General features: G+C 45.4%; 6 protein-coding genes across 12 annotated transcripts; 2 read left to right on the top strand and 4 right to left on the bottom strand.

Moving 5' to 3' along the window:
- The first annotated feature begins 32,847 nt into the window (after window positions 1–32,847).
- On the top strand, window positions 32,848–45,112 carry ARAF (A-Raf proto-oncogene, serine/threonine kinase). 2 transcript variants are annotated; one of them, XM_081126204.1, is made up of 16 exons: window positions 32,848–32,910; window positions 34,229–34,383; window positions 34,822–34,925; window positions 35,686–35,788; window positions 35,879–36,033; window positions 36,146–36,244; window positions 38,573–38,714; window positions 38,819–38,846; window positions 38,920–39,065; window positions 39,158–39,360; window positions 41,974–42,150; window positions 42,251–42,297; window positions 42,778–42,896; window positions 43,133–43,264; window positions 44,198–44,332; window positions 44,535–45,112. In XM_081126204.1, the coding sequence occupies exons 2-16, from the start codon at window positions 34,288–34,290 to the stop codon at window positions 44,667–44,669; spliced, it is 1,821 nt and encodes a 606-aa protein (XP_080982330.1). In that variant the 5' UTR covers window positions 32,848–32,910; window positions 34,229–34,287; the 3' UTR covers window positions 44,670–45,112. The 2 variants fall into 2 exon arrangements, with proteins under 2 accessions (XP_080982330.1, XP_080982329.1); XM_081126203.1 differs by having other exon boundaries at window positions 38,558–38,714.
- SYN1 (synapsin I) lies at window positions 45,104–81,666 on the bottom strand. Of its 3 annotated transcripts, none has more exons than XM_081126198.1 (13): window positions 81,095–81,666; window positions 72,388–72,445; window positions 72,192–72,283; window positions 70,462–70,618; window positions 70,203–70,292; window positions 50,397–50,459; window positions 49,576–49,718; window positions 49,408–49,482; window positions 49,205–49,307; window positions 48,672–48,812; window positions 48,262–48,349; window positions 47,574–48,165; window positions 45,104–46,174 (listed from the first exon to the last, which is right to left on the bottom strand). In XM_081126198.1, the coding sequence occupies exons 1-13, from the start codon at window positions 81,469–81,471 to the stop codon at window positions 46,147–46,149; spliced, it is 2,007 nt and encodes a 668-aa protein (XP_080982324.1). In that variant the 5' UTR covers window positions 81,472–81,666; the 3' UTR covers window positions 45,104–46,146. The 3 variants fall into 3 exon arrangements, with proteins under 3 accessions (XP_080982324.1, XP_080982323.1, XP_080982325.1); XM_081126197.1 differs by having other exon boundaries at window positions 45,106–46,212; XM_081126199.1 differs by having other exon boundaries at window positions 45,106–46,202.
- TIMP1 (TIMP metallopeptidase inhibitor 1) lies at window positions 55,173–59,082 on the top strand. Its single transcript, XM_081126213.1, has 6 exons — window positions 55,173–55,479; window positions 56,378–56,506; window positions 57,240–57,319; window positions 57,497–57,623; window positions 57,851–57,975; window positions 58,812–59,082. The coding sequence occupies exons 1-6, from the start codon at window positions 55,344–55,346 to the stop codon at window positions 58,980–58,982; spliced, it is 768 nt and encodes a 255-aa protein (XP_080982339.1). The 5' UTR covers window positions 55,173–55,343; the 3' UTR covers window positions 58,983–59,082.
- A 2,963-nt stretch (window positions 81,667–84,629) lies between the features above and the next one.
- On the bottom strand, window positions 84,630–95,770 carry CFP (complement factor properdin). Its single transcript, XM_081126209.1, has 9 exons — window positions 91,124–95,770; window positions 90,887–91,037; window positions 89,693–89,868; window positions 89,054–89,224; window positions 88,726–88,917; window positions 88,361–88,534; window positions 87,914–88,105; window positions 87,645–87,756; window positions 84,630–86,138 (listed from the first exon to the last, which is right to left on the bottom strand). The coding sequence occupies exons 1-9, from the start codon at window positions 91,197–91,199 to the stop codon at window positions 85,976–85,978; spliced, it is 1,407 nt and encodes a 468-aa protein (XP_080982335.1). The 5' UTR covers window positions 91,200–95,770; the 3' UTR covers window positions 84,630–85,975.
- A 1,217-nt stretch (window positions 95,771–96,987) lies between these two features.
- On the bottom strand, window positions 96,988–110,698 carry ELK1 (ETS transcription factor ELK1). Of its 3 annotated transcripts, XM_081126212.1 has the most exons (7): window positions 110,508–110,674; window positions 106,587–106,678; window positions 102,092–102,365; window positions 99,272–99,721; window positions 98,142–98,591; window positions 97,350–97,451; window positions 96,988–97,264 (listed from the first exon to the last, which is right to left on the bottom strand). In XM_081126212.1, exons 3-7 carry the CDS (start codon window positions 102,299–102,301, stop codon window positions 97,166–97,168), a joined length of 1,311 nt encoding a protein of 436 aa, XP_080982338.1. In that variant the 5' UTR covers window positions 102,302–102,365; window positions 106,587–106,678; window positions 110,508–110,674; the 3' UTR covers window positions 96,988–97,165. The 3 variants fall into 3 exon arrangements, with proteins under 3 accessions (XP_080982338.1, XP_080982336.1, XP_080982337.1); XM_081126210.1 differs by lacking the exon at window positions 106,587–106,678 and having other exon boundaries at window positions 110,508–110,698; XM_081126211.1 differs by lacking the exon at window positions 106,587–106,678 and having other exon boundaries at window positions 102,092–102,335; window positions 110,508–110,698.
- A 1,168-nt stretch (window positions 110,699–111,866) lies between these two features.
- Window positions 111,867–119,161, bottom strand: UXT (ubiquitously expressed prefoldin like chaperone; the record flags this gene model as incomplete). 2 transcript variants are annotated; one of them, XM_081126215.1, is made up of 7 exons in its annotated part: window positions 119,099–119,161; window positions 118,811–118,917; window positions 117,791–117,872; window positions 117,591–117,658; window positions 117,213–117,320; window positions 112,177–112,240; window positions 111,867–111,959 (listed from the first exon to the last, which is right to left on the bottom strand). In XM_081126215.1, exons 2-7 carry the CDS (start codon window positions 118,906–118,908, stop codon window positions 111,906–111,908), a joined length of 474 nt encoding a protein of 157 aa, XP_080982341.1. In that variant the 5' UTR covers window positions 118,909–118,917; window positions 119,099–119,161. The 2 variants fall into 2 exon arrangements, with proteins under 2 accessions (XP_080982341.1, XP_080982340.1); XM_081126214.1 differs by lacking the exon at window positions 111,867–111,959 and having other exon boundaries at window positions 112,120–112,240; window positions 119,099–119,152.
- Between the last annotated feature and the right edge of the window lie 4,157 nt (window positions 119,162–123,318).

Below are 123,318 nucleotides of genomic sequence, written 5' to 3'. Positions count from 1 at the left end.
GTTGAGCATCCACCTATGATCCAGGAGATTGAGGTTCGAGTCCCCGTCAGGGCACATGCCCAAGTTGTGGGATCAATCCCCAGTCGGGGGCGTGCAGGAGGCAGCCAATCAATGACTCATCATTGATGTTTCTATCTCCCCCTCTCCCTTCTTCTCCCTGAAATCAATAAAGACATATTTTTTTTAAAAGATGGCCCAGATAAGAGGTTGTGTTTTTTTAAAATAATAATTTCACTTGTTTCTTTTTACTTTTTATAAAGTGGTTATAAGACAATTTAAAATTACTTATGTGGCTTGCTTTATATTTCTATTGGAAGGTGCTGGTTCTGTCAGGGCCTGACAGTGAGACCTGAAGCAGGTTAGACATAATCATGGTTTATAAAATTCTAAATCTTGTTATAAAACCAAATGTCAATATATGATCAAAATATTATTATATAAAATAGTATATTGATAACTATATGAACCATAAGCCCTATATTATATTAAAAGTGATAACAAGCAGGGATGGGGAAGGGCATAACAATGATAAGATGTATGTTAGATTCATTCTAACAGCTGTGACTCAGAAATGCCATTTTATTCTTAACTTTGACAATTATAAAAGTACCATGTGTTCTTGATTTCAAGATACATATGTTTTACCTTCTAATAGTATTCAGGATTAGAATATGATGTACAGTGGATGGGGTGGGATCTGAAACAGTGGGGCTAAGTGTCAGATCAGCCTGGGAAATAAGGCAGAAATATCAGCAAAAGAGAGTTGGAGGGAAGAGGAAAAATGACCAAAGTTACTCTTGGTCACTGGGTCTCCTTTTCCCAGCCACCTGCCTAGCAGCTAAAGGCAGGGGTTAAATTTGTAACAGGAAGTGTTAGAGAGAGAGGTCGAGGCCCTCCCTTCCAGCTCCTCTATCACTGCCAAGTCCTGACTCATCCCTTCACTTATTCCAGTCACAGTGACAATTTGGAAGAGAAGACACATGTCTAGTGCAGTGAACATAGGAGGAGAGGATCTGACTAAGGTGAAAGGGAGTAAGGGGGATGGAATAAGAGTGTTTTCTAGCCTGGCCGGGTATGGCTCAGCGGTTGAGCATCGACCTAGGATCCAGGCAATCGGGGTTCAATTCCCAGTCGGGGCACATGCCTGGGTTGCGGGCTCATAGCCAATCAATGACTCTCTCATCATTGGTGTTTCTATCCCTCTCCCTCCCTCTCCTTTCCTCTCTCTGAAGTCAATAAAGATATATATATATAAAAGAGTGTCTTCTGATTTTCACCTCTACTCCCCTAGTTTATTTTGCAGCTACTTCTGCCCCATCCTCCAGGGAGCACAAGCTTAGCAGGCAGGTGTGCTTTGGGCAAAAAGGCAGCTTTTTGAGCAGCTTGGTCAGAAGCTATGCCTCAGACTCCCTGTAGGCAGAGCTGTAAATCAGATCCTACATACAGCATGAAACCACTCTTGGCCTGCTCCATTGGGTTGGAAGGATGAAGACAGACGGCCCCTTTCTTCTTGGACAAAAGATGCCAAGTTTGTCCTCCTGCACCTACCTGGGGAGCATTGAGTCAAGGCTGAATTTGAATTCCTTACCTGCCATCCTAGGCCCAATATACTCAAGTGGAATTTACTTTAAGGGGCCATAACCTGGACAGTGCCTGAAGATAACTATATTACGCACTTTGAAATTTTAAAATGTGTCTTTTGAAATCTTGCTTGTTAAAAAAAAAAAACACTTTACTTGTCAGTTTGCCAATATTTTAACTTATACTGATGGCGATTTAATGTATATTGTATTCCACAAAGATGTATTGAGCACCAGAAGTGTACCCAGCACATCTTACCTCTGTGTCTTTTTACTTCAATCTCATCTATTACATCAAAGCCTCTGGGCCCACAGTGACACACCACGTGCTCTGCACTCTCCATCAGGGCTCAGAGCCCAGGGCTCAGGGGCATGGATTGCCCTGAACACCATCAGCAAAGTGAGGAGGATTTGGAAATGGAAAAATGCCTTCTTTGTCTGATACATAAACCTATGTGGAAAATTGTAGTTACTGGAAAACTATAGATCGGGCCTAAAATCTGTATGCTTCTAATGCCAGGTGTGGATAGATTTCTTCAATTCATTAGATCAGTTGAGAGATTCTTAAATATTTTGAGCAGAGAAATATTAAGAGATTATTTCAAGAAGCATATGGAGTAAGATTTGGAGTTTGGTGTGTGGAGGGGTGGGGTGGGGATCTTAAGGATAAGGGATACCTGGGCACAGGAGAAGGGGAGCAGAGAACTTCGGATTTCAGAGATATGTAGGGTCTACACCCAAGAGCTTGGGGGACAGCTGACATGGTCTTATTGAGGAGAACTCACATGCCAACTCAAACCCTGCCCAGGCTCCCCCTCCTGCCTGGCCACAGCCTTGGATGCAGCTTGCTTCTTTTATTTGTAGGAAGAGAAGGCTGCATTTTATTTTAGTAGAAATTTATACAAACTCTATAAATGTGAAAGGTATGGAAAAGCATTGCCATACCTGTAGAAAACCATTATTCATATTTAGGGGGAGTGTGGGTTGTTATTCCTTTTCTGTGTGTAGTTAATATTTTTACATAGAGATCCATGTGTGGCTTTCATTTTTCACTTCAATATAATATGAAAGTCATTTCCCATGATGCTACATAGTCTTGATAAACAATATTTTAAATGGTTTCATGGTTTTAGAGAGACCATCTACTCTTGTTTCCTTAATTTATTATTCTCCAACTGATATTTCTAATGCTTCTTTTTTCACAAATAAAGCTTGGATAAATAGCTTTATAACACACACACACACACACACACACACACACTGTCTACTTATCTATCATTTAGCAAAAGAAGATGAATATGGACGGGAAGATGGACAAAGAAGATGGAGAATATTGGGGAGGAGTGGGATGAAGAAGGGAGGAGGGTTACTACTTCCCGTTAAGGACCCAGGTCGGGAGAGGAGGGGACGGAACCTGGAGTGAGCCGAACACTCTTCTTTGCAGTGGTTGCGGAACCAGGAGGAGCAGCCCTCAGTCAAGAGGCGGAGGCCAGCCCTCCACACTGCGGAGAAACGCCTTCGCTTTGCCGCAGTGGCACTTGGCCTTGGCCTCAGGCGGTCTCTGGCGCCTCCTGCCGTTCACACTGTAAACTTGCAAGGGGAGGCTGCTTTTAGTTCTCTTTCCTTTTGCCACCGCCTCCTCCATTTTGCTTCTTCACTGCTTTTCCCTCACTCATCCTCCCCAGTCCCATTCTAGCCGTCCACTTGCCAATTTAGGTGTCTCTGCTGGAGAAGCCCCTTACAGAACTAGTTGCTATCATTAGACTCAGGGGAATGAGCAGGCCAAAAGGAGACTCAGGTGGGTGGGATGGCTGGAGACTTGCGACCGGAGAGGGGCTCATCTGGAGCTGGGACAACTTGCTGCCCGCAAGGGGCAAAAACATTATATTCAGGACTATTGCAAAAGGGGAAAACAGACCTCAGTATGGGACCGGGTTCAAGTCTGAATACAGCATGGGCAGGTGGTAATTTATAGCCCAGGGTGGGGGGCAGTGTGGGTGGATGGAAAATTACTGAGAGGGAACATCAGGGTTAAAGGGGATTCTGGCTAAGCCGACCTAAAAGGATTCTTGCTGAAGGCAGGCCAGGGTGATCAGACATCACCTGGAGGATGTGGAGGAGGAGGAACTTTGATCAACTACAGAGGGTGGGGGTTCTAGTTAAACTGACTTAGCAGGATTCTTGCTAAAAATTGGACAATGCGAAGAGGAACACAGAAGTTCAAAAGTCGAGGGCTAGTTGAAAAGTTCAGAGGAGCTGGAGTAGAGTTTGGTCAAGGAGAGAATCTTTGTCACTACTCCCTGGCCAAGGACTCTAGAAATGGAGGAGGCAGCCGCTGTCTATGTCCTTTGCAGGTCTCTAGAACTCTGGCTGCCTGGGATCTGCACCCCTCCCTCTCCAATTCAGAATTACCTCAAATCTGAACCTGGCTCCTAGCCCATGGGCTTTCTCTTGGTTCAGCTCCCAGGCTGTCATTCTAGGTGGGGCCAGTAAAGGACCTCAGTGACCCTCCACAAACCCAGTGTCAAGGCATCCCAAGCGGGGTTCATTTAACATCCTCTCTACCAGAATCCCCATTTACAAGCTTCTGTGTACCTTTTTTGCTTGGACCAAGCTATCCCTCCTGCTGTCCCAGATTAGGAACCAAGTAGCCTGGCCTAAAACACCTAGGAATGGTTTTGAGGCAAAACATGACTCCCAGAAGCCAGCCATGAAGGTTGATTCTAGAATCTATCCAGCTGCTGCTCCAGGGACCCCACAGACCTCCCAAGCACAGCCAGTTCACCAGGAGGGCTGCCTGGAAGAGGAGGGCTGCAAACACTAGAGCCTAGTGATCCTAGTCTGGACACTGATTCATTCACACAGAATAGATCTCAGAGGTTAGATATGTGACCGAACCTTACAAAGCCTGAAGATTTACACACATTTGTCCATTTATTCTTTTATCTGAACATTTGCCAAATATGTGTAGAGCTCTCAGGAAGTTGGGGTGCAATGGGGAATAAGAAGGAACTCAAAGGAGGAAGGAAGAAAGATGGCATTATGGCCAAGTGCAGTCAGGGAGCATGTGGAATGGAAGCTGGAATGAATTGGTCAGGAGGGGGCCAGAAAATGCTGCTCTCATGAAGTTACTTTAGAACTAAGCTGTGGGAGGTGAGAAAGAATTTACTAAATTGACAAAGAAGGTCCTGGCTCCCTCGGCAAAGAAAACAGGTGCTCAATGGCCCCAAGTTCCAGCTCTCACAGCCCAAAGTCTGGAAGCAGGAGACGTGGGTGAGGTGGGCAGCAGCCAGAGCATGGAGACAATGTGGGGAGAGGAGCTGTGTCAGACTAGTGTTGGGCAGATTGACCACTGGCAGTGTGTGTGTGGGGGGGCACCTGGGGGGAGCAAGAATGGAAGTGGGGAGTTAGGACTGGTGTTTGGCCCTGAACTCAGTACCCTGAGAAACAGAGAAGATCTTTTTGCCTTTAGAAGACTGGTTTTTGCCAAGTTCCCCTTCTCACTGCAACCAATGACAACTTTTAAATATTCCAATGCTCCCAGAATCTGAGGATGAGTGATTTGTTAGGATTTCTGCAAAAGTATTTGACCCAAGCCATATGTTAATCAAGTTGGTGTTCTTTCTTTCTTTTTTCTTTTTTTTATCCTCACTCGAGGACATTTTTTCCATTGCTTTTCAAAGAGAGTGAAAGGGGGAGGGGGGGAGAGAGAGAGGAACATCGATGTGAGAGAGACACATCAACTGGTTGCCTCCTGCATGTGCCCAGACCCAACCAAGGCCGGGGATTGAGCCTGCAACTGAGGTAAGTGCCCTAGGCCAGAATCGAACCCAGGACCCTTCAATCCATGGGCTGATGCTCTAACCACTGAGTTAAACCAGCCAGAGTGATGTTCTTTCTTTAAAGACATCTTCCCCCAGAAAAGGCTGGTAACTCGTCAGAATTCTGCCTGTTGGTTTGGGGATCTCATCTGGTCAGTGACCCACAATCTCTCCAGCTTCCCAATACTGTCAAGTGGAGAGTATCTTCCTTGCTTTTTCTCTGCCCCAAATTTAAACCAAGTCCTGGGTAACTGGGACTGTGGATAGGGCAGGCCAAGTGCAGGGAGCAAGGTGGCATCTCCAGTCTCTTCTTTTCCTCAGAACTGGAGGTACTTCTTAATAATGAAGTGGAGTCCAATCTCCTTGAAAGTGGCTTTTTTTCCTGCGTGTGTTTAACTGATGTCAAAGGTGACAGCAAGGTGTAGGGGAGGAAGGAATAGTAATACTGTAGGGGCAGGGACTGACAGGCACTCAAGAGCTCTCTCATTGCCTTGGATGCAGACATTAAGTACCATGCCTGACACTTGTTAGTGCTCTTTACTACCATTGCTGTGTTTGAATAAAGTCTGAAATGTTTTGACTTTGTCTATAAAGACAAATAAACAAAATAAAACAGAAGTCTGGAAGCAAAGAGAATAATTTAGGAAATGAAATCATAATCCATGTGAGAGGGGATGAAAACTTGAATTAAGGCAGGAAGTGTGTGGGGAAGCAGATACACATACTCCATTTGTAAGCTTTTTGTGAACTTGAAGTTAGATTAGCTAGAGGAAAACAGCCAGCATGGAGCCTGGCATATAGCAGGTGTCAAATAAATGCTAGGTTGCCACCCTTTCCCTCCCAGGGGCAAATTCTGTCAGAAAGCAGGCTCTCTGTGCCTTATTCTGGTTCCCGATACTCTGGCAATGTTCCAGAAGGATACCAATGCTGTTGTCAGCTCTGGGAGGAGCTTCTGGAAGAGAGGGAGAAGAGGTGACCTACTTAGCTAGGCTGACACACCCTTCCCAAGCAGCCTTCCTTTCAAGTTAGTCATATCATTTGCCTTCTGCCATTCAAACACTCCTTCTGAAGGTGGAGGTTGCTGTTGGGGCCTCTGCCTGCTCTCTGGGAGGTTTTCAGACTCCCATCATTCTGTGCCCATGGCCCTTCACCCTGCCTTGGCAGCTTCCCAACCACTTGTCCATCTTGAATTCAGCCAACCAATCACTTATTCTTCCCAGAAAAAACCTCACTCTGGTCTGAGGTTTTACAACACAGGGAGTGAAGTGGATGTCAGGAAAGAGGCAGAGACTGTAATATCCCACAACTCAAGCATTGTCTTTCCAACCTGACCATGGTCTTTCCAACAGGAACCCAACCTTGAGCTATCTATGGAGAATCAGGGGTGCTGTGTCCTTTCATTTAGAAAGGACAGAGTGGGAAAGGAAGGAGGATGGATGCATGGACAAAAGGAAGGGAGGAAGGGATAGAGAAGGAGAAAGAATGAGACCTAGAGACAAGATTTGGAAGGAAAAAAGAGAGAGGGAGACCCCAATTTGTGTGGCGCAGTTGGTTGAGCATTGTTGCATGCACCATAAGGTTGCCAGTTCCATTCTGGTTCCATTCCTGGTCAGGGCATGTGCTGGGGTTTCGATCCCCAGTGGGGAGTGTGCAGGACGCAGCCTATTGATGTTTCTCTCTCATCCATGTTTCTATATCTCTCTCCTCCCTTCCTCTCTGAAATCAATCAAAACATTTTTTTTTTAAAAGAGAGAGGGAGAGAGAGGAGGAGGAGAGAAAAAGGAGAGAAGAAAGGGAGGATAGAGAAAATGAAAGAATGAGGTCTAGAGACAAAGTATGAAAGGAATGAACAAAAAAGAGGGGGAGAAAGAGAGAAGAGGGAGGGAGTAAAGAACGGAGGGAAAGATAAAGAGGGAAGGGAGGCACCAGAGAAGCAAGAGGGAAAACAAAGGGAGAGATCATTCAGGGGGTCCCCAGAGGAGAGCGAGGCTGAGGGTGGTTCTTAGGTCTTTGGCTCAGCTCTCTCTTCTGAATTTACCCACATGCTTCAGTAACCTCAGCATCTCTTCAGTGAAGTGCGAATGCAGGAGTACCAGAGATTGTCTGAGACCCGCCACAATGCTCCTCCACACCTAGTCCAGGGCATCTACCACTCCAAAATTATGGCTTACAATGTAAGAGGGGATGTTCTAGGGTGAAGGTGCATATCTTAGAAACATTTCTTTAGCATCATGTGCTCAGTGTGTACTGCATGCAGTCCAACGTGACTTGTTCCAGAAGCATTCTCTAGTAAAATGAGGGGTCATGTCCTCAAAGAGCTGGTGGTCCAGTAGATTTGTCCTCCTGCTGACAGTCTGATGGAGTCAATGTCTCATGCTTCAGGCAGCATGGCTCCATCTGGGGAGAAAATGGATGAGAAGTGCACAGGAAGAGGTCGATCTTGTCTTGGGGAGTCAGGGGATTAAGGCCCTAAAGTCAGCACCTTCCCACTCTGAGATCCCCTCCTGAAAGCCAGGTGTCTCTGCAAAGAGGACAGCTCCCACAAGTTGGTTACTTTCTTCTCCCATAGTCCAGCTGATTGTCCCAAGCTAGAAGGAAAGTCTTGTCCAACTAGATGCTTCTGGTGGTGTTATATCCAGTGTTCATAGCCCAGGCTTAGAGGACACCTGGGTTGGGCCCCCCACCCTTGTCAGGAACTCCTCCATTATAACTGCTTCTTTCCTGGCCACCTTGTGAGAGACCACAGCTACCACAGCCCAGCGGTAGGCTGGTACTTGGGGCCGCTCCCTAACTCTCACGAGTGAAGTTGATTCAGTATGGCAACGAGCTGCTTCGTGCTAGGCCTCTCTCTTGAGTACTTCCCTACTTTGCCTTCCAAATAAAAAGAAAGGTCCCTTACCCACCCCACATATATTTCCTGACCCACTGCCCAATAGAGAAAGCTGAAGTAACATTTGGTGTGTGACTACTATTCCAGGTGTCTCTCCTCACAGCCTGCAGACAAGATGATCCCTCTCCACACCATCAGCTCTGTAGTAGTCACCCTGAACTCTGCTCCTTCACCACCAGCTCAGGTTCTTCTTGTCTGGGGTTGTTGTGACAGGAAGATGGCATATGCCTGCCTTCTGGGGCTCTGCCCTCCAGCCCTTAGAACCACAGGGAAGAAACAACTCAGCTTTTATGCACCTGAGGCCATGTTGGGGTGGCCCAGGGCCACACTAGGACATGAACACTGATGTTGCAATAAAGAGAAGGGGATCACTTTCACGTGGAAAGGTTTTCTATTTGTCCATTTTCCCTTTTAGCTTTGTGGCCACAGAAAAAGGATTAATAGGCCCAAAAGCATAACCCTCCTTAAGGTTTCTTATTTAGCTGCCAAGATAATATTTCTTTCCAAGTGAGTTGTTTTATACTCCCAACTTGAATTATACTCCACCTTCAACACTGAGGATCATTATTTCTAATTAATGTTACTTTGATATTTGAAAATTATTCTTTTCTGGCTGTGTTCATTTTAACTTCTTTTTTCACTAGTAAGATGATCATTTCCCCACAGCTTTTAGTTATCTTAATATTTGTTTGTTCATGCCCTTTGTCACTTTATTTTTGGAGTATCTCCTGGTATTTTTAGTTCTGTTAAATTAACTTTAAATGAGTCCCTACTTTTTGTCCTAAAGGAACTATATAGAGATAAATCCAAACCACACCTTACCCTTCAGATGACATTCTTCATGGGAGAGTGGAACTCCTAAAGAGGTCATTTCAGTACTGTGGTAAGATAGGGGTTTGTATCAGGCACAAGGAAGGGGAGCACTTTTTCCTGAAAGAAAATACCAGAGCCTAGAACTGAAGGAATTAAGAGTGAACCAATAACCCTGGCTGGTGTGGCTCAGTTAGTTGGAGCATCCTCCCATACACCGGAAGGTGGCGGGTTTGATTCCAGTCAGGACACATACCCAGGTTGCTGTTTGATTCCCAGTCAGGCAACCAATTGGTATTTCTCTCTCACATTTATATTTCTTCCTCCCTCTTCCCCCTCCCCTCTCTCTCCAATAAAAAACAAAACAAAGAGTGAACCAATAGAAGAAAGCATGGAGGAATTCATAGACAGAAAGAACAACAGAAATAAGCACTAGGTGGTGAAGAGCCCACCAGAAGGCCCATAAGGCTAAGGTGAAAGAGCAGGAGAGTTTGAAAGATCTGGCAGTTAGGGCTAGGAAGGACCAGAGTATGAATGGCCTTGACTTCCACTTGGAGGAGTCTGGACCATTTCTTGGAGATTAGGAAGAGCTATTAAATGACTTTTAGCAGGAGAATGACATAGGGAATATTTGTCTACAGATTTGATTTCCCTGACTGCAATATTGAAAGTGAATGGGAGAGGGATCCAAAATAGAAGGGCATATTAGTTTAGTTTGTTAGGGATGCTGTAACAAAGTACCACAAACTGGATGGCTTAATCAACAGAAATTTATTGTCTCACAGTTCTAGAGGCTAGAAGACTAAGATCAAAGTGTCAGCAGAGTTGATTCCCTTTGAGGACTGTGAGGGACAATCTGTTCCATGCATCTCTCCTAGCTTCTGGTGGCTGCTGGCAATCTGGCATTCCTTGGTTTACAGAAGCATAACCCTGATCTCTGGCTTCATCTTCAGGTGACAATCTCCCTGTGTGTGTGCCTCTGTGTCCAAATCTCCCATTTTTAAGAAGATACCAGTCATACTGGATTAAGGCCCACCCTAATGGCCACCTCTTTTAAACTTGATTACCACTGTAAAGAACTTATCTCCCAATAAGATCACATTCTGAGGTTCTGGGGGTTAGGACTTTAACATATTAATTTTACAGGGACACAATTCAGCCCATAACAAAGGTGCAGAATAGATTAGGAGACTAGAACCTGAACTAGAGCCATGCAGGAACTGACACAAAGGAGGGGCTAGAACACAATTCATTTGTGGATGTAAAATCTACAAGTCTTGTTGTTTCATGAAATGTGGGGAAGGGGAGTCCAACTTCCAAGTTTGGAGCACTTCCATTTCAGGGTTATTTGGGTGTTAGTACCAGAGGAGGAGGAGGAAGGGGAGTAAAGGGTATTGGATTGTAAGTTGACAAGACCATTCTACATATATTGAGCTTGATATGTTTGTGAGACATTCCCATAGGTCAAGCAAGATTAGAGTGGGAGACATACATTTGGCACTGAGAAACATGTAGGTAGAAGTTTAAAATAATGAGCAAGGAGGTGATTGCTCAAGGAAAGCAGATAGAGAGAAGACCGAAGGTCAAGAACAGAAGGCCAGGGAACCCCAGGTATAAGGACTGAGCTTCCTGTGAGAAGTTCACTAAAAATTCCAAGGAGGAGCTACCTTCCATAAGAAAAGGGACTCTGTCTGACGTGCTCATAGCTTTGTACTCAACTATCTGGAACAGTGCCTGGCACAGAATAGCTGCTCAATAATTATTTGATGTATAAAGTGTTGACTGAGCTACTCAGAGAAGTGTATTAAAAATCAAAAGTTCAGGAGATACAAAATGGTGGCGGATTGAGTGGAACCTACACTGATACTCTCCCAGGACCAAAGTAGACTTACAACTAAAATACAGAAAAACCACCCTGAATAATCAACTGCAACTGAAGACTAGCTGGGGAGCCCCCTCATAACTGAGGACGAAAAGGGGAGACCACATAGAGACTGGTAGGAAGTGTGGAGGCACGAGAGGGCTGGCTGGGCTCCTACAGACAGCACCTAAAGGTCCAGAGGGATATCTCAGCTGTGGGGGGTTCCCACTGAGGACTCCGGGACCTAAACCCCAAGCTGGGCTTCCCAGCACAGAGCACCAGAACTGAGAAAGGTGACCACATAACATCTGGCTGTGAAAAGCAGCAGGGTTTCTGTCTTCTAGGGAGACGTGGCTGGAAATGCAGACACCCTCTTAAAGGGCCAAAACACAAAGTTTCATGCACAGCCACTCACCTTGGGCTGTGGTGGAGGGAAGGAAGACTGGACTAGAGCTGTGTAAGGAGAATCCAGGGGGGCTGGCTGGAAAATAGATCTCAGAGGGCATCCTTCTGGACCCTTGTGCTGAGTCATTCCCCTATATGGCAGAAGACATCTTTCTCAAGCAGACATTTACCTTCCAAACAGCTTTTGCCTGGAGAGGGGGAGCAATTGCTCTACACTGCTGGAAAACCTCTGGCCTCACCCTGTGGAGTATGAGAAGTTCATTAAAATTTCCAAGAAGGAGCTACCTTCTATAAGAATGTTGTATCCATAAGAAAAGGGACCTTATCTGACATGCTCTACAGCCTGAAGCTCATTAAGAGACTGAATAACAGCCTCTGGGTGCTTTGAGTTTTTGCCTGATTTCCTTCTGGACCCAGGGCTTGGAAAAGCAGGCCTTGGTGCACATCTTGGTCTTGTCCAAACACACCCAGCCCCAGCAGAGTAAACCAGAAGCTGTGGCATGTGGAAAACTTCAAACAGGGTACTCAAGGCCAGTCACAAATAGCACCTGACATTGGCCTGCACCAGAGATCATCCAAAAGACTGGGAGTCCTAGCAGATCTACCTAATGCATAGAAACAAATCCAAGCAGGCAGACAAAATGGGGAGACAAACATAACAAGCCCCAAATGAAAGAACAAAAGAATTCTCCAGAAGAAGAGCTAAATGAAATGGAAATAAGCAATCTATCAGATATAGAGTTCAGAATACTGATCATAAAGATGCTCAACAGCATGAGAAAAGAAATGGAAACTATGAAAGAATGACATAGTAGATATTAAAAAAAACAACCGAACATTGGAAGGAATAAACAGCAGATTACAGGAAGCTGAGGATTGGATCAGTGAACTAAAAGACAGGATAGTGCCCAGCTGGGCATGGCTCAGCAGTTGAGCATAGACCTAGGATCCAGGAGATTGTGATTCGATTCCCAGTCAGGGCACTTGCCTGGGTTGCGGGTTCGATCCCCAGTAGAGGGCATGCAGGAGGCAGCTGATTAATGATGACTCTCTCATCATTGATGTTTCTATCTCTCTTTCTGTCTCCTTTCCTCTCTCTGAAATCAATAAAGATATATTTAAAAAAAAAAAAAAAAGACTACAGGGTAGAAAAAATCAGAGATCCAAAAAGAAAAAACAATTAAAAAACAGGAGGACTGTTTAAGGGAGCTGTGAGACAACATGAAACAACAATATTCATATCATAGGAGTGCCAGAAGAGGTCAAAAGTAAGCAAGGGTTAGAGAAACTGTTTGAAGAAATAATGGCAGAAAACTTCCCTAATCTGGTCAAGGAAAAAGTCATACAAGTTCAAGAGGCATGTAGAGTCACAGGCAAGAAAAACCCAAAGAGGCCCCACCACCAAATACATCATAATTAAAATGCCAAAAATCCAAGACAAAGAGAGAATCTTAAAGGCAACAAGAGAAAAGCAAACATATCTTCAAAGAAGCTCCCATAAGACTGTCAGCTGATTTCTCATTAGAAACTCTACAGGCCAGAGGGAATGGCATGTAGTATTCAAGGTAATGAGAAGCAAGGATCTGAAACCAAGAGTATTCTATTCAGCAAGGCTATCATTCGAAATAGATAGTGAAATAGAGAGCTTTCCAGACAAAAAAGGCTAACGGAATTTATCATCACCAAACAAGCATTGCAAGAGATGTTAAAGGGACTGCTGTAATAAGAAGCTGAAATAGAAAGAATGAGAAATATAGGCATAAAGAAACAAAATGGCAATAGATAAGTACCTATTAATAATAACCTTAAATATGAATGTATTAAATGTTCCAATCAAAAGGCATAGGGTAACTGAATGGATAAGAAAACAAGATCCAAATATATGCTGTCTACAAGAGACCCACCTCAAAACAAAAGACTCACATAAGCTGGAAAATAAAACAAAAACAAAAACGATTTCTGGAGGACTTTAAAGGAGAGAACAACAGCATAGTTGGGGACTTTAACACCCCACTGACTTTACTGGCTAGATCTTCCATACCAAAAGTCAACAAGGAAACTGACTCTAAATGACACACTTGATCAGATGAATTTAAGTGACATTTACAGGACATTCCACTCCAAAGCTGCAGAATAGGCATTCTCCTCAAGTGCACATGGGACATTCTCAAAGATAAACCATGTGTTAGGACACAAAACAAATCTCTACAAGTTCAAGAAGATTGAAATCATATCAAGTCTCTTCTTGGACATTTACACCATAGAACACTATGCAGCTGTAAAAACTAAGGCTCCCTTACCCTTTGAGACAGCATGGTGGGACTTGTAGAGTATTATGCTAAGTAAAATAAGCCAGTCAGAAAAATACTGGTGTCACATGATCTTACTCATATGTGGAATCTAATGAACAAAATAAACCGATGAACAAAATAGATCCAGAGACATAGAAGCATGGAACAGACAGACGAATCTCAGAGGGAAGGGAATGGGTGGGTGGGTGAGGAGAGATTAACATAAGAATTTATATGCGTATATGCATAACCCATGGACACAAACAATAGTGGGGTGAAGGCCTGGGGGGAGGGATACAGGATAGGGGGGATCGATGGGGGGAGGAAAGGGATATTTGTAATGTTTTCAACAATAAAAATAAATTAAAAAAAAAAATAATCCAAAGCTCAGTGTCCCAGAAGCCACTGGAGTGATTCTATCACCTCTATCATGCCTCACATAAAAAATATCATTCTTATATGCTACTAACTTCAGTGACTTTCAAAGATGAGCTATTTATAAAAGGTTTCTGAACTTGTTTTATAACATCATCATAAAAACTTTAACAAAAATATTTGTGCATGATGTTGGAATAGATGTTATAAATAAACTAAATATTGTCCTTCAAATGCAGTCTTTTATGTTAACCCACAAGAATGATCAGAGATATAAAACTACTATATACCATTTTGCACACAAATGTTCATAGCAGCTTTATTTGTAACAGACAGGAACTGGAAATGATCCGAATGTCCATCAATAGGTAAATGAATAAACAAACTGTGGAAGAGCCATACTATGGAGCCCTTCTCAGCAATACAAAGGAATGAATATTGATAAACACAATGATGTCAATGAATCTCAAAATAATACTGCTATATGAAAAAAGTTACATAAAAAAGAGTACATATTGTGTGATTTCATTTATATAAAATTCTAAAAAATGCAAATTGACCTATGGTGACAGAAAGCAGATCAGTGGTTGCTTGGGGGGTTGTGGGAACAGGCAGGAGCAGAAGGGAAGGATTACAAAGAGGCAAGAGGAAACCTTTGGGGGTGAACAATATGTTCGCTCTCTTGATTGTGTTGATGGTTTCACTGATGTACACATTAAATTTATCAAATGGTACACTTTAAATATATGTTATGTCAAATATATTGTATGTCAAATATATCTCAATAAAGATGGCTTTTTAAAAAAGATATGTTTACCCAACTAAAAATGCAGGCGGGATAAAGAGGCCTAGGTGACCCTGGCTTCTGCTTTGCTCCTTCCTGTTCTCCCCCATCCTCTCCCCATCAGCCCATAGGAACCGGTTGCTGTATCTTGGGGTACTCTCTCCACATGCAGAGTGATTTGTGAGCATCTCTCCTGATCCAAGATTTGCCAGGAACTGCAGGACTTTGGCCAAATCCTTGAGCCCGTCTCCTCATTTTGAAATAATTGTCACAAGCAAATGAATAAAATTGGACTCCTATCTTACACCATACACGAAAATCAACTAAAAATGGATTAGAAACTTAAACATAAAGGCAACCTATGGAATTAGAGAAAATATTTGCAATCATCTATCTGATAAAAGGTTAATATCCAAAATATATAAGAATCTCCTACAACTCAACAGCAAAAAAACCCCAATTCAATTAAAAAAAAGGCAAAGGAGTTGAATAGATATTTTTCTATAGAGACACACAGCTTGGCTGGTGTGGCTCAGTTAGTTGGAGCGTCGTTCAGTGCATCTAAAAGTCATGGGTTCAATTCCTGGTCAGGGCACATACGTGGGCTGTGGTACAAGAAGCAATGAATCAATGTTTCTCTTTCACATTGATGGCTGTCTATCTGTCTGTCTCTCCTTCTCCATTCCTCTCTCTGAAATCAATTTTTTTAAAAAGTTAGTTTAAAAAAAAGAAGACATACACATGGATATCAGGTATATGAAAAAGTGCTCAACCTCACTAAACATCAGAGAAATACAAATTAAAACCATAATGAGATATCACCTCACAACTGTCAGAATGACTCATATATATATAAATAAGTGTTGGTGAGGATATGGAGAAATTGGAAACCTTGTATGTTGTTTGTGGGTGAAGCCACTATGGAAAACACCATGGAGATGCCTCAAAAAATTCAAAATAGAACTACCATGTGATCCATCAATCCCAAGTCTGGGTATTTATCCAAAAGAATTGAAATTGGGATCGCAAAAAGATATCTGTTACTCTAATGTTCACTGCAGCATTATTCACAATAGCCAAGATACAGAAACAACCCAAACAGCCATTGACAGATGAATGGATAACAAAAATGTAGTGTACACATACAATGGAATATTAATCAGTTGTAAAAAGAAGGAAATCCTGTCATTTGCAACAACTTGGATGAATCTAGAGGACATTAGGCTAGGTGTCCTAGAGGATATAAGCCAGTCATAGAAGGACAAATATTGCATGACTATACTTATATGAGATATCTAAAATAGTCAGTCACAGAGGCAGAGAACAGAATAGTGGTTGCTAGGGGCTGAGGGAGGAAGAAATGGGGAATTGCTGCTCAATAAGTATAAAGTTTTAGTTATGCAAGATGAATAAGTTCTATAGATCTTCTGTACAACATAGTACCAATATATATAGTTAACTATATATACCCTGTGTAGTTAACAATTAGGTATTGTACACTTTAAATATATTAAGAGGATAGATCTCTGCCTGGCCAATGTGGCTCAGTTGGTTGGGCTTCATCCTGTGCGCCAAAAGTTTGCTGGTTCTATTCCTTTCGATTGATACCTGGTAGGAGGCGTGCAGGAGACAGCCTATAGATGTTCCACTCTCATATCGATGTTTCTCTTTCTCCCTTTTCCTTCCTCTCTCTCTAAAAATCAAATTTTTAAAAAAGAGAGACTATCCTTTAAAAAAAAAAAAAGAGGGTAGATCTCATGTCAAGTGTTCTTATCACCAAATACACACAGGAATACAAGGAAATTTTCAGAGGTGATAGATATGTTTAGTGTCTTGCTTGTGGTGACAGTATCACTGGTATATGCATATGTCCAAACTCATCAAGAGGTATACACGAACTAAGTGCATTTTTTAGTACATTAGTTATACTTCAATAAAGCTTAAAAAAGAAAACCCAGATAATTATAAGAGACCTCCTGAGGTCTTAGACAGGATATGTATCTGCTGCCTACATGGTCACTGGCCTTTAGTAAGCCCGCGATACTCTCCCGTTTGTTAACTGCGGCATAAGGACTAACTCACAGTTCCAGCAGCAACCCCCCCAGCCCCGCCCCTATTGCCCAGGGTACAGGCGCAAGCGCCAAAGGGCCCTCCCAGGCTTTCTCCGCAGTGCAGGTGGCACCAATAACAGGCGCCCACAGACTTGAAAGGGCGGGGAATCGGGGAAGTAATGGGGAGAGCTGGAAAGAAGGGAGCGGGGTAGGACGTAAACGCCGGCGGAAATGCTGCAGGAGATTGGAGAGGCTGGCAGAGAAGGATGGGAGAGGAGAGGAGAGAAGGAGACATGCTGGAGGGGGGGGGGGTGGTGACGTGGCTCTTATGGTGGCAACAGTTTCCGGGGAAGGTCTCAGCTGTTCCAAGTCGGGCCCCTCAGACCCAACACCCCGCAATGACTTGACAGAATGCAAGCTCTGACGGGGTGAAACAGGAAGGCACCAATCATGCGAACAGGTTCCTTGCGCATCATGTAACCTAGCCCCGCCCCCCGAGCAAGCTAAGGCGTTCATTGGTTCAGCTCTCAGATCTTTCTCAAACCCTCCAGCAAGGTCTGCAGTTGGCAAAGCGCAAGCTCACCCCCACAGCCAAGCTCATACCCTCTTAGTGACCAATGTCAGGGTTATTGGAGAGCCTGGTGGGGGATCCTCAGGTGTTGTAATGTTCTGGCCACCATAGCCAGAAGAATATACCAAATGAACTAACAGTAAAGGCAGAACAAGATCCCTATTGTTCTGGAAAAGGCCCAACAAGCTAGCCCAATAATTACTGCCCCCCCCCCCTCCGCCCCACCGGAGTTCCCATAGAAAAAACAAACCAGTCACGCTCTGGCGAAGCATAACACCATTACTCATTATAAAACATTGTGTTTAAATCATCCCTTTTATGTTGCTAAAGATCCCCCCTTGTTTCCTGTAACAAAAGCTGACAACCTAACAAATTCTTGTAAACCCCTTTACCGCAGTGCCTTTGTAGTTATTGAGTATAAAATGAGGGAAGAACTGAGGGTCAAGGCTGCAGTTTGGCTCTTACATGGGTGAGACGCTGCAACTGTAGCCGCTGGCCAGCTAATAAAGGCTCCCAAAATTCACACACAAACTCTGATGGTCGTCTGTCGTGGGTCACCCCAGAACAGTAAGAGGTGCATTTACCCTGATCAGAGGCACATCTAACCTTGTCCTTCACACAGCTTCTATCAGGGAAAGCTGAGCGTTGGAGCCCCAGATGGATGAGGAGGATGTCTTCTAGCCCTGGTCATGGTTTCAAAATATCACTCTCCACTACAGGATACACGGCTCTTTGGGGAAATGGCTTATTCTAGGGCCTGAGCAGAGAAAGCACAAGATAAACTTAGAACATCTTGTAACAGAAAGCAAGGGAGAGTTCAGAGGCTGATGGGGACATATCAAAATGATACAGGAGGAAGTTTGAAGGGGCTCTCACTGGGCTAGATCTGGACAATTTGAGCACCAAAATAAATAGTAACAGGATTCCCAATTCCTGTGGAGATGTAGTCGCCCCATTCTTCCCAAGCCCTCCCTCTTAAAACCAACAATCCTGTACATAACACAACAGGCATAAGAAGACTGAACAGTAGAGAGAAGGCAAATGGCCTAGGAACCTCAGGACTTGAGGAACAACACAGCAGTGAATTTCCTCAGCTTCCTTGTTGCAGCCCATAAATCCTGGACAAGGGGCTCCAGAGCCTCCAACCTGGAGCTGCCAATAAGCACAGATCAAAGAAAGAAAGAACTTTAAAAAAAAAAAGCTAGGAGAAAAGCCTGTTCCCCTTAGCCAAAGGTCCGGGCAAAGGTTGGCCTAACAACAGAAAACCTTTTACCAGCCAAACACCAATGAACCCCCCTCCCAATCTCACAGTTCATCAAGAGCACAGGGAGCTGATATTCCACCCAACCCTCAGAAGAAGGAAGTGAATTGAGCCTCCACCCTACCTGGCATCAACAGACTAAACAAGGCAGTACCTTTGGGTCTAATAAGGATTCCACATTCCCCTCACCTCTGGTGTCAGCAAGGCCCAGCAGGCAAGTGGGCTTACCCTCCCTCCACAGACACACACACACACACACACACACACACACACACACACGTAAGTAGATGGTGTCAGTCTGTGCCTTAATTTTGCTGGAAAGGGGGAGCAGACCAAGGGGGAAGATGAGTTTCAACCCCACCCACCTACATCAAATGTGGGGTGAGCGTTCCACCTTTGCTGGGTGGACATGGGAAGGGCCCAGCCAGAAGTTAAACATACACATCCATGCCACCTTCCTCATGCCACACCTCAACAGGGGACTACTAGCTATAAAAATAAAAAGGTTAAATCTCACACTGTAATATCTCCCCAAAAGAAGATTGAATAGTATGATATCCAAAATGCTCTGAATACAATTTAAAAAATCACTGGTATCAAGAACCAGGAAAACCCACAACTTTAATGAAAAATGACAATCAGCACTGAGATAAAATGTGTTGGAATTATCTTTCAAGAATTTTAAAGCACCAACATTTCACTGAACAGTATGTACAATGCCAAATAAGCACGAGATGTTCAACATCATTAACCATTAGGAAAATAAAAATTAAAACCACAATGAACTATCACTAAAGACCTATCAGAATGGCTAAAATAAAAAATAGTAATACCAATGTTAGAGAGTATGCTGATACATTGCAGGTGGGAATGTAAAATGGTACAAGCACTCTGAAAAACAGTTTGGCAGTTTCTTATAAACTAACCATGTAATTACCAAATGACCCAACAACTGTACTCTTAGGAATTTATCCCAGAGAAATGGAAACATGTTCACACAAAAATCTGGACATGAATGTTCATAGCAGTTTTAGTAGTAATAGTGAAAAACTGAAAACAAAGCCAGATGCCCTTCAACAGACGAGTGGGTAAATAAATTGTGTTACATCCATACTATGGAATACTACTCAACAATGAAAAGGAACAAAATGTTGCTACACAGAACAACTTGAATGAATCTCCAGGGAATTGTGCTGAATGAAAAAACCCAAACCCAAAGGTCATATACTGTATGATTCCATTTATATAACAGTCAGGTGTGTGTGTTTATTTGATACATTTATAGATTGTGAAATTATTACCACCATAGCGTTAACTACCACTTCCATCTCATCACATAGTTACCATTTCTTTTTTGTGGTGAGAACATCTAAGACCTTAGATCTTAGACAATATTTAAGTATATGATACAGTATTATTAGCTACATTTACCATGCTGTACATTAGATCCTTAAATATGTTAATCTTATAACTAGAAATTTGTACTCTTTAACCAATATCTCCCCATTTTCCCCACTCCCCAGCCCCTGGTAACCACCACACACTTTCTGTTTCTCTCAGTTTTTTTGTTTGTTTTTTTGTTTTTAGATTCCACGTATAAGTGAGATCATGCAGTATTTGTCTTTCTCTGTCTGACTTCATTTAGCATAATGCCCTCATGGTCCATCCAAGTTGATGCAAATAGCAGGATTTCCTTCTTTCTCATGGCTGAATAATATCACATCTTCTTTTTTTTAATTCACACCCGATTATATGTTTATTGATTTTAGAGAGAGAAGAAGGGGGGACAGAGAGAGAGAAACATTGATGTGAGAGAGAAACATCCATTAGCTGCCTCCCATACACGCCCCAACTGGGGTCACTGGGGTTGGAACCTGAAATCCAGGCATGTGCCCTTATCTAGAATCAAACCCACAACCTTTTGGTGTATGGGACGACTCTCCAACCAACTGAGCCGCCTGGCCAGGCCTATCACATCTTCTTTATCCATTCATGCATTGAGGGACACTTATGTTGTTTCTTTATCTTGGCTGTTGTGAATGAACAGGGGAGTGCAAATATCTCTACAAGATCCCGATTTCAATTTCTTCGGATAAATACCCAGAAGTGGAATTGCTGGATCACATGGTAGTTCTGTTTTTAATTTTTTGAAGAACCTCCCTACTGTTTGCCATAGCAGCTGCACCAATTTGCATTCCCACCAACAGTGCACTAGGGGTCCCTTTTTCCCACACCCTTGTCAATACTTCTCTCTTGTCTTTTGGATGATAGCTATCCTAACTGGTGTAAGGTAATATCTCACTGTGATTTGCAGTTGCGTGATGATTAGTGATGTTGAGGCACCTTTTCATATACCTGTTAGCCATTTGTATATCTTCTTTGGAAAACTCTATTCATTCCTCTGCCCGTTTTAAAAATCGGATTGTTTGTTTCATTTGCTATTGAGTTGTATGAGTTCTTGATTATGTTTTACCTATTAACCTCTTATCAGATACATGATTTGCAAATATTTTCTCCAACTTCATAGGTTGCCTTTTCATTTGGTTGATGGTTTCCTTTGCTATGCAGAAGCTTTTTAATTTGATGAAGTCCCAATTATTTATTTTTGCTTTTATTGCTTGTGCTTTTAGTGTCATACCTAGGAAATTATTGCCAAGATCAATGTCAAGGAGCTTTCCTCCTATGCTTTCTTCTAGAGGTTTTACAGTTTCAGGTCTTAAATTTAAGTCTTTAATCCATTTTTGCTTCATTTTTGTGAGTGGTGTATGTCCAGTAATATTTTTTACCTAACATTTTCACCCAATAAATGGGTAAAGGAACCACATATTTTGGTTAGCTGCTTCACATTCTGCTGGCTCAAAACCAGAGAGCAAATTTTACTTTTACTATTAATTATTTTTAATCACTCATCTCTTATACACTTAAGATGAAGGCAATGAAAGCCTTTTACTGTCTTACCAACTTGGAGATTTTTTTATGCGCAAATAGCATGTATCAGAATTTCCAGGTGCTGTGGCTTTTCCCTATTCAAGTAATGTCCTGACACTATTCTGTTTTTGGTAGTGATTAGTTTAATTGCCTGTTTTATGGCGTTTTCTTCCTCTATATCGCACTACTTATAAAACTGCAGATATTTAAAGGGTTCTAAAATTTTTCTTCCATTAAAAGTTTTCACCATATTCCTTATATACCATTTTCCTGACAAATCCACATAATTTTCAAATATATCTAGGGCATCAAGAAGTTATTTGGGGAAAAATCTTACTCCTTACTCCAAAATAAATTCCATCTGGATAGAAGCTTTAAATTGTTTTTTTAAAAAACAAAACACACTAAAACTAAAACTAAAGAAAAAAACATTGGAAATATTAAATTAAAACAAGGGTGAATATTTTTATAATTGACAAATCAGATGTCATTAAGAAAAAAACACTGATAAATTAGGCTTCCTAAAATATAATTGTGTGTGTCTCTGGAACATTTTGCTATTCTTATAAAAATGTAATTTTTTTAACAAAAAATGAGATCAGTGAATAATTATTGCTTTGCAACTTATCTGTATTCACTTCGTAATAAACTAATGGCATCTTTCCAAATTAGTACCTTCATTTTAATGGACTTGTAAGTATCTCATTATATGGAAATCTTTTGTATTGTTCTCTTGTTAATATATCTTAACTAACTGGAAGGAGCAGAGAGTAAGCCTACACCAACACTTATAACCCCTAGAGATTCTTATCAGAGGGTTTCAAAGCACCTAATCCAATGGTTTCTTTGTCACTGCTCCAATGTGTGGCTGGAGATAAGTGATTCTGAAAAACATCCCACTGAGTCACAGAATATGTTTTTTTTATACTACCCCCAGGTGGATATGAAGTTTAATATTTTTAAAAAATAGTAATTAAGATTCTAAAGACAATAAAGTTATGGATATTGAAAACATATAGTTTTGCTTCCCAGAGTGATGATAAAACATATCATTTTAATAATTAACTTTAAAAAGTTAAACTTAACACATCAATACATCTTAGGAGTTGCTAATAAGAGGAGAGGAAAAATGAGTTTTCTAATTTAATGACTTAAATATTGTATCTTCCGCCCTGGCTTTGTGGCTCCTTTGATTGGAGTGACTTCTTGCCCACCAAAAGGTGGTGGGTCCGATTCCTGGTCAGAGCACATATCCAGGTTTCAGATTCAATCTCCAGTTGGGACCTGTGTGGGAGGCAATTGATGTTTCTCTCTCTCTCCTCTCTCTCTAAAAAATTCACTAAAAAACCATATCCTTGGCTGAGGATTAAAATAGAAAGAAGAAAATAAATATTGTATCTTCCAAGCAGTTTCCAAATTGTATATAAAATCAAGTGAATACTTAATTGTTTTCTTTGATTCTCAGATCCACCCCCCCCCCCCCCCCCCCAATTCTCCATAGCTTGTTTCTTTCCAGAAAATTCCCTGGATGGAACTTTGCACATAGCCCAGCAGAGGGCCCCAAGTTCTAAGCCACAATCAGGCATACATAGAAGACACTGAAGACAACAGTTAGGAAACCAGGAAGGAGGGTGCCTAACCTCCCACACTCCACCCACAGGGCTATCAGGTTCCACTTACAGCTGTTCAACTAACAGATGAACCTGCACTTCCTTTTAATCAAGGAAGCAGAATAAATGGTTTCTAAGAATAACTAGCATCTTGGGAAAATACTCCCATTATGTAATTACCATGCAAGTATTTTATATTGCAGCTTTTATTCCCCTAAGATTTCTATTCTCATTGTAAAATGAAAGATATACAGACATATAACATAAATGCTCAGGAAAAATACATTAAAAAGAAATACATCATAGTAATAAACAATGGCTATTACTTAAGAGATTATGGCTGATTTTGCTACATTTTTAAATTTCCTAGATTTTTACAGTTAGGACAGTTCTTTTGTTTTGAATATTCCTTTATTTTGGAGTTCTTGAATATTCCATTTTCAAAAAAAATAGAAGAATGAAAAGGCAAGAGACAGGAAGTAAATACATGTTTATCAAAAAGATTCAGAACATTTGGATCAGTTTTTTTAAATCTTTATTAAAAGAATTTTTAGAACAGTCTAAAAGAACATACATGAAAATGGCTCATTTAGCCTTTATCTAATTGGTCATTTTGGTCCTTTCAGCAAAAAAGTGGAAGAATTCACTCATGTGCTGAAGGCATGGATCTCTTTTCCAGAAATAAATTTTAAAACCTGCACCATGAAGTGCTGTTGATTTCAAGGAGAGGGGAAAAAACCCTCTCTGATGACTTTCTGTCATTCAAATATATTTTGAATTAAAGGATTATTTACTAATTTATTCCACAAATATTTAGAGATTCCTTTTATGTGCCAGGGACTTTTCATACCATGAATTCCCCCCCCCCCCCAAAAAAAAGGTTTGCCTGCCTAATCTAGATCACAAAAGCCTTTTTTTTTTTTTTTTTTTAAATTAGGAAACTAGCACTGTTACTAACTTCATCCCCTCTAGGTAGATCCTCTATCCTCCAACTCCAGCTGTCACTTGGCTACCTCCCCTTTATTCTCTAGTTCTCCAACTGTTCTTCAAGGACACCTTCTCGTCTCCCCCTACCCCAACTGCCTTCTACTCTCTGGGCATTTGCTTCCTCAGTATCCTTGAATGGGCATCCTTGTAACCGGAACCTAAGTTCAGCTGCCTCCCGCCATGAATGCCAAACTTGTGAGACAGATGCTAGTAAAAAAGAAAAGAGGCTTATTTAAGTACGGGTCACCTGGGAAGATGGGGGCTCTTGTTGCAAAGCCCATCTCCACATCTCAGTGCAAGCAGAGGTTTTTATAAGGAGGGAGAGGGAACGCAGAACAAAGAAATCAAGGGGAGGGAGTTGAAAAGTTCTCTACCTGGAGGCCAGCAAAGTCCATTCTGATAAGGATCTTGAAACTGATCAAGTGATGGTCTGGTGTGTGTCACCCTGGTCTTCTTCATACTGGTTCTATGGCTGAAGGTCAGAAAATCTCCTGGAACTAAAACGACTGAAGGTCAGAGTCTGTATCTTCTGAAGTTAGATACTAGGACTCTTATACAAACATGCTGTTTATTTACAAGCGACATATTAGAGCCAGCATTTACAGAAACAATGTCAAAAGAATGGTGGGGTGAGTTACAGTTTTTCACTGTTACACCTTCATCAAACTCTTTGCAGACAGGAGGTCTTCTGCTGAACTATGGCACCAGGAAAGAAGGGCCAGGAAACTCTAGAGCCAAACCTGCTAACCTGGAAGTCCCATGTACATATAAGTGGACTGTACTTATAGAATATGTAGGTTGGTAAGCATTCCTTAGCTCAAAGGTGGAATATTTATTCTCTTGCCCACTGTACTTTATTTTACAGTTTTTAAATGTTTGTTTTTTAAATATATCTTTATTGATTTGAGAGAGAGGAAGAGAGAGGGAGAGAGAGAGAAACATCAATGATGAGAGAATCATCATTGATCCGCTGCCTCCTTCACGCCCCCTACTGGGAATCGAGCCCAAAACCTGGGCATGTGCCCTGACTGGAATTGAACCACAATCTCCTGGATCCTAGGTCAACGCTCAACAGCTGAGCCACACCCAGCCAGGCTTAAATGTTTATTATAAAATATTTTCAAACTTAGCAGAAAACTTGCAAAAATAGTATAAAGAACTATTCTTCATCCAGATTCCTCACTTAACATTTTGTCCTGTTTGCTTCAGACTTCTCTCTCTCTTTCATCATACACCTCTCTCTGTCTCTCTCTGTCTCTGTCTCTGTCTCTGTCTCTGTCTCTCTCTCTCTCTCTATATATATATATATACATTCCCAACAAATGTATACACTCACTTTGAATAATTATAAAGGCAGTGTTTATTCAAATACACTTCGGCCCCACCGTTGTGGCTCAGTTGGTTGAGCATTATCCATTCACCAGGAGGTCTCTGGTTTTATTCTGGGTCAGGGCACATGCCCGAGTTGCAGGCTCATCCCCAGTAGGGGCCATGCAGGGGGCAGCCAATCAATATTTCTCTCTCATTGGTGTTTCTGTCTCTCCCTTCTTCTCTCTGAAATCTATAAAAACTTTTTTTTTCAGTGATTGAGCAATTGAGTAAGTGATTGAATGAGTGGTTGAGTGGATGAATGAGTGATTGAGTGAATGAATGAATGCATGAGTGAGTGAATGAGTGTGAGTCAGTGAATACACGTGTTATGTAGCTCAGAAGGGCAGGATTTCCTCGTGCTCATTGCTGGAGTCTGGATCCAGTAGCTGCTTGTTAGCATCTGCTGGATGATGAGCTGACTTGAGGAACTGGATGCAGATGGATGGGCTGTGGCAGGAAAACACAAAGCACCGAGGGCACAGCGTCCAGGGACTTACGATGCACATTAAGTACGGAGGAGCTGGTCAGGCTGCTAGGGTGGTTTCCCTGCCTCTCACCGGCTATCCTGGGCGGGCCATGGCAGTGAAACAGGCAGCAGGCCATGTGCGCTGTGTCCTGTGAGCCTCCCTGTAACCTGTGCGGTGTGCCTGGTACCTCCCACCACAGACAGGAAACAGGCTCTGTGAGAAGTTAATGAACTTGCCATGGGACACACAGCACGTAAGAGGGAGTTGAGACCGGAATCTGGGCTGCTGAACATTATGCTGCCTCTCGGGGTTCCCTCTGCTTTCCTGGTGGGTGCTTCCCCCTGGTGGCTCACCCCATCTCCCTTACCCCCGGAGCCAGCCCTGCCCTGGCCTGGGGGAGCAGAGCTGGCACTCCACCCCAGCCTGAGCTTTGGTGGAAATACAGAGGCAGACAGGGCAGCCTCTCTGGTGGAAGATCCACTAGTTTTCATTTAAAAATTTTTTTCATTTTCAAAATTGAGCTATCAGCTGTTAAAGTGTGTATACATTTGGGGGGGATATGTATAATATGTGAGCAGGTCATGGTGGGTAGTCATACCCCAGGCATATAACTTTTTTATTAAAATATTTATCTTTGCCTTAAGCAACCCCTGTCCATTGTTTTTGTGTATCTAGTTTAACGCACCTTTGAAATAAGCATAACCACCCTCAAAAAAAGCACGATTTTGTTAACTATTCTGTAATTCAATCCCCATCTTGCTTTCTTCCACCATCATGTAATCTTCCTTACATTCCCTCCTTAATTTCAAATGCATACAAGAAACTGCAAAACTGTTTCTCTGAAGCATTTGAGATCTTGCTTCCAGGCAATTTTCGTCAGTTTGGCTTAAATAAAATCCTATAAAGATTCTTTCTCTTTACATTTTAAAGGGTGATTAGATAATAGGAGACCATAGGGAGATATTTACCATCCCAAATGTATGTGTTCACATTTCAAAGTAAGATGAAACCCAGAGCCAGTTATTTACATTCCAGAAGATTTTGAAGGACTAGGATCACTTGCAATGGGCTCTCTCTGTCTCTCAGAAGGGTAGAGGGTGGGCAGCTGTCCAATTCCAACATAAACTCCCAGAATCCTAATTTTGACTCTCCTCTCCTGTAGTCCAACCCCTGTACACACAGGCCTGTCCATCTGGCTCTTACTGCATTGCCCCAGAAGGATTTAGGGAAATTGTTTTCTGTTTATTTAATTAAAACTTAGAGCCCTGCCAGGCGTGGCTCAGCGGTTGACCGTTGACCTAGGATCCAGGCAATAAGTGTTCGATTCCCTGTCAGGGCACATGCCCGGGTTGCGGGCTGCAGCTGATCAATGACTTTCTCATCATTGATATTTCTATCTCTCTCTCCCTCTCTTTTCCTCTCTCTGAAATCAATAAAGATATATTTTCTATTAAAAAAATTAAAAAAAAAATTAAACTTAGAAATTATTGAGGACCATATTAAATTATGTTCCCTAACAAGGGAGCTACCAAGGAGGGCCAGAGGTGTTTGTCACTGTCCATGGCATCTCAAAGGGGGCTCTACTGATTAGTTTGTAGGTTTATATTGATCCCTTTGCTTGACTATTAAAAATTTTCATACTTGAGTTTTGTTTTTTATTTCTAAGAAATAATCATACTCACCGAAGGATTTCCTCATCAGAGAATCACAGAACCGTTATTTGGTTTTATTATTATTATTTCTTCCCCCTTCCCAGCTTTATTGAGAAATAACTGAGAATTATTTTTTTCTATTATTCTGATCCTTGGGTTTGGAAAGTGAAAATGTACAAACTTGCATATTTGTTTAATTTCATGAAAACATGGAAATACTATATGTAGTATATAATGAACTTTTAAAAAATTAATTTGGAAAAAGGACTTTATCTGTTGGTTTAATGGTGTGTTTTTCACCAATTTGGATTACAGGGATAACAAATTCAATTATGTTCAATGCATTTTTTTTTAGGAAAGACTTTTTATTTTTTTGAGAGTACATTTATTAAAGCTGGGGACAGTGAAACAAGGAAGGGCTTAGGACAGTAGAGGCAACAGGGCAGCGACTAGGCGAGGCTGTTTTGGCTCTCTAGAAATGTTATAGGAAAGAAGTGAACCAAGGTGGGGCTGCTGTCAACTCACTGGAAAGTCAGAGAAAAGGGGGCCTTGGAGACAGGTTCAGAGGGGAAGCCCTGGATAGCTGCTACTTCCCATTGCTCTCCTGGTTGCAAGTCTCAAGGGGTCCATTAGAGTTTAGGAGATGCATGCCTGTGGTGGAAGAAAAGGGGGAAGGGAAAGGCATGGGTGTACTCCCAGGAGGAGGAGTGCAGGACTTTTTAATAAGGACTACTAAAGTGAAGCTTAGGTTTACTTGTAAATTTCCCACACTGACCCCAGGGTTGTATATTAAAAAGCTCTCCAAGAAATATTCAGAAGTTGAAACTTCCATACTCTGCTGTAGATGGAAAAAAGTTTCACTTCAGCTCATTAAAAAGTACCTTTTTTCTTTTTTTCCCCAATTACAGTTTACTTCCAGTATTATTTTGTTAGAAGTAATTTTAAGTTGCTGGTTCGTAGTAGGTCTCAGGCCCACACTGCCTCCCATTGGCTGGGAGGGCCCAAAAGCCCACCTCTTGTGCGTAGCTATTGGTCTGTCAGTGACTCCTCTGAGTCTGAAGACCTCTCTCACTCTAAATGCAAGGGTGAAGTAGAACCTATCAATGCCCGTGGCACCCCAAAGCCCGCCCTCCACTGCATTGCTATTGGCTTATCTCGCTACCTGTCAGGGGCCTGGAGCGCAGAGTGGCTCCCTGCAGACCGCAGCCGGAGACCTAACGGAGCCGGTAGTTGAGACGGATAAGTCAGGCCAGTGGGACGCGCAGCTTTATCTAGGTTTGTTCGCTGTCATCTAAACCAAAATGAGTAGCTGAGAGGAAGGCTATGCGATGGCTACTCAGAGGTCGCGGTCTCCAGGCGGCGGCGGGAGCGGGCGAGGGCGGTGGTGTTGGGGAAATGGGAGTGGCTCAGGCAAGCAGGACTGCTGGGGTCGATCCAAGATTCCTTCAGGAGGTGCCCTGGGCCTGCACCCTGTTCGAACACTTTTTACTACACTTGAATTGCTGGAGCTCTCTCTCCTCTGTCCCTCCGGTTAGGGCAGCGTGAACCTCAGTTTGCTCAGCTGTAAAATGGGTAGGATCAAGACCACAGTCTGTGAACACTTCAGATTTTGTATGTTCCACACGTTTCTAAGAATTTAAAATCAGCAATAATAAAAGCCAACAACCACTTTAAAACTTTTTCAAATTTCTAGATGGGTCATTTCTAGGGGGATGTCAGAAAACCACAATCAGCTAGTTCAGGTTTTAATTTTTAATACATGGTGTACCTGATGGTTTTAATATGGCGATGCTGCTGCTGCTGCTGATACAAATCCAAATCAATATAAGGACCTTCATGGTTTGTCAGGTCCCTGTGAAGAAGTACCTGGCTCAAGCTGTGCCAGTTGTGATGGGTTTGGAGTGAGTCCTCCTTGAGAAAGAAAGCATTGCCATTGAGTGATCCGTGCCCCGCCTTTCACCCTCCATCCCTCCTCTCAGAACAGCACGTCGAGTTTTGCCCATCTTTTTGTAAACATTGTGCAACAGAGCCAGAAATCTGTCTTCAAACACTGTCTAGAAATTAAAGTTGTTAAACCAAGTAATATTCAAATGAATTGAAATTTAAAATGCACTGTGCCGACCCTGAAATTATTCTTCCTTTTGGTGAGCATTTTGGAGCCCCTCACTGAGCTCCAACTGGAGTTGTTCCTGACCTAATGTGGTGCTATGGCTCCTGCACTGGGAGATGGGATGGGGTCCAGGGATTCAATTTCAGAAAAGAAATTTTCGAAAACATTTCTCTAACCAATAATTTGTAAGAAATAAAAATATTTAAAATTATGTTTGAAGCCATTTTTTTGCTATGCACCTTTAAATTGTGGTATATTTTACATACAATAAAATGTACCCATTTTCACTATAGAGTTCGATGAATTTTGATAAATGTATACTGAGCTGTCCAGTCACCTCCAAAAGTTCCTTCGTGCCCTTCTCAGTCATTCTTCAGCAAGACAACTAGTCTGATTTCCTTCACTATAGATTAGTTTTGCCTGATTTGAAATTTCGTACAAATGGAATAATACAGTATTTCTCTTTTGTGTCTGGCTTCTTTCACTCCACCTTATCCCTACAAGATACATAGACACATGAAGCAGTTTGTTCCCTTTTGTTGCTTAGTAGGGTAGAAAACAATATAAATGGAGACACTTTACTGGTTTATTTTTTTTTTAAATATGTCTTTATTGATTTCAGAGAGAGGAAGGGAGAAGGAGAGAGAGAGATAGAAACATCAATGATGAGAGTCATTGATCAGCTAATGAAGCCACTTTAAAAGGGAGTCAGAGCTGCCATCTGGGAGGAACTGCCTTGCATGTCTTACTCCTCAAAACTTTGGAATGTGTAAACTGGGCAAAATAACCTTTGGATTAGACCTAAAGCAGCATTGCATCCCAAACAACTGTTTGCAAAGATAACAACAACAACAAAAAAATATTATGACTAATGGACTGAAAATTAAAGACATTCTTTAGAATTAGCATCACAGCTTATCTGCACTCATAAAATGTCTTCTTTCTATTGATGTAGTTGTTCCCCTTCCCTTTCTCATAAATACCCCTTGCCTTGCCTCCTAATCTGAACAGTATTTGGGTTTCTGTTGAATCAGTGCTTTCTAAATAGCTATTCTTTGGATCTCAAATAAATGCTAGTTGCCTCTCACTTTGCCTTTTAATTTTAGGTTAACAGTAGTATTCCATGATCCCATTGTTGTACCATTCTACACTCACAGTAGCAATCCATGAAAGTTCCAGTTGCTCCACATTCTCATCAATATGTGCTAATTATTGTCAGTCTTTTTATTTTTTTTAAATGTATCTTTATTGATTTCAGAGAGAGGAAGGGAGAGGGAGAGAAGAGATAGAAACACCAAAGAGAGAGTCGTCATTGATCCGCTGCCTCCTGCATGCCCCCGACTGGGATGGAGCCCACAACCTGGGCATGTGCCCTGATCCGGAATCGAACCATGATCTCCTGGATCCTAGGTCGATGCTCAACTGCTGAGCCACGCCCAGTGGGCAGTCTTTTTAATTTTAGCCATTGAATGAAGATGCGAATAGAAAAGGGGCTAAGGGAAATGGAGGTTATATGACAGCAGAGCTTTTGTGTCTCTTCTTACAGGCAGAGAAAGCACTTTATAAATACAAGTTGAAGCATCTTGAGGCCCCCTCACCTAGTGACTTTTCTCTGATTCTCCCCCCTTCATCACAGAGGGATGCTGCAGCTCCAAATGGGAGACTGCAGTCACTTCAAACACAACAGGCCATTCATACCGTTGGGGAATGAATTAAACTCTCATGCCAACCAGGTGAATTCTCTCCACAAAGATAGAAAAGAATGAAATAGTTTTGTTATTGAAAAGTGTTAAACCAGAATGTGATACACATCACAAGCAATTCGCTAAAGAGATTGCGTGCGAAGACAGAAAAACCCCATCCTTTTATACAACCAGGGAGATACAACCCATTACAAGCATGCTCTGAAGAAAACAATAACTTGTCCTCAAGTAAGAGAACTTTACAGCACCATTTGCTACACATAGTTCATCTCAAATTCACTTGGTAATTGAGGTAGCCATCTGCCTTTATACAAAGGAAAACTAAAACAGTTATCTTTGACAAGCAGCTAACAACCTGGAGCCAGCCGCCTAGATCAAGTTCCTACTGAGACTTAGATTGGGGCGCTATCTTCCCTGATGTTTACATTTCAAAGAGATGACTCTAAGGTCCTTAAGAACAACATTCTTGGGTCATAAAACTGTCCGGAGGCCTATTTAGCTTTTAAAAAGATTTACATACATTTCAAAGGGACAGAAAAAGTTTACTAATTTCAAGGGGTTATTTTGTTTTGTGTTTTTGTTTTAAGGAAGTGCTCTAAGAAAAGGGAGGGTGGAAAGTCTTACTTTTGACACCAGGTAAAAGTCATTTTTTTAAAAATTGTATTTACCCTTCAATTCCTCCACACATTTCGCTGCGCGTGTGCCCCATTCCATGTCCACACTTCCTTCCCCTCTTCACCTGGCCAACCAAGACTAGACTTTCAAAATCCTTATCAACTCCATTCCTAACGGAAGCCTGTCTGAATGCCAGCAGGCTGCCCCTGCTAGGGCCAGACCCCCAGCCCGGCCACACTAGAGAAGGGCTATTATAAAAGGCTATTACTCTAAGAATTGGAAAACGTTGCAGATATTTGGTCTGCTTCCCACCAGTTTCAAAGACGGTAAAACCGAGACGCAGGAAAATCCCAAATGGCTACTTAGGGCTCCGGGTCACTGGAGCAAAAAGGGCACTTAAGGATTCCCCGCCCAGATTCAGGAACCCCTAAAGTCAGCCCCAAGCGACCGAAAGATAGGCCCGCTTTATTTGGCCATGGCACGATTGGGGTTAAAGCACGCAGAGCTCCTCCTGACTGCGCCTGCGCAAATCAGATTTGAGAATTTGCCCCAGACCCTGACGTTCCAGGCAGCCCCTCCTAATCCGGAACACACCCCACATTCTGCTGGTCCTGCCTTGACAGACGTGATCCTAGTCCAATAAGCGTAGAGGGTTGAGTCCTGTGGCACCAATGGCGAAAGCCCGAGGGGCGGTGGAGGCGGACTGTACGAGGAAGCAAGAAGACAGGCACAAGATGGAGGCGGCGGCGGCCGTTGCGGCCTGACAGGTGAGGGCCGGCCCGGCAGGGTTAGGTTTCTGGGGCGACCGCCGGGCTTGGGCAGGGAGCCGCGACCGAAAGCTTAGCTACAGGGTGGCTGCGCTTGGGCCCCAGCGCCCCCCACCCGGAACTGGAGGAGTGGTTTGACCCGGGGCGAGACCATCGTCGACAGCGGGGTGGGGGGGTAGTGGTGGGTAGACAGGAATAAGGGGGCAAGGCTTCGGGGGATGGTTTCGCCCGCCGTGTGTGGTAGCACGCCTGCGCAGAGCTGGAAGGCCCTCGGTAGGCGGGGCCATGCCGAATGGGTCTTGGGCTGTGGTAATCTTTTACTGGAATCTCCTCTAAACCTCCTGAAGGTATCTTATGACCCTTCTTTACCAACAAGTGCGTGGAGTGCGTGGAGATGCGGCTCGCTACTCGCTTTCTTATTCTGATCAGTGTCTGACTCACTAGGAGAATGTTTTAGGATTCCCCCATTACTCCGCCTTAACCCTCCCTAGCTTCCTTCCATTATCACCAGAAATATGTCTGTGACCCCTTCAGTAGTTGACAGGGATAATTTTGGAGCCTTCCTGCTTTACCCTCATTCATCTCACCTCAGCAATGACTGTGATTCACCATTACCCTCCTTTCCCTGACAGTGTATGGTGATCACCATTATTCACTTTTCTCCCTATTATAGTCTCTAGTGACATTTGTTAACATCTCCCCTCAGTATAGTGTCTACTGAGCCCTTATGAACTCCCCATCACAGCCACCTAACAGTGTCTGTGAGCCTACCATCATTACAGCCCTGGGCTTAGGGATGCCCACAGAGCCCTTAAGATCACTCTGGTGCGATTCCCATTTCCCCCAAACTAAGGGCAATATCTGATGATCTTCCATTCCCCTTCACCCTGTCTGTGACCCTTCCTTCAGCAGTGTCTGGTAACCCCCTTCTCCATTAAAAAGGCAGGACAGCCTTTTTAAAGCAGTCCATTATGTATCTGGCATGCCCCAGTGCAGTGTGTGCTGACTTCCCCATTAGCCCCCAGCAGAGACTTGTGTACTCCTGTGCCCCCCAGGACAATGTGTGCTGTATCTCATTCTGTTATCTATCCCACCCCCACTTAGCTCCATGCAGAGATCTTGGTAGAGCTAAGCAGAGGAGGAACTGGGCTTGACTTCAAGATGTTCATAAGTTCCCTTGGATTGCTGTGTGGAAATTAGGCTGGGGGGGGGGGGGGGGGATGGGACATGGAGCCTGGAGATTGAAATTTTTTGTCCCCTGCCGCTGTGATTCCAGACTGTCATTATTGGACCACTGAATTCCTCTTCTGTCTTCTAGGAGCCCCATGGCACCTGCCCAGCCCCGCCTCAGCCTGTCTTGACAAAGTCCTAGGCTCCATGGAGCCGCCACGGGGCCCCCCTGCCAATGGGGCTGAGCCATCCCGGGCAGTGGGCACTGTCAAAGTGTACCTGCCCAACAAGCAACGCACAGTGGTGAGTCTGATGGAAGCAAAACTGGCAGGGGTATGGATAGACCCAGTTCTAAATCTTGGATCAGCAGGATATCTAGAGCCCAGTCGGTGTGGCTCAGTGGTTGAGCATTGACCCATGAACTAGGAGGTCATGGTTCAATTCCTGGTCAGGGCACATGCTCAGGTTTCCCCCTCGATCCCCAGTAGGGGATGTGCAGGAGGCAGCCAATCAATGATTCTCTCTCATGGATGTTTCTCTGTCTCTGTCTCTCTCTCCCACCCTACTCCTTCTCCCCACCTCTCCCTCTCTTTCCCTTCCTTTCCGAAATCAATAAAAACATATATTTTTTTAAAAATAAGGGTATTTAGGGCTGGGTGGAGAATTTTGCAAAGGCATGGGAGAGTTGGCTGGGACCCCTGTTTTGTTCTGACCGCTCCCGCCCCCCGGGCATCTGCACAGGTGACTGTCCGGGATGGCATGAGTGTCTATGACTCTCTAGATAAGGCTCTCAAGGTGCGGGGTCTCAATCAGGATTGCTGCGTGGTCTATCGACTCATCAAAGGGTAAGTGGGACCCCCCCCCCCGAGTGCCCAGTCTCCTATCCCTTCCTCAGAGTCATCTAACTCTTTCACTTTGTTGTGGAGTCTCCATTAGTCTTCCCTTAGTTCAGTGAGTCTGTGAGTCCAACTAGCTTTTGTTTCATTACTTCATTAGTTCATTGGCCTATAAGGTCAGCAATACATTCTCTCCTTGGTACCCAAATCTTTACCCTGCTCCATTTATTTTGTTCATTTATTTTGTTCTTTCACTAATTCATCAATTTGTCAGCTCTCTCTTACCTCTGCTTTTCCATATTCTGTTTGCTGAGTTGGGCCTTGCCGGCTTTCCATTTATTCCTTTGTTCTGGAGTTCCTTAATTTTGTATTCAATTCACACATTGCTTTTTGTTGTTTCAATGCCTCATCAGCTGGTTTTTTCAGGGGCTTGCTTAGCACTTCTGAGACTTAGTTGTTTATTCACCATCTCATTTGCTCCTCACCTGTGGTTGAGAGCATGGACTCTTAACACTGTCCTGCCACTCATAATCCCTTGAGGCCTTAGGCAAGTAAGTCACTTTATCCCTCTGAGCCTCAGCTTCCCCATCTGTAAAGTAGGGCAATGATAGTAACTATCAACCCACAGTTCCTAGGGTTGCTGTGATGAGAATGAAACGTGCCAGGTATTACTCCATGGATGGCAGACTGGGAGGGACTTTCAGGGGTTCTCTGCCTTCCCAAAACCCCTGTCCACCCTCCCACTCTCTCCCTTCCATGCCTCCTGCAGGCGAAAGACAGTCACTGCCTGGGACACAGCCATCGCCCCCCTGGATGGCGAGGAGCTCATTGTTGAGGTCCTTGAAGACGTCCCACTGACCATGCACAATTTTGTGAGTGCAGGGTGGATAGTGGGGGCAGACCCTGGGTATGGGGGGCAGGTCCTTGACTAGGCCTCAACCTTCCCTGCTCTGTGGCAGCAGGTACGGAAGACATTCTTCAGCCTGGCGTTCTGTGACTTCTGCCTTAAGTTTCTGTTCCATGGCTTCCGCTGCCAAACCTGTGGCTACAAGTTCCACCAGCATTGTTCCTCTAAGGTCCCCACAGTCTGTGTTGACATGAGTACCAACTGCCGACAGTGAGCCTGGCCTAGGGTGGGTGGGGGAATGGGGAAGACAGATGCCCAATCACAAGACTCTTATAGACAGCTGACCCTTGTCCCCTTGCTCTATACCTTTAATGCCCTCAAGGTACTACCACAGTATCCAGGATTTGTCCGGAGGCTCCAGACAGCATGAGGCTCCCTCGAACCGTCTTCTGAATGAGCCGCTAACCCCTCAGGGTTCCAGGTAGGGATGCCTAAGCCAAAGGGCTGCTGTCCGGAGAAAAAGATCTAGACCCCTGTAGACCATAAGCCATTTTTTTTTTTTTCCAAATACAAGCGAAAGTTTATTTAGAAATTCACAGAGCTTTACAGAGCCTGGACCAGTGGCTCATTTGGTTGGAGTGTCCTGTGCACCAAAAGGTTGCTAGTTCGATTCCTGGTCAGGGCGTATACCTGGGATTTGGGTTTGATCCCTTGTCAGGGTGTGTATGGAAGGCAACCGATTGATGTTCCTTTTTTTTTCAGTCCTCACCTGAGGATATTTTTTCCGTTGCTTTTCAGAGGGAGTGGAAAGGGGAGAGAGAAACATCGATGTGAGAGAGACACATCGATTGGTTGCCTCCCGCCCATGCCCCGACGGGGGCTGGAGATTGAGCCTGCAACTGAGGTACGTGCCCTTGACTGGAATTGAACCCAAGACCCTTCAATCTGCGGGTCTGTGCTCTTAACTGCTGAGCCAAACCAGCTAGGGCCGATCGATGTTTCTCACATCGATGTTTCTCTCCCTCTCCCCTTTCCTCTCTCTAAGCATGTCCTTGGGTAAGGATTTTTTTAAAAATTAAATCACAGAGGTAGAAAAAGTGAGCCAGCTGGGCTGTGTGGGCTCAGGAAACCAGTTATAGAGGTAAAAGAAGGGACCTTGGAACTTAGGAGAGAAAGAAAGCAAAGATATGCACCTTGAGGGAAGAAGAGGGAGAAAGGTTGGGGTGTGTTCCAGAGAGAGAGAGTGCGCACACCGACCATAAGCCATTCTTCATTCATTTACTTGACAAACATTTGTTGAGTACCTACAAGTGTGAGTAAGGGCATGGAGCTGTGGGACCTTGAGCAAGTCACCTAATTTTTCTAGGCCTCAGATTTCTCATCTATAAAGAAGGGATAATGATGCTTTTTTACCACATATGTTTCTGGTGAGGATTAAATAAATTAAGACATGCCCAGTGCTTAGAAGAAGATCTGGTACAGAGTATACGCTCTTATTAATTATAAACATGTGTATGTATGTATGCGTGTGTGTATATATGTATATATATATATATATATATATATATATATATATATGCATCTAACTTCTCCTTTATTAATTCTTCTAGTATACTCATGCTCAAGCCTTTCCTTTTTGAAATACATATTATTTTATAAATTCCCTTTTATTTCTCCTTTATGTTAAGTATTATAATACGAAGTATGTCTGTATTAAAATACATTATTGCTCTAATATATCAAAAGCTTATAAAAAAGCATTTTATATGTCTATTTTATATCTTATAATGTCTATATTTATATGATATGTGCTAATGTACCACGTGTTAGATTTATAATATTTTTATAAAATGTAGAACATCATATATTTTTATATAATAACTAAAATAATAAAGTTAGGGCATTACATTATTTTAAATATGGGTGCATGTGGATGAATTATGTATGAATTTCTTTTTTTTTTTTTTTAAATATATCTTTATTGATGTCAGAGAGAGGAAGGGAGAGGGAGAGAGAGAGATAGAAACATCAATGATGAGAGAGTCATTGATCGGCTGCCCATCCCGCAACCCGGGCATGTGCCCTGACCGGGAATCGAACCCTGATCGCCTGGATCCTAGGTCGACGCTCAACCGCTGAGCCACGCCCGGCTGGGCATGTATGAATTTCATTTCAGGATAGTGGAAGGGAACATTAAGAAATATTTTTGTAATATATAACATGTATAATGTACATATAACATATAACAATATGTATATTTGGAAACATTGCCATTTTAATATAGATCATATGTTATATATCATATAATACATGATACATTTGATTAGTACATGTAGGTATAAAGTATTATATATTACTTTTTCCCCCACTATCTGTGTGGCTCATTTTCCCTCCGTTAGGTCATTACTCAAATGTCACTTCTTTAGAGAAGCCCTTCCTGACCTCACCTAGTGACACTTTCTGTCTCCTTATTTTGCTTTATTTTTTCCTTTATTGCACCTATCACCATCAGACAGATTAAGTATTCTTTATTTTTTTAATTTTCTCTCTCCCTACTGGAACATCAGCCCCATGAGGGCAAAAACTTTTATTTGTTTTGCCCACAGTTTTATTTTCACTACCTAGCATGGTATCTGGCATACAGCAGGTACTCAATAAATGTTTCTTGAACAAATAAATAATAGTACTAACAGTAGACGTTTACTCTGTGTGAGCTAAGCACACGTTTATGATGGGGCGGTTGGGGGTGGGCGGCCTGACTGGTTCTCCCATTCATTCGACAGCGATTTCACAGCCTTTTCCCTGGCAGCTCCTGCACCCAGCACCGAGACCCTGAGCACTTTCCCTTTCCTGCCCCGGCCAACGCCCCCCTCCAGCGCATACGCTCCACATCTACCCCCAACGTCCATATGGTCAGCACCACAACCCCCATGGACTCTAGCCTCATCCAGGTTGGTGTTGAGGGAGGCAGTAATGGGGGACCACCAGGCAGAGGGAAGAGCCTTTCCTGTTGGCCTCTGCATCTTCTCTCTGACTCCTGTCCCTCTTCTTCCAGCTCGCTGCCCAGAATTTCAGCACTGATGGTGAGCCCCCATTGCCTGTGCCCCAAGCCCCCAACCCCACTTGCCTCCACTCACATCTTCTTCACAACCACAGCTGCTGGTAGTAGAGGTGGTGGTGATGGAGCCCCCCGGGGGAGCCCCAGCCCGGCCAGTGTGTCCTCGGGGAGGAAGTCCCCACATTCCAAGTCTCCATCAGAACAACGGGAGAGGAAGTCCTTGGCTGATGACAAGAAGAAAGTGGTAAGCTCCAGGGGGAACCTGTGGGGGGCACCGCAGGCTGAGTGATAGGGGATGTGGGCAGGCCCCTGAGATGCCGCCCATGTGGCCCACAGAAGAATCTGGGGTACCGGGACTCGGGCTATTACTGGGAGGTGCCACCCAGTGAGGTGCAGCTGCTGAAGAGGATCGGGACGGGCTCGTTTGGCACCGTGTTTCGCGGGCGGTGGCATGGCGATGTGGCTGTGAAGGTGCTCAAGGTGGCCCAACCCACAGCTGAGCAGGCCCAGGCCTTCAAGAACGAGATGCAGGTGCTCAGGTGAGATTGCACGTGTGTGTGGAAGCGGGGAGAGGGCAGTGGGCATGGCCTTGGCACCTCCAGGGAAAGGCCATGCTCGGGCACTTCAGCACATCACCTGTGCTTGTGTCGTTACAACCATAAACATTAAGTTGTATCAAGAGTGTCCCTTTCCCCTCTGGGAAACAGGTATGTTTAGAGGACCTCTGATGATGTTATTGTTTGTGTTTGGGTTAATATTGACATTAATTAACAGCTCTGGCTTTAAAACATGGGTCTTGTTTGCCTGCTGTGAAATGCGTATGGCCGTAGGACATCATTAACGTCATTGAATGTACTTACATTAATAGCATAGTGCCAGTTAACTGCTTTGCCAGGAAGGCTTGTATCCTTCCTTCTCCTCTGCTTGTACTCTGTGTGTCATTAGTATTATGTTTATTGTGTTGTATTCCTGTCATTAATTAATTATAATAATGCCATTATTTAAAGGACAGTGTTATAGTTGACTCTTGAACAACGTGGATCCACTTATATGTGGATTTTTTTCAATAATACTATAAATGTATTTTCTCTTCCTCATGATTTTCTTAATAGCATTTTCTTTTCTCTAGCTTGCTTTATTGTAAGAATACAGTACATAATATATGTAACATACAAAATATGTGTTAACTGTTTATGTTACCAGTAAGACTTCTGGTCAGGCTATTAGTAGTTAAGTTTTGGGGAGTTGAGAATTATCCAAGGATTTCTCAACTGCATGGGGGATCAGCACCCCTAACTCATGTGTTGCTCAAGGGTCAACAGTATTAACTATAATCACAATCATAATTTAATCATTGTTTAATTAATGATCGTAGTTGCTCTACTTAATATATCATTAATATTATATTAATTCATTTGTGCTGAGAAACCCTGGTGTTTCCTTTTTGCCACTCTAGTTACTACTACTGCTAGGGTTGTTAGCATGGGCTCTGACAGATGGGCACAGTTATGTTACAGAGTTCATGTTGTCATAACTCCTTGTGCTATTTTAATACTTATCCTCATAATGGATGCCACAGTAAGAAAACTTTTTTCTCTGTGAAATAGCAATGATTTAAGCATGCTGTTAATTTGCATTATATTAATACTTTAACCATAATATGACTGCTATGAAGAATGCTTATGTGCTGTGCTCCTGATCTGACATGGCAAAATTGCAGAACATCATTGATGTTACAGTTGACCCTTGAACAACGTGAGGGTAAGGGGTGTTGACCTCCCTGCACAGGCGAAAATTTGTGTGTAACTTTTGACTCCCCCAAAACTTAGTTGTCCCCATGAGGGATTGGTTCCAGGACACCCCCCCCCCCCCCCGCAGATCCCAAAATCTGCTAATGTTCAAATCCCTTTATACTATACTTTTTTTTTTTTAATCCTCACCTGAGGATATTTTTCCATTGCTTTTCAGAGAGCGTGGAAGGGGGAGGGAGGGAAGGGGGGGAGGGGGAGAGGGAGGGAAGGAGAGGGGAACATCCATGTGAGACATTGACTGGTTGCCCCCCGCACGCACTGACCAGGGCTGGGGATCGGACCTGCAACCAATGTACATGCCCTTGGCTGAAATCAAACCCAGGACCCTTCAGCCTGAGGGCCAATGGTCTAACCACTGAGCCAAACCAGATAAGGCCAAATCCCTTTATAAAATGGTGTAGATCAATGCATACAGTCGGCCCTCTGAATCCATGGACTCCCAACCTCAGATCGAAAACCATACAGGTATTTATTGAAAAAAGTCAGTGTATAAGTGGGCCTGTGCAGTTCAAGCCCATGTTGTTCAAGGATCAACTGTGTTTACATTTGTGTTACCATAACTGTAGTTAATACTTCTTTAAGGAATGAAGATTTTCTTCTAAATTAGGGCTGATCGAGTCATAGGTGATAGAGTTTCCGTGAGGTAGAGTCAGGTACCTAGGAGCAATAACAACAAGGACAGGGAAATTTTCAGAGGGCTTACTTGTGTTCAGTGCTTTTCTATGTGCCTTATAGATTATTTACTCACTCCTCCCAACATCTCCTTAAGGTAGCTAATATAATTGTCACTGTTGAGGTAAATGAGACACAGGTTAAGTGTCCTCCCAAGGTTGCACAGTGAGTACCTGGGGAAGCCTGTATTGGAACATAGGATCTAACTTGAATCCAAACCCCAAGTTCTTTACTTCTAAGCCTCTTGTGGTGGTTAATGGGATATAATCATATCACTGATATTTTTACCTGGCTATATCAGCATAATATTGATAAGTTGGTGTTCTACTTTCTCATCTGTAAAATGGTCACAGGCCCAGGTAATGGTCAGGGTCAGAGGTATGGCAGGTGTTGATGATTAAGACACTACTGAATGGCAGAGGATTGGAGGTAGTAATCCGTCCCTCCTGCTTTTGTTGAGAGACTGGGATGAAGAAGCTCAGAACATAAACCACAGCTCAGAATCACCCCAGCAAAGATATCTCACAAATTCATTGAGTCTGGCTACAGCTTGGCCCTGAGCTTCCTGAAAGGCAGGGTGGAAATGATGACAGGAGGCAGCAGTGAACAACTCCGTTCCTAAAGCTCAGAAAGTGAGTGACAGTTGCTGTTTTCCCTCCCTGCCTGCAGGAAGACACGTCACGTCAACATCTTGCTGTTCATGGGCTTCATGACCCGGCCGGGATTCGCCATCATCACACAGTGGTGCGAGGGCTCCAGCCTCTACCACCACCTGCATGTGGCTGACACACGCTTCGACATGGTCCAGCTCATTGACGTGGCCCGGCAGACTGCTCAGGGCATGGAGTGAGCCTCCTGCCCTGGGGACTAGGAAGGGGGCTGGGGAACTGGGGGAGGGAGATGAGGTAGCCCCCAGCCAATTTGCCACTTGCTTCCATCCCCACAGCTACCTCCATGCCAAGAACATCATCCACCGGGATCTCAAGTCTAACAGTATCTACCTGTCTCTGTCTAAGGGCTGGGGTGGGGTGAGGACTCTTGGGGGGCATACGTGTCACATGGCCCTTGCCAGGTGGCAGAGCTGTGGCTGGTGAGGAGCCTTTAATGGGATCTTTTGGTCAGGAGTCAGAGTTGTGACTTATTCGGGTGCTATTCTTGAGGACTCTGGTCAGAGTCTAAGGTGTTGCAGTTATGGAAGGCATTACAAAGTTTCTGATCAGGGTCATGGGCATGGTGGGCATGGGTGCCCTTAGAGGGGCTTCCTGGTTAGGAGTCACAAGGGGGCCAAGTGTAGGGGGCATTAATTGGAGCTCCCCACCCAAGTCAAGGTTGTGGTGGGTTTGTATGTGACATTGGGGGACTTCTGGTCAGTGTTAGAGGCATGACTGGTGTGGCGATGTTAATGAGAGCCTCCCAGTCAGAGTGAGAGGTGTGGCTATTGGGAGTCCATGTAATTGCCCTTGACCCCGGTGGACATCTTCCTACACGAGGGGCTCACAGTGAAGATCGGTGACTTCGGCCTGGCCACAGTGAAGACGCGGTGGAGCGGGGCTCAGCCCTTGGAGCAGCCCTCAGGCTCTGTGCTGTGGATGGTGAGTTGGGCCAAGCTGGGCCAGGATCTGGACCAGGGGCATATAGGGACATGGGCCGCAGGGCTGGGACATGGGGTGCCTAGTGGGGATGGGGATGCCTGTTTGTCTAGACTACTCACATTTCACCTCATGTGGGTGGCTCTGAGTTATACCCAGTGTGGCTAGTGGGATCTAGGACTGTGGACCAGCCATTTGCTGACCTCCATGGTTCCCCTGACTGGTCTGGTCCATTGAAGGCCGCTGAGGTGATCCGTATGCAGGACCCGAACCCCTACAGCTTCCAGTCAGATGTCTACGCCTATGGGGTTGTGCTCTACGAGCTCATGACTGGCTCCTTGCCTTATAGCCACATTGGCAGCCGTGACCAGGTGAGCCCCACACCTTACCTGCAATTTCCCAAACTAAGGGATCCCCTCAGCCTCTAAACCCCAGATCTCCTTTGCACAGACCAAGAATGCCATACTTCCTCCAGAAACCCCAAATTTTTTGGGCTTAGAACTCCCAGAATCCCCTTCTTCCCCCACAGCCACGATCCTCTGGGTCCTCAAAGTCCAGAATCTCCTGAATCCCCTATGCCCATAATCCCCCTAGGCCTCCAAATACCCAGAAGCCCTCTGGACCCCTTGATAACTACCAGTCCTCTGGCCTGGGTACTTAAAAGCCTGCAAGTCTCCAAAGCTCAGAAGCTCATTTCTCCCAGAAACAGAATCCCTTTGTGCTTCTGTAGTACAGATACCCAGTTATTCAGGCCTTGGGTGCCTGGCAGGCTTTGGGGCCCTGGCACCTACAATACTCTAGGCTCCAGACTCACAATTCTCCAGGTTCAAAGCTTGGAATCTCCCTGGCCCTCAGAAACTGAGGATCCTCTAGACTCCAGATACCAGTAGTCCTACAGGCCACATGGACCCATAGTCCTCAGGCCCCAGACCCCCAAAGAAATACAAGCTCTTCAGGGCTAGAATCCTTTAGCTCCCTTCAGACCCAGAAGTTCACATTTCCCCCAGACTCAGTACTTTCCAGGTCCCCTAAGTCCCCTAGAAACCTATGGACCCATAATCTTCTGGGCCCCAGACATCTACAATCCTTGACTTTCCCCAAGCTTAAATCCCTGTGTTCTGTAAGCAGAGAATCCTCCCAAGGCCTCAGAGTCCTAGGATTCACAAGATACCACAGTCCTCAGAACCCCAATACCCAGAATAACCCAGTTCCTCAAAAGGAACCTCCCAAATTCCTTGAGACCCCAAACTCCCTGAGCCTTCCAGCCCAGATTCCTAGATCAGCCATTCCCCCCTCCACCCCAGATTATCTTTATGGTGGGTCGTGGCTATCTGTCCCCGGACCTCAGCAAAATCTCCAGCAACTGCCCCAAGGCCATGCGGCGCCTGCTGTCAGACTGCCTCAAGTTCCAGCGAGAAGAGCGGCCCCTCTTCCCCCAGGTGGGTCTGGTAGGGGGGCTGGATACCCTGGGGAGGAGACTCTGAGAAGGAGGAAGACTCCGACGTGTGAAAGTGAACCATGAGTGTTCAAGGCTCAGGTGTACAATGTGTATGTGTGTGCTTCTCTGTAAGGCTGGGGTCTGTTGGCATTGGGGTGCCCATGTAGCTCTAGACACCCTTCCTCATGCGACCCTACCCTTAGATCCTGGCCACGATTGAGCTGCTGCAGCGGTCACTCCCCAAGATTGAGCGGAGTGCCTCCGAACCCTCCTTGCACCGCACCCAGGCTGATGAGTTGCCTGCCTGCCTACTCAGCGCAGCCCGCCTTGTGCCTTAGGCCCCGCCCCCAGCCACCAGGGAGCCAATCTCAGCCTTCTCCACCAAGGAGCCCTGCCCACCAACCAATCAATGTTCCATCTCTGCCCTGATACTGCCTCAGGATACCCCATTTTTGCTCTGGGAGATGAGGGGGTCCCCATGTGTTTTTCCAATTTCTCTGGAATTGAGGGACTCCCAAAGACAGACCATAGCCTCATCCGTAGTTTGGTTTTCTCTTGACTTTGGGAATACTTATAAATTTGGGAGCTCCTCCATCTCCAATGGCTGGGATTTGTAGCTGGGATTCCACTCAGAACCTCTCTGGAATTTGTGCCTGATGTGCCTTCCACTGGATTTTGGGGTCCCCAGCACCCCATGTGGACTTGGGGGTCCCTTCTGTGTCTCCCCGTCATTCAAGGACTCCCCTCTTTCTTCACCAAGAAGCACAGAATTCTGCTGGGCCTTTGCTTGTTTATTTTGCTTCCCGACTCTTCTCGTGGGGTTCAGAGCCGCTGAGGGGTGGGAGTGATTCCAGGCAAGGAGTGGAGGTTGGGGGGAGGTGCGAACCACACAAACAGCGCCACTGCACGCATCACCACAGGCGGCACGATGAACGAGGACCACATATGCCAAGCACGGCACGAGAGGAGGCCACATCAGTCACAGACATAGACATCACAGCAAAGGTGGGGAAGTGGGGGACCACTGGCCTTCCATGTGCAGAGGATTCTGGGAGGATTGGTGGAGTTTGCATATTTAAAGACAGCTGTCAGAGGCAGGAAAGTGGGGCAGGGGGTCCCTGGGGAACTGAGGGGTCCTAGCAGTGGGAGGAGCTCCCAATGTATTGAATAAAGTTAGTGTGGGGGGGGGGGTGAAGGGAAATCTTTGTGGGACTTGGTGATGGCATTTGAAGAGGTGGATCTCCAGAAATGGGAGATCCATGAAAGAGGATTCAAAGGTAGGGGTTTCTTAAGGATTTGGGATGTTTTGTTAGGGAACTAAGTGCGCTTGAGAGATCAGGAACCAGGAGTAGGATTTTCAAGGAATTTCAGGGCTCCAGGAGGGGACTCCATGGTGTTAGGGCCAGAATGGGTTGCCTGGTGTTTGGGAGCTTCTGGGAAAGAAAATGTACTCCACCAGGAGTGGAGGTCTTCAGGAGTTTGGAGATTCTAAAACTGAGAAGTAGGTCTTGAGGTGACCAAGAGTGGGCTTCCCAAGGACTTGGGAATTCCAAACATGAGAAATGGGTTTAGGACCAGGAATGAGGTTTCCCTAGGGACTTGGGCATTCTGAGGAGTGAGAGAAGGATCTTGGTGAACCAGAAGAGGGCTTCTCAAGGGAGTTGGAGATTCCAAAAGTGAGAAATGGATTCAGGGCCCAGAGAGAGGGGTTGCCCAGGGTTTGGGGGGGTTCTCAGGGTGGGGTGTCAGTCGGAGAAGAGGCTGGCGAAAGACTTCCTCAGGCTGCGGATGGTCTCAGCTTTCACCTCGTCCTGGCTAAGGCTGGGCCTGGGCGGGGCTGGCTCTGGAAGGTTGAAGGCATTGGTCAGAGACTGGGATTTGCTAGAGAGAAACAAGGTGGAGGCATGGGAGGAAGGGGAGAAGAGGAAGGGAGGAGGGGGAGAGAAACACAACGTTACCCCAGGCCCGGCCCCAGCCCTGCCCCTCTGGTCCTGGGGCTGTGCCTGTGACACCACCACCACCCCCATCAGCATGGGCCTGGACCCTGATGGATTCTCAGACGGGAGTTGGGAAGCCCTGGTCCAGGCTGAGAGCACTCGGATCCAAGGTAAAGAAGTCTGGGATTAATGGGAAGAGTCCTAGACTGAATCTTCTCTTCAAATCTGGACTAGAATGGGAGGAATTTGATAGAAAGATGGACGCGGAGGTTTCCAGTCTAAAGGCAAGGAGTCCCGGAGGGAGGGCGCTGGCTTGGACCAAGGACTAGCTGGGAGGGGCAAATCTATGGGAGAGCAGTTGGGTGGGGCAGTGAGGACTTTTGAAATAAGGTGGGGGCAGGTCTGGAATAAATTAGAAGAGGCAGAGGATGGTGTGATGACTTGGGAGGAGACTGAGATGGACCAGAAGGATTTGGGGATAGACCAGAAAGGAACCTAACCAGTGATTTTCAACCGGTGTGCTGCAAGAATTTGTAAAATATGCAATACTCTATGTAGTCAGGGGGCAATGACCTCTTTTCCCCTTAGATTGTCAAATAAAAAAAAAAGACAACAGCCAACACAACAATAGCTGTCTGGTGTGAATGAATCAAAATTGTACCTGTTTTTTTTTTTTGTCAGATCAAAAATTGTTTGTGGTGTGCCGCAGAATTTTAGTAATTAGTTTATGTGTGCCATGAGATGATAAAGGTTGAAAATCACTGGCCTACGCTGTAGGAAAAGTATGCCGATGACTGGAAAGAGTGTGAAGTGACATAGAAGGACTGAATTGAGTGGGGGAGGTGGGGGTAGTTTGGGGCATTGGCTGGGAGGAGTCAGGTTGGACTGGGAGGAGTGAGGGAACATTAGTTTGGCCGGGAAGGCTCTGAGATGGGAGGAGGACTTGGGAGGAGGACTTGGTGGGTGGGGAAATACTAAAAGAGGGTCAGCGAGGTGCCTGGGCTGGGGGAGGGGACTTTCCCAGGGCATATTGGGAAGACTCTGAACTGAAAGTGGGGTGTCTCTGGGATTCTGGCACTGAATCTCTGGGATGGAGGGAAAAGAACCTGGGATGGAGGGCAAGAGCCTCTGTGGACTGAAAGGGGTGATAGTTTGTGGGAGGGGTCTGGCCCAGCCTGGAGAGAGAGCTCTCAGGACCCCTGGATAGGATCTGGATCTGAGGAGCTTGGGAGCTGGGGCTACCCTCCTGGTGCAGGAGCATGTTTTGTAAGCAGAAAGGCAAGGGCTGCTGTGGGGTGCCCTTACTTGAGCTGGGGGTGTGGGGGTCCCCCGGCAGCAGCCGTGGCAGGTGGTTGCACATCCTGGCTAGGTTTCTGGGCCAGCTGTGGCTTGGTTGGACGTCCAGCAGGGCCTGGGCCACTGGGCCGTGGTTGCTGTGTAGTGGGTGGCCCAGTGCGGGGCATGGGACCCCCCTGGCTGGCCTGGCGGGTGGGGCCGGCAGGGCCTGGCGGTTTCTGTGGTGGGCCCTGGCGCTGCTGACCACCTGGTGGAGCCCCTGAGCCCTTTGGTGGAGCCTGACCAGAGACGGATGTCTGACGGGTCGCCTGTGGGGGGCCCGCCTGGCGCTGGGGAGATGGGGAGGCAGGCGGGCGGGCTGTTGGAGGTGCCCCAGGTCCTCCTGCCACTGGCCGGGATTGGCGGCCTTGACCCTGGGTCAGTGGTGGGGCCTGGGACACAGGCTGTTGGGATGCTGATGTGGGACTTGGTAGGCGCTGGGGCAGGGGGCTGCCAGCTGGGGGTCCGAGGCCTGAAAGGTGCTGCTGGCCCTGTGGGGGTGGGCGCTGCTGCAATGGAGGTCCCTGGCGTTGGGGGCCTGGGCCCGGCTGTGGAGGGCCACCTGAGGGACAGAGAAAAAGTTCACGTGAGAGCCAGCAAATGAGAGATAGGGGGGCTGCCAGATGGTAGGCACCCAGGAAGTCTGTCCCTCACTTACCCTGTGGTGGGGGTCTTTGCTGAGCTGGGGGCCCCGAGGGCTGCTGGGAGGTCTGGCGGCCCAAGGGCAGGGCCCCTGGGGACGGAGTCTGTGGTAGAGGAATGGAGCAGGAGAGGTTAAAAATAGTTACCAGCCAATGGAGCATCAGCCAATCAGAATAACAGGGATTCCCTGTGTGCTGGGTGTTGCTGTGTTTGTGGCTGAGCTGAAGGGATATCAGGTTGTTGGGTGGGTACCCCCAGGGGAGGAGTGGGGAGGCACTCAGGGAAGTCAGGGTAGCAGCTATTTATCAATTTTTTAAGACAATTGGTAATTGCAACCACATGCATAATGGTGATACCCTTAGCCTGCTGGTGATTAGCTCTGTGACACAGCAGGATCAAGGGCTGGCCTGCCCACCACTAGCTGACCTGGCTGTGGGAGCCTCTGCCAGGGGAGACATCCCGCTGCCGGGGCAGGGCCTGAGCCATCTTGTTGACCACAAGTTCTACGATGAGTTGCTTGTCTTCATCCTGGTGGTCACCAATGAGTGGCATGGAGGAGCCCACTACCTGGGGGAGGAAAACGCCCAGTGAGGGGAGAGGCAGGAAGTGCATGTGAGGGTAACAGTGACAAAGTGCTTTAAACTGGCAGAAGGCACAGTGGCTGCCAAGGAAATGAGCTTCAGTTTGAGAGGCACTGGTTTATAGTGTGAGGAAGGTTTGTCTCCTACAAGGTACTAAACAGCTTATGAGGTACTCTACTGTGGTCCAAATCCAGCCCAGCACCTGTTTTTGCCATTCGCCAGGGTGTCCCAGTTCACAAGGTGCTATACAGTTTACTAAACATTTTGTCATTCGCTGAGGACATTATGGGCCATGGAATGCTTCACAGTTTATGAACTGTTGCTGCTGTGCACCTGCTCCTCCCTCTGTGCCCCCACCAAATCCCTGGATACTCCTACCTCAATGATGTGATCCCTTCCGTCCTTGCCATGCAGCGCTTCCACTGCGCAGATGTCCAGTCCCCCAAAAATCTCTGAGCATGTGTCCACCCATAGCTTGTACCTGGCAACATGTGGGGCAAGAAAGCCTGTCAGTGCCTTGCCTGGGCAGCCACACTCCTACCCTCACTACTTCCCCCCCACCTGGAGTTCAGGCCACCCACCTGTCAGACATGGCAATCTGCTCAAGCATTGCAGAGCCGGTGTTGGTCTTCCAGTTTCCTGATACTGATGTCCTCCTGGGAGATGAGAGAGGAGAGAGGCTCAGGGGGACCTGAACCACACAGGGTAAAGCAGGAGACCCCTACCTAGGCCTTGATTTCTCTACTCACATGTAGGCCTTGTAGTTCTGCCCAATCTTCTGGACGCGCACGTCATATTTGGCGTCAATGAAGGGCTCGGCAGTGGCATATGTCTTGGTCAGTGCCACGACACTTGCAATGTCCTGGAAGTCGTGCTGGTTGTCCACCTTGACCTGTCGGTGGGGTGGGGATCAGGGCCTTGGCAGGACGGGGTGGCAATGGGGGTGCCTCAGGGCAGGGGGGTGCACACAAATGACACAGGTGAGCTGAGTACACAAAAAATTTGGTGGACACACCAAGGCACTCATGAATGCATAATTCTGGGCCGCCTGGCTTTTACATGTATGCACAGACACAAAGTTGGGTCTATGGTATGTGAATTATATCTCAATAGAGCTGTGGCAAAATTGTGTGTATATGCAGTATATCTATACAGACACAAAATCAGTGGTACATACAATAAACAAACAGAAGCATGGATACCTTCCAACATACAAATTACAAGTCTGCTTTCTACATACACAGAGACAAAATCAGAGGGATGAAAAGCACACAGGACCCCAAGACCCTTGAACACAAAAGATTACATAGTGTGTGTTTAACACAGAAGCATGCATATACACAGATACAATGCTGTATACACTAACAAAATAACAGGACACATAAAACTGGCCAAGTGCATGATAGAAAACTGGGCCAACAAAATCTACAAATGTGAGGGAAAAGATACAAATAGATAAAAACACCCCAGGACACACAATCATACAGAATTACTGGTGTACACTGAATACACAGTATACATCTACATACATTTACAAACACACAGGGACACACCCAACCCGAGGACTCACCTTGCCCATCCCAGAGTGCGCATGCCCCATCTTGACAACCACGGGGTACGTTGTGCTGCTGAGCTGGTAGGGTGGAAAGGCAGAAAATGGTCAGGGCAGGAGGGCTGATTGCCAGGGGTGGGGGTGGTGCTGAGGGGAGTCCACCCAGCAGGAGCCACATATTAGGAGCCATTTCCCAGAAGGGGCAGGTCAGAGACAGGCAGAGAGCAGCTCGGGGATCACACAGCACCTCTGAGCTCAGAATCAAACCCAGAGCCCTGTCTGCCTGTCCCTCCCTCCACCCCCCAGACTTCCCGCCTCTGCTTTCCCAAGCAGAGGCATGGGATAAGGGTGGGGGCCTTTTCCGGAAAAGGGAAAGTTTGTTTATATAGTGACTGGATGATAGAGAAGTGAGTATGTGCCTGTGTGTGCATGGAGGTGTGGTGAGCATGTAGCAACTGGACCCCTCAGTCAGGCCTTGTATGTAAGCCTTGTCCACACACAGACACAACCTAGAGACACACAGACTCTCAAAACTCAGATCTACACAAGCAAACCCAGAGATGCCCATGCACATTGAGACCCTCGAGATGGAGAGACCTACAACTAACACAGGCTCCAGAGCACATCTTGCTCTCCATTGCGTAGACACCCACAGTCATTCAGCCAGCCTGGTGCTCACGGTGTGGGGTAGGGGCTAGAGCTTCTGGCCAGCTTCCTTGCCCAGCAGAACACAGTCAACGCTTTTGGGTGCAGGCACCCACACAGCCCCCTCCCATCACCCAAATCCACACAACAGTTAGAAGGACACGCACATCATGAAAGATTACCCAGTAATACAATAACAAACCTCAGGGCACAACCACAGAATGCAGAAGCATACACAACTCTGAGAAGCACACGTAACAGAACTGGGCACATAGTCAACACAGACGCACACGCAACACTTCTAGGCATACTTACAACAAATAGAAGGACCCACACCTTATACAAAGAAAGGTACACATACTTCTAGTTATTCACAGAACAACTGAGACCTATAACACAGAGACCCACACCACACTCCTGGGCACACAAAAAGTGTATCTAGGGACACAACGTGCCTTGCCATATGTACAGAGAGTCATACACATAACCAGAGACCCCACAACCCTCCTAAGCATACAGACCACCCTCCTGGGAGTGTGCACGCACACACATGTCAAGTGTCCCCTGACCCTGGGCAGGATCAAGAGGACCAGGTTGGGCAACCCCAGCCCCAACATAGTACGGATGTGCGCGGGGCCACGCCCTCCATCTGCTGCACAGACAGCTGCCCCACAGGGCAGAGAGATGGCTTTCCCGGAGGGGCGGCTGGGGCGGCAGTGGTTCCCGGTTCCCGACAGGCACAGGAAGCCCGCAGGCTCAGGGTGGCCGATTGACCTTGAGGCGTTGCCCTCCCTCTGCACTCCCACCTTCCTCATTTCCCAAATGATTGGCGTCACTATGGGGCGCTGAGAGGCACCGTGTTGGGATGGGCTTACTGGGATCCTCTAGATAGCATTGCAGGGAAACACTGCAGAGGCGGTTGCTGACACACTCACAGCTCACAGAGGGGAGAAACGTACAACCTAGACCTGCTTTACAGAGGCAGACACACAACTCCTAGAAGCAACACAAAACAGGGCTACACAAAACACTCAGGTCCACGCATATACCACACACATACCACCTAAAGGCACACAGGCAACTTTCAGGGACAGACACAGCAGAGAGCTGTACACAAGCACCCCCCACCCCATAGGCTCCTCTTTTTATAAACCCTTCTTATTTCCTCTGGGCCTGGGCCTGAACACAACACTGTGGACATGTGTATGTGTGCCCACACATGTATGCATGAGTGGAGCTCTGCACTCGGTTCCTCTGGAGAGCCCTAGCTTTGAATCTTGGCCTCTCCTCTTCCTAAAATCATGTGTGACCCCTGGCAGCTCACTTAACTCTCTTTGGGCCCCAGTTTCCTGATCTGTACAAAGGGCACAATCAGGCCCAAGAACGTGGTGCACTTTCTGCACACACAGTTGGGCCTCATGGTCCCCAACTCTCATCCACCTCCCCAGACAGTCACACACCTGGACACCCCTCCACGAAACCCCACCAGTTTCAAAACCTGTACAATAACCTGGATCTACACAACCCCTCACATGTAGACAGTGGGTAAAACTGTGCTGACTCAGATTTCAGAGTCACAAAGCTGGCGTCAGAACCAGGGGGAGCGAGGGGCTGCAGCAAGACTTTCCCTTCCCTCACTTCTCCCTTTGGCTCCACCACTGGCTTACTCAGCCCCCTGTCTCATTCACTCTCTTCCACTTTCACAATCAGCTTCTCCAAATTCCTGGTTTACGTCTTCCCCCCTGGTTTTTGTCTCCCCAACAGTTATTTCTTCACTCTCATTCTTGGGCAGGTCACTCAGCCCTTTGTGTGTCTCAGTTTCCTCCTCTGCATAATGAGAATATGAACAGTCTCTAACTCACAGAGATATGGTGAGGAATAGGTTAGTTATGTTGGGGGAAAATGCTTACCACGATATCTGGCACACAGGAAGTCTGCATCCTCCAAAAGTGTTGGGTACTATTATTATTACTGGTTTATCATCTCTTGGTTAGCCAACATTAACAAGAAGGCAATCTGGATTGACTGAGAGATAAAGTACTTTACAAAGATTTTAGAACAGTGCTTGATACCCATTAAGCACTCCATAAGTGTTGGTGGTAGTTTTTGTTGTGGCGATGGTGTTGCTGTTGATTGGGCTAACCTCCCAGAGTTAATCCAGCTTAATTAGCAATAGGGTAATGGAGACTGAATAAAAGAATTTACACAAAGACTTCAGGGCACAGTATACAGTAAATGCTCTGTGACTGAGTGACTGCTATCATCACTACCATCATTATTGGTCTGTCCTTCCTGAACAACAAAGGATGTTAATCGGCCCTCAGAGCCCTTTCCCAGGACCCTAGGGAAGATTCAGGTAGCATCTGGAAGCTGGCAGGCAGGGATTGCTTCACCCCACCCCCTACTAGGGGCACGGTAGGGAGGGGTTGGTGGGGAAGGGGCAGGGCAGGATGGGAGGGTATCAGTTTTCTCCTGACTCACTAGCCTCTTTCACCACCATTCAACTCCCCCCCCCCAGGGCTCATTAATTCACCAGCACCTTCCCCGCTTGCCAAGCCTGGATTAAGATCCTGGGACCAGTTAACCTAAATTCAAATCCCAGCCATGCCCTGTGATCCTGTGGAAGTTCTTCAGTTTCTCTATGCCTCATTTTCCTCATCTGTAAAATGGGAATAATACTGGTACCCATCTCAGAAGCTTATTATGAGCTTTTAAAATTGAATTATAGTCTGGCCAGGTGTGGCTCAGAGGTTGAGCAGCGACCTAGGATCCAGGCGATCAGGGTTCGATTCCTGGTCACATGCCCAGGTTGTGGGCTCGATCCCCAGTTGGGGGCGTGCAGGAGGCAGCCAATCAATGACTCATCATTGATGTTTATATCTCTCTCTCTCCCTCTCCCTCTCTCTGAAATCAATAAAGATATATTTTTAAAAAATTGAATTATAGTTGACATACAATATTATATTAGTTTCAGATGTACAACATAGTGATTCAACATTTTTATGCATTATTAAATGATCACCATGATAATTCTAGTTAGCATTTGTCACCATACAAAGTTATTACAATACTATTGACTATATTCCCTGTGCTATACATTGCATCCCCATGACTTATTTATTTTATAACTGGAAGTCTGTACTTCTTCTTTTTCTAATTTCCCTTTTATTTGTATATTAAAGGACTGATTGTAAAAAAAATGGGAGGGGGTACAATTCAGAACCATCGTTTTGTTGTTGTTAGTCCTCGAGGACATTTTTCCATTGACTTTTAAAGAGAATGGAAGGTGGGGGAGAGAGAGAGGGCAGGAGAGAGAAACATGGATGTGAGAGAGACACATGATTGATTGCCTCCAGGCAGGGGAAAGAGCCTGCAACCGAGGTATGTGCCCTTGGCTGGAATAAGAACCCAGGACCCTTCAGTCTGAGGGCCTATGCTCTAACCGCTGAGCCAAACTGGCCAGGGCTGGAAGTCTGTATTTCTTAATCCCCTTCACCTATTTCACCCACTCCATTCCCCCACTCTGGCAATCACCAGTTTATTCTCTATCTATGAGTATATTTCTGTTTTGTTTTGGTTGGTTGGTTGGCATTTTAGATTCCACATATAAGTGAAATCATATGGTATTTGTCTTTCTCTGGTTTATTTCACTTAGCATAATACACTCTAGGTCCACCTATGTTGTCTCAAAAATTGTGAGCATTAAGTGGGATAAATTATGATGAGTGCCTGGTAAGCAGTTAGTGCTAAATAAATGCTATTTGCCTGTGTTTTTTGAGCAGGGTTAAGACCCGGGCTCTGGCTCCAGGCCACCCAAGTTCAAATCCAGTTCTGCCACTTATTAATTGTGAACCTGAATTAGTCAATCTCTCCGTGCCTCAGTTACCCCACAGTGTATCCCTCCTCCACTCACCTGCCTTATCTCCCTCCACTGCTTCCTCTTAGTCTCTGCCTCGGCCACCCTTCACCAGTTTGTCGGCTCTACCAAAGAGGAATTTTTGTGTGTGCTTAGTATAGAGTACCTGCACAAGAAATGTTTGTTGACGAAATAGGCTAATTCGGCTCCAGCCATGAGGAGTTTTCGGTCTGTGATTGGATAGACAATGGAGAGAGTTTGGAGACTTTAGGGAATTGCATTGGGGGAATCCTGATTCTAAGCACTCCATTGAGCCTGTCTTTAAGGACTGGGACCGAACTTGGAGATGGGGGAGGGTGATGACCAAGGAGAAGCCCAGGGGGAGGGCGAGGAGGGGGGTGAAGCTCCGTCTCGGCAGCCCTAGGCCCGCCCCTTGGCCACCACTGACGGTGGGCGGATGAGTAATGCATCCAGGAAGCCTAGAGGCCTGTGGTTTCCGCAAGGCTGCCACCCCCGCCCCTCGCGTGGACATTTATCCTCCGCTGCTCAGGCCCTGCCGCCATCGCCGCGGACCCAGCGTCGAGAGAGGCTACATCAGAGGTAGGCAGCGGGCTGGGCGGCTGCAGGGCCTGGGTCTGGGCCTGGGTTGGAGCTTTCCTGCTGCTGGACACCTGGCTGCTCAGCCTGAAAGGCAGGCACCGTGGGCTGGTCAAGGGGGAGAGGGCCGGTGTGGGCGCCTGGATCTGCTCCAAACTCCTGATATCCATCCCAAATCCCCCATGCTCATGAGTCTCTAATATCATAGATGCCTCCCAATCGGCCAACTCCCCTAAATTCCCTCATTCCTCCCCAAGTCCCCCACCCCCAAACCCCTGGAGCTCCCCAAACTCCCCCAGCTCCCTGAATACCCTAGGCTCCTAAGTCCTCAACTCCCTCAACCTCAAAACTTCCTCTGCTCCCAGATCCCCCTTTACCCCCACCCGCTTAAGTTCCCCCAACTGCGCCAACTCCCTAAACCCCCAACCTCCTCCAAATTCCTCAGCCTCCCTCAATTCCCCCTCCCCCTCTCTCTCTCAATACACACAACCTCAAAACTCCCAAATTGCCCCCAAACTCCTACAGTTCCCCAAACCCCAAATTCCTTACCCCAACTCCTCCACTTTCCAACTTCCCTAACCCCCTAAGTCTTCAAACTCCCCCAGACCCCTTTTCCTCAAACACCACAACCCCATAATCTTCTCCACTTACCCTGTCCCCTAAATCGCTCAAACTTCACAATCCTGAAACTCCCCCAATCCCCTAGGCCCCTAAAATCCTCTGGGCTCTCAAATACCCACCCCCTTAAAATCCCCAAACTCCCCAACCCCTCTAGCCCAAGTGTGGCAGCCTAATGCCGGTCCAGGCTGCTGGGGGAGGGCAGGATGGGGTGGAAGGCCTTCCCAGGTCCTTGGATCAGCTGTGCTGGAAGCCTCCTGACCCCTCCTCCCCACCCTTGCAGAACCCATCATGGCCCCCTTTACGTCCCTGGCCTCCTGCATCCTGTTGTTGCTGTGTCTGACAGCCCCTAGCAGGGCCTGTACCTGTGCCCCACCCCACCCGCAGATGGCCTTCTGCAGCTCCGACATCGGTGAGTGTACCCCACTCTGCTCCCACACTGTGCTTTGATTTCCCTCTCAGTCCAGTGGGGTTCAGGATGGTGCTCACCTCTAGAACAATTCCACTCAACCCTGCCCTGACTCTGCTTTGACACACCAGCATCCTCACTTGCTTCCTTTATTACTCCAGCCCAGTCCTTCCTCACAGCCTTTGTACTGGCTGCTCCCTCTCCCTGGTACACCCTTCCCTCCAGGTATCCATATGGATGACTGCCTCAAATGTTACCTTCCCAAAATTTTAACCCCTGTCCCCTAGTACTCTTGATCCCCCTTACCCAGTTCTGAAGTTCCCCATAACACTTAATAACTCTAACATTCCATAGACCTCTATTTTGCTTGTGTTTAGTCTGTCTTCTCCTGGCTAGATTGTGAGCTCCACAAGGGAAGGGATTTCTGTGTGTTGTTCACTGTTGTGTCCCTAACACCCAGAACAGTGCCTGGCACACAGCAGGTGCTCCAAAATATTCATTGAGTGAATGAACACATGGTGAATATATGAAAAAGGCTCAAAGCAGAGCCTGGCAAAGAGTAGGCACTCAGTATCTGGGTGAATCAATTAACAAATGTGTAAATTTCTTAGTGTGTTGTCTGGCATCCAGCGACCCCTATTTAGGTATGCGCTTGCTAATATGACTATTATAATTGTTTTCTTTTTATTGGCTCACGCATTCCATTTGACTTATTTTTCCTCCTCCTCTCCTGCAGTCATCAAGGCTAAGTTCATAGGGACAGCAGAAGTCAACCAGACAACCTTATATCAGCGTTATGAGATCAAGATGATCAAGGTATTCCTCCTGCCCCTTCCTCAGCAGTTCCTAACGTTTTCCTCCCAGTCAAAAAAAAAAAAAAAGCCTTTGGCCATCGTTTGGCCATGAAGTTAGCTGTGATCTCAGGATGCTATATGAAGAAGGTGGAGTGGGAGGATCATGTCAGTAAAAGAGACTCTTCTCATCCATCCACAGATGTTCAAAGGGTTCAACGCCTTGGGGGATGTCCCTGACATCCAGTTCGTCTACACCCCAGCCATGGAAAGCGTGTGCGGATACTTCCACAGGTCTCAGAACCGCAGCCAGGTGTTTCTCATCGCTGGTGAGGCTCCACTCCCTTGTCCTGGCCACACCACCCATCCCTCTGACGCTGCCTGGCAGCCCTGACTGGGCGAGACTGGGTCCCAGTTGAAATGGGGACTGCCCCAATTTTGGCCGATCAGAAGGCCTCCAGCTGGGTCTGTGCTCCAGGGATGCCAATCAGGTGCCCCCCGCCAGCTCCCTGGCCCAGACAATCAGAAGCTGCCTGTTGTTCATCCCCTCCTCCAGGGCAACTGTGGAACGGGCACCTGCACATCACCACCTGCAGTTTTGTAGCTCCCTGGAGCAGTCTGAGCTTCGCTCAGCGGCAGGGCTTCACCAAGCTCTACACTGCTGGCTGTGAAGAATGCACAGTGAGTGCTGGGTCCCCGCCTCCCATCTGGAGAGGGCTCCTTGGGCTCTTCCCTATACTCGTGGCTTGTTTCTTGCTCCCTCAGGCTATTCCTTTTCCCCATGGGTGCTCCCCACACCCCCTCGTGTTGTCCCTGAGCTTTTCTTGCTGTCCCCCCAAACTTGAGACTGTTCTCCTGGACATTCCGGTTGTTCCTTTGCCCCGTGCCTCATACCTGGGGATTTGCTATTCGGGCTGCTTTCTGTTCCTCTGACTCTCCCTTGTGACTATTCTGTAGTCCCTGATGTTTGTTCCTGACTGCCTCCCCCTGGATTGCTTCTTGGTTCCCTAGAATGTTCTCCAAGAACCCAAAGTGTTGTCCCTCAACCCACTGACTCTTTCTCAGCACATCTGATTGTTGCTCTCCAGCTGTGACTGTTACATGAGGGCAAGTGGCATTGCCTTTCTGACTCTTCCAGGGTTGTTCCCTGATGTCCCTGAATGTCCTCTGACCCAGTGGCTGTATCTGAGAGCCCCACAGCTCCTTCCTATGCTTAAGTTCTCCACCCACTAGCTGTTCCCTATCCTATGGGACAGTTCTCAGGAGATCCATCTGAATGATCACCACAACTGTCCCCAACCATTAAGAACTGATTACTTAATGGATTACTTAATGGATTACTGAGTCCAGTGAGTGTTCCCCCAATGGGAGGGACTGTTCTTGAGTCTGTATCCAGGTGGAATGATATGAGGTCTCTCTAGTAGCTCAATGTTGAATGCTGAGGAGGGCAAAGTTCTCCATAGGGGAGGAAGGGGTAGAAGAAGTCCTCAGAGATGTGCCTCCCCGCTCTCTTCCAGGTCTTTCCCTGCTCATCCATTCCCTGCAAACTGCAGAGTAACACTCACTGCTTGTGGACAGACCAGCTGCTCACAGGCTCTGACAAGGGCTTCCAGAGCCGCCACCTTGCCTGCCTGCCACGGAAGCCAGGGATGTGCACCTGGCAGTCCCTGCGGCCCCGGATTGCCTGAATCCTGCCCCCAGCAGAAGCCGAAACCTGCACAGTGTTCACCCTCTTTCCCACTCCTGTCTTTTTTTCTTCAAGACAATGAAATAAAGACCTACCACTCAGCAGGCAGTGTCCCTGTGTAGTGTCTGGGAACTAACCCATGTCACTGATGACCTGGTGGGAGCACCCAGGGACCAATGCTGAGGGGATGAGGGGTGCAAAATGTTTATATTTTACATAAAATTTGAGGTATTGGTAAGAATTCTCTACATTGCATTAGCATTGGTGATCTGCAACGTCAATAATTTAACCTGTGTTATCAACCACAGCTTACTGGATAATCTCTTTACTCAATACTTTAAAATATTTTATTAGACTAATTTATAAATCCTATTTGCACAGGGCTCTCTAGTTCATAAATTACACACTGCTGGCAAATCACTACCTCACTGGCAAATTCCCCTATTCACAAATCCCTCCAGTCCACAAGCTCATTGACAAATGCCCTATCAATTGCTAACACCTCTCCTCACCTCAGGCATTGTCCTGATGTCATCTAGTGAGGATGTCCTGCTCCATTCTCACCTGTGGGTGTTACTGTCCCCACCCTTAGGTTTTGCACTGTGAGTCTGACTGGAGTAAAAGGGGAAAAACCCAGGGGTCCTAGACCCCCACCCCCCACATAACCCAGCCAGGGACTCTGGAAGAAGGGGCAGCCTTGCGCCCCCTCCCCCCTTGGCCTGTGAGAGATTCCTTGGAAGTGGTTGTTTGGGGAATAAGAAAGATGGACAGAAAGTATGATCTGGAAATCCCCTTCTCCCCCTTCTCCTACCTCTCCTCCCTTCATTTCTCTGATCAACTTTGACAGCAGTGAAGTGCAGGTAAGGGTTCAAAATTAGAACCAAGTACATCAGCCCATGCCTCCTTCACACACTTCTCCTGCCAGTAAGAACCCAGGTCTCCTCCAGGGTATTCTAGACCTCTAAGCATGGCCCCCTGGATCTTCTGTGGCCCTGTCCTTTTGCATTTCTGGAGGTTCCCCAAGGGCCCAAGGTATGTCCCAAATTGGGATGGGTGGATTTTGAGAACCCAGTGCTTTCTCCCTTGCACAGGGGACACCCCCTTGCAGTAACAATTTCTATGTCAGCATGTATACCTCAGTTATGCCCTGGGGAGAATCTGAACCGTGGCTACCAAAAGGTAAATGGCAGCCTTCACTGGTGGGTACAACTGTAAGAGAAGGGCCTAGACCTTGGTTTGGCCCTTGTGGCTGTGTCACTATTGCCTCAGCTGCTTACAAGAGTTTGGCAGCTCCTGCCCTGGCTGCTGTGGCTCGGTTGGAGTGTCATCCCGTAAACCCAAAAGTCATGGGTTTGGTTCCCAGTCAGGGCACATACCCAGGTTGTGGATTCAATCCCCAGTCAGGATGCATACAGGAGCAACCAATCAATGTTTCTCTCTCACCTCTCCTTCCCACCCTCCCTCCCTCCTTGTCCCTTCCCCTCTCTCTAAAATCAATTAAAAAAACAAAAACACATACCCTTGGGTGAGGATTAAATTTAAAAAAAAAAAAGGTTGGCAGCTCCTGACAGTTCACCAAATTCTAGTACCAACAGCTGCCCTGTACTCTTATGCTGCTCCCTGGTTCATGGAAGTACCCGAATATAAAGAACAATATGTTTGTGTCTACACGCACACCAAAACAGCTCTGGTGACCATATGCCAAGAGGTTCCCCTTTGGGAATTCTTCATCAGGTCAGCCAGTCTGTCCTCACCTTGCATGAACTCTTCATCCTCAGGTCTCCCTCTGTTCCAACCCTGGAATAGCGTCCCCTCCTTGGGGCATTGTCCCACAAAGTGCCCCCCACCCCAGGATACTGTGTTTCCCAATTTCAGCCAACCACAGTGTTAGGTTTTGACAAAAACTTAATGTTCCTAAGGGCTCACCCCTTCCCTGCATGAGAAAGTGACTTATAAATGAACTCAACAACCTGTTCGTATGCTTGGTAACTCTCCACTCCTGCTCAGAAAAACCACATGTGTGCCAAAGAGTTCCCTCCTTACACCCTATAAAGAGACTTCCTTTAGGGGCTCAACCCACCTGTGTTCAGATGCTTTAACCATCTGTATTCAGATGCCCTAATAAACTTTCCATTACCTTCTCATCTGGCCTCGAGTGTTCCTCCTCGGCAAGCCTAACACACAGCACATTCTGTCCCTGACCCATAGTGTCCTGAATCTTTTGGACTGACCTCTTGGTCAGCAATCTGTCCTAACCAAAGGATATCTAGTCACACTTTACTGACCATAAGGGCATGGTATCTGTCCCCTCTAGGCTCTTTGAATGATGGGACTCTGCACTTCTGGGAATGAGTGGTGTATCTTTAGAAGTGGCTCAGGGAGGCTTCTTGAATATCTACAGGAAAGGATGCCACTGGGCCTTGAGTGTGCCCCTCGGGTATGCCTACATCCACAGTGCCAGCTCTTTCCTGTTATTTCTGTTCTCTGCTCCTGTCAGTCCCTACTTCTTCTCCTGTCCCTTGCCCTTTGCCCTGCTCCCTATTCCCTGCCCCCTGCTGCTTCTCCCTGCTCCTGCTCCCCTCTCCTTGCTGTCTTCTTTCCTCCCTGCTCCCCACTCCTCCCTGTTTCACCATTCACTATTCCCTTCCAGTTTCCTGGCCCTTCTGCCCTTCTTTAGTCCCTGCTGCCTTTCTCTTCTAAGAGCAGAAACTATGGGGAGAAGCATGTGCAACAATGTTCTGCCAACCACCTCCAGGTGCTTCCCTGCCACCCTTGCAAAGCCACATATCTGAATCCAACCTTGCAGTGTCCATTGAGGGACATGAGCTTGGCTGAGCACTGGCAAGAAGAACATGAAGCCATCAACTTGGCTACCTTCCCTAGTGACCCAATATCTGCTATTGAATCTTTAGGCTCCTGCCTTAGACCCAAACTTCTACTCAGCCACAGTGAGCTGGGGACTCTCTACCTTCCTCAAACTCCTAAGCCTCCCTAAGCCCACCAACTTCCCCCAACTGTCCCCTCAATCATTCCAAAGACTACCAACTTCTAACTGTGCTGGAGAATCTATCTGGTCATGTTCTGTTTCTTGATCTGGGTGTAGACGACAGGAGTGTGCTTGTTTTGTAAAAATTCAATGAACTGCATACTTATGATATCTCAATGAAGTTGGCCCCTCAAAAGAAAACCTCCCACACTATGACGTATCTCTCCTGTGCTGCCTTTCACTTCCTCACTCACTACTGTCTTCTTTCTTTCACACAATCCTGGCATCCATGGCTCCATTGATTCCCACCCCAAAGCACTCTCTCTTTCCTCACTGCACAGGGACTATGAATACAGAGAAGGGACTGTATCTAGAGAGACCATGGAAGTGGACTCCACCTGTGAATCTTCTTTAAATATTTGCTGTGCCCAGCTGGTTGAGTGCTGGTTCTGCACTCAGTGGTTGAGCACTGACCCATGAACCAAGAGGTCACTGGTTCAGTTCCCGGTCAGGGCACATGCCTGGGTTGCAGGCTTGATCCCCAGTACGTAATGTGCAGAAAGCAGCTGATCAATGTTTCTTTCTCCTTGATGTTTCTATCTCTCTATCCATTTCCCTTCCTCTCTTGCTCTAATGATTGAGTCAAACCGGCTAGGGAGAGAACAGTAAGTTTTGTGGCATTTGAACTTTTCCTGTTCCCATCTCCTTCTCCCCACTTCCACAACAACCTTGAAAATCAAGAGCCTTGCAATCCTGATGTAAACCAGCAGCCTAGCAATCACAGGAGGAGGCAGAACAGGGCTGGAGACCCTTCAAAGTTCCATTCTCAGAGGACTGTCTTTGAACTGTCTGGCACTTTCCTAGAAAACTCCAATCACAGGACTTGTCTATTTGATCTGACTCAGAGTTCACCTTGTGTGAACAGCTTTGCCTGAAGGTACTTTGTAGAAACAATCAGCTGCAACTGTTTAACATAGCAGGTGCTTGAGGCAGTGATTACAACTATGACAAACAACAAGCTGACCAAAAAAACCTTACAAAAAGGTTGGGTAATGAGATCTCCATAGTATGCTCTGAAAAATCTCTGACATATTCTTGGGAATCTAGAAAGCCACAAATTTGCATAAGGCTGTGTGCATGCCCAGGATCTCTGGCTGACCTCAAGACTCTGCTCAAATAGGAAGTAAAGGCTAAGGCAAAGTTGTAAATAGCCTGCCTAAGCATTGAAGGCATGCACCAACATGCACACAGAACCCATTAGGAAAAGCTTGGAGACTTACTGGTTCTAGTTTTTTAAAGAAATATCTGTCCAGGCATTAGTTGACCACTAAACTAATGAAGCAGAGACTTCAGTGGCCATATATGACAAAGAACACACTTTTTACAGAATTAATTCAGAAACACCACTAAAAAAAACCCCAAAGAACAACAAAAACAAACCCTGGGGATGGAGAAGAATCTGATTTCCAGAGCTGCCACGTTATACTATTTAAAATGTTAAGTTTTCAACAAAAATTTACGAGCTATACAAAGAAGCAATAAAATATGCTCCAAACACAGAAAAATAAAGCAGTCAGTAGGCAATGTCCTGAGGAAGCCCATATGTTGAAATTAATAGACAGACTATAAATCAGATATTTATAATATTTTCAAAGAACTGAAGAAAACCATGTCTAAAGAAGTAAACAGAAGTATAAGAATGGTGTTTTAATAAATAGAGATTATCAATAAAGAGATAGAAATGATAAATAATAGAATTCTGGAATGGAAAAATACAATAACCGAAATGAAAAATGTGGGGCTCAACAGTAGATTTGAGCTGGCAGAGGAAAGAATCAGTGAATATGAAGATAGGGCAACTGAGATTATCCAATCTGAGGAAGAGAAAGAAAAAAATAAACAAAATGAACAGAGCCTCAGAGGCCTGTGGAACACCATAAAACATACCAATACACACATAATGGGAGTACCAAGAGGCAAGAGGAGAGAGAAAGGTGCAATAAAGAATCTTAGAAAGAATAATGACTTTAAAACTTCCCAAATTTTATAAAAATATTAATCTATACATCCAAGAAGCTCACTGAACATCAAATAGGATAAACTCCTGGAGATCTACATCTAAATGCATCATAACAAACTTACAAAGGCCAAAGACAAAGAGAGAAGTGACTCATCACATTCAAGCAATCCTCAGTAAGATTAATAGCTGACTTCTCATCAGAAACCTTGGAGGCCAGAAGGCAGTGAAACATATTCAAAGCACTGAAAGAAAAAGACTGTCAACTTAGAATTATATATCCTTCAAAACTATACTTCAAAAATGAAGGTGAGGAATTGAGAAGTACTGGTTGGTAGTTACAAAATAGTCGTGGGGATATAAAGTACAGCATAAAAGATATAGTCAATAATATTGTAATAATTATGTCTGGTGCCAGTAGGGTGCTGAAAATATCAGAGGGAACATTCTGTAGGGTATATGATTATCTAGCCACTATGCTGTACACCTGAAACTAATACAAAATAATATTAAATTAAATCGTAATAAAAAAATTAAAAATGTAAAAAAATAAAGGAGAAATTAAGACATTGACAGATAAACAAAAACGGAGATAATTCATCACCAGCACATTTCTACAAGAAATACTAAGAGTCTTTCAGGCTGAAATGAAATGACACTAGACTGTAACTCAAATGCATATGAAGAAATAAAAAGCACCCATGAAAGTAACTATACAGGTAAATATTAAAAAAAGTATGAATGCATGTTTTTGTTCGTAACAGTTTTTGCCTCTATCTAATTTAAACACCAACTGCATCAAGCAATAATTATAAATCTATTTTCATGGGTACATGATGTGTAAAGATATAATTTGTATGACAATTATAGCACAAAGGAGGGGTAAGAAAAAAAGCTATAAAGAGGAAATTTAAAAAATTATTTATTGATTTGAGTGAGAAAGAGAAACATAGATTTGTTGTTTTACTTATTTATGCATTCATTGGTTGCTTCTTGTATGTGTTCTGAGCAGGGATCAAACCTGCAACCTTGCCATATTGGGACAACCCTCTAACCAACTGAGCTACCTGTCCAGGAAGAGGAAATTTAAAAATATTATTGAAATTAGCCCGGCCAGGTGTGGCTCAGCGGTTGAGTGTCAACCTAGGATCCAGGTGATCTGGGTTCAATTCCCGGTCAGGGCACATGCTCCGGGTTGTGGGCTGCAGCCGATTAATGACTCTCTCATCATTGATGTTTCTATCTCTCTCACTCCTTGTCCTTCCCTCTCTCTGAAATCAATAAAGATATATTTAAAAATATATATATTATTGAAATTAAATTAGTATTAATTCAAGTGAGAGTGGTATAAATAAAGATGTTAATTCTAATCTCCAGGGAAACTACTAAGAAAATAATTTTTTGAAAAAACATGAAAATTGGTGACAACTGGCACTTAAGATCAGAAAAAGTTATTTATACTTGATGCCTTAAGTAGCTGTCTGCCCAAAGCTCTGAAAGACTTTGATAGGCCATAACATTTATAACACTGTTGAGTTTTTGTAGAATACTTACATTTGATAATAAAACTCATTTAAAAAACAGTGCAAAATATCTACTCAACATAAAAGTATATATTAAAGGAGGAATACCAAAAAATGACATAAGAAATATGGACAACAAATAGCAAAATTACAAACATAAATTCTACCTTACCACTAATTACATTACATGTAAATTAATTAAACACTCCAATTAAAAGGCAGAGGTAGGCAAAATAGATAAAAAATATAACCTAACTATATGCTGTGTACAAGAGACACACTTTAGATTCAAAGACACAAATAAGTTGAAGGTAAATGGATGGAAAAATATTTACCATGCAAACAGTAACCAAAAGAGAGCTGGAATGGCTATACTAACATCGGATAAAATAGATTTTAAAACAGAAACTGTTACTAGAGAGAAAGAAGGCCATTTTATACTAATAAAAGAGTTAATCTAGCCCTGGCTGGTGTGGCTCAATTGTTTGGAGCATCATCCCGTACACCAAAAAGTGGCAGGTTAGATTCCTGGTCAGGGCACATACCCAGGTTTCAGGTTCAATCCCTGGTTGGGGTGCATGTGGGAGGCAACCAATCTGTCTCTCACATTAATGTTTCTCTCTCTCTCTCTCCCCCCCTCTCTTCTCCTTCCCCTCTCTAAAAAAATCAACAAAAATAAAACAAACAAAAAAGAGTTAATCTATCAAAAATATATAACAATGATAAACACATATGCTCCTATCAACAAAGCCCCAAAATACATAAAGCAAAACAGGAAGAATTGAAGGAAGAAATAAACAATTCAACAATAATAACTGGAGACATCAATGCCTCACTTTATTTTATTTATTTTTAAACATATCTTTATTGATTTCAGAGAGAGGGAAGGAGGGGGAGAGATAGAAACATCAATGATGAGAGAGTCATTGATCGGCTGCCTAGCCCGCAACCCAGGCATGTGCCCTGACCGGGAATCGAACCCCAATCTCCTGGATCCTAGGTCGATGCTCAATCGCTGAGCCACGCCCGGCCGGGCAATGCCTCACTTTAAATAAGGCATAAAATAACCAGACAGAGATCAGTAAGGAAAGAGAAAACTTGAACAACACTATAAAACAACTAGACATAACAGACATCTATGTAATGCTCCACCCTACAACAGCAGAATGCACACTCTCTCAAGGACACATGGAATAATCTCCAGGACAGACTATATGTTAAGCCACAAAACAAATCTTTCTTTTAAATTTAAGTTTTTTGTTATTGATTTTTAGAGAGAGGAAGGGAGAGGGAGAGAGAGAAACATAGATATGAGAGTGAAACATAGATTGGCTGCCTCTTGCATGCCCCCTATGGGAGATCAAGCCCACAACCCAAGCATGTGCCCTGACTGGAAGTGGAACTGGCAACCTTTAGGTGCACAGGATGATGCTCAACCAACTGAGTCACACTGGCCAGGGCACACAACAAATCTTAATAAACTTAAAAGTACTAAAGTCATATAAATGTTCTCTGACCTCAACTGAATGAAATTAGAAATCAATAACAGGAGGAAATTTGGAAAAAATTCACAAATATGTGGAAAGTAACAACATGCTCCTAAATAACCAATGGGTCAAAGAAGAAATCACTAGGGAAATTAGAAGATACTTTGAGATGAATGTAAAAGAAAAACCAGCATACCAAAACATAAGGGATGCAGCTAAAGTGGTGCCAGTAGGGAAATTCATAGTTGTAAATGTAAATATTTAAAAAGAAGAGAGATATCAAATCAATAATCTAGTCTTCCATCTTAATAAATTAAAAAAATAAGGGTAAACTAAGCCCAGAGCAAGCAGGAGGAGAGAAGTATAAAGGTTAGAGTAAACCCTGGCCAGGTGGCTCAGTTGGTTGGAGCATCATCCCATACATTAAAATGTTGTGTGTTTGATTCCTGGTCAGGGCACATAAGGGAGGCATGTTTCTCTCACATCGATGTTTCTTTCTCTCTCTCTCAAAAAAAAATCAAAAAAAAAAAAAATCATTAAAAACATATCCTTGGGTAAGTATTTAAAAAAAAGATTAAGTGGAAATAAAAGAAGGAAGAGAATAAAAAACAATAGAGAAAATCAATGAAACTAAAAGTTGGCTCTTTGAAAAGACCAACAAAACTGACAAACCTTTAGACTATGAAAAAAAGAGAAAACTCATTATTAAAATCACAAATGAAAGAGGGGATATAACTACTAACCTTACAGAAATAAAAAGGATTATAAGACAGTACTACAAATGATTGTATGCCAACAAATTACAAAACCTAGATGAAACGGACAAATTCCCAGAAAGACACAAACTACTAAAATTGACTCAAGAAAAAATAGAAAATTTGAATAGACTTATAATAAGCGAAGAGATGAATTAGAAATAATAATTTTAAAAAGACTTCATACAGCGTGGCAGGGTGTAGCTCAACGGTTGAGCATCGACCTAGGATCCAGGATATCAGGGTTCGATTCCCGGTCAGGGCACATGCCCGGGTTGCGGGCTAGCTGATCAATGACTCATCATTGATGTTTCTATCTCTCTCCCTCTCCTTTCCTCTCTCTGAAATCAATAAAGATGTATTAAAAAAAAAAAAAAAAGACTTCATACAAAGAAAGGCCCAGGGCCACACTGGTGAATTTTAACAAACATTTAAAGAGAATTAACACCAATCTTTCACAAACTCTTCCCGAAAATAGAGGAGAAGGGAACACTGTCTATCTCATTCTATGAGGCTACTATTACCTTCATACCAAAACCAGCAAAGACAGCATAAGAAAACTACAGACCAATATATTTTATGATTATGGATACCATATTTCTCAACAAAATACTAATAAACTGAATCCTACAACATGTAAAAAGATTATATATCAGATCAAGTGGAATTTGACCCAGGAATGCAAGTGTGGCCCAACTTGCATGAAAATCAATTAATGTAAACATCAGATTCATAGAATAAAGGACAAAACCCACATGATCATATCAATAAACACAGAAAAAGCATTTTACGAAGTCCAACATCTTTTCATGATAAAAACATTCAACAAACTAGGAATAAAAGAACTTTGTCTGCACTTGGGTAGCAGTTAATATAGAACAGGTGCACTGTTTAATCACTTTCATTCATTAAATAATTTAATTCTTACACCAACTCTATGATGCAAGAACTATTATTACATTTTGCAGATGGGTAAACCAAGGCACAAAGCATTTAAATGATGTTTCTTATGTTAGGAAGCTAATAAGTTGTGTAGCTAGGTTTCCAATACAGAAATTCTGGCTACAAAGTCCATGCTCTTAATCACAGTCAGCTATATTGTCTCTCAAAGAATGTGGAATTATTGTTATAATGATAAACAAATTGGGTTTCCTTAAAACTAATGTATAACACTGTGAATTTATATCAGTGACCATAATTTGTAATACTGGTAAGAATGTTTAACAGTAGTACCAATGTTATTTAACCGAATTGGTAATGTTGGGTCAATATTGATATTTAATTGTAATTTAATTCATAAAACTAGTAATGATTAGTTATATAAGTAAGCATAATTTGCAACATTGTTAAATTTTTAAAAAATTAGTTTTAAAGTTTGACAGCATTAGTAATGATGATTCAATTTCTATTTGTAACTAAAATTTGATTCATAATTTTGGTACTCATAATTTATATTAGTAATCATAACTTTAATATTCGTAATTACTTATAATAACAATTGGAATGTTAACTATATTAATAATTCTATTAGTAAGTATAAGATAATTCAAAACAGTTACTCATAATTTATTTAGTAATCTTACTTTGTAACATTGACAATAATTTGTAACAATATTTTACATTTTATTAATAGTTTAATATATTTTAGTAATTATAACTTAATTCACAACATAGGTACTAATCACTTATATTGATAGTCTCAATTTGCAACACTGGAAATAAGTTGTAATGCTAGCTATAAAATTTGATATTAGTAATGGTAATATAATTTTTATTATTAAGTATAATGTAATTCAAAACAGGGACTTATAACTTATATTAGAGCATAATTTGTAATATTGATAATTATAATAATATTTATAATCTTTGATGATACTAATTATAATTATTCAATTTCTATTAGGAACTATAATTTAATTCATAACATTGGTACTCATGATTTACATCAATAACAATAATTTTCAGTATTGGTGATAATTTATAATATTAGTGATTATATTTTATGATAATAGTAAGCAACAATTCAATTGCTATTTGTAAGCAATTTCATTTATAACATTGGTACCGATCATTTTTTATTGCCAATCCTAATTTGAAACATTGGTAACATTTCTATTAAGAGGAATATTTGATAATGTTAGTAACAATGACTTAATTTCTATATGTAATATAATCTGATTCACTGTATTCTGTCAATTTACATTAGAAATTGATTTTTAGTACCGGTGAGAATAGATACTATACATAACAGGATCAATGATATAAATCACACTTGTTACCTCATAAGTAAATTCGCAGTATTAATAAACCCTTCCCAAAGCAACTTCACTCTCCACAAGCACATACCACCTGCACTTTCTGATAGTGTACCATTGGAAACACATCCATTGGCAATATTATTGCAGCAGGCATGATGTTTTCCCTCCTGCCCACTCTACTTCCCCCAGACTCACCATCTCTTTGTGATTGGGGTAGAAGGTCTGATCGATTAGAGGGAATTCCTCTGTCCCCAGTTTCTTGTGCAGTCGAACCATCTGGGCAAACTATGAGAGCCAGGAGAGAGAAGTCAGCAAGTCCTTCACCTGGAGGGAGTCTCCAAGCTGAGGTTCCAAGCTTCCAAACTTCCTCAGTTCCCAAAAAGCAGTGATTTTGACCTCCCACATGCATGCCTGAGATAGTCCCTCTGCCAATAACACCCTTCTTGTCACTTACCACCCAGGGCTTGTCACAGAAGTTGTAGACAGAATGCAAAGAGTTAACGCTGGGGATTCCAGCATACTGCAGCCCAATGACCAAACTGCGGTAGTCTCCATTCCGTGCCATGCTGAAGGCGTGCTGGCGAATCAGCACAAAGTCTGGCTTCAGAGACCTGCAGTGCAGGGTTAGGAGTGTTGAGGATCCCCCCTCGGAAGCTTCCCACAACCCTTAGAACAAAGAGCAAGTTTCCATATCTCCACAGCTTCTAAAAATTGTAAAGTGGTCTCGCACCTCAGCGTACATGCACAAGCTGTTCCTTCCCCTACAAGCACCCTTTCTACCCTTTCTTCATCTAGTGACCCCCTTAAGCCTTTCCTGCTCATCTCCTCACCAAGGTCAGCTTCCAGTTTACCTACTCAGCTCTGGCAGCTCCCTGGTCACAATCTCTCAGACTACTAGCTGTCCTCAAAAGATCCTGCCCAGAATAAATTCCAGCCTCAGGGCCTTACACAGGCTGTTCCCTCTGCCTGAAACATTTTCTCCCTAGATATCTGCATGTAGCTCTCCTTCACCTCCTTCAGGTCTTTCCTCAAATGTCTCTTACACTAATGGTCTGTCTTATCCAAAATGCAGACTTCTCCACCAGCCAACAATCCCTATATATCTTTGCTGCTGTATATTTTTTCTTAGCACTTTTACACTTTAAATTTGTTTATTGTGTGTATCCCTCAGTAGAATGTAAGCTTCATGAGGGCAGAGGGTTTTGTGGTTTTTTTTGTTGTTTTTTTTTGTCTTTTGGGGGCCTGTTTTGTTCACTGCCAGGTACTCAGCACATAGAACAGTGCCTGGTGCACAATAGGTGCTCAATAAATGTTTGTTGAATGTAAAATGCTGAGAGCAGCACCTGGTATACAGTAGATGATCAATAAATATTTGTTGACTCAGTAACTAAAAAGTTTGGTTTGTGGTCTGCTGAGATCCTTGACTCTTCTTCAGAAGAAATGCTATCTCCCACATTCTGTGCCTAAGTTTTTAAAAATTGAAATATATTTGACAGGTAGCATTGTGCAAAGCATGCTTATTCGATACATTTATATATTGTAATATGATTGCCATTGTAGCATTAGTTAGCACCTGTATTATGTTACATAATTATCATTTCGTTTTTGTGGCAGAATAATTGAGATCTAGTCTCTTACCATGTTTGATGATTATGATATAATAGTTTTGTCTATATTCACTATAATGTGAATTAGATCTTCAGGACTTATTCATCTACCAGTTGCAAATTTATGCCCTTAACCAACATCTCCTATTCTCCCAGCCCCCAGCCAATGGTAATCACCATTTTACTTTCTGTTTTTATGAGTTTGGCTTTTTTAGAGTCCACATATAAATGATATCATAAAGTACTTGTCTTTCTCTCTCTGATTTATCTCACTTAGCATAATGTCCTCAAGGTCCCTACATGTTGTCACAAATGGCAGGATTTCCTTCTCTCTCATGGCTGAATAATATTTCATTACACACACACACACACACACACACACACACATATACATATCACATCATCTTTATCCATTTGTCCATCCATGGACACTTAAGTTGTTTCCATAGCTTGGCTATTGTAATGGGTTTAAGTTCTTACACACAGAAGGATGGGTGCGGAGGTAGAAATTCTCTCTCACATCTAAGAGAGTCCTTAGACCTCTCCCACAACACCAAGGTACCCTTTTTATACTCACCTCATAACCTTCACCCCATTCCGAAGAACTTCCATATCTACAGAGAATCCACCATTGGCATGAGCCACGAGGTTGAGATCAGAGAATTCAGCCTGGAAAGGGGAAAAAAATCAGTGATTTATTCATATCACACAAAAATGACCATTCAGTTTGCAATCTGGACAATCGATCCCCAGGTCCACCTGCTCCAACTAACCTGTTCTACTTTAATGTCAACTTCTCCATGGATTTTTTTCCCTTTGAAGTATTTCGCCCTGTAGAGGAAAAGCAGAGCACATCCATCAATGCTCAAATCTCAGAAGACAAAACACAGGCCAGTACTTTGCCCCCTTTGCCCCTGCAGTGCCTCTAGAGAAACCATAAAGTGATTGTTATGATTGTTGAAACACTTTGAAAACTCTAACAGTGCTTTGTGAACAATAAAAAAACAATAAACAATAAAGTATTCCTCCTGGAGGTGTGTAAATGTCAAAAAACACTGCAAACTTTAAAATAAGACCTTAAAACTCAGAGAGCAGGTATTTCTTAAAGTATGGTCTGCTAATCACACTGCTATTATAAATGTTTTTGGAAAGCTTCGAAAAATGAGTACTTTGTAAACTGTAACATATTTTGAAATTGCATGGAGGTTTATAAATGGCAAAGAACCTTAGAAAATACAAATATATGAAGTATGCCTGGGTATGTCTCTGTGCCTGTCTCTGCTTGTATTTCCTGAAGCATCTCTTTGCTCTTTGGCCCTTTCCTAAGGAGGAGCCATTCACCATGTGTGGTTGTGTGCTGTGAGGGACAGGACAGCCATGGGTGGGCATAGGTATCAGAAAAGGAGGAGCAGATGGAGGGGCACAGGCTGGCGGTGGTTCTACAGAAGCTGGAGACTGCAATGATGGGGGTGGGGAAGAGTGCATCTGAGGACGAACGGAAACCATAGGAGGGAAGAAGGGTAAGAGCAGTGGTAGGCCAATCATGAACAGCTATGTCACTGTCCCTAGGCCCATCTCTAGCTGGGCTAGGTTTCCAGTGGTCTCTTCCTCCAGGCCCAGGATTTCTTACCTGAAAAGCTTCTCCACAGGCAGAAGCTTATCCCCAATCAGTTTTCTCATAGAAGGGGATGAGGGGAGAAGCCACTCCTGGGGACCACCTACATGCACACAATCAGGGTCTCTGACACATGCATGCAGCACAAATGGGCTCTTGTGACTTGATTGACATACCCCGAAGACCTCAAACAGTTATTTCCTTCTCCCACCCTTCTCTCTTTCTCTCCCTCTCCCCCTAACTCTCTCCTCTCTCTCCCTCTCCCTTCATCTTTCACTCTCTCTCTCTCTCTCTCTCTCTCTCTCTCTCTCTCTCTCTCTCTCTCTCACACACACACACACACACACACACACACACACACACACACACACACTCCATTACTGACAATGAGCCCTCATGAGTGGTGGAAGAGAATCTTTTTTAGACTTGTGCATTTTTTAAATAAAATGATGATAAGTGCAGACTATATCACTATTTTTCAAACTTTTTTGTTTTTGTTTACCATAAGTGTAGTGGGTAGTCGGCTCAGATCTTCTCTTCAGGGCCAATGCACTCTGAATATCAGCTATCACAGCTCACAGCTGTGTCCAACTGGTAATAGTCTTATATCACAGGGAACTGCCTTAGCCAAGGTTACACCTCCTTCGGGCAGCTCATGGCTTAGATCTTGTCTGAGTGAGTACAAAGGCCAAACTGTCTGCCCCAATATGGGGTGATGCTGAAGGACCAGCCCCAGCCCCAGAGCTAGCCCTAGGACCAGCTTAGGCCTCTGATGCAACCACATTGTGGACCAGCTTCTCTCTCTGCCCAACCCTGTTCTCCTCACAGGTCTTTATCCCAAAGGCACTCCCCAATAAGCCTCCAAGATGCAAATTTCTGCTTCCAAACCTGTTTCCAGAGAACGACATCAAACTACAAAGAAGACTCTAATGCCTTTCTGGAGCTGAGTCACCCAGCAGGCAACAAGGAACCATTATTTGTCAGGGGTGGAACACAGATAGCTCCTGATATGCTCTGTTGACTCAAAGTGTTCTGCAGCACATCCAGGCTGTGATGCAAGCAGTCCTGCCACTCAGGCCATATGATACAGCAGATCCTATGATACTGGAGGTGTCAATAGAGGGAAAAGATACAGTGTGGAGCTTAAGAGAAGCTCAAGTGGAAGGCCCCTGGGGTTCTGGACAAGGCCATGCCATCTGCAGCAGAGAATTACATGCCTTTTGGGAAACAAATCTTGGTGTAGTACTGGGCCCTGACAGAGACAGAGTGCTCGACCATGGGGTACCAAGTAACGGTGCATCCAGAAGTGTCCCTTACAGGCTAGGCCTGCCAAGTAATAAAGTCTGACGGTCCAGCAGCCAGGACTGAGCCCAAGCAAAACCAACCAAGCTGCCTGAGCAGGTAACCCGGACGCCCATGTCATCCATGCTGTTGTGCTATTGCCTCCCTCAGCTCACTAAGGGGACTCCTTACAACCAGGGGATAAAGGAAGAAAAAGCCTAAGCTTGCTTCACAAATGGACTGCCTTGGTATGTGAGTGGAAGCCAAAAATGGACAGTGGCTGCACTATAGCCCCACTCAGAGTGGCCTTGAAAAGCAGAGCTCCCAATGGGCAAAGCTTTGAGCTGTGTAGCTGGCAACCTATTTTGTGGGGAAAGAGAAGTGGTCCAAGATTAGAATATATATTCACTGATGGGCAGTGGTGAATGGCTTGGCTGATTTGTCAAAGGCTTTGAAAGAAAAATATTGAAAGATTAGAACAAAGAGGTCTGGGACACAAAAGTGTGGGTGGACATATAGGAGTGGAGATGAAGTAGAATGAGGAGCAAAAATTTTTGTATTGTATGTTAACACCCACCAGACAGCATCCATCACAGAAGTGGCACTAAGCAACCAGGTAGACAGAATGAGTCAGCCAGCCTCTTGAATCAGTCGCCCTAGTGCTGGAAGATGAGCACATGTATGAACTGGCAAGAGTAACAGAGATAGAGGCTACATGTGGGGGCCTACAGAATTACTGCAGAATGTTCAGCCTGCCCGCGACAAAGACCAATAGTGAGTCTGTGAAACGGCACCATCCCTCAAGAAGGCCAACCAGCTACTTTGTGGCCTTTTCCACCCTGGAAAGAGTAATGATTAATTTTTAAAAAAATATATTTATTGATTTCAGGGAGAAGAAAGGAGAGGGAGAGAGAGATAGAAACATCAATGATGAGAGAGTCACTGATCGGCTGCTTCCTGCACACCCCCGAAGGGATCGGGCCCGCAACCCGGGCATGTGCCCTGACCAGGAATCAAACCCTGATCGCCTGGATCCTAGGTCGATGCTCAACGGCTGAGCCACACCCGGCCGGGCAATTGACTGGAATATTCTATGTATAGGTTTGCCTTCCCTGACTGCAGGACCTTAGGCAGCGTCACTGCTCAAGGGCTTACACAGTGTTTGATCCACCAGTATGGGATCCCACATGACATTGCATCAAGCATCAAAGGAGGTGCAAAAGTGGGCCCATGACCATGGAATCAACAGATGGCCTTATATACCACACCACTCAGAAGCTGCTGGCCTGATAGAGTTGTGGAACAACTTCTTGTAGCCACAGCTAAGATGCCAGCTTGGAGGTGATACCGTGCAAGAATGGGGCACCATCCTCCAAAACCCAGTGTACACCTTAAATCAATGACCATTGTGCTGTCTTTCTTTATTTTTTTAAATATGTTTTTTAAATTGATTTCAGAGAGAGGAAGGGAGAGAGAGAGAGAGATAGAAACCTCAATGATGAGAGAGTCATTGATCAGCTGCCTCCTGCATGCCCCCTACTGGGGATCGAGCCCACAACCCAGGCATGTGCCCTGACCAGGAATCCAACCGCAATCTCCTGGGTCCTAGGTCGATGCTCAACCACTGAGCCATGCCCAGACAGGCTGTACTGTGTTTCTAATATGTAAAATACACGGGTCTGGGAACCCAGAGGTGAAAGTAGGAGTGGCCCAGCTTACCATCAATCCCAGTGATCCAGTTTTGGAATGTGTGCTTCCTGTTTCCTCAGGGCTCTGCAAGGTTAGAGGTCCTGGTTCTCCAAGGGGACTGCTACCAGGGGACACAGCAAGAATCCCATTACATTCTAAGCTTTGAATGCTACCTGGACACTTCAGGTTTTGCATGCCAATGGACATGAAGAGGAGTCACTGTCTGGGCAGGGGTACATGACCCTGGTCATCAGAAGGGGCAGGGCTGCTGTTACAGTGGGGGCAGGGAAGCATCCAGGTGATCTGCTTGGGTACCTGTTGGTACTCCTTGCTAAACTTTGGTGACAAAAAGGACAAGTACAGCAGCCACAGTCTGAGGAGAGCATGGGGACCAAAGGCTCAGGGATCTCTCAAGGATGAGGGAATGGATCATGTACCAGGTAAGCCACCAAGACCAAGAGAGGTGTTAGCTGAGGGTGAGGGGCTTCTAGAATGTATAGAAGAAGAAGAAGACAACACATATTTATGCTGCATTTATCAACTGTGGCAGTAAAGGCTATATTTAATCCCACTAACCATGGTTTTTGAAGTTTCTTCCAGAAAACAAGGCCAATTACAATCCTGGAGATGCTGTTCCTAGATGGGGTGAACTTACTCTAAGAAGCAAGTGAATCTGAGCAGTACAAGGGATGGATTGTGTGCTCTACCCAGATCCTTATCCCCCCCCCCCACCCCAAGGCCTTCACATCTATCCTCCAGCTTCAGGGAACAGCTGTTACTGAAGCCTCACAATGTTGCCCTGCCGTGCGAATTGCCCTCTGAAGCACGAATTTGCCTTCTTCAAGATTGCTCCTCCTCCCAGGGAGCGGCCTGCGGTCAATGACTGACTGATGCAGGAATTCAGAGGCATGGCTACCCCAATTCCACTGGGATAACTCTGGAGGGTCCTCCCAGCACCAGAGCTCCCCAGAGGATTGGCTGAGGCCTCTGTCATGCTGCATCATAGCTCAACCTCTCCCTCTGCCAACTCTTGCTTCACCTACTCCTCCCCCGCAACAGGTGTTGTTCCCAGAGCTCTCCCCAAGAAATCTGCACTCAAATCTCAGAGTCTCAAGGTCTGCTTCCAGGGAAGTCTCAGAAAAGAAGCCATGATAAGAAAAATAATTTATATAACCCACTATATACATATTTGCATAATAACCCACCCTATATATGTAATATATATTATATAAGACACATATAATATGTTATACAGCAAATATAATACAGGATGTCTTATATAATATATAACGTACAATATATGGTATATTACATATTATGTGTAGCTATATCTAGAATGTATAGTAGAATGTGTTTAAATATACATACATAATTAGAATGGAAGTTTCAATAAATAATTATCTTTACTGTGTATAATGGAGTCTGAAATTTCCTTTTCTTTTTTATTCCATTTCATGAAGAAAAGCACACACATATATATATTATACACTATAAACCCATTATATAATAAGTGTATTATATAGTATATGTCACATATAATACATGGCATATATTATTGATTGTATTTCTTATTGGAGTACCAGTTTTGCTAAATAATAATTTCACTTACTATGTGCAATATACTATTTTATTTTCTATTTTTATTTATCCTACTTCATGAAGCAAATGAAATGCTGGTCACAAGCCAATAGGTGGCCCACAGTTTAGAAAACACTGGACTAAATTATTTCTAAAAAGGGTAGATGAGTCTCAACTCAGAATTTACAACTTTAAATCACGAGGGACTCATACCCAAAAAGGAATGAGAGCGATGAGGTTTGGTGGGGAGTGTGTCAGACTGTACTTAGGTGTATAATCCATTAGAGTTTGCACAACTCCTCCTTTATTTCAGGCTGAGATCCCTAAAACTTGCATAGTTCTGAATGTCTGCAAGTTGATGATGCAGAGGTCTTTGTTCCCCACACTGAGCCTGGTGTACACAGGTTCTCTCCCTTTATCCATTCTACTCCACCTATAGCAGATATTAAATAAATATTTGCTAGATTGACTGGAAGAAAAGACTGGAGCAGCTGCTGGGATAAAGCAGGGCTGGTTCTGGGATGCATAAGGGGAAGAGAAGAATCTTTTACTGAATTCAGTAGGTTCTCAATAAATGCTTACTGGACAAATTAGAAGAAAAAATGTAAAACACTGGAGTTGTGATTATGGAAAGGGGAAGGGTCTTGTCAATATTCAGTAGGTAACTAATAAATGCTTGCTGGAATGAGGAAAAAGCAGCAAAGCCCCCGCTTGGAGGGTCAGAGTGGAGAAGGGAAATCTGAAGGAGGGTGGTTACCAATATTCAGAAGGGGCCTCATGAAGGTTTGTTGACGTCAATGGAGCAAATTTAGCCAGGAAGATGGCATCTGTGTGAGTGGGTGTTGGTGAAGGAATTATAGCCTGTGTTCAACAAATGCTTTATGGATTGTTGGAGAAAAGACTGGAAGGGCCTGCTGTAGGGATGGGAATGTGATTGAACAGAACTCAGTAAATCACTTTTGGATTAATTGGGGAAAGGGGCAGTTGAGAAGATGGTTACTAAGTGGGGGAAGGAACCTGGCCAGAATATAGGAGGTGCACATTAAGAGCTTTCAGGATTGTGTAGTGTGGAAGGCAGGATGAAGAATATTGAAAGGGGAATTAGGGCTAAGAAGAGGGGGAGAAGAGGTATTGAGTAAGGGGTTCTTAGTATTATACAATAAGTGCTCATTCAAGAATGGTGGCGTTAAATGGAGGAAAAGATATAGAAAATCCAGCTTGTGTTTAGGATTAGAAGTAAGAAGAACTGAAGGAGGGGTTGTCCTAGTATATAGTAGTGCTTAATAAATGCCTCCCACACTCTGGCACATGAAGAGTATGCATCTAATATCTGTAGAATGAATAAATGGCTCTGAATATAAAGGCTGCTGGGTAAGGGTTCCTGGGGTGTGTGGTTACCTAACCAGTAAAGAACTGGTAGTCAATATATTTAGGCTGAAGTAGACCCCTAGGGAGGGAGTACTTGAGACAGGGGCAGAACTTCCAGACTTGGAAAGACCTTTACAGAGTAGGTGCTCAATAAATGTTTAGTGGCTTAAATAGAAGGAAGATCCTTTGGGGCATAAACTTAAGAGTGGGAGAGAAAATCCTAAGGACATTGAAGGCTCTAGACTTATCAAAGGAAGGACCCTGGAGAGAGGCTTTATGATTGGTGCAGGTTCTCCTAGGGATAATGAAGGGGAGTGTGCTCCCTACGCACAACAGGCACTGCATACATGCTCACTGGATTAACTGGGAGAAAAGGACTTTGGGGAGAAGGTGTGAACATAGAGCATACGGAAGTGACTCCATACATGCTCATGGGACCCAATGGAGGGAAAGGCCTTAGGGGGAAGGTGATTAGAATTAAGCACCTGGCAGACAGGGAATAAATAAACACTGAATACATTCAGAGAAGGGGTATTTGGGAAGGGATGGCTAAGGGTGGGCATATAGTCACTGGATCATTGAAGGAAAATCTTTTGGGGAAGGGGAGTGGAGATGCAGAAACTTGGTCTATTAAGCTTGATCCTCCATCCATGGGGAGGGAAGACTTTTGTGAGGAAGACACAGAATCAGGCACACACCAGGTGCTCCACAAATGCTCCAAGGAGTGATTAAAAAGATAAGGTCTTTGGAAAGAAAGATTGAAATGGTGCACACAGTGCTGGATATCTGATTACTGTATTAATTGGAGGCAAATGTCTTTAGGGAGAGGGCCTAAGTTTGGATCATACAGAAGGTGCTCAATACATGCAGACTGAAGCCACTGGAGAAAAGGCATTGGGGAAAGGGTTTGGGGATGGGGTAAGCAGCAGACACTCAAAAAATGCTTGCTGAATACACTGGAGGAAAGAGTCCTTAGAGAAGGCAGTTGATAAGTGCTAGGTGGGTCTACCAAAGGAAAGGTCTTTGAAGGAGTAGCTTGAGAATGGGGGATAAAGGAGGCATTCAATAAATGCCTTCTAGATTCATTGTAGGAAAAGGATTTTGGGAAGAGAGTCCAAAGATGAGTCACACACAGAAGGTTCAAAAATGCTCATGGAACTTATTTGAGGAAAATGATACATTTGAGAAAGGGGTTTGGGGATGGGGCATACATCAAGCAATAAATGTTTTCTAGATTCTTTGGAGAAATAGGCCCTTGGAGAGGGGGCCTGGTGTTGGGGCACACAGAGGGTATTCAATAAAGGCTCACAAGATCCATAAAGGCAACACCTTTGGTGAGAAGCTGGGGTGGGATACACAGCAGGCACTCAGTCAACGTTCACTGAATAGTTTAAATGGTCTTTGAGGAGAGGGCTGAGGTGGGGCACACAACTCACTCTGGATACATACTCACAAGATCTATTAGAGAGAAGGCCTTAGGACAAGGGTGAAGGGGGACAAGACACATGTCAAGCTCTCAATGAATGTTCACAAAATTCAGGGAAGCCAAAGGCCGTGGGGAAGGGCTCCCGTTGAGGCACACTGCAGGTACTTGATAAATGCTCACGAGATTCATTAGAGGACCAGGCTTTTGACGAGAGGGTTGGGGGCAGGCAAGGGCACATTAGGCTCTCAAATGTTCATAGGATACATGGAAGCCAAGGCTTTTGGGAAGGAGGTACACACCAGGCGCCCGATAACTGCTCCCTGTATGGATCGAGGAGGCCTTGGTGGTGGTGGTGGGGGGAGGTAGGGGTGGGGCACACAGGAAGCACCCAGCATAATAATTTAAGAAAAAGGGTTTGGGTGGGGGTCAGGTGCTGGACACACAAGTGGTACTCGATAATTGCTCGTCATAGAACCATCTGGGGACCCAGGCTTGCAGGGAGATGTGCGCAGCAGTGGCTTACCAGTCAGTGTGGGGCTCATCGATGACCAGCAGCACCCTGGCGGCGGCGCCCCCACGGCCTGCGCCCCCAGAGCCGCCGCCTACCTGCTCGCTGAATGTGGCGGCTGCGGCCGCAGTAGTCTGCTTGACTGCGTTGGACAGCGACGAGAAGAAGCCACCGCCCCCGGAGGACCCAGGGCTAGGGGCGGCCGGAGAGGCCACGGGGGCGGCCGAGGAGGCCCTCTCGGTAGTGGCGGTCGCGGGACCCGGCGTGGCTGCAGGGCTGGGGGCAGCAGGTGGTGGCGGGGGCGGCTGCGGACGCTGCAGGTCTGTCATGTACCCATTTGGCAGATTGGCCATGAAGTTGCTGTCCGACAGGCGGCGCCGCAGGTAGTTCATGGCTGCGGCGCGGGTCAGGGGGTCCTAGGAGCAGTCGTCAAGAGCCGCGGGGGCGGACCGCGCAGGGCCCAGGAGCACAGCTGCGCTCTCAGGCACGATGCGACTCTTCTGCTGCCCGCTGCAGACTGAGGCAGCGCTGAGTCGCCACCGCCGCAGCGCGGTTGGTCGCGCCCGTGCCCCCCTATCTCTTGCCTCGCGTGGTGCAGTCCGGCTGGGCTGGCGGCAGCGCGGACGCGACCAAGGCTACCGGGAAGGGGAGTTTGAGGAGGAATGGCGAGTGACGTCAGCGCGCCTTCAGGGCTGGGGCGGTGGTGGCGCGCGCCGGCAGGCGGGGGCGAAGGCGCTGTCCGCGGTGCTGAAGGGGGCAGTGCGCACGCGCCACGCCGCATCCTGTTCCCTTCCCCCCCTCAGATTGGGGATGCGCAATTTGGGGAGTGGGGGCGGGGTGGGTGTTTGTTCGGAGGGTTGGATTGAGTGGTCAGGCAAACTCCCCACCTCGCCCCATTCTGGTCTTCACACCCAGTCTCACCCACATGCAGGACTCTTCGCAGATACTCAATTTCCAGTGTTGATATTTACCACAGAAGGCATGTGGGGGTGGGAATGGAGGCACACCCGGAGACGCAAAAGTAGAGAAATAATGCCCTCAGGGCGAGGGGTGGGGGTCACACGCAGTACCCCGCGGGGAGATCAGTTTCCCACACACACACAGGCTCAGCTAGGCAGAGAGGTGCTGGGGAGGCCTAGACAGTATTAGACAGGTGGAGGTGGACACTTGAGCAGGGTACACACCCTTCCCGGGAGGGGGGGACTGGAGGCACACACACAGGGAATGACACATACTTGGAAATACATATATACATACACAACAGGAAACAGAGTAATATATAGAGAGCACACACACTAATGTAGGTATCTATACACACATGCAAGCCCAGGGTAACACACATGGGCATGCATGCTTACATGCATACATGCATACACTTACACATGCACATAGGCACCACACCAACACACAGGGAATTAGGGAAACTCACATGAGTATGCACAACCAGACAAAACACATACCTACAGACAATGATGGACAGACCTAGATCAGTCACACACATTCCCTGAACTCTATCCCTGATGTGTGTCCATCTATCCCCATCTACACACACACTGGGTCTGTACACCCCTCGATCATCTGTCCTGGACACAGCCAAAACCCACAATAATCACCTGGTATCATCAGTGCCCATGGCTGTCTCCCTCTGCACCACAGAACTTTCCACAGAGGTGGACTCATCCTAAGACATATACATAGTAGGTGCCAAATGGTTGCCACATGAGCAAATGACCTTTAGAGTCTGGACAGAGGTGGGCTGTGAAAGCCATTCTGTCAGCTCCTATTAAGATCTTGACTACAATGAAAGCACAAATCCATTTAAAAATAATCATTTGTTGACTCACTGTACCCAATGCTTAACTGAGCTGTTTACATGTATTGTCTTATCCAACCCTCACAACAATCCTATGGGATGGTTAATATTTCCATTTTACAGATGAAGAAACCCAAGAATTCCAATTCACTCCTAAAGGGCCATGTTCACTATGTGATCCATACTTTTTCTTTTAAGAACGCTCCGGAAAGAGGTGGCAGTGTGGCTGGAACAAATTGATGGAGGGGGATTGTGGCAGGAGATAGGGTCAGAGAGGTTAGCAGACACCAGATGGGTAGGGCTTTGTGGGCCATAGTGAGTGATGATGGTAGACCAAGTGAGGTAGAAGATATGGCAAGAAGTAGGCAGATGTAGCCTGGTTAGTGTGGCTCAGTGGTTGAGCATCAACCCATGAACCAGGAGGTCACGGTTTGATTCCCAGTCAGGGCCAGTAGGGGGCATGCAGGAGGCAGCCGATCAATGACTCTCATCATTGATGTTTTTCTCTCTCCCCCTCTCCCTTCCTCTCTCTGAAATCAATAAAAGGAAAAAGAAAAAAAAAGTAGGCAGATGTGGAGTCTCTTCTGCCTGCAGGATTTTCAGGTGAATCATCCACTTATTCATGTGTCCATTCTTTATTCATTGGCCTGTTTAAACAATGTAGTAATGGTGTGGACTCTGGAGTCAGAATTCCTACCCTCAAACTTAAAATGATCTTCACTCTCGTCTAAGGGAGGGGGGTGGGGAAGAGACAACCTCCACTTTTGCATATTCTATGACTTCTGCTAGGAATATCCACCCTGCTTCAAGGATCATCCTTAACCAAAGTCTTCAGGAAGTCCCCTCCTCTAGGACTCGGAATCCGTCTTTCCCCCTAGGCTCCCACAGTCCTCAAGCCAAATATTTCCAAACTGTCCCCTACTTCCTCCTCCATTCAAGCCAGCTTGTCTTACCTCCAGGCTGTTGCTTTGGCCATTCCTTGCCCTGCCCCTAGATGCCTTCTCTGCCGTTTCAGTTCTGCTTTCCCCACATTGGGGGACTCCCCAAGGATTGGGTATTCCCCAACATTTCAAAGTATGTGCTCCCCAGTTTTTTGCTCAATAACGGAAGCAAACAAATTATGCTGGGCATATGGTGCCCTCTCTGGGGAAAAAAAGCAGCTGCAGGTCTACAGACCTTTTTGGCTCCTTAGGAATCTGTCGTCAGACTGCCTCTTCCCAGGGGCCCCATTTCCAGGTTCCTAGTACTTGTGGACCCCAGTATCATTCCATTTCTCCAGGTGGTTTAATTTCCAGAAGTTAATTTTTTTGTAGATTTTTTTTTGCAGAAGAATGAGGATTTCCCCAGGAGTGTCTCAACTCCTTGAGGCAGAGGTAAGGCTCCTCTGTACTGTCTCCATCTTCTCCAGCAGGAATTTAAAAGGGGCTCTAAGAATGCTTTTCTTTGTTGTGTGTACCTATGTTTCTAACTCACGCACACATCCATGTTGCCCTAATGTGTATGCACACACACACCCCTATAACATTGTTATGGCGCACACAGTTGTAACTTCACATTCACTGCACATACACTCAATACAGCCTGAATTTTTGCACAGACCCATAGGTCTGTGTATCACACATACAAAAAGATATGTGCCTCACACTGCATACACACAAACTTCCTTTTCTTAGAAATACATACATACCTCTCTCATACCCTGTATTAGCAATCAACACCCCTCACTTCAGCTTATTTCTCCCAAGATGACCATTTATCAACTTTGTCTTCATCTCAACCCATCAACTGGCCCATTTTACACAAGAGGAGATGAACCCAGAGAACTAAGTATCCTGACAGACTCTGGGTGTCACAAATCTTCCATCCGAACCCTCCCACAGAGGTGTACTTCCATTCACAGCACTAAGTTCTAAACTCTGCTCCTCACATGGTGTTTCTGAAATGTTCAACCCATTACCTTTCATATACATTTCCTCCTTGGTAAATGGGGACAATACTGACACTCATAGGTTCATTGTAGATTAAATGAATTCATGCTATGGAGGCTTAAAATACTACCAGGCACATAGTAGTTACTCTCTTAAGTATTAGCTATTACTATAATTATGATTCTTATGTTTTGTCTCATTGCAAGAGGCTTAGCATTCCTAAGTGCTAAATGAGTGGGCATTAGTATCTGGGTTTGTTCCCTTCACTGTGGAGACAGGTACCACTGACTCTTCTTTCCTATACCCCACGGTGTCCAGGACTATTGTTAGTACACAGTAGGTGTTGATAAGTGTTGAATAAATGTTCAAAGGAAAGGATCACCTACTCTGAGTCAGTTCCCTTGTTCAGATGTCTCCTTCTACCCAGCCCTTCTCCACTCCAGATGCCCAGACTTAGTTCTAGTATACAGTGGATGCTAATAAGTGTTGAATGATTGAACAGATGCTAACAGGAATCTGTCTCTGGGTTGGGCTCCTCCTGGAAGATGCTGAATCTAGCTTCTTTGCCCCCCGCCCCAGCTTAGAGCACCTCATAGCCCCCCCCCCCCCCGCCCCCCATCCAAGCTATTTGTTGCCTATAATTGCAGCGTTGGAACTGGGCTGTTGGGAGTGGGTGGGTGCAGGTGCTGGTGCAGCAGGGCGCCCAACCCTGCCACGCCTCTGCTGCCTGCTGCTGTTAACCACGATAGAAATGGAATCTGCCAGCCCAGCAGCTCTGGCGGGTGGGAACTGAGGGAGCTTTAGGAGGCAGAGAAACAGATAACAAGCATGCCAGCCAATCAGAAAGTGCCTGGAAGGGCGAGTAGCCAAACAGGAAACCCGTAACTCAGAGCTCTGCAGAGGGACGTGCTGCGTGGGCCCAGGCACTGGGAGGTGGGGGTAGGGGGGAGACAGTGGGCTCCGGCAGGGATAGATACTTGCCTTCATTCCTGCCAAAATGTTGCCACAGTGGAAAATACAGTTTTCCACAACAGGCCACTGCGACTTTGCCTGTGCTGTACCCTTTGGCCTAGAAGATGCAATTGCCCCACTCTTGGGGAAGAGGCTGGTTTATTGAGGTCTGGGAAGTCAGGGTATTAGAGTGGAAGAGAGGTGTTAGAGCTCATCCTCAGGGTCTTTGCAGGCAGGCACGTGTAGACATGGCCGTTCCTCTTCCACCACCAACTTCTGCCCCTGTAGCATCTCACACACTGAAAATGGTTTCCCCCAGAAGGTCACGTTCTTCTTACCTTGGCCTTCAACGATGGTAACAGTGGGCCTGAGGCATTAGGAGGGAATAAAGGGGAGAAGCTCAGGGAAGGCAAGAATGCATTCAACAAACTCTTATTCAGTGCATACTATGTGCCCAACACTATTTTTTAACTGTGAGATACTGGGCAATTTCTTTACCTTCCCTATGCCTCACTTTCCCTCATCTGAAAAATGGTAATAATGGAAATAATAATAATACCCACCTCAGTGGGCTGAGTGAGGATAAGTGAGTTAATTCAGGTAAGCTGCTCAGAGTGGTGTCTGGTACACAGTAAGTACTCAATAAATGCCGGTGATTGTTACTAGTTGACATAAGCTACCTTCTCTTACATCCAAAACCTTTTACATCTCTCTCCCCATCGCCCACTAGAAAAAAAACAAATGCTTTGCCCTGGCATTCAAGGCCTTGTTGCTGTGACCAAATCTCTGCCTCAAGGCAATCAGTCTCTCTTCTTCTTTATCCAAACTCAGTCCTGTGTCCAGAATGGTCTTTGCCTGGGTTATTTCTCCCACTAGGCAAGCCCTCCATTCACTCACATCCTGATTTTCTTAATCAGCCCTTTCTCCATTCATTCCTTCATTTTGTCAAGTCCTTCATGACTCCACTTAACAACTCTAACTCATCTTCAGGACCCATTGTAAACCCCACAGCTGGAAACCACTTTCCAGACTGTAGGCCTTCCATGAGTTGGGGAAAAGCCATTTAATCTAGTAGCTTGATGTACGCTATGTGGAAATAAGAAGGGATGAGTGGGCATTTTAATCCTCTCTCACACCTGGGCTACCCTGGCCACCAGAAAACACTTTGAGTGGCTGATCAATCATCTGTGTCCAGAATTCTGTGTACACAGTCTTGACCCCTTCCTGTCAGGGGAGGCCCAGTTTCCTAGACCCAGGTTTAGGTGGCAGTCCCTTTTCCACATACCAACCATTCTTCACATGCTTTCTATCAGGGCTCTAAGTGGATCTCTTGGGAGATCCACGGGATCTGGGTTGTGTGTGCCTGCAACTGTTGCCAAAAAGGCCTTAGAGTGCCTGGGGGCAGTGAGATATTGAATGAGACATCGAGTCACCCATGGAAGCATGGGTGACTGAAGGAATAAGTGAATGGAGGCATGAGAGACTGAGTGACTGAAAAAGCCGAGCCACCCATGGAAGCATGGGTGACTGAAGGAATAAGTGAATGGAGGCATGAGAGACTGAGTGACTGAAAAAGCCAATCAAAGCATGGGCAACTGAGAGAGCAGAGCAAATGGACACATGAAAGACTGAGTGAATGGGGGAATGGCTGAGTGACTGAATGAGCGACTTAAGGGCACAAAGGCTACTAGCTCTCCCATCGATATATCTTTTTTCTCAGCTTCTTCTTTAGTGTCCCCCCACTTCCTACAGCTGGGAAATGGCACTGGCCAAGGCAGGCACCTTAGTGGTTGGGGGTAGCTGACTCTTCCGCCCTGAAAGCTGACATAGTAATATCATTGCCCCTTCTTAGGGACACTGCCTCTTCACTCACAAGAACTTGGGGAGATGGGCCTTGCAGAGGCGCTGGCGAGTGCGGATGGGGTTGGGTCCACATGGGGGTGTGCACAGCCCCCAGGTACTCCACTCTGACCATGAGCCTTCCACTGCAATGAGAAGAGGTAGTTACTGAGTCAGAATTAGTGGTCTCAGGAGGTTGGTAAGAAAGAGACTGCAGGGACATGGGGTCCAGGGTAGAGAGTCAGAACCCCCCATCGCTTCATGGGCTGCCCGTCCTCACTGCATAGTCTGGGGAGCACTCACACGGGCAGCGCTGGATGTTGTAGCAGTGCCGGATATCCTGTTGATCCCCGGGACATCGATGTCCATTAAACTTGCGGCCCTTGCAGCTCCTTGAACGTGTCTGCTGGCCTGGGATCTCCAGACAGCTGATCTGTTTCATCTTCAGGCGGACACAAGTGCTCCATTCTTCCCAGGGCCCCCACTCTCCATTCACTGCAGAGACAGGGTAGCAGGGGCTCACAATAAAGAAGGGAGCCAGGGAGGAGGTTGAAAAGAAGTAATGAGCACTGGGGAATGAAATGGCGGTGATCAGATGTGGGAATGGGGGATCAGAGATGGAACCAAGACATCAGGGTCAGGAGTGGACAGATTTGAGGCAGGACCAGGGCGTTAGCAGCAGGAACAGGGCAGCAGAGAAGGGTGATGGGCTTAGGCATGGAAATGGTGCATCTTGAGGTGCTTGCTGACCAGGGCAGGAGACGCCTGTGTTGCAGACGTGGATCCGGGTGTCATCACCGACACAGAAGGGGCCCCCGTGCTTGGGCACAGGGTGATCACATGTCCGTTTTTCCATGGTCTGGCCTAGGCCACAGGTCACCGGGCAGGGACTCGCTGGGCCCCATGGCCCCCAGCCTCCAGCCACTGTTGGGGGAAACAGAAGTGAGGGAAGGGCCACCTCAATCTCCCTGCTTCAGCCCCTCCTAGACCCCCGAGGCAGACCGTCCCCAAATGAAGAGGTACATGGTGACATGGTCTAAGATTTATCTCATGAAATGGCAGTGCATCTGTGCCCAAATTAAGATTAGAGTGTCAGAGGCCTTATCCATATGTACCTGGGCAAGGCGGCAGGCCACTGCAGTCCCGCTGCTCATAGGCTGTCCCTGGGCACTGCCTCCCAGGAGGCTCTGTGGAGGGCTTAGGTGCAGAACACATGCGGCTTCGTCTTTCCACAGGTGCGTTGGGTCCACCATGGCAGGAGCCTGAGCAGGGGCCCCAGGGGCCCCAAGCAGCCCAGGCCCCATGTGCTGTTTTGGGGTAGGGTGGAAAAAGGCCAAGTGTGGTCATGCGTGCTGAAGTCCTCCTACCCTCGCAGTCCCCTGCTATAACCCTCAGATCCACCCTGGGTGCCTGCATCAGTGCCCTGTGGTTGCCCTCACTCACTGGGGCAGACCTTCTTCGTGTCACAGGCCTCTGATTCTTCTGCGTTTCCTGGGCAGTGGCCCCCACACTTGGGGGTAGGCTGATCACATGTTCGCTGACGGGTCCGGGTCCCTTTGGAGCAGGTGACAGAGCAAGGCGCCCAGGGCCCCCAATCGGACCAGCCACCCATCTCTGTGGGAGAGAAGGGGAAAGGATGGAGGTGGGGGTATCATTCAGGGATCCTCACTTCCTCCTGTACCCCACATCAGCTAATCCTATCCTACATTCTCTGTCACAGTTGGTTCACCACCACTGCTCATCTGGACTATTATAGTAACCTGCACACTCATCTCTTTGCTTCACCCCTCACCACAGTTTGTCTTCCTCCTGACAGTGAGGAGGTCACACCCGAAGTCAGATCACATTTTTCCTCTGCCCATAACCCATATCACTCAAAGTAAAAGCCAACATACTCACCATGGTCCACAAGGATTAGGCTCCCTTTGACCTCACCTCCTACCACTATCCTCCAGCTACACTCTGCCTCCTCCTTAGAGCCTCACAAACATCAGGCACAGTCCCACCCTCAGGGCCTCTGTCCCGATTGTTCCCAGTGCCAGGTAACAGGCAGTGTACATCTGCCTTGCTGATCCTTCTCACCAGGACAGCATGTCTGGTCCTCACAGGCCTGCAGCTGCCACTCCAGGGCCCCAGGCTGCACTTTCTCAGGGCACTGTCCATCCCAGCCTATGCAGCGCCGGTGCCGCAGCTGGGAGCCCTCAGCGCAGGTCACTGAGCAGGGAGTCCACTTCGACCACAGTGACCACCGTGGGGACCTGCAGAGAGAAGCATATATGTCCCATCCTGGTGAGAGCCGGCAAGGAGAGTGTACAGAACTGCAGAATGTGGGCAGGCATAGGCGTGGGTGTGGGATAAATATGTGTGAAATAATGAGAATACCTACCTCTTAAGGATATTGGGGGACTGAATGGGAAGAGATGGACACACAGTAAGCACTTAATAAACATCATTTACTTTTATGATCAGAGACCTGGAGCTACCCTTTGAAGTTCCCCAAGGACAGTGCCTAGCATGCAGTAAGCAAATATAAGGACTAGGGGCCCAGAACTGCTGTCAGAAACCCACTGGGCAACCACTGTACAAACAGGAAGTACTTAATAAAGCAGTTAGAAAGTATGTCTGGCATACAGTAAATGCTTAATACATGTAAGCTGGCATCATGATTAGGAGACTAGAGCTACCCTCAGAAATCCTCCTGCTGCACCCAACATCTGCAATGCATCTGTTATGCTGGAAGTGCTCAATATATGTGAAGTGTCACCATAATTAGGGGCCTGGAGCTACCCTCAGAATTCCCCAAACTCTCCAGCCTCCAAAATGCATCTGTATACAGTAAGCACTCAATACAAGCTGTCATCACAATTAGGGGACATGAGTCACCTTCAGAAATACCCGAGCTACACTCCATCCTCAATGCTTCCAGTATGTAGGAAGTGCTCATTATATGTAAGCCATAGCAGTGGTTCTCAACCAGGGGTGATTTTGCAGCAAAGGGGACATTCAGCAATGTCTGGAGACATTTTGGTTGTAACTGGTGTGGGGAGTTGCTACTAGCATCTAATTAGAAGCCAGAGATGCTACAAAACACCCTGCAATGCACAGGTCACCCCATGCCCCAAACCAGTAATAATTTTCTGGCCCCAAATGTCAATAGAACCAAGGCTGAGAAACCCGGAGCTATGGTTGTGATCAGGGTCTCAGAATCACCCTTGCGAATCCCAGAGAAGAAAAGAGTACAGTTCTGCCTCCCCCCAACCCCAGGCTCCCCCTAACCTGCATGACTGACAGAGCTTGCTGCCAGGTTCCTGGAAGGCGTAGGCAGAGTTGAGACAGCAGTCTTCCACACGGATATTTTCCCCCAGGAGGCCCTGGCACTTGCCCGAGGATTCCTCATACTGGGTGAAGCAGAGAACGGGGTCTGAGCCTGTAACAATGTGGGTAAAAGGGGGTATGGTCAGGAGTGTGATGGGCCCGGGCGCCCCTGGTGGCCAGCTAGGCTCACCCACTCACCTGTGGCTGGCCGGGTGAGTAACAACAGCAGTGGCAGCAGTAGCAGCAACCAAAAGGCCTGTGCTGGAGTAGGCATGTTGAGCACTGCACTCCTGCAGCCCCGCCTGGCTTTATGTGAGTTGACCTGCTCTGGGTGTCAGTGGGAAAAGAGGAACCAGGGCCAGGAGGAACTGGGAGGGCAAAGAGTAATAATGGGGGGAGGAGGGCAGGTCTTTTCAGCTCCCACCTCTCCCTTGTCACCTCTGCCTGCCCATGAGCTACCTCCTCTACTCACCCCTCCTTACTTCCTGTCTCACTCTTGGTCCTGTTTTGTTTGTCACTGTATCCCCAGCACCCCATGCCCCACCCAGCAACCCTTCAGCACTCAATCAATGCTCTTTGAACAAATTCTGAGGGGAAATGGAGCATAGGAGTTTGGAGCAAGATGAACTTCCTAGCTGTGTAACCTTGGGCAAGTCACTTGAACCTCTCTGAGCCTGTTTCTTCACCTGAAAAATGCATACTCTCTACCATGACAGGATCAACAAGGGTGAAATGAGTGTGGCACACTCAGTGTGTCCCTCCTCATGGGGTGGAATGGGCATTGAAATAATTGCTTCATTCTGCATCCTGACTTAACCCACCTTCCTCTTTCCTGAAAGGGAGGTTCCCTGTGGTCAGCATGGGGGAGGTCAGCACAAGGGAAGTGAGAAGGGGAAGTAACAAAAGTATGGGGAGGATTCAGGAGTGAATTGGGGATATCCAGTCCCAGGAGCCCAGCTGGGGACACCTTCAGGGCCTGTGGAGGGGGTGGTTGGAAGGGAACCAGCCTAGTCATGTTCCATCACAGTAACTTGGGCAGGTGACATCCCCCCTCGCTGGGAACTACATATAGGGTTTGTTGTGAAGGTTGGGAGCTAAGATTTTTTAAGTCCTTAGCACAGTGCCTGACATAGAGTAGATGCTCTGTTTGTTAAACACATTTATCCAACATTTATTGGGCACCTATTGGGTGTCAGATGCTGTTCTCGGCATTGGACATAGCATAGAATAAGACAGCCCTAAATCCTGGTCCTCAAGGGGCTTCCACTCTAAAAGACACAGATAATAAATGTCACCTCCCTCAGAGGCCTTCTCCAGATATCCTTTTTATATGGCACCCCAGTCACTCTCTAGCCCAGTGGCTCTCAAATCTTAGTATGCATCACAATTACCCAGGTTGGTCAAATCATAGATTGCTGGGCTGCATCCCGGTTTCTGATTCTGTAGATCTGGGGTCAAGAATGGACATTTTTAAGAGGCTCCCAGGTGACAATGATGCTGCTGGTCTGGGAACCACACTTTAAGAACCATCATTTTAGTCCCTGACCACTCTTTTCCTTTGTAGGTCTCATCTAGAAAAAGTATTCTACGTGCTCCTTATTTTACTGTTAATAATGAATTCCTCTTCAACCTATTTTCCATGCAGGTAAAACTGAGCTCCACGGACCTGCTATCTTTTTATAACCCCTAATGAGTGAAACTCCAGAGCCATTTTAAAAACAATAATCTTTTAAAGTAACAATACGGTGTCTAAGAAACATAGGAAGGCAATTTCCCCTGCCCTCAGAGGGAGAAATGCCATTCTGCAAATTAAAACAAAGTAAAAGCATTTGATTCGGTCAGGGTTAATGTTAAAACAGAACTTTCTCAAGAATATTGATCTTGTTTTATGGGCGACAAGGTGTGTTGACATTGAGATGTACTGTTTCCTGGTAACATAAGCCTGTCTCAGAAAGTGTGCTTTGAACAAAGAGGTCTTGTTAGCATTCCAAGGCCTCAGACATCAGTGCTGTGTTATTCTGTGAAAACAAATTCAAGAAACCTGTACTTCTGGTTGGCTGCTTTATCTAATCACACGTTGCCCTGGTAATAATGTTATAACTGATATTTCCTTTGTTCCTAAACTGTATAAACACTCATAGGATTCCCTGTGGAAAGCGACTGTCGGCACTTTCATCTTCTCCCACACGTTTGGGAAATAAAATGACTCTGCAGATTTCTTATTTAAACAAAGAGTGAGAGTCTTGTCTCATGTAATTATTGCACTGCCACTTTGTATGATGTATTTATCTGTTTTTTTGTCTGTGGCCCTCACTCAAATTCCAGCTGCACAAGAGTAGGGAGCGGTGTGCTAACCGCTGTGTCTGCAGGGCTCAATAAACATTTTGCTGAATGCAGAAATAAATGATATGAAAAAAAACTTTAGAGATTCTGTGAAGTACTAAGAGGAACAGTTTGGGTTAGAGATAAAAATGTGGGCATCACAGGGGTGGGGGGATATATAGTGTTTCATGTTCCCAGACTGGACCAGAGCTCATGAGAAGAGGGAAGGGAACCCAGGCAAAGCCCCGGGGAAGTCCAGCATTTCAAATTTTGGAGAACTAAGTGGAAATGGAGCATAGGGGCTGAGGAGGAAGAGCCTGCAGAGGATGAGGAAAACAGGAGAGGGCCTTCTCACAGCCCTAGCACATCTGGTCCATGGCTTCTCATGCAGTCTCATTCGGTCTCATAATTTTCTCTATTTTTAAACACAGTTACACACACAGTTCTGGATTTATAGCCTCTACTATAGTCTCTTATGAACAGGCTCACATACATAGTGGATCACACATCTTCTCAGACACTCCCAGTCACTCACTCCAGGAGTCATTTTCTTTGTCACTGATTTCCAGTCTTACGACTGTCTCCTACTAACAATTCACTCACACAATCATGTCCTTTTCTTTGTTTTGTTAATCCTCACCCGAGAATATTTTTTCCGTTGATTTTTAGAGAGTGGAAGGGAGGGAGGGAGGAGGAAAAGGAGAGAGAAAGAGAGAGAGGGAGGGAGGGAGGGAGGAACACCGATGTGAGAGAGACACAGTGACTGGTTGCCTCCTGCACGCACCCCGACTGGGCCAGGGATCGAACCTACAACCTAGGTATGTGCCCTTGACCAGGAATTGAACCCGTGACCCTTCTTCGGTGTGAGGGCTGATGCTCTAACCATTGAGAACACTGGCCAGGGCCATGATCATGTCTTACAGCCTGTCTCATTTGGCCAATATGACCAATATTTACTTGCACCAGTCACTTTTCCACATGCACACAGAGTCACACTTTTTGATAAGACGTTTCAACCACTTACGCCTTCATTTTCTCACATATACAAATAGTCACTGACTTATAGCCATCACTAGCTTCTCATAGTTTCTTGCACACACACAAAATCACCCTCTCTCCTACCTCTTCACACTCAAGGCCCCACTTCACATACCCACAGTCTCTGATTATAGCTAAGAGTTTCACACGCATACATAATCACAAAGTATCTCAGACACTGTCTTAGTTGCTTAGTCTCACATTTCTTCTCAAGTAGCTTCCAACATACTAGCCTTTTGATTTACAGACTTTAAGAAAGTCTCTTGGAAAGCGTTTTACACATACCCACACAATCGGTTTCTCAGACACTGCCTCAGTCACCCATTCAGTGTTATGATCACTTTCCCTCAGTCAGTTTCTGACATCTGTGGTCACTAATTCACAATTGTACTAGGCTCTCAAAAAGCCTTATACACACAGTCTCTCATGGCCTTAGTCATTTACACCATCATTTTCATCAGTCAGCCTATCATGTACACTCAAAGATAATTATAGCTTTGCTGGTTTCTTGTACACACCAATCACATGGTGTACTATACTCTCAGTTTTTCACAAAAACATAGTCTCTGATTTACACTTTTATGAAACATTTCACAGACCCGCACACTCTCACACAACTGCTCAATTTTCTTTCACACAGAGCTGACTTTGTGGTTACTTATCATCTCTCAGTTATGTGGCCTCTTGCACCATTTCAGACATACTCAGTCTCATCATCATTTTCTCTCTTATATTCACAGTCCCTGAACCTGTGGGCTAGACTGGAGTAGTAACTGTCAATTAATTTGCCACTAGTTTTAGGTACATATACATAATACACACACACACACACACACACACAATTACAGCCTCATATACTTTCCCAGTCACAGACATTTTTTCTGTTTCTCAGTCTTTGCTAGTCTCACATGAATAGCATTCATACACATAATCACACATTCTCGCATTTTGTGTCTCAGGTGCCCATCTAGCCTCACAGCCATTTTCTCACACGTATATTCCTGTGACTTTAGCTGATACAACGGCCTTGCAAGAACAGTTCACACACAATCCATCTCCCAACACTGAGTTACCTGCTTACATACAGTGAAGTTTTTCACCTACACACTGTCTCTGACAAGCTCTACCACACTTCCATGCCCACAGGCTCCCACACCTTGCTTTGATCACTTAGTTTGTCTTGCTCACCATCGTTCTGTCAAACAGTGACCAGTATGGAGTCCCTGCTACCTTCTCATAAACATTACTTTACACACACCGCCAGTTTCTTGTACAGTATCTTAATTACTCACACAATTTTTCACACAGACACAATGTCAAGTTTGTGGTTACAACTTCCATTCTCTCATACACGATTTCATACACACATATACATGCAATCATAGCTTTCTAGTTTCTTTTTCACACCTGGTTACCAATCTGGAGTCTCTACTACTGTTTCTAATACACGGTATCATACTCTCTCTCTCATAATCAATCTCACATCTTCACCGCCTTTTATACATAGTAATGTCTGTCACACTCAGTCCCCACGGCTTCAGGGAAAAAAATGCTAGCAGCCTCCAGCATCACCTTTAAAAATATATATTTACAAGAACAATTCCCCATTCTCTGGGACTCTTAGAAAAAAAAAAAAAAAAGATCCATTTGGGGGGAAGTAAAACAAACAGTGGAGACGGGTACAGCACCGTCCCCCAAATCACCAACCCCCAGGTTCCCCAGGCCTGGGCTGGGCCGGTGCTGACAGGCAGTAAGCCTAGGAGTCCTTTGAACCCAACCTCTCCAGCCTGGAATTCAGATAGGACAGGCTTTTTCCCTCCTGTTCCTCCCTCCCAACTCCAGGGACACTTAAAGGGTCCTTTGTACCCGCCCGCAGGAAATTGGGGGGCTGGGAGGGAGGGAGCTGAAAATACACATTTGGTATCAAAAATAAACACTTGGGGGCGGCAGGAAGATTCCCCCCCAAATCCCTTCCTTCCCACCCACCCCATCTCAGATATAGGAAGAGATGCTCCCTCTCCCCTATCTAAAAGCCCCGTTTAAAAATAGATTATACTATCAAAATGGCAGAGGGTGGGGGACAGGGAGACCTGGAGTACTGGCTGGAGGGGCCCCCCAGACGGGGACCACTCCCCCAAAAAACCCTCCATTGGGAGGTAAGAGGCAGGACCCCAGGAATTTGGCAGACACAGGAATGGCTTCTCAGGGACAGGAGAAAAAGGGCATTTTGCCCCTGGCCAAAAAGGTGGCTGACAAAGGACAGGCTGTCTGAGAAAAAGGCTGGGGGGTGGTGGGAATTCCTCTCCCGAGGGTGTGAGTCTGACTTGGTCAAGACTTCTAAACCATTTAATGGCACAAATTCTTCCTGGACCCTTGGGGATAGCCAGGAAAAAGAAACTACAACAAGCTAGCTCTTCTACCTATACCCCAAAATGGAGACAGGGCTCCCTCAGCTTCCCAAGGGCAGGCTGAGAAATAAATAAAGAAAGGTCCTTCTCAAGCCAGACCCTGATTGTCTCATCTTGGGGGTAAAATGTGGAGCTGGGGGAGATGTCCTCACCACTCCCCCCAAAAGGGTTGAGTCAGGCTCCTCCCAGTGGCCTTCAAAAAATAAATAAATAAACCGCCTCCACAGCTTTGGTAGGAGACGTATGTGTAAGGGCGGCCACTAGGGGACTGACCAAGAAGAGAGAAACTGTATGTTTTCTGTGGAAGAATTATTGAGATCCTTCTTCCTAAGAATCCCCACCCCACCATGACCTCAGCACGAGTCTGTCAGCTGAACTATTGTTTCTCCTTGAGACAGCTGGCTGGAGAGAAGTTCAGGGCATAAGTAACCCCAGAAAGGGGCGGCGGCGGCGGTGGTGGTGGTGGTGGTAGTCATGGCTTCTGGGGCCCTGGGGAGAGCACCACGGGGGTTGAGAGGCCATCCACGCTGATGGAGGGGATGTGCACCTGGGCGCTGCCACTGGACGGAAACTGGGAACAGAAATAGGGAGAGATCATGGGTGGGGACCATGCTAGGTTCTCTCACCCACTCCAAGATCGGGAGAGGGGAGCCTACCTGGAAGGAGAGCTTGGCCGGGCTACGGGGTGCAATGGGACTCAGGGTGCTCCAGAAGTGAATGCTGGGAGGCAGCGAGCTGGGTGTCAGCAGCACCGGGGTCTGTGGGGAAGGGGTGGTTGGAGTTCAAGTGAACAGAGGGCAGGTGTGGGAAAACGGAAGTAACTTGGTTCCAGTCCCACCAGATACCCTACTTAGACTTCGAGTTCACTCCCTGAAAGTGCACAGGCCTAGACCATAACTACTAAGGCCATGCCTGTGACATCTCTCCAACTTTACATTGATAACCCCTTTCAACTCCTAAAAGCCCAAGCCCATCCCAGCCTTACTGGGTAAGACCACCTACAAGACCCTGTCCACATGCCACTTTCAAACCTACCAAGTCGTCATCCCAATAGCTCAGGCTCAACCTCCAACTCTTATGTCCCACCTTTACACCTCATAGGAAGCCCGCTAAGCAAATCCTTGACCAAAAATCCCCCCTCCGGTTCCTCATGCCATGCCCCACTCAGAAACAGTTCCCACACAAGGCCTCTCAGTCCTTCAGTCCCTGTCCACAAAAGTCCCCAGACCTGCCCTTCATTCTCACCGTTATCCCTCAGCCTTGGAGCCACCCTCTTGTCCTTCTTTAATTAAGCCCCGTCCCTCCAGCCCAGCACAGCCAATCGCCCTTGAACGTTGCATCCTCCCACTCAGATAACCGTGTTGGCCCTAGGAGTCAGTCTAATCATGTCAGCGCCCGCCCGCGCCAATCCCATTGGTCCTGGAAGCCAGCCCCCCACCGGCACTCACCAATGTGTGGGTAGGTAGCAGGGATGGCGTTAGCGCTGGCCCCGGTGCCTGCAGACTGGAGCCAGTTCCCGATCCTGGAGTCCGTTCGGGTCCTGGCCCACCTAGCAGGCTAGGGCTGAGTGGAAGCTCCAGGTCCCGGGGCTTTCGGCCCTTCTGAGGCTGGGCAATCTCTGTACTGGGAGCCGTGGAAGCCCCGAGGCCACCCGCGGGGCCTGCAGTCTCCATAACAACCGCAGGCTGACAGGCAGACGTGCCTTCAGCGGGAGGGACTTCCCGCCCAGCCCTAGGGGCTTCCGGCACAAACCCCGCCTCCCCACTGGCTGCCACAGCGTGGGGCTCTTCCTTGGGCTCTTCCACTTTCACTTCTGGGGGCAGTGGTCGGCCCAACCCGGGCTCCACATTCAGCTCTTCTGATTTAAGGTTCGGGGCCTCAGGCGGGGTCAGAATGACCTGGGAGAGGAGGGAGTAGGTATGGATTGCTGGGGTAGCGAAGCAATGACTTCCCTTGGAAAGCGGGACTTGGTACTGGGGGCATAACTGCACATAGGGGCAGGTCCTCCAACAGAGCTGGGTATTTGCCAAGGAAGTAGGATTTCTCTGGGGCATCTTCTCCTATCTGGGAGCAGGGCTGCCCGTAGGGGCAGGGCTGGACTTCCGGGGATACTGCTCCAAGTCATGAAGGCAGTGGTTCTTAAAAAATTTCTTTAAGGACTGGCAGCATCTGCCTCATCTGAAAGCTAGTTAAAAATGCAAATTATTGGGCCCATCCCCAGACCCACACAAGGAAAAACTCTGGGGGTGTGCCCCAGCAACCAGTGGGTTAAAAGGCCCTCCAGTTGATTCTGGGAGTGCTGAAGTGAAAGAACCAGTGCATTAAGCAAATACATACGTTGGGTGTACCTAATACAAGTTGGGTGTACTACTTACTGTAGCACACTTAATCTCCTTCCTTGTCAGTACTAGCATAGCTCAGCTCCCCAACCCCAATCCTTTCTACAAGGGGACTTGTGTGTCCCTCCTCCCACCATATCTCCTTTAACAGAATATTTAAAATGTCCCTTCTCTTAACCCTCCTCATTTGGAAATTTTACATCCCTCCTCTTACTGAATTTCCATATTCCAGCCCTTACCTGCAGAGGTAGGCCGGCCTCCTCAGCCTCTAGGCAGGCCTCCAAGGGGCTTGGACTGGTGCTCCTGCTCCCGGAGGGGGGCACTGCTGCTCCTGCTGGGGTGGTGTTGGAAAGCACTGAGATAGACCTCGGATGCAGGGGCAGCTGTAGCTGTGGCTGCAGGGACTGGATGGTGAAGGTGGAATAGAGGCCTGAGCGCATGTACTCATTCCGGCTGCTTCGTGCAAAGCCACCTGGGCCTGCCATTCCTGTACCCTTGGGTGTGCCTGGCTTCCCGGAGGCAGTGTCCCCGGGGACGGCATGTACAGCAGCAGGGGCCACATTTGCCACAGTGGAGGTAATAGACACCTCGGGCTGGGGTGGACAGTCCTCAGCGGAGCACCCTGCGACCTCGGGATAGGACACAAACTTGTAGACGAACTTCTGGCCACTCACTTTGCGGATGATGTTCTGGGAAGGGAGGAGACAGGATAGGGGGCCTTAGAAGAAAAAGCCAGGATGGAAGGAGAGTGTGGACTGGGGTGGGAGGATGAAGGGATGTCTCCTAGTGCCTGTCTTCCCTGTTGCCCCTCTCGTCTTTTTACATATACACCATCCCACCTCCGTGTCTGCCTCTCCATATGTTCCCCCTCCCAGCCTATTTCACATCTCATCCACCTCTCTCAATTTTTGGGCTCTTCACTTCTCCTTCAGTTTCTCCCTCTCTTTCTTCCGCATCCCAATTCCCCTCTCTGTCCCCCCCCCATTTCTCTCCTTTCTCTATTCTCCCCTCCACAATTCTTCCTTTAGTCTATGCCCTTCTCCCCTTTCCCTGTCTCCCCCCATCCAACCCCCTCCAAACCTCCCTGTCACTCTTCATCTCCATCAGTCCAATTCCCCTATCCCCATGTCAGACACCCCCTCCACACACACTTAGTGGCTCCTTTCCTTGATGGGGCCCACATAGGGGAGTAGGTGCAGGAGTAGGCTTTTGTCCTGGCTCTAGGAATCATAAGTGTCTTGGGTTAACAGGATAAGGCCCTGGGGGTAGCTGCCAAGACACAGTCTTGGAGTCTAGCTAATGCGGTAAGACAGGGAAATGAAGTAATTGATATAAATGTTAGAAGAGACTAAATTAATGTACAAGAAGTGGTGATGAATTACTAATACAGAGGATTATTTAAAGCTATTGATACAGATGTGGAATGGGACAAGGTCACTAGGAGGATAGGGTGAGGAGCCATATTAATACTTTTGTGGAAGTTTAAGCTAAGGCAATTAGAAAATGAAGTACCTGATAGCAAGTAGACAAGAACATTAAAATATTGATATAAATTTGGGGGAGAATCTCAAGGATGGCTTGGGTGGGTCACAGTGCATGTTTGGGATATTTCAGGATAGGTCTGGAGGGTCTCAGAACACAATGAGGTAGCCTCATTATTAATATTGTTTTGGAGGTTTGAGCTGAAGAAATAAAATATGAAAATGGAATAAATGCTATAAATGATTAAGGGTGTGTGGCATAGGTCCAGGGCTGTTCTGGGGGACAAGAGACATCTGGGGGTGCACTATGGTACCCTGGGGACATCTTAATGCTGGTCAGGTATGCCCCAGGGTGGGTTTGTTTCTCAGAAAAAGAATGAAAAGGGATATTTATTAATATTGTTTTGGAAGTATCAGGTAAAGAAAGAACATTAAATAACTGGGGAAAGGGCAAATCCAGTGCTGCTGGTCTGGGAGTCTGAGAGGATAAGATGATAAAATAAAATAGATGTAAATATTGAGGTAGACCAGTGTTGCTCTGGGAACACAAGAAGATGGGGCGTGGGACTGGCATTATATATGTTTGGGAGGTTTTAGCTAAAGGAATAACAGAAGAAAAGAATTAATGAAAATGTTAAGGGTCTCGGAGGATGAGATAAAGAAAGGTTGGTATGATACTGTCATCGAAGTTTTGATTCTAGGAGTAAGTCTTCTGGAATTCTTACTCTGGAATAACAGCAAATTATGAAATAACTGGAGGAATCTAGGACTGGTCCAGGGGTTCCAAAGCAAAGGATGAAAAAAAGTCATTATTGCCCTGGCTGGCATGGCTCAGTGGTTAGAGAGTTGGCCCATGCACCAAAGGATCTCAGGTTCCATTTCTGGGCAAGGCCATATACCTGGGTTGCAGGCTAGATCCCTGGCCCCAGTTGGGGCATGTGTGGGAGGCAACCAATCAATGTGTCTCTCTCACATCAATGTTTCTCTTTCTCCCCTTTTCCCCCTCCCTTCCACTCTCTGAAAATCAATGGAAAAAATATTGAGGGAGCCCAGCTGGGCGTGGCTCAGTGGTTAAGCGTCGACCTAGGATCCAGGCGATCAGGGTTCGATTCCCGGTCAGGGCACATGCCCGGGTTGCGGGCTGCAGCCGATCAATGGTTCTCTCATCATTGATGTTTCTCTCTCTCTCCCTTCCTCTCTCTGAAATCAATAAAGATATATTAAAAAAAAAAAGAAAGAAAAAAAAGAAAAAATGTTGAGGGAGGATTAACCAAAAAAAAAAAAAAAAAGTCATTATTAATAGCGTTTTCAAAAGTTTTGGCTGTAGGAATAAGGTAAGAAAATGAAATGTGTGGGGTGTAGTGGGATAGCATGACTTTGAAGATTTTAGCCAAAGTAGTTAAGACAAGAAAATAACTGAGATAAAATGTTTGGGGGAGCCCAACATTGGTCTGAGTGTACCAGAGGATAGGGTAGGAAATGGTAAAGTTTAATGTTGGTTTCAAAGTTATAGTTATAGCATTTAAGAAAATAACTGCTAAAAATTTGGGGGTTTCCAGCCCTATTCTGAGGCCTTACCTTATCATAGTAGTACCGCAAGGCCCGGCTGAGCTTGTCATAATTCATGTTGGTCTTGTTCTTGCGTAGTCCCCACAGCCGGGCCACCTCCTCAGCATCCACCAGCTTGAACTCACCACCATCCCGTGAGGTCCAGGAGATAATGTGGCCATTGCCCTGTTCTCTCAACAGCTGCAGCAGAAACTGCCACAGCGTCACAGAGGGGTCCATCGCTGGGGAAGTGCTCACGCCATTGTAGGGATACCTGGAGGGCAGATGGTTCAGAGCCAAGAGGCTGTGGACAGAGGATGGGGCAGAGGTCAGCAGGATTCTTTCCTTGCCATCTTGCTTCCACCTCTGTCCCCAAAGCCCACCATCATTCCTTAAACACCCTCAAACTAAATTCTAAGCTCCTCAGCCTGGCTTGAATGACCCCTGTAATGGGATGAGACCTTGGGGGACACTAGGAGAGTATGAAGGAATTTTGCATGTGGGATAAATGTGAATCTTTGGGAGCCAGATGGCAGACTGTGGTAGACAGAGTAATATCCCCACAAAGATGTCCATATCCTAATCTTTGGGACCTGTGAGTGTATTATATTACATGTTAAAAGGAACTTTGCAGATGAATTTAAGGTTACAGACTTTAAAATAGGGAGATTATTTTGGATTATTTTGTGTGCAATCTAATTACATAAACTTTTTTTTAAAAATATATCTTTATTGATTTCAGAGAGAGGAAAGGAGAGGGGGAGAGAGAGATAGAAACATCAATGATGAGAGAGTCATTGATCAGCTGTAGCCCAAAACCCGGGCATGTGCCCTGACCAGGAATCGAACCCTGATCGCCTGGATCCTAGGTCGACGTTTAACCACTGAGCCACGCCCAGCCAGGCTAATTACATAAACTTTTAATAAAAGCAGAAGAGGGAGAAAGGTAGCTCAGAGAGATGTGAGGGCAGAAGAGGCAGGAGAGATTCAAAGCATGAGAGGAACTCAACCTACCATTGCTAGCTTTGAAGATGGAATGTGGTGGCCTCTTAAAGCTGGGAATGGCCCCTCGCTGACAGCCAGTAAGGAAACAGGGACCTCAATCCTACCACATCAGGGAATTGAATTCTGTCACCAACCTGAATGAGCAGGAAACCCATCCTCCCCTGGAGCCTCCAGAAAGGAATGCAGCCCTGCTGACACCTGGGTTTAGCCCTGTGAGACCTGTGCTGGGCTTCTGGCTTACAGAACTGTAATCATAAATTTGTGTTGTTTTAAGCAGCTAAGTTTGTTACGGCAGTAATAGAAAACTACTATAATGCCCCTCACCCAAACATTTTCATTTTCTACCACGCCAAATATCAAGCTTTCTAGGAGGTTCCTTCTGCCAGCTCCTCTCAAAGGCTGTTCACTCCATGTGGGGCTCCCTTACTCTGTCTAGAAGTCTTCATTGTCCAAGTCCCAGCTCCAAGGGCCTTTCCTTTATGAAGCCTTTCTGGAACTGAATGCCTGCTTTCCTCTGTCTTTCTACCCACACTCCTCAGACCTGTTACTGTCCCTGTATGTTCTCCTTCTTAGTAACAGCTATAACTGCCATTTATTGAGTGCTTAATACATGCCAGGCATTGTTCCAATCAGGCAACGTGGCTTACTGGACAATCACCCAGGCTGTACAACCAGACTGCCAGGGCTGGAATCCTGCCTGGTTCTGCGACTTGTTAGCAGTGTGATCCCTGGACACATTCTTTAACTTTGTGCCTCAATTTCCCCATCTGCAAAATAGGGATAATAATAATACCACCTAGGTCATAGTATTATTGAACAGAATAAATATAATATGCCTGGGTATGATAAGCTCTAAACAAATATCGTTTCTGATTTGTTCATAATCTCGTATTCGCTATTCCAAAATGCTCTAAGAACAAAAGGCTTCTTTGTAACCCTTTTGGCAGTAAAACCTGATTTGAAACAAAACAAAGCCCTCTGTGGTTTTTATTGGTCCTTACTTAGTGTGACTGTTCATACATTCTGCTGCAGAAATCTGAATGTGGCTGATTACAGAGCACACTAAGGGTGTTATGTAACATCTTGTATGTACACCTTGTTACCTGTGTAAAATCTGAAAAATTCGAAATTCTGAAACATTTGGCCCCAAAGATTTTAGATAAGGGCACATAGACCTGTACTGTTATTTTTATAGATATTGACTCATTTCTCCCGCGTCACAACTCTGGGATGTAGGTATTCTTATGATTGCTAATTTACAGAGGAGGAAGCTGAGGCATAAAATGTCTAAATAATGTCTATAGGCCACATGGTTCTAGGTGGCAGAGCCAGGATTTGGACCCAGGCAATCAGGTTCCAGTTGTCTAAGCTTTCAAACCATTAGGCTAAATTGCCCTTCACACTGCTCCCTCAGCATGTCCTGCAGAGAACAGGACCTTCCCTGTTCCCCCATAACCGCTCTCTTTGCTGAGCATGAATTGGAAATAAACACGAGTTTCTTATTCCTTACAGAATGAGTTTTTGTCAAACAACTGTTCACTGGCTGGGATTGCTGGGTTAACACCTTGCTGACCGGTCACAAATATACACACATTTCCATGTCCAAATGTTGCTGACCAGTCATGACAGAAAAGGAGCTGGCCACACGGGCGAGTTCTGGCTCGAAATAGCTGGTCAGCAAGGTGTTAAGAATAAGACCATCCAAATCAGGTTTCAGAGAACCTCCCTCTATTATTTATAGCTTGATTCTTTAATCTGTATAATTAAACATACAGTATAATCCTCTTATGTCTGAGCTGTTTTGAAGTTCATTCAGCAGACACAAATCTTAGGCAATTATACAAGCCACAAAGCCATGAAGTGTCCAGGTTAGAGAGCCCTGGCATCAGAGCCCTCACTGAGTTTATTTCGAAGGCCTGCTTGTTTCAGAGGCACTAAGAGTTTAGTGTGACTCCTAGTGGCAAAGACAGGCAATTTTAGCAGTTGTTCTTTCAGTGGCAACAGAACCTATCAATTTAGGTGAAATCTGACAGTCTGCTTCAAGCCTCAAGAACACACAGGGTTTTATATTTTATTATTACATTTCCCATTTGACCCCTAATAGGAGTTCTAGTAATCTGTCTTATTCAAATGTTTACCTCTCTTCATCTCATTTATTTAGCAAGCATTTGAATGCCTACTGTAGGCCAGGTGCTCTAGTGCAAGTGACATTGTAGTGGGGAAAAGAGAAAAGAAACAAGATAAACAAGTAAAGAATGTCAAATGATGATAGTACTAAGGGAAAAAATGAAACAGGGAAAGTAGTTATTTTTTAAAGGATAGTCATAGGAGGGTCATTACTGAGGAGGTGACATTTGAGCAAAGACCTAAAAGAGGTGAAGGAGTAGGTTTGTGACAACTTGGGGAACAGTTTTCCACGCAGAGGAAACAGCCAGAGTGAAAGGTCCTGAGGCTGAGCCAGGCGTGGCTCAGCAGTTGAGCATCGACCTGGGATCCAGGAGACTGGGGTTCAATTCCTGGTCAGGGCACATGCCCGGGCTGTGGGCTCGATCCCTAGTTGGGGGTATGCAGGAGGCAGCCGATCAATGGCTCTCATCACTGATGTTTCTATCTCTCTCTCTCTCTCCCTCTCCCTTTCTCTCAATGAAATCAATAAAGATACATAAAAAAGAAAAAAAAAAAGAAAAGAAAGGTCCTGAGGCTGGAGGAAGAGAAAGGAGTTTGGCATGGCTGCACAGGAGGGAGTGAGGGGGACAGTAGTAGGAGGTGAGAACAGAGGGGCAACAGGGGCCAGACTGAGGGAGCCTTTTTCGGGGCCTGTAAGGACTTTGACTCTGAGTGAGACAGGAGCCATGAGAGGGTTGTGAACAAAGGGGTGACAGGCTGTTGGATGTTGTTAAGAGGAGCCCTCTGGCTCTTGTGAGGAGAACCAACTACTGGCTAAAGAGGCTACTACAATAGTCCAAAGTGAGAGATGGTGGTGGGAGCAGTGGGATTTGCTGACATAAGATGGGGGTGAGAGCTGGCTGGTGTTGCTCAGTGGTTGAACGTCGACCTAAGAACCAAGAGGTTCCCAGTTTGATTCCTGGTCAGGGCACATGCCTGGGGTTGCGGGCTCGATCCCCAGTAAGGGGCGTGAAGGAGGCAGCCAATCAATGTTTCTACCTCTCTATCCCTGTCTTCCTCTCTCCCTAAAAGCAAATAAAACATATTAAAAAAAAAAGATGGGGGTGAGAGAGGAACCAAGGATGATTCTAAATTTCTGCCCTGATCACCTGGAAGGACAGAGCTGGGATCAACCAAGATGGGAGCACTGTGGGAGAGGTTTTGAGGGGACATGAGGAGGTCAGTTTTGGACATGGTCAGTCTCAGAGGCTTATTAGACACCTACCTGCATGCTGTGACTAATAATATTAATTTAAAAAAATAGGAACCAGCCCTGGCTGGGTTTGCTCAGTGGTTAGAGCATCGGCCTCCGGACCGAAGGGTCCTGGGTTTGATTCCAGCCAAGTGCACATACCTCAGTTGCAGGATGGATCCCCAGCCCTGGTCCGGGCATGTGCAGAGGCAACCAATTGAGATCTTTCTCTCCCCTGCCTCCTTCCACTCTCTCTGAAAAGCAATGGAAAAAATATCCTTGGGTGAGGATTAAAAAACAAAAAACAAAACAAATAAAAAATAGGAACCAGACATACAGCCCTTACTATGTGCTGCACACCATTTAACTCATTTAATCCTCAAAGTAACACTATGGGGTGGATATTATTATTACCCTCCCATTTTCCAGATAAGGAAATGGGAGCACAGAAAAGTTAAGTAACTTGCCCAAGGTCACACAGCTGGAAATTGGCAGAGCCAGGGTTCAAACACAGTCAGTGATCCTAGCCACCTTACAACATCAGCTTTTCATGAAGAGGAACAGAGGGGTAAGATCCTAGAGGGTGACAGGGATGCTCTTGTACACAGGGTGAGTGGGGAGAGCTTTCCTGAGGAAGTAACATTGGAGCAGAAACCTGAAGAAGTAGCAAGCCACGCTGACATCTGTGGGAAGAGTGCATTGGGCAGTGGGAACAGCATGTACAAAGGCTCCAAGGTAGGCACAAGCTTTGCATACTATATCATGGACACCCTGTGGGTTCACCCAGTTCCCATCTCTGAGACTATCTATGTACTGTTCTCCCTGCCAGGAATGCCCTTCTCCCTTCCCATACCCGATGAACCCTTTATCACACAATCATCCAGTTCTGTTTATCTCCTAGGTAGAATTAATTCTTCCTCTTGTGATCCAATGCACTGAATAACCTGTCTTCCTTTGCAAAGCTATTCTCTCTGGGTCTTTAGCCTTATACTCCTCTGCCCTGTTCTAGCTGTGTGACCTTGAGCAAGTTATTCAACCTCTCTGTTTCTGCATCTGTAAAATGGGGATATTTCGTTCTCAAAGTAAATTATCCTCAAAATACACCTACTCTCAAAGGCTTTTGTAAGGATTAAATGTCAAAATATGTAAGGGACTTAGAAAAATATCTCTGGCACATGGCAGACACACAAGAAATGTTAGAGCCTGGCCGGTATGGCTCAGTGGTTGAGCATCGACCTATGATCCAGGAAATCGAGGTTTGATTCCTGGTCAGGCCACATGCCTGGGTTGCAGGCTCGATCCTCAGCAGGGGGTGTGCAGGAGGGAGCTGATCAATGACTCTCATCATTGATGTTTCTATCTCTCCCTTCCTCTCTCTGAAATCAATTAAAAAAATATATTTAAAAAAATGTTAGCTATTTGCTAGGGTATCATCCTTCACCCTCCCCAAACCTCTCCCCGCAACCTTACGTATCACTGTGACCCATACCACCTGGCTACTCTTATGTCTTAGATCTTGCCTCCTATCCCTCCCTCCACTCTGCTCCAGCTACACTGGCCTCCTCTGTGAACATGCTAGGCACAGTCCCACCTCAGGGCCTTTGCATCAGCTGTTCCTTCTGTCCAGTGTACTCTTCCACTAGACATTATGTTATGGCTTCCTCTCTGACCTCCTTCAGGCCTTAATTCAAGAGCCACCTTCTAAGTGAGGCCTGCCCTGTGCCTGAGATTTCAACCACCCCAATACTCTATTCCTACCTTCCCCACTTCACTTTTCTTCCTTAGCACTTGTTTAACATACTAATTTTACTTACTTGTTTTATTTATATAGTCTGTCTCCTCCACTTTTAACAAATGTATGCTCCACAAGGGAAGGAATGTCTGCCTATTTTGTTCTCTCCCACATTTCCAGCACCTAGAAGAGTGCCTGGTACTTAGTAAGTGCTCAATAAGTGTTTGTTGAATGAAAAGTCCCAACTAACTAGGCTCTTAACTAGCTCTCATATACCCTCTTCATCCCCATCTGCCCCCACCCTGATTTGTCTGAAATTATATTTTCCACATTCATTCATACAATAAATTTATACTAAGCACCTATTATATACTAGGTATATTTTTAGGTGCTGGAGACCCAGCAGTGACTAAGCAGACAAAAACTGTAAGCCCTCATGGGACTCCTAATGGGGAGAGACAACACAATAAACTGGTAAACTATAGTGTGATCCAGACTAATAAAGGGCAAAGGGAGAAATAAAGCAGGGAAGGGGCCTGAGCCCTGCTAGGTGTGCAGGTTCAGATGGTCAGGGATGAGGTGACATTTGAACAGAGCCCCAAAAGGAACCATGCAGAGATTGGGGGTAAAGTGTTCTGGGCAGAAAAAATGGCCAATGTAAAGGCCCTTAGACAAGTGAGGAGGCTGGAACAGAGTTGGGAGTGTAGGAGGTAAGGCCAGAGAGGTTACTTGTTTCATTATTAACTCACAGGTATTCTTTATTTATACTGGAGGGGATTCTAGTTCTGATCCCCCCATTTTACAAATGAGGAAACAGGTGCTGAGAGAGAGTGGATAAATCACTAAGGTTACACAGCTTCTAGGGTTGGGAGTAGACAGATGCTGAGACAAGATGTGCAATGGAGACAGCTCTGCAGACAGAGGGAACAGCAAAAACAAAACCTTAGAGATGGAACTAATTTGGTTTTTAAGGAGTAGGGCCTCTCCTGGGATGGGATGAGGTGAGAAAGGGGAGCTTCAAAAATTATCCTGTTCTGAGGGGCACCCTAACCTGGTACTTACTGGGCCACCTTTGAGTAAGGTATTTAACCTCCCTATGCCAGTTTCCTCAGTACCTATCTAGTAGGCTTATGGTGAGCTCAATATAAAGCACTTTGCCTGGTACTCAAATGTTACTAGGTGCTCAATAAATGTTAGCTCCTATTAGCGTGATCAGTAATATATTCATTTACTGTGATGAAGAATGTCTTAATGGTTAACAGTGTGCATGACCTGGGTTCAACAAGCACATAAGCTGATCCACTATTAAGAAAGAGGGAGGGGGTCAGGGAAGGCCATGACTGATCCACTACAAGGAAAAGAGGGAAAATAAACACACACAGGCATACTCTCCTGGAGGAGGGATTACAAAGCACTGGACTGTGAATGCAAGCACATGGGTAGCAAAAAGGCTTACGGAACAGATCCACTGCAAAGGCCGGGTGGTGGTGTGGTAAAGGCTTATCTTATTTACTGGGCAAGGAGTGCAGAAAAGCACACTGACTGCTGCACAATAGTGGAGGGGGAGAGAAGTCATCACACAGGAACTGATTAAAAGGAGAAGGGGACAAGGCCATGGACTGGGCTACTGATTATGGGAAGATATGAAACACTAAATTGACCCACTGTTAAAAGGAAGGGAGAATCCCAAGGACTAGAGGAGGACTGACAAACTACAAAAGAGGGAGGATAGGGCAAAGGGCTGATAACTAGGGGGATGTGAATACAAGGATTTAGACTGATCCACTGTAAAACGGTGTGTGCCTGCGTGTGTGAGATAAAGCCATGGACTGATGTCCTGGGGGATTGGAGGAGGCAGGAATACAAATTCACAGATTAATTTACTGTTAAAGAGGAGTGGAGGGGGTAAAACACCACGGATTGATTCACTACAAGGAACAGGAGGGGTGGAACAAACAAGGCCACAGACGGGGCTTCTGAAAGTTGAGGGGAGGAGAAATACACTCAGACGGACCTACTGTCAAAGAGTTGGACAATGCCAAAAACTGGTCCCCTATAAGTGGGGGTTGAGGGCAAGACCATGGACGAGTCCATTGTAAAGTGAGATGGGGAGAAATGTAAGCACGCAAACCGACCCACTATTAAACAGGAAGGGGGGTTAGGCCACGGCCAGATACATTACAAGGGACGAAAGAAAGAGACAATGCCACAGGCAAGTCCATCAACCGCGGTGGTGGCGGTGGGGAGTCGAACACCCGCAGGCCACGGGCCAAGCCACGTCCCTTGCGCGGGGGCGGGAAGGATACGTGGGGTCACGGACCAATCTCTCCAACCTCCAGGCCCAGGCTCACCTGTGCGTAGGGCTGCGGCGGTGTTGGCAGCTCCGGGGGGCGGGGGCTCCATGCGCGGCCCCACCGCCCCCCAGGCCCGGGTTCCGAGGCGGCAGTGGCGGCGGTGACGGCGGTGGCGGTGGCGGTGGCGGTGGCAGCGGCAGCAGCGGCAACACCTAGAGGCCGCCCCTGCGTTTCCCCACCACTCACGTGGGCCCGTGGAGGAGGAGTGGAGCGTTTCCCGGCTCGCTGATTGGCCAGGCGCCATAGATTGACCGCGACGTCCAGGGTTGGGGAGGCGGGCTCTGCTCCAAAGAGCTATGCTGTGATTGGACCAAGGGGAACTGATGGAACGCAGATGGCGGGTTCCAAGGGGGCGTTCTCAGCCCCGCCAGTGCTACACGCTGATTGGCTCAAGAAAGACTGATAGACTGGGCAATTGACAAGGTTCTGGGGTCTCCTGCCTAACACTGATTGGCCTACAAGGGACTGATGGAGGACAACCTCGGAGGATTGGGGTGCGTGGGCTCTGCTTTCTGTTGATTGGAGAATAAGGGACTCCTAGACCGCTGCCAAAACACAAACGGGGCGGTGCTGACCTCCATGCTGCTCAGCGGAAGCAGGACTTATATGGAAGTGGGCGTAGCAGCCGGCAGGAAAGGGGTCGGGCCAGGGCTCTGTGTAGGCGGGCAGGGTAACTCTATCGTGATTGGCTAGAAAAGACAAATTTAGAACGAAGCAGAGGCAGGACGGCAGGAAAGCTGCCAGACAAGCGAAGGAGCAGAGTGGTGTAAACTAAACGCTGAGGAGGGCAGGGTCGAGCTGCAGCCAGAGTTATAAAGGGGTTGAACTTGGCTCTGTATTTATTGAAAGCTGGACACAACCTAGAATAGGGATCGAGCCTGGGAGGGCAGGATCTGGCTCTGTGCCCATTGGTGGAAATTGGAACTATTTAGAAGCAGTAGCGAGGACAATCTGGGCTAAGCTGGGCATGGGTGTAATTTAAGGTACCTGAGGAATGATTGGGGTGTGGGAGAGGGGTAAACCTTAGGGCCTTAGGAATGAAAGGCTGATTGCCTTGGGAACAAACCTCCACCCTGAATTGGCTGGTTCTCCATGAAAATTAAAAGTGGTGTCCAAGGAAAAAAAAAGGGTCAGATGGGGGCCCAGGTTGCCAAGGCAACGGAAAAGAGGGCAGAGCAGTAGGTCTAGTTGCAAATGCTACCAGGTAACAGGCTGGAGGCAGGACTTCAGGAGCACCTTAAAGGTTCCACACAGAGATAGGATCTCTGAGCCTCCTTGTAACTTTGTGCTTTAGAAACGGAGCACCTTAGCAAACAGTAGGGGTTAAGGGGAAAAAGAAGGGCCATGTGACTCAAATAGGCATTCAGGCTCTTTAATGTCTAGAAAGGGGGGAAGTCAATGGCGAGGCTCCTCCGGGATATTCTGCAGGCCTTGTAGTTCTCTAAGCCCCTGAAAAAGAGGACAGAAGAGATTGAACAGCGACTAGGTTTAGGTCCTGTCCCAGGCTTGCTCTGACCTCTCCTCCCTCAGAGCCACTCTGGCTCCAACTTGGCTCCAGTTTAGGGGGACAGATGGGCCTTCCAGTTTCTGGCTCTCTCCCTTCCTCAGGTCACCACCCTAAATGCATTTGGAGACTGAGTCTGGGAATGGGGTGAGCTGCTCTCACCTCTAGCAACATGTGGATATGGGCTTTGATATTCATTGAGTCCTTGGTGAGGCTGTCGCTGAGCCTGGAGAAAAGAAACAAGAAAGTGGGCCCCATGATCATGAGGATGAAGCTTCTTCATCACTTCAAGAACTACCTATGTCCTAGGTCACTTCCACATGGCACATGGTAGGACATCCCACTATCTGATCTGGCCACCATCTGAACTACACTAACTCAAAGACATTTATTGAATCCCTACTCTATGCCAGGTGGTATTAGGTACTGGGGAGACAGCAGAAAACAGCAAAAATCTCAGCCTCGTGAAGCTCAAATTCTCATTTAGAGGGACACATGATGGAGTAAAATACAGAGTATGTTAGATGGTTCTAAGTATGAAGAAAAAAATGAGACAAGAGAGAATTAGGAGTACAGGAGTGGGGGCTGTAATTCTAATTAGAGTGCTTAGGGATGGTTTCCCTGAGAAGCATTTGAGTAAAGACTTAAAATGAAGAACTGAATCATCTGGATATATGGAAGATGAGTGTTCCAGACATAAGGGGCAGCAAATGCAAAAGTGCCGAGGTGGAGGTGTACCTGGCATATCTGAGGCACAGCAGAGGCCAGTGTGGCTGGAGAAGAATAAGCGAAGGCGGATTGCAGGCGGTGAGGTCAGAGAGGTAAGCGGGGGAGGCAGATATGTAAAACCTACCAGGTCATGGTAAGGACTCTGGCTTTTAGTGTAAGTGGGATGGGAGCCAGGTTGTGATCACAGCAGGGATGTGAAGTGAATAAGGTTTTAGAGGATCCATCTGACTGCTGTATGGAGAATTGACTGGGGAAGAGAGCTGGTATGGTAGCAGGAAGTCCAATGAGGAAGCTACTACAACAGTCCAGGTGAGAGATGGAGACTCAGACCACAGTAGCAGCAGTTGAGGTGATGAGAAATCATTGGATTTGGAATATATTTTGAAGGTAGAGTCAACAGGATTTACCAAAGGGTTGGATGTTGGGTGTAAGGGAGAGGGCTCAAGAAAGGCCTAAGCAACTGGGAAGCTGGAGTTGCCTGAAACCACTTTGGCCCTGGAATGTTGAGTTACATAAACCAGTGGATTCCTTACATAAGCCAAATGGGATCAGTTTCACAACTCAAGTGCCCATCAGTAGATGAGTGGATAAAAAAGCTGTGGGACATTTACACCATGGAATACTATGCAACTATAAAGAAGAATCTCGTACCGTCTGGGACAGTATGGATGGACCTGGAGAATATTATGCTAAGTGAAATAAGCCAGGCAGAGAAAGACAAACATCATATGATCTCGCTTATATGTGGAATCTAAACTTAATAAACTGATGAACAGAATAGATTCAATGACACAGAAGCATAGATCAGACTGACGAATGTCGGAGGGATGGAGGAGGGCGAGTGGGTGGAGGGGGAGAGAGTAACCAAAGAATTTATATGCATATATGCACAACCCAAGGACACGGACAATGATGGGAAGAGGGACTGGGGAGGGGGATGGGACAGGGTGGAACAGGTCATTGGGGAGAAAAAGGGACATCTGTAATATTTTAAACAAAAAAAAAAATTAAAAAATTCTCATTGACACAAAGGGTCAAGGGAGGCCTTTCTGAAGAATGAAGAATGAGTAAGAGTTAAACAATAGGAAGGTCTTTTCCACAAAGAAGGCCAAGAGGCAGGAAAGAGCTTTTTGAGGAGCAGTCAGGCCAGAGTATTAGAAAATTAAGTGAATGATAGAAGAAAATTGGTATAAGGTCCAAGAAGTAGGAAGGGGCTATATCATGTAGTATCTTGATATCATAAGGAATGTGGACTTTATTGTGCTGAGCTATCTGTAAATGTAGGAGTCAATTTTAGGGAAACTAAATACTGTAAGAAAGCAGAAGACAACAACATAGGATGCTAAATTAGAAAAAAAATAGTATAAACCCATTTATATATCAGTATCTCCCAAACTCAGATTTTCAGTTCAGACCTCTCTCCTGAACTCCAGCCTTTGGAGTTTTAACTACATCTTCAAAAACTCAACTTCAGCCTGGCCAGGTGTGGCTCAGCGGTTGAGCGTCGACCTAGGATCCAGGCGATTAGGGTTCGATTCCTGGTCAGGGCACATGCCCGGGTTGCGGGCTCGATCCCCAGTCAGGGGGCGTGCAGAAGGCAGCAGTTCAATGACTCTCTCATCATTGATGTTTCTATCTCTCTCTCACCCTCTCCTTTCCTCTCTCTGAAATCCATAAAGATATATATTAAAATAATAATAATAATAATTTTAAAAAAGCAAAAAACAACTCAACTTCAGTGTTTAATAAGCACCTCAGATTGAACTCCTGATCTTCCCCTCCAAGTCTGCTCCTCCCCTATCTTCTCCATCTTAGATAATGGCAACTCATCCTCCCAGTTGTTCAGTCAAAAACCTGACTCCTCTTTCTCTCACACCCCATATCCAATCAAGCATTCTATTTAAAATTGCAACTGCAACTTTTTAAATCTGCATTCCATGCTGTTCTCTGAAGCATTGTCAACCTGTGACACACTATATCATTTACTTGTTTGTCGTCTGTCTCCCCTGACTAGAATGTAAACTGTGTAAGATTTGGCAGAGATTTGGTCTGCTTTGTTTCCTGCTGTATCCCTGGGAACCAAAACAGTGTGTGGCACATAGTAAGCACCCAATGTATGTTGAAGGAATAAGTGAATGACTATTGCACTCAAAGGAACCTGAAGTCCTCAAAAGATGGTTGAGTCTATGTTTATGGACAAGAAATAGAGGATGGTGTTGTTGCCAGAAAGCAAGAAGGCTTTCAAGAATATCTAGGGTAGTGATCAAAGAACAGAGGAACAAAATTTATCAGCTTGAGCCCTTGATCAGGGACAATTTGAACATTAAAGAGAATAAAATAACTTACTGGTATAAGCTTAGTCTATGAAAAGCTATGAGTTCAGTGCATCAAAAGGAGAAAAATATAAAGTCATCAAATGCTAGTTGTAACACAAAAGGGATATATTTAAATTGTTGCTACTGATTTAATATGTAAGGCAGTGTTAATAGTGATACGGTTATTCTACTCCTTCTATAATGACATGTCTGTTTATGGGTGTGAATGTGTACTTCTTTCTGTGTCATCAGGAAAGAATAAACAAAGACTTGATCCTCCCACTCTCCAAACAGAGAAATATACTAAGAACAGGAAGGACTGACAGGCCATTTTGGCTACATTTAAAATAACCCCCCAAAAAAGTTCAGTTTGCCACAAGTTACTAAGCATTTTAGAGAAGAGCAAACTACACAGACTCACATCCTCTTCTTCTAGAAAGATTAAACTCCTAGGGATTCCTATTAATTATAATTAAGTAATAGAGATTCAAACACATTTCTTATCACACTTATAGACCATGCCAATATATCACAAAGACCAGACAAGGGGGCAGGCACTGACAACTTAAATACCCCATTTTAGGGAAAGACATCAAGTCTCATAAAATTAAAATCTATTTGAAAGGCTCATGAATCCTACGATATATCAAGGAGAGCTTTGTTATAAAAGCTGGTCTTGTTCTAAATGACCACCAGTTTAGAAATCCGTTGGCCCATGAGAGCAGGCCCCTTAACTAAATGGTTCAACAACTGGCCTGTTCACTAAGATTTAGAAATCTCAGCAGGTCTTTTTGGTCTACTAACACTGAAACCCTGAAAAGGTTTGAAAAGAGAAGTACTGAAACCCTAAGGGAGGCAACTCTGGAAAAAATGAATGTAGGAATAAAGAATAACATAACCTAGAAGGAATTTTAGATCAGTAGTATTCACTCTAGTGAGGCATTGCTAATCTAAGTACATTGCTCAGGGACCCCTTACTCACTTCACCTGAGCCATGCTCACCTCTCCAGGCAGTTCCTCTAACCCATTTGGCACACAGATCCCCTTGCCAAGAATGTTCTTCCCCAGGTAGCTCCCTGCCTTGTTCACTCAACCAACTGACTCAAATGCCACTTCCTCTGAAAGGCCTTCCCTAGCTACATTTCAAACCTCTCATCCATACTCCCAATCCCCCTTCCCTGCACAAAACCTTAAAAGCAACCAAAGCCCATACTTTCTTCCCACTTTACCTCCCCATCGCCATCAACAAAGATCTGCTTCAATCCCCACTTCAACCTGTTTCCAGCATTCACTTTCAAATTCATTCAACAAGCACGGAGTGCCTTCTATAGGCTATGCACTATTCTAGTCATTTGGGGAATAGACAAAGTATCTCCCTTTATAAACCTTATATCCCAATGGGAGGAGGCAATGAACATTAGAAATAAACAAATTGCACAGTAAACATTAGAAGGTCATAAGTACTAGGGAAAAAAGAAAAAGTAGAACAAGGGACGGGAATCAGGAGTGCCAGGGGTTGCAATTTTAAAGTTACATTACAGAAGACCTCATTGAGGAAGTGACATTTGAGCAAGACTTACACTGAGTGAGGAGAAAGGAGCCATGCAGGTACCTGGGGAAGGACTACTGCAGGCAGAGAAAAGAGCCACTGCAATCACTCTGAGGTGGGGTCATTCTGGAGTGTTTAAAGAAGCCTGTGAAGGTCAGTGTGGTGAGAGCACTGAAGGAGCCAAAAAGAAAAATTGGCAGGAGGTGAAGTTAGAGGTAACTTGTTTTATTGTTAGTGATTTATATAGGTTGAGACCCCATAGATCTGGTCAAAATTGTGGTTATGTGAAACAGAATAGGTCTTCTAGAATGTAAGCCTTCAAGAAGCCTTCTGTCTTGTTCACTGCTCCCTCCTTACCATCAAGTAGAGCCTGGCATACAGCAGATGCCCAATAAATGTTTGTTGTATGAAAAATACAAAGACTATTATTGAGTGCTTAATATGTGCTACACCTGGGGTTGAACTCTGCATTCCCACTTTCCTCAGCCCTAGGCCTGAGGAGGAGGGAAGATGGGTCCCTAAGTATCCCAGGAAGTGATGGGGAAAAGGAGAGGGATGTTGCAAATGGTGGTGTTCTTAGACACTATCCTCATGGAATAACTTACTCTGTGAGGAGATTGCTCTTACGATCAATAAACTTGAGAGCTTCTGCCAGTGTCAACTCCAAGAAAAAACCGTATCCAAGGGCCACGTAGATTCGTGAAGTGTCTGGGCTAGGGAAACAGTGGTTAGAGGAAGTGGGGGAAGTTCTTATCCCTATTTAGCATTAACTTATAGTTTAAGATTTTTTTACTCCCCTCCCCTGCCTTCCCCAAATTGAAGCTCTGGGAGGGCAGGAATTTTGTCCTATTTTATTCACTGTCGCATCTCCAGCACCTAGCACAGTGTCTGGTACATAGCAAATACTAAAAAAAAAATATTTGTTGAATGAAGGAAGGGGAAAGCTGAACCCTGCGGGCTTAGAGGGGCAGGTAGACACTCACACAACTGTGTCAACGAAGAAGTTACAGCCCAAATCCACCTGCATATATAACTCCGAGTGCTTAGCTTCCTGTGGGGCCAGAGATAAAGAGGTATGGGTTAGGGGTCAACTTTAGGTCAGGTGACAGATTTTGGTCTGGGGTATCTCCTCCCATGCCCCCTCCTTGCCCACAAAAAAGGTACCCAACCCTGGCATCTTTACCTGGAGACGCTCAATGACATTTCTCAGTTGAAGGTATTTGGACAGCTGCTCATATACCTTGTCACGATGGTCTAGTACCTTTCTGATGGGACATGATGGGACAAGAGTAAAATGGTAACAGGAAGCCCCGTTCTTCCTGGAATACCTCATATCATAACCCTCTGAGAGCCTCAAGATGGGTTTTAGTGCAGAAGTTAAGATTTGGACTCTGGGTCAGATTGCTTGGGTTTGAATCCAGGCTCTCCTTTTACTAGCTGTGTGACTTCAGTAAGTAAATAACCTCTCTGGGATTCAATTTCTCCATCTATAAAATAGGGATGACAGGTATTACCTCATAGAGTCATTAGATGGATTAAATGAGTGTTTACTATAAAGTGCTTTGAATAGTGCCTGCCAAATAGTAAGCTCCACATATGTGTTAGCTATTGTTTATTAGTATTATTTTACTACTCCCAATGCCTCCCTCCAATCAGACTGTCCTATTCTCACCCTAGAAAAATCCTCCATCCCTTTTAGGATGCTCTTAATACTAGTTCTGAACACCCTACTTCCTCCTCAGACTAATGATAGTAATAATAACTTTTTATACTCATTGACCCTCTAGTATACACATTAAATCCTTTACAAGAACTGAAAACTTAAAACCACTGCTTGAGGAAGGTTCCATCAAGTTCCCCATTTCACAGATGAGAAAACTGAAGCACAGAGAGGCGAGGCACGTATTCAAAAGGATGGCTAAATGGCTAAAACAGGTTTCGAACCTGAGAGCTCTCGGGCCTAGGAAATCTAGCTCTTAACTGTTCAGCGACTTCCAAGGCTGCGCATGTGCGGACATACCCTCTATTAAGACGCCATGTCCAAGTTGCACCCCGACTGTAGCCCCTCCTTCCCTCTCGATTGGCGCGTAGATCCGGGGTCCGAAGGCCTTGCCCACCAATCAGAAGGCTAGGCCCTGATTCCTACCGCCCCGCTCACCACGTGGCACGTTTCTTACACCCCGCCCCCCGCGCTGTCACTCACTGCAGGTCCCGCTGCAGCACGTCAGAGATGAAGGCTTCATAGCGCAGCACTTTCTCCCCGGTGGCATCCAGCGCCCGCCGTTTAGGGGGCGTCGCCATGATGGGGTCCTAAGGAACGGGGAGGGGGAAGACCACGTTGGCCACTCAGTTTAGCCTCATGCACAATACATCTGCGCCCTCTCAACGTTGAGAGTGGGCACGTCCGGCTTATACTTAGGAGGGAGTCCGCCTTCTTCCCCTTCCAACTCTGGGACCCCGCCACCCAGGGATACCCAAACGAAGCCCTCACCTTAGAGCCGCCAGCAATAAGAAAGGTTGGTATGAACCATGGCTTCCGGGTGGCGCGGCTGAATGACGTAAGAAGAGGTCGCGGGCCAACCAAATAGCCAGGTGGTGAGGGGCGTTCCTGAACTAAAGAAAAGGGCTGAAGCGGAGAAGAGAAGGGCGGGGCTTTACGGAATCCCTGGAGATTGCGGAAGACCGCAGAGCGTGGAAACCGGTACTGCGAAAGCGGAGCTTCAGGGGACCCTTGTGTGGCTGGTGGGGGTGGTGTTTAGAGGGATTTGGTGGGTTCTGGGGCAGCCGGGACTCACAGGTAGAGGTAGAAAGTAAAAAGCATTTAGTATCTAAAAGCCAGCGCGTTCGAAGCAGGAGGGTAAGAATTGATTATGGTTCTGGTCTGTAAAAGGGGAGTACATCCCTGTGATCTATCGCCCTGGATTTTTTTTTTTTATACGGGAAGTTTGGCTTTGACTCTTGGTAATGGGAATGAATGTGAGCATTTAAAAAGTTTTAAACGGAGACAATTTTTCGAAAATTCATCCTTGATCATTCCAGCTCTGCAGCGCACAGTGCAAAACGGGTTCCAGCAGAAATTGACAACGCACTATGTTTAAACATCTCACTTAACAGGAGCGTTAAATGGAGGGTCGCTGAAGTACTCTTCCCCAAGATCGGCTTTTATTTAGAAATAGTTTCTTTCTTCCTTTTTTTTTTTTTAAAATGTGTAAGCTTTTTATTAATTTTTTTTTTGCGTTCAAGTTACTGAATGAATTTATTTCCCATGTTAGATTTTCAAATAATAGCATCTAACCCAACAAGTAAGTACAGGCCTGAGCCTGAAGAAGAATCCAGATGCAAGGATTCCCCAAATGCTATTCCTGCCTGCATACCCACCCATGCCAGGGAACTCTTCCTAGATAATTTGTGTGTTTCATGTGTAAAAAGCAAGTTTTTCCCCAAATGTTCAAAACCTAAGAAAGTCAAGATTTTCTTTGCCCTTAGGATAAAATGGTTGCAAAGCAACATTGAGATTTAAAAACAATTTTTGATAAATCTTCTCATGTTACATATAATTTAAGTTACATTTAGTGTGATTGAAATAAACACTAGATAGTTAGACAAATATTGCCAAATTAATCTATATTGTTTTCCTATGAAAAAGGGTATTAACATTTATTATCTTTGTTTAATATGGAGAACAGAGTTCTGATGAGCTGGAGATGGGTCTGTGTAAGTCTATTGCATTTCACAAACAATTTTTACTTTTTAAAACCATGTTTCCAACTTTATTTTTACATTTCAAACCTATAGAAAAGTTGGCAGTGGACACCCATATAGCCTTCACTTAAACTTAATAGTTGTTAATATTTGACCTCATTTGCTTGCTTTCTAGACCACAGGATCATTGTTGACACGGCTGTATAGCATTCTATCTTTTGGATGGCCTTGGGTGCTTTTTTTAAATTGAATTTATTGGGGTAAGAGTGGTTCACAAAACCATACAGGTTTCAAGTGTACAACTCAAAACATCATCTGCACACACACTATACATATATATATGTATACACACACACACACACACACACATATGTTTTTTTGCTTAATCCCTTCAACTTCTTTCATCCAGCTCCTTAACTCCCCTCCCCTCTGACAACTGTTAGTCTGTTCCATGTATCCATGCCTCTATTCCTATTTGTTCGTCAGTTTATTTTGTTCATCAGATTCCACATATAAGTGAGATCATATGGTATTTGTCTTTCTCTGACTCTTCTTTCACTTACTTAGCATAATAATCTCCAGGTCCATCCATGCTGTTGCAAAAAATAAGATTTCCTTTTTTTTTTTTTTTTACGGCCGAGTAGTATTCCATTGTGTAAATGTCCCACAGCTTTTTTATCCACTCATCTACTGATGAGCACTTGGGCTGTTTCCAGATCTTGGCTCATAAATAATACTGCAATGAACTCAGGGGTGCATATATTTTTTTGATTTAGTGTTTTGGGTTTCTTTGGATATATTCTGAGAAGTGGGATCTCTGGGTCAAAAGGCAGTTCCATTTTTAGTTTTTGAGGAAACTCCATACTGATTTTTACAGTGACTGCTCTAGTCTGCATTCCCACCAACAGTGCATGAGGGTTCCCTTTTCTCCACATCTTCACCAGTATGTGTTGTTTGTTGATTTATTGATGATAGCTATTCTGACAGGCCGTGGAGTTTTAATTTCTCATTGTGGTTTTAATTTGCATCTCTCTGATGATTAGTGATGCTGGGCATTTTTTTCATATGTCTATTGGCCATCTGTATGTCCTCTTTGGAGAAGTGTCTATTCAGATTCTTTGCCCATTTTTTAATTGGGTAGTTTGTCTTCTTGGTGTTGAGTTGTATAAGTTCTTTATATATTTTTGAAATTGACCCCTTATTATGTATCATTGGCAAATATGTTCTTCCATTCAGTGGGTTCCCTTTCCATTTTGTTGATGGTTTTTTTTGCTGTGCAAAAGCTTTTAGTTTGATGTAGTCCCATTTGTTTATTTTTTTCTTTGTTTCCCTTGCCCAAGGAGACATATTGACAAAAATATTGCTACAAGAAATTGAAATTTTACTGCCTATATTTTTAATAGGATTTTTATGATTTCGAGTCTAACATTGAAGTCTAATCCATTTTGTGTCCATTCTTGTGTATGGTGTAAGTTGGTGGTCTAGCTTCATTTTTTTGCATGTATCTCACCAATTTTCCCAACACTGTTTATTGAAGAGACTGTCTTTCCCTCATTGTTTGCTCTTGCTTCCTTTATCAAATATTAATTGACCATAAAGGTGGGGGTTTATTTCCGTGCTCTCTATTCTGTTCCATTGATCTATATTGCCTGTTCTCCTGCCAATACTATGCTGTTTTGATTACTATGGCCTTGTAGTATAGTTTCATATCAGGTAATGCGACACCTCCAACTTTGTTCTTCTTTCTCAAGATTGCTAGAGCTATTCAGGGTCTTTTTTGGTTCCATATAAATTTTTGGAATATTTATTCTAGATCTGTGAGATATACCATTTGTATTTTAATAGGAATTGCATTGAATCTATAGATTGCTTTGGGTAGTATGCACATTTTAATGCTGTTAATTTTTTCTATCTATGAACACAGTATATCCTTCTACTTATTTGTATCTTCCTCAGTTTCTTTCTTCAGTATCTTATAATTTTCCCAGTACAGGTCTTTTACCTTCTTGGTTAAATTTATTACTATGTACCTTATTTTTTTGTTGTTGCAATGGTAAATGGAATTGTTTTCTTAATTTCTCTTTCTGATAGTTCATTATTGGTGTATAAAAATGCCACCTATTTCTGAATATTAATTTTGTGTCCTGCTACTTTGCCAAATTCATTTATTAGATCTAGTAGTTTTTTGGTGGAGTCTTTAGAGTTGGCCTTGGTTTTTGGCCACTCCTTTGTTACTGGATGTTTGGATGTGTCCAGGTTTTTTCGTTGTTATATTCCAAGGTGGTAAAACAGTCTTTGCTTTCAAATGTTTTGTGTGCAACTATGATTATTTCCTTGCAATAAATTTCTAGAAGTAGAATTTATGGATCTAAGCGAGGTGACTGCATTGTAAATCAAGTATCAAGTGACAATCGTATACATACTCCTGATAACAAACTTCCTCATCTAGGCTCTACATCTGGGTCAGTAAACTATGGCCCCTGGTTTATTTACCCTTGTTGTTTTTCTACTGCCTACAACCTAAAAATACTATTTACATTTCTATTTGTATTTTCAAATGCTTGAAAAAAGTAAAAAGAGTATATTGTGACATGTGAAAATTATATACAATCTAAATTTCAGTGTCCAATAATAAAGTTTTTTTTGGAACACAATCACACTCGTTATTTTACTTATTGTCTGTGGTTGCTTTCATGCTACAATGGCAGAGCTGAGTAGTTGCCAAAGAGCCTGTATTGCCTGAAAACCCTAGTGTATTTTCTGTCTGATTCTTTTTAAAAAAGTTTGCCAACCCCAATCATGTCAACTCCACACAATGATGTCAGTCACCAATAAATAGGTTGGGACTATAAGTACATGGGCCTCCCCAGCAACCTCTGACCTGGCTTATGGGTGGGCATTTTCAGGCTGGGTGGTATGAGGCAGATCATGTCTCTCATGTCTGTGTTTGTATTTTCTCTTCCTCCATTCCATTCAACCTACTACCCCTAGGCCTCCCCCAGCTCTGCA

Source organism: Miniopterus schreibersii (genome assembly GCF_964146895.1).
Source record: "Miniopterus schreibersii genome assembly, chromosome: X".
Lineage (NCBI taxonomy): Eukaryota > Metazoa > Chordata > Mammalia > Chiroptera > Miniopteridae > Miniopterus > Miniopterus schreibersii.
The sequence above is the reverse complement of the archived record's forward strand: the minus strand, read 5'-3'. Positions and strand labels throughout refer to the sequence as shown.

Coding starts and splice junctions, on each gene's coding strand:
- ARAF (XM_081126203.1), top strand. CDS start 34,288: ATGGAGCCGCCACGGGGCCCCCCTGCCAATGGGGCTGAGCCATCCCGG. Junction 34,384..34,821: donor CCAACAAGCAACGCACAGTG/GTGAGTCTGATG, acceptor GCATCTGCACAG/GTGACTGTCCGGGATGGCAT. Junction 42,298..42,777: donor CCGGGATCTCAAGTCTAACA/GTATCTACCTGT, acceptor TGACCCCGGTGG/ACATCTTCCTACACGAGGGG.
- TIMP1 (XM_081126213.1), top strand. CDS start 55,344: ATGCATCCAGGAAGCCTAGAGGCCTGTGGTTTCCGCAAGGCTGCCACC. Junction 57,624..57,850: donor CCAGGTGTTTCTCATCGCTG/GTGAGGCTCCAC, acceptor CCCCTCCTCCAG/GGCAACTGTGGAACGGGCAC. Junction 57,976..58,811: donor CTGGCTGTGAAGAATGCACA/GTGAGTGCTGGG, acceptor GCTCTCTTCCAG/GTCTTTCCCTGCTCATCCAT.
- SYN1 (XM_081126197.1), bottom strand. CDS start 81,471: ATGAACTACCTGCGGCGCCGCCTGTCGGACAGCAACTTCATGGCCAAT. Junction 50,460..70,202: donor ACCCCAATCACAAAGAGATG/GTGAGTCTGGGG, acceptor CCACCCTACCAG/CTCAGCAGCACAACGTACCC. Junction 49,483..49,575: donor CAGAACTACAAGGCCTACAT/GTGAGTAGAGAA, acceptor CTCATCTCCCAG/GAGGACATCAGTATCAGGAA.
- CFP (XM_081126209.1), bottom strand. CDS start 91,199: ATGCCTACTCCAGCACAGGCCTTTTGGTTGCTGCTACTGCTGCCACTG. Junction 91,038..91,123: donor ACTCACCCGGCCAGCCACAG/GTGAGTGGGTGA, acceptor ACATTGTTACAG/GCTCAGACCCCGTTCTCTGC. Junction 89,225..89,692: donor GGACCAGACATGCTGTCCTG/GTGAGAAGGATC, acceptor TCTCTCCCACAG/AGATGGGTGGCTGGTCCGAT.
- ELK1 (XM_081126210.1), bottom strand. CDS start 102,301: ATGGACCCCTCTGTGACGCTGTGGCAGTTTCTGCTGCAGCTGTTGAGA. Junction 97,452..98,141: donor TGCTACCTACCCACACATTG/GTGAGTGCCGGT, acceptor CCTTCCCCACAG/ACCCCGGTGCTGCTGACACC. Junction 97,265..97,349: donor CGGCCAAGCTCTCCTTCCAG/GTAGGCTCCCCT, acceptor TTCTGTTCCCAG/TTTCCGTCCAGTGGCAGCGC.